This window comes from Anabas testudineus, chromosome 3 (assembly GCF_900324465.2).
Source record: "Anabas testudineus chromosome 3, fAnaTes1.2, whole genome shotgun sequence".
Lineage (NCBI taxonomy): Eukaryota > Metazoa > Chordata > Actinopteri > Anabantiformes > Anabantidae > Anabas > Anabas testudineus.
Window position 1 is genome coordinate 17,182,026 of NC_046612.1, and position 135,807 is coordinate 17,317,832.

The 135,807-nt window shown below is 40.4% G+C and overlaps 3 protein-coding genes and 1 pseudogene across 4 annotated transcripts; 1 reads left to right on the forward strand and 3 right to left on the reverse strand.

The window, feature by feature from the left end:
* Positions 1-20,244: 20,244 nt before the first annotated feature.
* On the reverse strand, positions 20,245-69,284 carry mpped2a (metallophosphoesterase domain containing 2a). Of its 2 annotated transcripts, none has more exons than XM_026378856.1 (7): positions 68,820-69,284; positions 66,066-66,332; positions 51,379-51,560; positions 46,116-46,341; positions 22,550-22,665; positions 21,315-21,428; positions 20,245-20,752 (listed from the first exon to the last, which is right to left on the reverse strand). In XM_026378856.1, exons 2-7 carry the CDS (start codon positions 66,176-66,178, stop codon positions 20,634-20,636), a joined length of 870 nt encoding a protein of 289 aa, XP_026234641.1. In that variant the 5' UTR covers positions 66,179-66,332; positions 68,820-69,284; the 3' UTR covers positions 20,245-20,633. The 2 variants fall into 2 exon arrangements, with proteins under 2 accessions (XP_026234641.1, XP_026234642.1); XM_026378857.1 differs by lacking the exon at positions 68,820-69,284 and adding an exon at positions 67,349-67,466.
* A 42,933-nt stretch (positions 69,285-112,217) lies between these two features.
* LOC113174541 lies at positions 112,218-117,283 on the forward strand (annotated as a pseudogene).
* A 1,007-nt stretch (positions 117,284-118,290) lies between these two features.
* On the reverse strand, positions 118,291-125,212 carry LOC113174647 (receptor for retinol uptake stra6-like). The gene is made up of 17 exons (XM_026378727.1): positions 125,112-125,212; positions 124,793-124,859; positions 123,465-123,550; positions 123,239-123,378; positions 122,816-122,982; positions 122,531-122,638; positions 121,194-121,261; positions 120,935-121,011; positions 120,724-120,785; positions 120,450-120,612; positions 120,290-120,365; positions 120,027-120,160; positions 119,772-119,889; positions 119,567-119,668; positions 119,160-119,323; positions 118,739-118,876; positions 118,291-118,547 (listed from the first exon to the last, which is right to left on the reverse strand). The coding sequence occupies exons 1-17, from the start codon at positions 125,210-125,212 to the stop codon at positions 118,291-118,293; spliced, it is 2,028 nt and encodes a 675-aa protein (XP_026234512.1).
* A 2,963-nt stretch (positions 125,213-128,175) lies between these two features.
* On the reverse strand, positions 128,176-131,152 carry LOC113174666 (photoreceptor-specific nuclear receptor-like). Its single transcript, XM_026378749.1, has 8 exons — positions 131,059-131,152; positions 130,394-130,544; positions 129,987-130,090; positions 129,528-129,827; positions 129,180-129,358; positions 128,837-129,077; positions 128,407-128,512; positions 128,176-128,308 (listed from the first exon to the last, which is right to left on the reverse strand). The coding sequence occupies exons 1-8, from the start codon at positions 131,150-131,152 to the stop codon at positions 128,176-128,178; spliced, it is 1,308 nt and encodes a 435-aa protein (XP_026234534.1).
* Between the last annotated feature and the right edge of the window lie 4,655 nt (positions 131,153-135,807).

Below are 135,807 nucleotides of genomic sequence, written 5' to 3' on the forward strand. Positions count from 1 at the left end.
TCAAATGAATTTACATGAATTTCTGCTGTTGGAATTTCATGACTGTTTGTTGACATAAACTCTATATAAAATATAAAACTACATTATTGTATCAGGTGTCAGGTATTAACAAACCTGGAGTCCAATCAATGAAACTAGAATGTAGGTCTGGTTTAGCGCTACCTTGACTTGGGAAAACACTCAACCAGTTTCCGTGTGCTATTCACAAGCAGCATCTGTGACGATCCCTGTCTGATCCTGGCCCAGTGCTTTTAGTTTTCTGTCCCTGTCCTCTCTCTCTCTCTTTCATACTCACCTGACCACACTCCTGCCACTTCCTGCCATGGCCATATATGGACTGATTGACTCTCCTCTTTCCTGCCCTAATGAACAGATCTGTTTCACTTGTGCACCAGCCTCTCTTTATAAGCTCTGCTTAATATATAAAGCAGAATATTCTTGTCTAGTGCCTTGCCCCTTGCCCCTTGTTCTTTGCAGTTTGTAAGTCCTCCCTGTTGTGACCGTTATTTTCTGATGTAATTCTTCTGCTTTTGTTCTTGTTTTTGACTTCCTAGTTTTAGTTGTTACTTTGAGTTTTCCACACGTTCTGCAATGTTTTTGTTGTCATTCTTATTTGAACTTCATGAGTTTTTGTTGCTACTTTGTGTTTCAGGGTTTTACCTCGTGTTTCTTGGTTACCACACTTTACCATAAACTTCTTTTCCTGTTTTATTGGCTTCTGGCATTTTAATCGGATCCATTAAAACTAGAACCCTGACATCATCAGTTGATGTTACCCATGTCTCACTAAAAAGAGATCTCAGAAGACCTTTGTTGATGATTCCCATGTAGCTGGAAAGCGTTTTGATGAATAACTAAAGTCCTTGTCATAAAGACTTTAGTTGTTGATCAGTCCACAGTTCTTCTCTATTCTCTATTAATAGAGATAATTTGGTACTCTCCACAAAAAAGGTGCCCAGTCAAGATAACTTCAAAGGTTTAATGCAGAATTGTCAACGAGGTGAAAAAGAACAGTAGAAAAACAGACATCTCTGTTCATGAGTCAACCATCTGCAAAACATTGAACAGTCATGGAATCACTCAAAAAGCCCCTAAAGAAAAAACATCATCCCTACAGTGCAGTTTTGCTGCCTCTGAACCTTCACTCCACTTGCTATTGTGGAGGAGAGATGAATTCCCAAGTGTATCCACTACATGATGGTGTCAGAGTGGCTCTGTGCAAGCTCAAGTTGCAGAAGAATCTGGGTGATGCCACAGGACAATGACCCTAAACATTAAAGTAAATACTAAAGAATGGTATTGGAATCATAAAATCCAGCTTTTAGAGTGGTCAATGCTCAGACCTCAACCCAAAGAGCTGTTCACACCAGATGTCCTAACAACATGTATGAGCTGAAACAGTTCTGTGAGGAAGAATGGTTCAAAGTTCCTCCTGGACATAGTACAGGTGTAATCCACAGCAACAGGAAACACAAGTATTTGTTCTCTTTAGCTTCAATTCACAGCAGTTACACAGAATTTCAATGGGGACTCAGATTTACAGCTGAAAAAATAAAATCTCCAAAATGTCATCTCCAATGTGTTAAACCACTCTTTCAGAACCACTCACCTCTATGTCTGCTCAGTATACTTCAAAGTAGCTTTATAATCAGCTACCTACTTGTTTCATATCATTCCCATCACCAGAACATGGGGTTCATATTAGCAGACTTCCTGTTAGCTAACTGTGGTTAATTTATTTAGTTTTGTCCCATCTAATCATTGTCATTTAAAACAGAAATGACCTATGAGCAGTTTGCATTTCATATTGAACAAAGAGATATGTTGTGATGTAGTATATATTGCATCTGCTGCATCCATCCATGCATGACATATTTTCTGCTGCTGATAGCAAGTTATATTGGAAGACAGTTCCCCTGTGATGAGCTATGATGAACCTTCAGTGGAAAGACGCAGGAATCAGAAGTTATGCTGGTGGCGATTTAAAACTCTACCTTCAAACAATATTAGCATCTCAAATAAACTTGGATTCTTCTGATTTCTAAATCATCTGGTTTCTCAATAGGAAAATACAGGATTTAGAAAACACTTATTTTGAGCAATAAAGGTAAATGTGTAGATTCAATGGATGTAGCAAGAACTTACAGTATTGTGATAATGTGTGTCAGAGTCTGTGTGTGATCCGTAGCACTGAGGTTACCAATTACTTATTGAAAGACGTTCTGGGAAATGTAGGACATCACCAAAGGAGAGGCACACATAAAAGCGGGAAGAAAGGAAATCAAACATCAACGCAGCACTTAAAATATCTGCTGGGCACTAATGATCATCGCAGCGTGAGATTTAACAGTGTCAGACCATATCTGAAAGGGAATTTCACATTTTGCAGCAATCTGAGAATTGTCACATTTCTGATAAACAGATCATTTTAAACCTGGAGGACAAGAACTCACTCAGCAAACGAATGATTCTCATTACTGCAGGAGCTACAGAGGTAACCCGTTTTCCTGAACGACTTCAGCACGCGAAACTGCTGCCGTATCGCTGCTTTAATCAAAACACCTTTCTGTTGACATGTACAGTGAATTCCCTGTAGCACGGTCGGCCCTACGAGGCAGCGCGTGAGGTGAGTTTAACGGGAGGGTTTCAAACACCTTCTGCGAGATAAAGGAATTTATAGCTGAGGGATCTGAGTGAAGGGCTGGCAACTGTCTTCACTGGACGACATTCAAGTTGTGTTTAATCTGCTCGTGTGAACTCCGTCATAGCAGCCATCTGTTCACAGCCACAAAAGCAGTGCATTAATGCAGTTCAGTGAATTATTAAAATTTCTCACATCACTACCAGTTATTCCACAGAAGTGGATATTTTAGTCTCTGCCGGAGCTCTGTTTTGGAAACTTAAGGAGAACGGGGCCAACACTTCATCAACACTGCACCCGATTAATGGACAGAGACACATTTTTTTTGTGATCCTCCTTCATCCCTCTTTTGTCAACTACAGTATAGTAGTCTTAGTAAGTGTGTTTAGTATAATTCAAAACACTTTTGACAATTGAATTAGTACATTGTGTTAATTTTAAGTGAAAGACTTACATACAGGAATATATGTCTACTTGCATTATATTTATTATTGTATATTTATTATTTATGTATTTTCATCTCAGTATGGCGTAGCCTTTTAGTGTAGCTGGCTGAGATGCTAAAATAAGCAGTCCTGTTTACTTGTTGACACATAAGAGTAAATCATTCAATTTTTATAAATTCCTCTGAAACTAAGCTGAAGTATTGAGCTTTAACTAGCACTGATTGGAACAGATCTATTGCAGTCTATGTTAGGAACAGTGTTGGCAAAACTGTGAGAAAAATATAGTTTGTGTGACTTTCCAGACACCACCCTCTGCACGCAAACTAAAACTATTAATGATTTCTAACTGTAGCTTTAAATGTTACAAGTTATCACACTGCTTCACGCTCATTTCTCATATGAGCAAAGATGAGCGAGCTTGTGTCATGAGGTGAGGCTGTACATTCTCAGTCTGGCCACGACTCCGTGACTGTGGGTCGTAACTCTGGAAAAGGGAGCAGTGAGAACATTGTGAACCTGTCCTTGATCGGTAACTCATTTCCCCAAGCGCGGCACACCAACCTCCATGCTGTGGCACTTTATGGAGGATCGAAGCTGCTCAAGCTTAATGTGTTTGTTGCTGTCGCAGCTCTGATAAAGGGTGCAATACATAACATGCAAGTAATAGAGGAGGACAAGCTAATCAATAGCCAGGGAGGCCGTTTGACCCGAGCTTTAAAATGACAGATTTCCGGACTTGCATCACTGAGAATGTCTCCCAGGTTTCAGCTGTGACCAACAAGAGCCTGGAGGGATGCTGTGCAAATATAACCTGACCAGACACAATGTGAGTCAGCTGACGTGGATGAGTGTGTGTGTTTGAACATGTGCGTGTGTGTGTGTGTGTGTGTGTGTGAAATCTCTGTTTCAGGTTCAATCTCAAAAAGGCCAAACTGGCAGTAAGAGTCTTGTAAGTAAGACTCGGGCTTCACCTGAGAAAAGAGGCTTTTGTAGAAGCAGCCTCCTGTTTCCTGGCAGATAAAGCACATCTGCTTTACCAGGAGATAACACCTTGCATACACTCACGCAGCCTCTCATTCGCTCACTCTTACCTTTTCTTTACCTTTCCCTGCTTCCTGCATCTCCTCCTCATTCATACTCTGTAATTCCCTCTCGCTCTAACGCTGTGTCCATACCGGCTGCATATGCTCCTTCAGAGTTCGCTCCCGTCTTTTTTCTCAGCTTACTTCATCTCTTCTCAGACACATCTTCAGTGTTTTTCAAGCCTGCCTCGGGACCAGCTGCTCCTCACGGACACTGTCCGCTCTGTTATAATGTGTGTGTTGTCTGTCCTGAAGCGGCCTGTCCTGGTGATTACCCTGCCCACCATCACTGTGCAGCCTTGAGGATAAGACTGTTAACCCACAAGTGTGCATGTGCGTTTGCCTGAGGGTATTGACATACTCCAATCAGCTGAGGGAGAAATTTAAATTCCTCATCACAGATTTATTCCTTTCTTTATTTCAAAGCTGCATCTTCACGTTTTCTACAGCTTACGTGGTAATGGGATGTGACTGAGCAGGGTGAGTTAACTGCAAAGTTTACTTTAAAGTGAGACTGCTTTGAATTATCTGTAAACATTTTTTTTTTATCAGCCTCATATAAATGTCTTGTTTCATGGGAAACTTTAGTTTAACAAACAATTTGTCTCTGGTCTTTTGTAGCCATAATAAATGAGCTGCAGCATTTTTGAGGAAATAACCTGAAATTTCACATTTCCTCTGAGTGTCAGGCAGCAGCCAGTTTTCCCCCAACATCTGTATCTCTGTTTTCTCTAAACCTAAACCTTCTCTCCTCTTCTTCCTTTGCACTCAGCATGAATTGAAGAATAGACATCAAAAGGCTTTTAACCAGATTCAGATCATGTTGTTTTATTTTATAAAGAGTGGATTCTCAGCGATCGTTTTGGGGTTTGTACGTTGGGAACATCCCAGTCTTAGAGAAATCTGCCCATATATTTTAGCTAAACAGCTAAAACTGTTTAGAATGATCTCTTCTGCTAATGATTTAATTTTGATTTCCACATGATTCACATTTGTCTATTTCACAGTGTGAATAAAGAAGTCACTCACTTCTCACAAGTCTGAGTGAAAGTTTGTTCTGTGTTGGTGCTGGAGTCTACAGTCATGCTAGGGTATGTGTTCACCTAGTGGTTGATACAGAATAGTAATACTTATTTTATATTTTATTACTCTTATAGGAATTTCTTCTACCTATTTTTCCCAGGTAGTTTCTTTTACGATCAGTATGCAAAAGGAAATTTCAGTTCTCTTTTCCTATTCTGTGGAGAAATGTACAGCAAGTAACACAGAGGACATGTCAGATAAAATAAAAGCAGCATGAGAGCATAACATTGATTTGACAAACAAGATAGAGCCAGAGCCATTGATCACAAAATCCACCTTTAATGATATTACTCAGCACAGGACACAGCGTTATTGCTGCAGAGTCACAAAAGGAATTAATTAAAATTAAACACAGACTAAAGACGTTTGACACCAAGACATTCATATATTCCTAAAGCTCAGAAAGATCAAGCAGAGAGTTTGGTAATTCCACCACTTCAGAGCGTCACTGTGCAGAATTACAGGTCCAACACTTCATACTGTGCTGTATGTAAATATGTTTTAATATAAATGCAGATACTGATGGTTTCCTAGTGTGTGATGTGGCAAGAGGGGATAGAGAGAGGCTGATGTGTGGAAGGGGGAGAGGAGGTGTGAAGATGGCATTGAGGTGGGGGGAGGGGGCTGGTTGGAGAAGCTCATTCATCAAGTCATTACAGAAGGTGGCTCCTGTGGTATTTCAGCCTGTCCATCAGCGGAGGAGGAGGAGAATGGGGAGAGATTCCCAAAGGACGACTGGGGCTCGGCCGTCCTTCCGCCATCTCCCACCCCTTCCTCCCCCTTGGATGTCCCTGCCCTGCTTCTCCTCTGACAGCTCACCTTCTGACTACTATTACTCCCCCATCTTCCTCTCCTCCATTACTCTGTCTTCCACTTTATCTGCCCCCTCTATTACATCTCCCATCTCTCTCCAATTCTCCATCTCTCTCTCTCTCACACACACACATCACACATCCTCTTCCTTCCCCATTCTCAATACTTCCCTCACTCTCTTCCTTTTTACATTTCTCTGGGGAGGCAGCCCTTGACTCTCAGAAGTCCCTTGCATGCCAAAAATTACTATTGACATTTCAATTCAGTGTTTTTTTTCTCTCACTGCTCTCTGCTGATGCCTTATAGCAGGAGGACATTTACATGTCAATGGGCCAGACAAAAGGGAGGCACAGTGTGCCCGCTCCCATGTCCTTAAGACAGTAGCTGTAACACACAATTTGTGGCTTCTATGGTGATGAAGAGGTCTGTCCTGGCTCTCTAGATTAGTAAATGGATTGTTAAAGAGCTATATGTACCTACTCCCAATATCAAAATTTAGTCGGTGCCAATTCCACTGAAATTCTCTACAATTTTCAAAACCAGTTTTGATAACATGGCAAAAACAGAACACATGAAATTAAGTGGCAAGGAAAGGACTTTCATGGTTTTCTGCATTAATTTGTCATAAAATGTGATCTGATGTTCATCTAAGTGAAAAGTATTAACAAATATAATGTGCATAAAATAATAACTCAGATGAATTCTGATCTTTCATGTCTTTATCGAGAACAACCATAAAAACCTCATAGTGCGAGTGGAAGATATTGGAATATTGACCAATATTGACCGAGCTTATTGGAGTCAGGTGTTAGCATAAGTTAAGTTGTTTTGGAGGTGTGGACTAGAGCTACTTTGACTTACAAAAAACACTCAAACTTTGTTTGAGTTTGCTCAGCACAAAAAGAAGATACTTATGTTAGCCGTGCCGCGCCAAGAAGAGCTTTCAGACTGCCTGTCTCCCTTTTTCAGACGATCAGGGTTACAAAGTGATGTCTTCAGAAAATTATCAGTCTACAGTTAGAAAAACAATCTACAAATGGAGACACTTTGGGACTGTGGCTACTCTACCAAGAAGTAGCCACAGTAATTAATTCACATACTTTTTCTACTAGTAGTACGAAGACTTTATGGTTGTTCCCAATAAAGACATGAAAAATTCTGAATTGTTTTTTGTGTTATTACTTTACGCACATCATATTTGATGGTCGGATCACATTTTATGAATAATGAATGCAGAAATTCCAAAAGGTTCACATACTTTTTTCTTGCCTCTATATATACTAAATTCTTTCAATTCAGTAACAAGAATGGAGCCAAGAAAACCACAGAGGCCACAGCACAAACAGCAGGATAAAACACACAATCACAGACAGCTGAACAACCTAACAACATAACCTAGGAACATCATGAGCAGTACCCATGTCGGGTTATTAGCTAGCACTACAACAGGTGGGAAGCCAGTGAGGGATCAGAGAGGGTAAATATACTGATAATAGCTAAAAATGACTGTAGTGTTACAACAACCCCTTAAAAAATAAGAGGGGTTGTTGTGCATCCGCGTCCAACTGGTTCCATGCGTCTTTACTAAAAATATAACGGTTTCCTGCATGTAAGTGTGTGTTTGCATGTTTCTCCGTGTTCATGTCTGACTAAACCTCCCTCACATAAGAGGTTTTCAGACATGCATCTTTATTTCTAAAACCCTGTAAGGTATCACCACTCGACTGGTCCCAAGGCACCGTGGCTCCTGCCTTAGTGTTATTATCTTAAAGGAGATGCATTGCATATGTAAATGATCCTGTTTAGAAAAGAGATGGCTGCTCAAATGAAGAAAAAAAGCCCTTCAGCATTGATCTGCCCTTGTGTATTTAGTCTGGGTTAAGTGTTCAGTTTCCATTAGGACCAAATTCATGCAGGGGTTTGTATAATTATGCCAAAGTCAATCCCCATTACTCCTTAGCACTATCGAGCAGCTGTTTACTTTAATAAAAACACATGTCAAATTCGGGGAGACGAGCTGCTGCGTATATCTGTGTGTGTGTGTCTGTGTTTCCAGCATGCGTGCATATTCTTGTGCTGGCACATAATTTGAATCAATACACTCAGGAAGGAGGCATTAAAGCGACAAACCAGTTGCAGGCAGCAGAAGCAGCAAGCCGACCTCATGCACCAAATGTTCTGTCAACTGCACAATCCTTTCAATCAGTTCAGCAAACAACTCTTTCAACGTTTGTTTCTTTCTCCCCCAGGACATGATTCCTCTTTTCTGTCTGCTTACAGGAGACCATCAATCTGTAGCCTCTCCCTCTTACCCTTCTTTCAACTTTCCAATTTTTTTTTTCTTCCAATGAGAGCTTTCAAGGCTGACCTTTGTACCCTTATAAAGGACCGCTGCGGGTAACAAATACTACCCACCAATCACGGCTCTGCCTGAGTGGCCTTGGGTATGTGAGCATCATCTTAATGACATAAAAAAGCCTGTAATGGATTTTAGGGTAGCTGCTGATAACTCCTTACATGTATTCACATGCAAGCACACGCTCCAATGTACCTCGTAACTCTCACTTTGAAGATGAAGTCCATTTTATTTTTGTATGTAATCGACTCAGACCAGATCTTCATGTTAGTTGGTGATTGGCGTACGTGTGATTAGTCTCTTTGCTCTGGGCAGGAGCACAGGTGCCGATGAAATGTTCTCAAACTAAAGCCAGTAGCATTCAAATGATACCCACCATTTATTTAGTGTCATGCATGAAAATCAACGGCAGAACATGAATAGAGGATTGTATGAATGATGAGTGACAGTCTGAAAACAGCTATTTCTCCCTGTTTCCAGTCTTTGTGTGGAGTTAACTGTCTTATTTTTTAGCAAATAAGCATATTAACCAAAATCTAACTAGAGGAAAAATGTCTGGCTTTGGCAAATTATTCCTCATGAAATGCAAAAAAAAGTCATAAATATGAAATAGCAAAGGAGCAAAAGGAAAATTCTCATACATGAGGTTGAATTTACTGCAGTTTTGACGTCTTCTGTATGGTGATCAACCAAGAACGGAGGGGAAGAAGATGGCTCTTCTTCTGTGTAACTGAAGTATACACTTTGCATTAAGGTCACCAACCTTGTGTTCATAAAGACTTTGTTAGGATAAGAATCTTGCAAAGGGGCTAGTACACTGTGGCCTGTCCGTCCATCTTTTCCACACCTATTCGAGTCATGATGTGATTGGTCAGCTGCGACAAAAGGAGCCACGGTTTCAACTTCTCTCTCAGGTTTGCTGTGTCTCGCGGAATAGATGTACAGCGTCCTTTCATCTACATATTTAAAAGATACTGCAAGAGGTTGTGGTGAATAAAGCACGGTGTGGCGGACAAGAGTTGGACGTCCTTGCACTGAAGCTGACACAGGCCTGCGCTTCACAGTTTAAACAATTGTCATAACCAAGTGCAAAACCATGACTGTCTTCGAGGACAGTCTCTGTGACGGCAGGCTCTTCACACCGCCTGCAAGTGTGGCTACTTGAAACAGCTATAAACACTTTTTTTTTCTTTAGACGTCATCGGGCAGCAACTAACTAATTTATTTTAAGGACGGACTTTTGTCAGATGTAGCAGTTGTTGAGCTTTAGCAGACAACACGCATTATGTGAGATCATGAAGCAGAGGCTGTGTTGTTGTTATTATGTAATTTGGTATTTCTTTTTTTTAAAGATCTGGACGTGTGTGTCTCTTGTAAAACAGATTCGGATTAGTAGTAATTTAATGCCATCAGTAAATATGTAATGACATACACTGTTTTATTTTCATCTAAATCTAATGATCTGTGTGAAAGACTTTGTATAACAGATCACTTTGCCACGTCGTGACTGGTTTAGCAGCTATAACACAGTTTAGCTTCAGTCGTGCAGCCTGTATCTGCAGCGGCCCTGATCCACGTGAAGCACCTGAAAATGGGAGTGAGGTAGAACACACCTTTGAAAAGATTATTAACTCTGGATCCACTCTCTGGGTTTATGGGCTGTCGTGTAACGCTGAGGAATCCTGACAGAAATTTATATACGTACATATTTGGCAGATTTTCCAGTTGGGTCTCCAGCATGTGTCGGTCTGTGTCAGTGATTACACTGATCCAGTGAAACAGAGTGAACACTGCCGCTGATGAGAGAGAGAGAACTCAGATGTTTTATAGATGGAAACAAGCCAGGGATTGTGCAGAGCGGCTGCTCGTTGCAGTAGATGGTGCTCAGCGAAGTGTCCGCGTGTCTGAGGGACCTTTGAGGATCTGTCCTTCCCCCCCTGTCTACCACTGGAGACAGGACTGCAACCAATCACATTAAAAGTAAAACACCGAGCTGCTGTCCCACTCATCTGTCTGTCCCAGGTTTTCACTGTGCTGCTCCTCCCCTGGTCTCAGATTACACTTCGTTCATCAGAGGTTTGATGTCTATGAAGGCCTCTGCTGGTGATGAATTTTCTTTCCTTGACGATCCTAAGAGGCTTTACTGCAGATTACGTAAGATGAAGATAAATACAGCTCGTGTCTTATAGGTGAACAGTATTTGTCATTATAAAGTCAATGCAATAAATCAATACCGTTTGTCATCTGTGTTGTGCTTCAAGCTGGAAGCAAAAAGTTTGTTGTTCTCTGGTCAGAGGAGGAAAATTCACGCATTTTACTGTCATCAAAATGATTTTATACATTAATATGTGGATGTGTGAAATTTGAATCTGTTAACTAGCATTGTATGTGGAAGGGATTCGAAAAAGCCACAACATCAAACTTTGATATCATTTGTGATACTGAGGAGATTTTGTTTCCCATCATAGGAATTAGGAGAAATATATTCAAAGTGTTATCTGGGCTGAAAATGACAAAACCAGACAAAACCACCAACACGTTTGAGGTGAAATGATCCTCACTCTGTACATTAACACTAACAAACCCCAAAAATCCCCTCAGATTTATCATCTGGACTCAGGTGGGGCTCCTCAACGTCCACTTCAGGAACAAGAAGCGCGGTTGCTTCACTTTACTTCCAGTTTTTATTTTTAACAACCTGATCCCCTTTGTTTCCTCAGGTTAGCTATAGCTACGGCTAATTAGTAAGTTGCATAGCAACAAGAACAATGATGAATGCTCCTTCAAACCTTTGAGCTCCCGCTCGCTCTGTTGCCAGTGAACCTGTCAGATGAGCTTTGTGAAAACCTTCCAAATCACGGCCACCATTGTCAGAGCTCTGTCTCCCCACCAACTCAAAGCTCCGCAAAATGTGGAAAGAACATTGTATGTATTTATATAGATCTCTAGCGCTCTTACATCAGCTGTAGCTGGGAGTGTTCATTAATGGAGAATTGGTTAGTTAGGAAACAAAGACACCTTTCCCTTCTCCACAGGTTCATGATAGCTCAGTACATCACAAACACAGAACAGATGCTAACAGCGTATCTACAATACTACATTTAAATGAGTTTGTATTTTTCCTCCAATAAACTAACTGGCTTTTTAATTCTACACTAAACACACACATTAGATATCCTGATGCAAACTCACAGTTATTTACCATATATTAGACCAGTAAAAAAACATGTTTTGTATTCCTGTGTATCTCATCTTTGTCATCTCCCTTCCACTCACAAAAGACAGTAATTACACAGAAGGCCATTCAATTAATGGAGGCCGTGCACCTACATGGCTAATTAAATGATTCAACCCTGGACTCAAGGTCTCAGCACTGAGACACAGCCGCACACAGAGGGGGGGAGATGCTCTGGGTGAGAACCAACCTTCAACCTTGAATACTGTGATCAGCACCTGAGAGACACAATGCATAGAAAAAGCAATTAATAGCTTTAAAAAAAAAAAAAAAAAAAAGAGAGCTCACAAAACTGTGCTTTAAATGAGATGACACCAGCATCATGTTGCATATTGAAAAGGGCCAAGTGGATAAAAATGAATGTAGTCACGATGGGTCATTAGTCACGTCCCCTACATGATGGGTACACTGTAGTTAGAGTTAAAGAGGATTTAATGCTGCGTGTGTTATATACATGATAAAAAAATAGTTTAATAATGTAATTATAATTATAATATTCAATGCCATTTTTCTATTTATGTATTATAATTACATTTTTCATTAGTTCACAGATAAAATGGTGAAAAGGTGAGATTTTGAATCATACAGTCGTAATTTAGTGAAATTTACAGTAAATATTAGATACTGAGTCACAACTTTTATAGTTTTCACAGTACTTGTGCAGTAACGCTCTACTAAATCGCAGTAATTTGATCATAACTAACTGTTAAATCACAGTATGCAGCTGTAATTCACTCTCACCATAACTTACTGCGAGAGAAATGCAACAAATATGCAGTAATTTACTGTAAATGTATGTTCACACATTTTAGCTTTTGTATTTTCCTTGGAAAAAAACAAAAGAAGTCCTGGTTTGTGTGTATACAACATTTGCACTTTAGAATAAAGAGCCAGTCAACAAGTCTACTTCATCAACCTCCACTTTCTCTGGCCAAACATATTGAAATTCACTGTGCAGAGGTGGAGAGGGGCGAGCGTCTGGATAAACACCTGTGACACCGAGGTTATCGTGCTCAATTAAGTCATGATAGAAACAGATCTTTTGTTCTGTGAGGGCAGACAGCCCGAGGTGGTATCTCATGTCGAGTGGCTGCTTTTAGCTCTCAGGGCAAACACAATTGACACTGTGTGCCAACTATAACAGCTGTAGTGCGTCTGAGTGAGCCCAAGTGTATATGTGTGTGTATGAGTGTGTGCCAGAGGTTTACGTCATTGGAGTAAAGGAAGAAACACTGGCGCCATAGGACTGTTTCACAGGGCAGAAGGAGAAATTCCACAGGATTAAAGAAAATCCGTCTGTGATATGCTCATGTTGTTTGATATCATTGATTTCTGGTTTATTTCCCATGAAGAGAAGAAGAAGAAAAGCTGCGTGATGCCAAAAGTTAGGTTGTGTTGGTAGTGATGATGTCTGATTGAACTGCTGCTGTGGTATTCCAGGTTTTTATTTGTGGAAATTTGGTGAAAGCTCAAAAATACAAGCACCTCAGAATTGTACAAGTGGAGTGCTTGAGTGTAGCCTCTGTACTTTACTATAGTCGGCTGGTGAGTGTAAGGATGAAGCAAAGAGCAGCGGTTTTCCCTCCTCTAACTCAAACCTTGCATCTGTGGATGTAGAAACTGGGCCTTGTTTCCACTTGGATGGCTTTTTATCTGTATGTGGATTCGTCTTTATAAGTCTGGGCCAAAACATTTGGTACAAAACCGCAGCTGGAGACACAAGTTTGTTCTGACATCAAACTCTGATGCTTAGAGTTGATGTTTTACGACAGTGAAAGATCTCACAGTCAAACGAGAGGCGAGTGATAATCTACATGTAAAACCAACAATATAACACACAATTGTTAGTGGCTTGATTTAATCATGAAAGTGTAATTGAAGCAGTTTAAAACGTGAAAAGAAAACTTTCTACTGGGGAGTTTTACAGTTTATTACAGACTTTACTTTTGTCAGGCTCTGTTGTTTGTATCCAGCCGAGCCCCCCCCCCCCAGCCAGTGCAGCCATAATGCTCCCCCATATGGCAGACAGCAACTCCTGCTGAGGGACTCCTTCACTTCTATTAATACACACAGTGTAATAAAGGGCTCAATTGAATTAATCAGCTTGAAGACATTAATCAGACATTAATGAAGTATTGACCTCTGCACTGCACTGCTGTTCACCGTGTCTGCCCGCCTGTTTATGTCTAGAGTCACATCGACTTGCTGCTCGGCTTCTTCGAGGGTTTTTCATTGATGCTTTTTCTGCTTTTTAGCAAACTGACGTGAAAAGTCTGAAGATTTCTGGAAAACACCCTCAAAGCAACGACAGTCTGGAAACAAACATGCAACGGCACTCAGAAGAAAAGATTCAATCAAAAGAAGAAAAAATACATTTTAATGCAAATATATAAACATACTGGCCTCTGTGTGAGTCACGCTGCAGCTCAGGGGCCACTCAGTATTTTATATGGTGCTTTTATATAAACCAAGGTTCCTAATGCATGTTTTTAGGTTTTTCTAAGAAAACCTAGCTTCGTGATTCACTTTTGACATTTTCCAGGGTTTTAAGAAGGGTTAAGAGTTTTCTTAACTCTCACCGCACGAACTCGTCTAGTTAAAATAAACCCACCAGCACCAGCGTTACTTTCCACTTCTCACACGACTTTCTTTTCTTCTGCTTTCAAATTCAGCACAAAATAAGTAGCCCTGCTTTTTTTTTTCTAACCTATATCAGTTAAAACATTGAAGTTCAGTGGTGGGAGGTGTTGTGTGGTTTTGTTAATGTGGTAAAGAATAGAAAGGGGGTGGTGTTGGAAGTCCTGGGCATCACTCGGGGTAACAAGGGAGTGAATTAAGCAAATCCCAGCTCAACTTAAAACCAGGAAAGATGCTGGTAAGTCAACAGCAGCACCCCACTGGGTCTCGGAATCATCCTTCTTGTAATTTTCGTTTAATTTCAAGATGTGATTTCAAATCCATTTTGCAAAAGTGAAGTATTTTACTTCAGTTGGACAAAAAAACTCAAACCTGCATGTTTACATTTAATTATCTGCTTCGTCAAAACTAATCAACATGTTGGTGGTCGCCCTGTATTTGATAATTTGCTGAAGTGGAGATTTTACCATTAGAAGAAAAGCTACGCTCATATATTTAGTCGCCAGAGATTTTGATTGTCGGTCGAGCGATATTCTTGATTAGTGAATAATGGGAGAACGGTGCCCAATGACTGTAATTATGGTAATTTTCTAAACTCCACACAACTAATCAATGAGGTGCTTTAAAGACGGTGGCAAGAAAAGAGAGAAAGACAGACAGAGGAGTGAAAATCAGGAAGGAGGTAAATTACATGCCATTAGACAAATGTAGCTTTTATCAGTGTAGTGATGTAAAGAAACATCAGAGGTACTAATCATCCCCCGTCATTCAGCACATCCACTGGTAATAACCGCGTATTGTTACTGGGGTTGGAGGGCTTCCAGTTCAATCAGCTCTCAAGAGATTCCTTTAAAACCCAGAATGTAAAGGGAAATGACAGCGTCAGTCCACAGCACCAGAGAAATGATGAACTTAACATTATTAGGAAAGTTTCATCATTAGCCAACGAACTTTCAATTTCAATCAGTCGAGTTTTTCATTCATCCAGCGTCTTCTGGTCTGCTACGCAGCACATGTTCACATGTCGGTCAAAAAACACTCCAATTCCAATGTGTTTGTGAAAGCTCTCAGGAGTTTTTAGTATCTCAGCTCCCAAATATCTTATTTAAAAGAAAAAAAAACCCAGCCAAATAATGTAAACAGCAATAATTAAATATTTAGTCTAACAAGATATTAAGTAAGACCACATGGGAAAGATGAGCGCATGGAAAGTATGAGACTGTATGACTGTGATTTAGAGAATTATTTCATAGCAGCTCCACTTGTGCCAAATAAGCTCCAGATTACAATAATACCACTGACGGGCAATTAAGTCCATATAAACAGTGCATGCGGAGTGCTGGCACCAGAGTAAGCCACACACACACACACACACACACACACACACACACACACACACACACATACACACAGACACACACACACACACACACACACACACACACACACACACACACACACACACACACACACACACACACACACACACAGACACACACAGGTGGATAAGGGTGCTCAGACACTGTCAGCCTTCACCGTGTCTCGCCCTGCATCCATCAGCAGCAGATGAAGGCTAACCTGACAAACACCCAATATGACCAGCAGCTGCCAGGGCGCGGATAATTAATACAGCCAGCACTTTGGCAGAGATATGAACGTCCTGACACAGGGAAATGAAGGGGTGACTGCTGGGGAGAAAAGAAAGAAAGAAAGAATCCAGGAAACAAAACAGAAACACTGGTGCTAATAAAGCCACCGTAAATGTCCATCACAGAGGACGACGAAGAGGAGGGAAGGTACATTTAAGGTGCATTATCTGCACAGAGGCCTTCAGGTGTCTAGTGAACGGACCTGAGTCGGTCACCTGAGGAACACTTCAGATTTTTTTTATCTGTAGTAAGAGCAGTAACTGACTTCTCCCAGGATTCACCCTGTTAATCAGTGGTGACAGGTCAAGTGCAGTTTAATTGCTTTTAAATTAAAAACTATCATTAAAAACTCAGTTGGTGATTTTTTTTTTTTTTTTTATGGACAAAACCACCTGACAGTGTGCTACTGTGAAAAGACAAATCCTGTTGTTTATTGTTGTATTACTCGACTTGCGTCTTGTAACTGGAACGTCTGTCACTTTCCTTCATGGTTGCTCCACACAGAAACTCTTCCTCCCAGTTCCCACATTTTAACTCCAGTAGGACAAGAGATGAGCCAACCCCACAACTGTCAAAGTCTCAGGTAAGTAAATCAGTACATTTATTCAAGTACTTTCCCAGAGTACTTCTATTTTAAGTCTACTTTTACTAAATATCAGAGGGGAATATTGTTCTTTTACTCCACTGTGTTCATTTGACAATTTTAGTTACTAGTTACTTTTCTAATGAATTGGATGGATTCTAAATTTAAAAAAGATGAATCTATACATTAACCACCTCTAAAATGAGTAAGCAATGATTACTTTCTGTTTTTAAAAGGTTCAGCTTCGCTGCTGTGTAACCCTCTAAAATTCGTTTTTTTGTTGCTCCTAAATAATTCGACCGACTTACTGATTAATCGCAGCACAGCAGCACAGATCTCTGTGTGTTACTGAGCATGTACAGTATAGTAGGACATGTAAAAAAAGAGCTGCAGAAATACAGCTTGCATCTCGACACAGTGCAGCATAAAAGTGCCCGTATGCGATCACACCCACACTAAGGGGCTGAACGAACACAGCAGAGCCAGAGCAGCCGTGTCTCCTCCTGCTCATCTGTGGCCTATGTTAATATGATTAGACTGGATTATGGTAATGTGCAGGGGGATCTGGTGGGTGCTGGGCGATGCTGTGCTGCTCTCTTTTCGGGGAATAGTTAATTGGTTGGGCTGCTTTGATGTTGTGGTGATGAGTGAAGGGGGTTGGTGGGAAAAGCTGGCAAAGGCACCCTACAACTCAAGCCCATTTTATTTTTGGCCTATGAGGGATCCGTGCTGCCAAGTGTTGAAACGCATGAAACCTGATGAAACCAATGAGAAATGATGCAGATCTGAAGCCGGAACATTGTGAATATTCAGATAACAAGTGTGGGAGAAGCAAAAGCCCATTCTCATCCTGTTGAGTCAACTGTTGATCTCTCTTCTTACAGTGTAGTTCCTGATCTGTTGGATCTGTCATGTTTTTCAATTATTAATGGATTTACTGGGGTTGGAAATTTCCTTGCTGTCTGCTCTTTGAGAAATACTGATTAGCTTGTTGGATGGCATCTGTCCTCACCGACAGTGCCGGTAAAATCAGTTCAAAAGCAGAACAAAAGCACCGGACAGAATGAATTTAGCATCACCTTCCTGCTTAGAAATTAACAATATTAAAATACAACTGGCCAAGATGGTCCCTATTAACCTCATGGTTGTTTAATTATTTCTGCAGTCAGCTAGAAACCACCACTCCAGAGCACAAATAACAGATGACTGAGAGAAAATAGTCAGACCACTGTCAGAGTCATAACTGCAATGACAGATGAACATTTCCAAGGTTTTAAAAACAGTTAAAACTATTCGCAACAAACAAGTTCAACATAACTCTGGAGAACATGCAAACTGCACACAGGAAGGCACCCAGCCGACCCGTGGATTTGAACTCTGGTCCTTCTTGCTGTGAGAGAGCTCTGGTACTGGATAATAAAAACCATCACCAGCTGATGTATCTTGACTTGCAGGGGTTGCTACGAATCAACAGCAGCCTTCCAAAACAAACACCACATCGCTCACGATGCACAAGAAGTTTTACATTTTGGCTTCAACAGACCTTATTAATCCAGGCTGAGACTAAACATGTTGGTCTTCTGGCCTCGCCACAAACAGGGCCAGCAGGTGTTCTTCCTGTAGAGACAAACACCTGCTGCCACACTGAGATGTACACTAGTATACAATTACATAATTTGTAAATACTGTAAATACACAGATGACTCTCAGAAGTAGGCCAGGCCTGGTAGCAGCTGTGCCTGCCTCTTGATCCAAACCACAAGAACCATCAATATTAACACGAACTGCGTCATCATTTACATTTGCTAATGTAAAAAGAGACGCTGCACGCCGTCTCACGTAGGCCGTGATACTTATTGACAAAGACTGAAACATGAACATGGGTGTGTTTAGTCCTGATCACAGATTAGATGGTTGCATCTCTCTGATTGGATAATTATGTGTGACCCCTGGTTCTAGAGATGGAATGATGTTATTCCCTGTAGAGATACATGAAGAAGGTCCAAAAGACCAACACGTTGTAGCGCTTAAAGAGTCAGACTAATAATAATTAGCCCTTGTTAGCCCCAGAAACTTCAAAGCAAGTATATTAATGGCCACTGTACACAAGCAATACGTAGCAACCAGGTAGTCTATTTAAGAAATTCATAATACCCAATTTATAATGAATTATTTGATATTGATGTGACCACGGTGACAAAGATGGATTAAAATATTCAGGACTGAACCTGGAACTGAAGAGCGGCCACATTTTAAAGATTACAACCAAAACAGTGTGATAAGTAAAAATCTTGCAATTTTATTTGCATATAAAGGCAGCTAAATATATCACAATAAACTGAAAGAGAGAACTAACATTTCCATAAAGAGGGATACAATCAGAGAAAGAGCGAGAGAGGAACAGAGCACGAAAAAGAGCATTTACAGCGGCCAAGTTGAGACAACTATCGGCAACACATTTTTTTTTTTTGTGCTAGCAAGATTGCATTTACACACAGTGCAAAATCAGAAAAAAATGCAATAAAACACAAATACTATCAGATTTACACTTTTTAAGGACAACTTAATGTTTAGGCAGGTGTGTTTCTGTGAACAACCAGCACCTGTTGGATTGTGACAAATTTTCCTCTCGCATCCAAAATGAATTTCTACCATACCGGGAGAGTCCGTACAAAAAACATTAAAGAAACCTCTGAAGAACGTCTGATGGGAGCATTCAAAGCATGTCAATCATACAGGTGCATAAACAAAAAAAAAAAATGCACCAGATTTGTTTTTTTTTTCCTCCAACACAACTTTTAGTACAGATGTTTTACAACATGAATATATAATATAGATATATTTTATACATACATTTTCCAAATTAGGTGAAAAATCCTTAATGAGATGTTACAAAGTTGATATTTTGGGCGGTTATTCGATAGCTTTCTGCCCCTGTGTTAGTTTTGCAGGGACGATCTGTAATAAATAAAGACTCTTCTCTGAGCTCGCAGAGAGTGGGGCTCTAGCTGAAAACATTAAAGCTAGTTTAAGGCAGCATCCCTGTCAGCCAGTAAGAAAAGAGGAACCGACGAGAAAAACAAAAAATAAACAGAAGACCTAAACACAAAATATCAGATGATACAACATAAAACAATGGCATCCATTGTCTGGCCAACGCAAACCAAACATTAAGAAATTGTACAAATTCACAAAGCATCATTTATCTTACAGATCTGACCAATATTTATCAAGAGCAAGATTGTTAAACCACAAAATCCAAAAGGAGAATACCGGTGTCTGACTCATTCCCTGCCTTTTCAATTGCACGTTGTAAATATTTTGATTTTATTTTTGACTGTTTTAAGAACCCAGAGCTTCCAAACTAATGCTATCACTAAATAAAAAATGGATGAGATGGTGCCAACGTTTGGAATAATAGAGGACAAAAGTGTAAATATTCCTTCATGTTTTATTTTGTGATAACAGGAAAAAAAAAAAGTCATTTGAGATGATGAAATATAAAAGAAGATGAGCTTATTATAATATAACACGATAAACTGTCACCATTGCTGTCGTCTGGCTTTCTGCACTTTAAGCAACATTTTCTGTGGGATTATGTCCTGATTGAAATTTCTACTGCTTCCTCTGGCTGTCAGGCGACTGACGGGAAGCGGAGTGTGACATGAAGCAAGGCTGACACAGAATCTCTTGTGAATAAATCAAGACAACACACAAAGTTCAGCCGTGGACTGACTTGCTTTGTGGAAGTAGTTTTAATTACTGAACAACAACAACAACGACAACAACAACAAAAACTTCAGGAGGAAAACAGCCAGATCTCTGCGGCCATGATGACTCTGTACAGGAAAAACTAAAATGGGAGGGAAACCAGCAGAGTTGGTGTTAACTGTAAAAAAATAAAACACCGGTATTCTCCTTTAACCCTCCCAGACACACTCCCCACCCCACCAGATCTTCTCTCTCTCAACAATAGCTTGGAGAAGACCAAAAGTTGGCAAAAAAAAACACTTAGAATTTTTTTTTTTTTTTTTTTTACTTGACATATTTATAGAAAAAAGTAGTTTATTCTGCCCATGACCCCGGTCAAACCCCCAGTCCTCTGGTCTCAGGAGCTGGAGGGGTTGGGCAGGTCGAACACGATGGGGGGGTTGGTGGGCTGAAAGCTGACGGTGCAGGTTGACGCGTTGATGAAAGACGTGTAGCCGTCTGTCATGATCCCGTAGCCTGAGGACGGAGGATACAGGAGTCAAGGCAACAAGCAACATCCAAAAAGTGCAAAACTCTGCAGTGATGAAGGGACGGTCTCTGATAAGATGTGTGTGTTTAACATACTTAATTAGTAGTTTGCACCCTCTGTACCCATTTCTATGACTTAATAACATTTATTTCATCTGCCACATAGCTAGACTTAAATTTTCATTTAAAGGTGAAACATGTATAATTTGGTTGTTCAAAAACGTCCAGTTAATAAAAAAACAGATTCAAATTCTTTGAGTTCTTCATAAGATAGAGGCACAATGATTTGATATGGAAGAGTTTTAGGATAAAATAAGTTAACTGTGTGCATAATAAGCAATTTGTGTTAATGTCACGACACAGTTCAAGGAAAAAATTAATCTAGACCATTCTCCTCAAACACATACATATTTCCACTGCTGAAATACAAGTAGTCTAAGATACTGCTTAGTTCATTCTTTAGAGACTTGTTGAGCTTTTTGTCTAGAATTTTCTGAAGCAGTTCACTACAGTAAAGTTAAGTATTCATATAGTCAGTTATTCTCGTCACCTTCGTGTATGCCTCCAAAGGCATGAAGTTTGGGTCGCACCCTCTTCTGGACCGTGTTGAGCAGCTCCACACAGCCGACGCGCTGCAGTTCCTTGGGAACCCAGTCTCGAAAACCTACACAGACAAACAAATTAGTTCACTTAAAATCCTCAGGTCAGTTCATCAACCAATCTAGTGCATCTATTTGTCTCCAACTGTAACACGTGACCTAACTGCAGAGTATGAGCCAAACTATAGAGAAGCAGAGAAACATCAGTCATGCATCAAAAACTGTGACAAGCACAGTGGAAAATGTGACAAAATAAATAACACAGTTAAGTGTATTAATGTGTACATGTACACAGAGACCACATACTGTGTAGGTTACGTTTCTGTGATTATAGGATCCAGTTCTTACAAAACCTCGTCTGACTGTTGTCGTGTGATTAGAGTAAGAAAAGAAACTTTTTCTAGTAAAAGCATGTGTTTTACATTTTAGTGGATCTGTCTTAAATCATAAAGTTTATTTTCAGAATCTATGTTGTTTATGTTTGAACAAAGCCCTGTTTTGCTGCCTTGTCATGTTCAGGACTGGCCCTTCATACTCAATCTTAAAGCCCAAATAACTGGAAACCTTACAACAGTTAACCAAAGCACATTCTGGCAAATGAAACCTAGTATTGATATTTCTTACACAGTCTTGTGTCTTCCAGGTTTGAATTACCCCCCCCTCCCCGCGCCCTGCTCTCCTCTTCCATGCCCCCCCCCCCCACCCCAATTGTTTGCGTCTGTCACTCTGCCGCAAAATCGAGTTTCCATGCAATCGAACAGCTACAGTGGCTGCTGCAGCAGCAACAGCAGCAGCACCCGTCCGCAGGCGAGAGGGAAGAAAATCACTCAATAAAGCCAGATGGAGAACGGAGGAAAAAACACACAGGCTGGGAAAAAAAGGACCCAAACAACTAGAAGGAAAACTGAATCAGTGTGTAGTGAAAAAACACACAATAACTAAACAATATGTTTTTTCTTTTTCATAAAGTCAAAAACAAATATTGAATCATGGACTGTGCTCTGGGTGTTTACTCCAGATACTGTTAAATTTACATGAAAACTGTGTTGACTTTAAGGCAGGCAAACACACACTCGCAGATACACACACGGACCACTGCAACGCCTCCAGTGACTTCATACACATTTTGAATAATGAGGCACAACCTCATTAGTTGAGGTGGCTGTGATTGGTTAATTGGACTCACCGAGTGGAGGTCCGTGGGTCATCAAGATGTCGATGCCTTCAGGGATGAGGTTCCATTTATCCAGCAGAGATTGACCCCGAGGCAGGTTAAACCCCCAACCGTTAAACCATGGAGTCCTGCGAAGAGAGAGGGAGAAAGATCATACCGATATCAGCCAGGAGACGTACTCCACCATGACTTTGGAGGGAAAGCTGGATAAATTAGTGAATGAATGTACCTGTCCTTCAACATTTATTAATACTGTGTTGATGTTTTTAATAAAACACGATTTATGAAATGATATAAATCCTTTTTAGTTTCACCCCGAACCTATATTTTAACTCAATTGGTGCAAATAAAACCTACTTATCCACATTACAGATAGTGACACATGCGATCAGCGTTATCTACTGTATGTGAAATCTGAAATACTGATGATACTGCGACAGGAAGAATAACGTCAAGTTAATAATAAAGTCATTTTCACCTCAGAGGACACGCCACTAAAGAATTTTATTCTAACCATGTAGTGAAAAGGCACAAGATATTTAATCACAGCATTTAAAGAGGAACAAACACTTGCGACTGGTCACACTGTTCAGCTGTAAATAGTGAGCACTTTGATGCACTTTAATTCAAAGAGTCACAATCAAACTCTGCTAATTTTAGTAGCCAAAACTACAGAGCTGGCTGCATACGCCTACTAGAAAAGGAAAAAAGTGAATTCCTCAACAGCAGGGAGCCACATCATGTGTCAACCCCCACCCCTCCATAATGCGGTTACAGATTGATTGACAGCTGCTGGGCCACCTCCGGCAGCCTGGATGGGAGTCTGCAGCTCCGGGGTGACAGGCAGCATCTCAGCCTTCCCCAGCAGACACAAAGGGAAAGACTCAAACTCGCTGTGTGGGAGTGAAGGAAGAACTGATGAATGAATGGATGGATGGATGGATGGATGTATTGATGTATGGATGGATAGATGTGGTGGGTGAACACAGATGAAGAAATAAAGTGAACCGTGCAGAGGTTAGATATAGGAGCGGGGGCGGGGAAACTGAGGGGAGAAAAAGAAATCGAGTAGAGGCTGGTTGATAAATTGAGACTTCATTTATCACAATAGTGGGAACGGTAGAAGAAGTCTGACAACAGAGGAAAGGAAGATAGATTATCATCACATAATACCTCAGTATATAAACTGATCTACTGCTACACTCCCAGAAAAAAAAATCTTTTAATTTTACTTTGATGCTTGAAGCACACAGCAGCAGAGTCGCTGATAAAAACATGGTTTTGGCTCCGTTATTCACAGGTTACTTTGGGACAGAGAGCTGAGTCTTGTGCAGCTTCCAGTCACTTAGTGATGGGGCTGCCTATGATATCTGACCGAGGGGAAATCAGGGCTCCACAAACATCAATAGGCTTTGTTACAGTGAAGGATGGACGCTCTGGCCCTGATCAATAGTTACTTTTCCACAGGAGGGCTGAGTGTGGCTAACCAGAGCATGAGCAGACTTAAGATGTGTAAAACACGAGAACACAATCCTTCCTGATTCATTTGAAAACGCAACTAGAGCACCTATGCTGAAATATTACACACACACACACAAAAATTCTGTTAATTCAGCATGGCAAGAAAAATGCAGTAGCATTATAATTCAATCTAAGCACTGGCACAGCCCGGTCTGGTGGTCTAACAGTATCAAGTGCACTCGGACAAAAAATGGTGGTGGCAGCAGACCTGAAGCTTGCTCTTTGATGTGCTCGCTCAGTCTTTGCCTCATTCTCTCGCTCAGTGGAGAGCTGAGAAATGAGGTTAAAAATGAAATGTGAGGAGTGCACAGAGGAGTCAAGGCCACAGACTCAACTGATTAATTAGAACTAATCACACAAATCGGAGCTAATGGAAGTCTAATGGATTACTGGGTAGACTTGCCACTTCTCAGATGGACATGGCGCTGCTGAGGAAAAAAAACGTAGAAAGCAGGGAATCTGGGCTGAGCTGCCCAAGCAAGGCAGCGGTAGGGTATTTGTCTGGCTCTGGTTTGACTAATAGCGATGTGGCCAAACTTTGAAAAATGGCCAAACACATTTATTTTCCCCCCATTCTGAAAAATAAATTGTGGTTTCTTGCAGCAAAAATAAATAAACAGCTGGAACCTTGATTTTGCTCCATGTTTCACATGTTTTCCCCTGCATAAACACATTTATCTGGGAGATGAAACATAACCCCTGACATGAGCTGTGGATCCAGAGCCAACCAAAAGGTCCTGACTGAATGCAGAGCGGGACGCTGCAGCTCGACGCCACAATGGCCCCATTGTCGGCTGTCTGCCTATGAAATATACCTTCCATGCAAGTGCATTTGTTAACCTCCGCTAAGATTAATGACATCCCGGTCACACAAAGGAGAGATTGTTTCCTGTGTGGCTCTGACACAGGTTTTATTATAGTGTGTGTGTGTGTATGCGTGTGTGTGTGTGTGTGTGTTGGGCAGAGTGCACGTCCACCAGCATCTGAGTAGGATGTAAGTGTTGAACAGAATGTACGCTGCCCATGTCTCAGAGTGTATATATGTGGACCAACGTCTGTGTGTGTGTGTGTGTGTGTTGTGATCAGACATTCAGAGCCCAGTCTTGCCTTGACACTCGCCATCTGGAGCGTGTCGCCGTGGCAACAAAGGAGAAGCGTCTCGAGGCAGGCACAGTGGGAAATAAAACACCAACACAGAAATAGATGCAGAAGTAAGAGAAAAAAAGGAGAGAGGAGGTGACAATCAGAGAAAATAAAAAGAGAGAGCGGAGTTCTGCAGAAAACAAGAGCACGTGTGGTTGGAGAGGACAGACAGAGATTTCGCCTTCTAGACTTGCGAATGTGGTACGATTGTGTGCTGACTCCAGTAAAGTAGTGTCTCAGTGGAGAATCATCATCAAACCGTACAGACAACAACAACTTACTGATCAAAAAATACCTCTAAAACTCCAACACCAGCAGCTCCAAACAACAACACACAGAACCAGATGAAACACTACATCAAAAAGACGAAAAGCCGGTAACCATGGTAACAGGGACATTTAACGATGCCCCTGGGAATCAAACAGTGGAAACAGGTTAAAAATCTGCAGCCTGGGCTAGCAGCAGAGGTGAAGCAGACAGAAGCCATTTAGCCTTCGCGTGTAGAACGTCAATATTCAATTAGGCCGGTGGACATCATTAGGACGGCGGCGCTGCGTCTCCCTGGGCGTGACTCTGTTCTTAACCCCTCTGCTCCCCTAAGGTACTCTCTCTGGGTCCCTAGACATAATCTGAAACCCCCCCACCCCCAAATACCACGCACACACCCCTAGCAACTGAATGCTTCACTTTTCTCATTACACCTTTTAATCTGACTCCTCCTCACTTAATTGATCATCGTAACAATTCGTCACTCCATCAGCTGCTTAAAGGCTGATGTTTTCGCATCCCAAAAATTATTTTGGGACTCAGAGCTGGTCATTTCCTAAAGATACAATCACCATATGTTAGTGATTTACACAGTTCACAATTAAGAGTTTCCCTAAAACAGATTATAAAGCTTTAAAGGTTTATATTATATAAACGGCTGTGGTTGTTGAGGTAGAGCGATAGTCTACCAATCAAGGGATCTGATCGGTTCGATTCCCGGCTCCTCCTGTCTCATGTCGAAGTGTCCTTGGGCAAGATACTGAACCCCAAGTTGCCCCCAATGAGTCAGGTTAGCTGCACATCAATGGCAGCTTTGCCATCGATGTGTGAGTGTGTCAATGAGACGCAGTGTAAAAGCGCTTTCAGTGCAGACCATTTACAAAGGTCCTAAAATGTCCTAACGAAGCCCCTACAGACCTAAAAAGTAAATTCTGAAGATCTAATGAATTATTGATGATTTGTTTACTTAATATGCTCCTTAGTCAAAATATATCCTAAGTATCCTAAAATAGTTACATTCCAGTAAAAGAACACTGAGGAGAACATTGTGTGTATCTAGGCACAGACTTTAGTATTTCCCCTGTATACGTGTAAACAAAATATAAACAAAACGCATAAGGATTTATCAGGAAGTATTGATACCCACTGCAAATTAAATTGAATTCTGACCGCAAGTTTAGGCTAGATGAATGGAAAAAAAACAAAAACAAAAAAAGCATTAGGGAATATCCTGTGGAGAACGTGACTATACCAGAGTTTGTGGACAGTAGTCTATGAAAATAAGACCCAGGAGAAAAAGGGAAGCAACACAAGAAAACAACCACACACACATACACAAACAGACCTTGGCCTGCAGTACCGTGTGTGTGTGTTTTAATCATGGTGAGAGCAGAGATGTGGTCGAAACATGTCTCAGCTAAAGTATGATTCTCTACCTAAAAGCTGGTTGAACAGCTGCAGCACCGGGCTGCTGCTGAACTACGACAGGATGAACAACCTGCACTGTGACCAGCCCAGAGATAATGAGAGAGAGAGAGGCAGAGTTGAGTATGTGTGTGCAGGTCCAGTGATCCATCGCGTCTGACCTCCGAGTCAGAGCGGCTCCGAGGTCAGCAAGGGGAGGGGTCTAATTGATCAAACTGTCAGAACCAATGAGGACAGCCATGTTAATGGGACTTTTATAAGCCCCGCGGGACATACCACATGACACTCAGAGCTGTATGACTATGTGCAAAGCACAGTGCACAATGTGTGTGTACATGCACGTGTATGTTTGTGTGTAATCCCAGAGCCCAGGTAGCCTTATTAAAAGGAGCCAAGTGGAGACTCTGGCTAGGTTTGACAAATGGCCTCTCAACACCAAGGCCACCTTTACAAACTTTGGGGACATGGTAGAAGGCGAAGTCACAAGGGTGAGATGGCCATGTATGTTAGAGTTCGGAGAGGGAGAGAGAGAGAAAGAGGGATTGGAGAGAGAGAGAGACTAGCACTGCCCCAGCACTAATAGCCTGTGCCTAGTGACTGATGGAGTGTGGAATGGATTAATCTTGCAGCAGTCAGGCTGCCAAATGCAGAGGTGCTAAGGGTTAGCCACCTGACTTAGCTCGCTTAGGAAAGGCTACAACCATGGGGACGGGTTGATATGCACTCACACACATGCACACTTGCTCTCCCTAGGGTTTGTCTACACACTGAGATTCAGCCACCTGCAGTTTAACCTACAGCCCGCTAATGTACAACAACCACTGCATCTGCCAGACGTTTCACAGCAAACATTGTTGCTCTCTATGTGATCCCAGCACTTCACTGCATACTGTACAGGTCTGGACGTGAGACGACAGACGGTGACAGAAAGAAAGAGGGGGGGAAAAAAAAGGAAAGGGCAAGTGCCCAACACTGTGGCAGTAAATCAAATGAGAGCAGAGTAGTTCGGAGCGTATCCCCTGCCATCATTACATCTAATACACCTCCTTCCACTTGCACACACACTGGATTAGCACAAACATCAAAGCTATCGAAGACTACTAGCAACTAAAAGTGCCTGGCTGGCACGCAATAAATATATCTGTGTATGTGTGTGTGAAAGTGCGTCGTTGAGTCTTGTGACACAATATGCGCAATTTAAATTTTAAAATGTAAAACTACTCTCAAACAGATTAGTATCTGTATGCCTGTACAATAGGGAGCACCGGGCTGTTAACACACTGAGGCAGCGAGAGAAAGAAGTTTACGCGTCAACATGGCAAAGTGGTAACAGACCATTAACAAGGTTAGGTGAAAAAATATTTGCACTAATTACTATTACTAGACTCCCACAGCCAAGATGTTTTTGCTTTCCAGGGCTCCCAAAACATGCAAAAATCCACCCTTTTCTACCAAAAGCACCACTCCTACAAGTGCACTGACAAATTTAAAAGAAAATAAAGGCCAATAAAGTTTTATCACTTTTTTCCCACAGCTGAACCAGATCCAGACAAACACATCTGCTGATATTCAGAATCCAAACAGATGTGTGTACTTTATGTATCTGCTACTGACAGTCCAGTAGCACTTACTCAAAATATCCATGGTAATAACTCCCTTGAAGTATTCTTGCTCAACTGTTTCACTCACGTAGGCCTTAAAATTATAAATGTGTTGTATTTTAGTCATTTGCAAAGAAAATAAACTCATGGCCACAGTTTTATAACCATGAAATGTGTTTAGTTTGGTCTGTAATGTTGAAACAACAGTGTTGCTCACTTGTTGAATGATCATCAATGTTTTCTTTGTTCCAAAGTGACTCCTTCCCATCACTTGTTTTATCTGGGTAATAGCCCAAAATCCAAACATATTCAATTTACTATCATATTAGACAAAGAAATGAAAATTAAAATCCCCACATTTAAGAATCCTCCTCACATTTTTAATAATAATAAATAAAAAAAACTTGCTGAACTCATCTTCAGCTTTATTTATTTTATTTTAAGCTTCATTATTTGTAATTAAATTATTCCAATTCACAGTTCAAAATATTGTTTTCTGATTAGTATGTTAGCTATTATTTTTACTGTAATGAATTAGTTATCTGCCTCAAAAGTTCAGAATCAATTTACTCTAGTTTAAACTTTGTGTTGTGTATGTGAGAACTAGTAAAGATCTATGTGTGAAACAGATGCAGTGTGTTGTAGAAACACTGTTACTGTGGCGGGAGTCATGAAATGTTATGGGACCACAAGCGTGAACATGGAATCTAAACACTTTGAAATACGGATCTGTCAGGAGGCCGGAGAACTCAGGGAAACTGGAGACCAGACTGATAAAGACAGGAGGAATCTGGGTTCTATTCAGAGACTGCAAAGGCTGGGGGCAGGGGCCGAGACCCATTCAACCTGCCCTGAGACACATGGACAAGGGTCCCATTACCCTCCTCCTGCCTTGACCTCCATGAACTTGATCCTGAAGAACAATGTAAGACGGGGAGAGAGGGGCGGGAGAGGGGATGAGAGGATAATATCTCTGGGAAATAAGTGAGCTTCAGTGAAAATTACCAACAGACAAGGTTTCATTTCCCAGCTTTACTCAAGGACCACGACTGCAGCCCTTTTCTATGGGTTTCAAACAGAACAAGGTGATCTGAAAAGGGAATGAACACATTTGGTTACACAGGTGTGTTGTTCAGGCCGTTTCAAAGCCGTAGCCTCTTACTGGTTTTCTACCTCAGCACAAAGGTCACAGCTCCAGGTCTGCAAGTTAATTGAAAATAATTGAAAAAGCTGCTTGAACATATCAAACTTTCTATTTATGACGTACAATAGTGAGAACAGATATGGCCTGAATGGAATTCATTAAAAAGGACCATTGTGTGTCCAGGGATCTGCCCGTTGTTGTGCCAGTTCAGGTCTAATGGTGAAGGTCTGCTGCTGCTCTTCAGACACAAACAAAGGAAAAGAAAGGAGGAAGGAAGGAAGGAAGAAAGAAAGAAAAATCTGAGATGTTCTGGCTTCACAGATGTTATTAAACTATCAGATGTCAACACTTTTGTTTCTTCTAAATATTAATAAATTATAAGTAAGAGGAATAAAAAGCCCAGCTATGTGGAGATGCGTTTTCACGCTGGCTTTACTTCCCTTCACAATTCCACCAAATTAATACAGCTGAACTGGAGGTTTTGTTTATTTCAAACATCTTCCTTGTTGCAACCTGGTGCCTACAATACCCACAATGCAATTCAACAAGCTGATTTGCAGATCAGGATGTTCTTTGGTGGCAATTAATGAAAGTAGCTAGCCTCAAGAGGAGATAAAAAGTGGGTTACACAGCTCTGGTAACCCAAAACTCCACACCATCAGAATCAAACATTTTCAAACCAGTCACATGAGCTTTAATACAGCTTCTTCTACAGTCACAAAAGCCTTATACGTCTTTAACACCTGCAGCTGAACTCCCTAAGACTTCATGTCTAAAATTGGTGTATTTCTCTAAAAGACTTTTACAGTGATTACATTTCAATGCAACCCTACTGTCTTTTATTAAGCAGAACCGTTAAGTCTAAATTGCCATTGTTTAAAGCACCGCTGCTGATGTAGATGAAAGAACACACACAGAAACACACAATACTGAAACTACAATAGTGAAGGTTAATATATAATAATATTATATAATTGGCTTTGTATCACAACTTTTACAATAGTTTACATGGTGTTGTCACAGTCACATGAGAAAGAAATGGACATCATTAATAAAACATACTACCATAAGTTGTAAATGGCATTACTGCTTTGCTTATCTTGGCATTTGTGCTGTGTGGAATTATTCTGCTGCTGAACACTGTAAGAAAGAAAGCTGCAGGTCTTTTAAGAGTCCTGTCAAAAGGCTGGGAGCTCACCCGGCCTTGTCCTAACATGACAGGCCAACAAGTCTTTGCTGCAGAAGTCAAAGGTCAAGGGGGGATGGCTGGGTGGGGAGTGGTAAAGGCAACAGGAAGGGCCACAGGGTCAAGCCAGTGCAGACACATGGCACTCTGTTCATGGTTATTGTCTCGACCTTACAACGAGTGGATGTTAGCGAGGGCACAGAGACGCAGCAGCAACAATAGGCACAGGAAAGCACACAAACTGGCATTGTTAGTCTCATGGGTTTGTATACAAAGAGAAGGAACACAGACAAAACAAAACACACAAGGTTGAACCGTGCAGCCTGTACAAAGGAGCTCAGCAGTTGCACCAATAAAACATAAAACTGAAAATACAATGCCAACATGAAATGCAATTCTGAAATGTAGATACAAAGATCTTAATGAAAAATCGAGCACCACAGACTTTGCTTTGGTGGCAGACAAGCAAACAAGCTATTTCAGACATTTACTGGTAAACTGAAGAGATATTTTTAGCCATAAATCATTCTATGCCAGCAAATTAACCTATTCCTTTTAATCACTTAAGCTTCACGCCTAATGTTCGCCGTTTGCCTGACACTTACCAGTAAATGAAGGTCACAGTTTGCTCCACCTTTCTATTTACAACACTACATCCATGCTGACACCTGAGTGTTCCCACCAACACCGCTGATGGTCTAAATCAAATTCAGTGACTGGAGATAAGCAGGGCCCGTCCTCACCACTGAAGCTGCGCAGAGGTCAGCAGGAAGGAAGGAAAGTGCTGCAGGACTTTGTGAATGCTATCACAGCCGAGCAGAAACCTGTAGGTAGGCTGCTCTTCTGTTTATTGAGCTGTCATTACTGTTGTGATTGATTGCTCGCTGCAGAGAATGCACATCTCCCATATGGACCACATGATGTGGTGGGAGTCAAAGGGGAAGAAGCCTGTCCACATATGTTCTGTGTTGAGAAGACTGGGGGTTAAAACAAACAAACAGAAAACTCAGAAAACCAGTTCTAGCCTTGGTGAAAATTAAATCAATTTTCCAGAGAGCTCAGTTTTTCTTTTTTACATTTCTACACGTTCTACACTTTTAATCTTATTTTGTTAAATTAGACTAACTCATCATTTAAACTTAAATTGTTATTATCACATTCAGAATAATTTCAGATTAAATAACAGAACTGAACCGAATGTAATCAACTTACATACTAATTCACTGTAATTTTAAAGTAGTGTGGTAACCCATATATTATATGACCACAGGTATGCGGACATCCAAACATTACAGCCACAACATGTAATTCCAAAACCATGGACTTTGTTGGACTGAACTGAGGTCAGCTCTTTGTACACAAACATTTCTTTATGAAGCTGGCATTGCACTTAAACTGGAAAGGTGCTTGCCACCAAGTTAGTAATGAAAGTAAACTGTGGAAATCAGTGTTTTGTTTACTGCACATTGATGCAGCACCAGTCACTCGCTTCCTTTGAAATGTCCACACAATCACCTGCTCCATTCACACATGGGTTAAGCAGACATGGACTTTGTACTAGGAAGCTGGCAGATTAAAGTCTGTTTAATGCCCAGTCCAATTGCTGCAAACATTTTATTCTCGCATACAGCTCCTCTGGGTAATGTTTAGATAAGTTGCAGTGCATCTTTAGTTTAATTATGCATATCATGCATATGTGTACTTCTTACCCACTCAGCTGCATAAACAATCGACAAGGAACTATGCTAAAAGTGTTGCCTGCTTTTAAAAGACATGAACTGGGAATAATGCACCTTGAACCACAAGACTAAGCCTTTGCCTTGCTTTTTCCATTTCACTCCATCTTAAATCATTAATGTTTTATTCTTTCTAAAACTTGGAAGAGAACTCAGTGGAGGTAGTAGCTTTTTCTGTAAAAAAAAAACCTTCCAGCACTTAGTATCTCTAGTGTATCCAGACTTGTTGTCATTGATGGTATTACTTATTAATTTGAGCTTTTTCTGTAAGCTGAATTCAGCTATGCAAGTACTTAGGTTGGTGACCTTTCACACCAAGATTTACAGAATGTGATGGACAGAAAAAGTAAGTTTAAGCTGAAATCTATGTTTAGGCAAAAAAACAAACTAACAAACAAAAGTCACATGGTAAAAAGTACAGCTAATGTTTCATGGCACCCCTAAGGCCACAGGGGATGGAATCACAGGGCTTCCTTTGCTTGTCAAATATTTATACCCTAATACTGTGAGACACAGCATGGCACAGAAAACAAGATGGAGTCCTGCTGGGCCTGGGTTCTGCCAATGCATACATGCATGTACACCAGTACAAACACAGCAGTCAAAAAAAAAAGAAAGAAGAAAAATCATCATCATCATACATGCATTCCCTTTTGTACACACACAACCACAGTGTTGATAATGATAGAAACCCACTACTGCCTGTCTGCCAGAAGAGCAGAATGGAGTTTTTAGCGTACTCTTTGTTGAATGAGCAGGTAGCCTGAGGTTGGGTTCAAGGGACAATCAGCTGACAGATCGCATTTACTCCCTGGGTGGTTACCAAACTATCTTGGGCTCCATTCCAGGAAATTGCGATTGCATTTTATAGCCTCAAGCAGCCTTTTTTATGATGAAACATCTGCCTAGCTCTGGACTTTACTAGTCTACCTTTTGCATTGTGATGCAATGGATCCATTGATTAAGCCTGGATCACTTGTAATCAGAAACAACTGCACACCTGCTTCCTAAAAGGAAAAGTGTTATCTGATAACTGCATTTATAATATTTTGCAAAATGACAGGCATAGAGGCCAGCCTCAGCAGTAATGCAGATGTTCTACTGGACCGTTGTGCAAAGGGAGTCTGTTTCTTCTAACTTTAAGACTACCTGGATGTAAGCCTACTCTGGATAAGTGAAAGATAATGGATTGACTGATAAAACAATGAACCAAACTTTTCTCTCACTGCCTATTATTTTACCATTTTAGTTTTCTAGGTCTTTCGTTTGATTATAACTTGAGCAAATAAGTAAATATCAAACGCTGATTTAAAACAAACTTTTAAAAGACTTGATGACATGTCACCAAACAACACAGGATGAACTCTGCCATTCATTTGCGTTTGCTAACCTGTTAAATTGCGATCAGCATGGAAGCTATTTATTACCACTTGCTCACCTGCTCCATCACTATTCATTATTAAGGTGACCAACGTGCACAGGCATTAGCTGCAATGCTATTCATATCCTGTTAGTGCAGGTATGCTGTTAACACGCAATGTGCCATTAATTCTGCAGGTACAAAGGGAAATGTGACCCTGTTTCAGAAAGCTGCAGTGAGCTGGTGCACAGCCATCAACAGCTGCCAGCGTTTAACTGGCCTCATAGGGGAAAGAGACTTACAGTGTGTTTACACAGTGGCATCTCTGAGCTGGTATTAATAATAGAGCCACTTAGCATTCAGAGGCATTGGTCTCAGCTACGCTGTTTGTTTCACAGGTCATTAAATTTATGCCGCAGCCCTAATGTTCATTACAGCAGCAAGCTGGCCAGGGGTCTGTAACACTCGCTCACTGTCTTTAATCCCCCGCTGTATTCCAAAACACCAGCTTTCTTTTCATCCCTTACTCATTCCCTCTCTCTCACATCTCAGTCCATTTGCTTGACAACAATCTCTTCCTGGTTTAATTAATAGGATTTCAACTGTGAGTCCATGTTTCATGTCTTTCCATCACCCTTCTGACAATGTTTTTCAACCCTCACACACAGACAAAAAGCACAATTTCTAACGAATGCCTGAACAAATCCTGTATTAGTGTGGAACAAATGTTTGTGTTTTAGAAAAACTAAACTCTCCAGATTTGTAACATGCCCACCCGGAAGACTGAAGCTGCTGCAAAAAGGCTGTTGCTGTGGGGCCAATTTGTCAGTTTCAACTATCTCTGGCTTAATGACGGCTAATTCCACATCCACTGTGGAAAATCAAAGTTACCATGCCGAAAGGTAACTTAGGCTAGAGGTCAAAACGGTTTTACAAAGATTTTAGAGAAATAATAAAACAGGAAAATAACAGGGACTTGTAGATGCTAACACAAAATCACGAAGAAATAAATTAAAGACACTGGCAGAATGCTTTTTTCATCTTTACTCTGTCTTGTACCTCTACACTCCGCATTTCCATCTGAACACCTATTTTTTGCCTCTCATCAGGTGCTTCTGCAGAAAAAAAATCAGTCTTAATCATCACCTCAAAGACAAACACACTGCAACAGAGCAAAAGCTGATAAACACAGCTGTTCAGATGGCAGAGTTTTGAAGATGGATCAGGTGGGGGTTGTTTGGGGGTGTTTAACGTGCACACACACTGTAAAGGAAAACTCTGGATTCACATTGCAGCCACAAACAGCACAGACCAACCACCCACCAATCCCTTCATCATTTCTAAAGCGACTGATTTAGAAAACACACTGCAACACAGTCCTGCAGTAGAGAACACAAATAGTCTGTTTTATTTAATTAATCCTCTTGGAAATGTTGCACACTTTGGACAGCAACTAGCCAGTGGAAGAAAACTACAGCGTTAGACCATGTAGAAAAAAGAAACAGATTTACAGACACAGGACCAAGATATCTATAATAACTTCATATAGAGAATGATTACATAAATAAACTCAGATTCCCATCTGAGAACAATTAAGAAAATTCACATAGTGGAACATTTATTTGACATAATAATGCTACTGTTGTTATTTGTCCCATATATCAATATTAAGTTAAATTCAGGAAGTCTAGACTAAAGTGGGAATGTTTTAGCTTTTACTGATTATCAGCCTAGTTATCCATTCATCAGATAATAAGGAGAAAAATCCTTAAACTACAAGCAGCAAACTCATCACAGAGCAGAATCCTTTAGATCCTAGTACATCGAGTAGAGACTCACACATGATTCAAAGGCGTCGACGAGTTTCTAATGTCAGTAAAATTTTAAAATGCTGAAAGAAGTGCAGAACTTAGAAAACAGAAACATATAAACAGAATACAAACTTACAGACAGAAAGATATTTTATTATACCTAAATACAAAGGTTCTCTCTTTGGGAACTTGTTTTAACCCTCTGTATTTGCCTCTGTTGTCTCTTGTGCACAGTAAGCCTGAGTCTGAGTGTTTGCATTGAAGGATCAGAGGCTCTGCAAAACGTAGGGTCATGTGGCTCTTTAATTAAAGCTGACACTTCCGCTGAAGCCCGCCAGCTCCAGGGTCAAAGGTCACCACGCAACCATTGACAGGAGCAGGTAGCATGCAAGCTGAAAGGCAAGTCGCCCCAATCAGTCTCCCGTCCCCTCCTACACCACCTTAAGCTATCCTGCTCCCCCAGTAGTTTCTCCTTTCTTCCTCCCCTTGTTCTCCATTCTTCTTTTCACGAAAAAACGCCTGCCTCCATGCATTTATCCATTCACTGACATGCTAGAGAAAGAAATGAGACATGGAAGAAAAGGAGGAAGGGGATAGGGCTTTCAAACTGCAACACATCTGAAGGAAACGTGTACTTCAGAGGTCATTTAGTGTGATAAAAGAGTGAGGACGCTGCTATAAAGGCGCAAGGCCATCGTCATATGATGAAACACGTCACTGGGAAATAAAATACTACAGGAGGGAGAGGTGCACTTCTTTGGGTATCTGTCATATGAATGATTCAATCTGTTCACCACAACAAGGCACCCTGTTGACCTTTGTATGTCCGCTCTTTTAGAGCAGAGTGGAACTGGACCTTTGTGTGTTTTCTTGAAGTGAAGAAAAAAGGTTTTCAGGGACACTGGTCTTGATATAGAGAGAACAACTGTGCTGAAGAAAGCCATTTATCACACTCACGAGGAGGAAAAAAGGCTGGACCACAACCCTTGATGTATTTGGCCAAATACAAGTGAACCAAAACTTGTAAACAGAAGTCACATGGACATCAAGGTCTTGTTTACTGGTCAGAACGTCAAAGTGGTAGCAGCACGTCAACCCTGGAGGTCAGACACTGCATTCACCACTGCAACTTAATCTAGTTGAGTGTTTTCAGTCTTTACTTTGTGTTGTTTGGCTCTCTGACCATGAGAAACTGCTGGCTGCAGGCCCCTTCCTGCTCAGAAACCATCAAGCTTTGGTGTCGTTTCCTGCAGTTGATTGGGTTTACATGCTCTGTCCCAACAAGCTGCACTGCTGTTCTTTATGTGGTTTATTTGTTATGTACAAATACACACTGACAATGTATTCATCAGATGTAGTGTGTGTATAGCTAGAGGTCATGTTAATTTTAAACACCTGTCCCAAGTAAAAGCTAAAAGTTAAAACAAAGAAAAACACTGTCTATAAATGTCACCTTTCAGCAGTTAATACATTAGAAGTGCTGTGTATTTTGGTCAGAACAGAAAACCACTACTAACTGTCATATTAGGCACAATTTTGCTGAATACTTAATTTCATTAAAATATCAAGAAAATTCTATTCTATCGAGCTCTGAATCAGAGACTAACACAAAAACAGACAAAATCAAAGTTCATGACGACAAACACGTCAACATTTGTGTTCACACTGCAACCAAAATTAGCTGAAGATGAAATGCATTTCCATTTAGCCTGCAGCTAGGAGTCTCAGTGCCATAGATGGATGTGTGTTTCTCACACTTGTGAAGGAAATCAGGGGCTTCCATGTAAAACATGGAAAAAGGTGAGAAGACTAATATAGCTGTGTGTCCTGAACATGAACGTCACAGCATGCAGATAAAAAGTGACAACATAGTGACTCGTACATTAGTAAAAAACACAACAACAAAAAAAAAAAACATCCTTTTGTTTTCTCATGCACATTTTACATCCATTAATTTCCATGAGTTTGGATAAACAAGCAGAAGAAGAAAAGAGATAGTGCTCCGTATCAATCTTTAGTGACACCATCAAAGGGACAAGGCCATCGACATCTTAGACAGGGTCAACTGAGCCCTCACACCGTCTCAAAAACACACACACAAAGACATGCAAACCGACAGGAACGATTACCTTCCAGCCCCAGGCTCTGTCTGGTACTGTAACCACAATCTGTCCACACCATCAGGGACAAACACTGAGCTGACCTCAGTGCAGTGCCAACAGTTTGAGAGCAAACTTGAGAGCGGAAACACACCACCAGCTGAAACACAGCTGTCCCTTCCTACTATCTTCCTCGACTCCTTCATTATGTAGAGCACTCAGTTTTTGTCTTACATTATAGCCGAGATGTGAGATCTCACAGGAGACAATTCTGACAAAATGATTAAACACTTAAAATTATTTATCACCTTCGATAATTAATTGAGATGAGCAGAGCATGATGCTAAATATCCTACAAATAGAACAAGCAGAAAATATTATATAATATATAGGAGTATATACATATAAAAATCAAGGATCTTTGTGTGAAATACATTGTATATCTAGTGTGTTTAAAACAGTCTAAAAATTCTAACATAAATCAAGTGATTCTCTAATTATTCTTCCATCGAAAGAAACAATCAATGAATTTGAAAATCCTGACATCTAGAGAGGTCTCCAAATCAACACCAGACTAAATGACTAACCAGTGTTCTATTGGATCCATCACAAGTATCAGGAAAATGTCAAAGCAATTCTCAAAGTTTCTTGATTTGTAACTATGAAAAAGTTACAGAATATAGAAAGCAACAAAGAAAATGTGTGTATGAGGTAATTCCATAGTTTTGAGAGACTGTTTGAAGTCACGCCATATTCACATAAATCCCTCCAATGCAAAATGATGATTTTTTGACACACACACACACACACACACACACACACACACACACACACACACACACACACACACAGTTTTAACGAGTAAACACCAGACTAAACCACTTATTAAAATGGATTTTGTTGTGTTTTGTTTTTGCAGCGAGTCTACTGTTGCGGCCTGGGCCCGGGGAAAGATTTTGGCTGCGTCAGCCCTTTTCCAGGCCTGGCTGTGTTCGACGGAGCTGCTGGCTGTCGTGTGGCAGACCTCTGCCTCGCTGGCCAGTGACTGATGCACAGTCACAGAGGAGAGCTTTATTAAACGATGGCAAGGACCCATCACTCTTCCTCTGACATATTGGGGGCTCATCTTGGTGTGGGGGTTGTACACCAGGAGGAGTCAGGAAAACGCGAAACAGTTAGTCCATCTGTCCAACAAAGGTCTACAAGGATGTGCAGTGTGTGCTTGTTGGTTTCCAGTGTGTTGCAACTTCAAACCATGACTGTGTTTCATATTTCTGCTGCATAATTACAGAAACATGCCTGTGTGTTTGTGCATATGTGCCTGCATGTGTATATTTGCAGGGTGACTCATTTAGCAGTGAACGCTGTGAGTCGTCATACTGCAGAGAGCAAGGACACAATGACAAATCCATCACTTAACCCTCTCATTGACACACACACGCACGCACAGCTGCAGACCTGGACAGCTTGCAGGAACAAGCTGCCAGCACCCCCCACTTCGTCCCCCAGCCTTCATCACCAGGTGCAGGAGGCTCCATACGGTCCAAACCTCCCACAATCTGTAACCGGACAACCACCTGCAGCTGCGCCAACACCCATGGGTGCACCTAGCAGCACCAATTGCAACAACAACACACCTACAACGTAATACACACACAGAAGGAGTAACTATCACAATCCAGCCTCCATTAATAAACATTTTCTAATTCTTTTTAAATGTGTCACATTCAACATTCATAAAAATTATTATCTTAGTAATTCTGATATATTAGTATAATTAATGTGACACTGCACCGGACTAAAACATTTCATTTCAAAACTGTTTTAGGACAACTGAAGAAAGCTGCCCTGTAGCCTGATAAATAATTTTTATATTTTTACGATATGAAAGTGTTTATTCCTCACAGGTTGAAAGTACAAAGAAAAAAAGGATGTAATCAAAGCAGCTGCAGATTAATTTTCTGTTGACCAATCAATTTAGTCACCATTAATTTCAGTCACAATTAATGTTCCAGTTATTGTTCATGTTTTCTTAACACAAGAGCGAGACTGTGTAAATCTTTCTAAAACATCCCACTGGGCACTTATTATCCAAAAAGCCGCCGACAGTAAACAGAAACAAACCACAACAGGACTTCCCTCCCTTTTTCAAATTAAATTAGTCACAATTTTCATGGTAAAACTTCCATAGTAAAAGTACAGTTTAAAAAAAAGAAAGAAGTGTACCTTTTGTTCAGTACAAGGTTTGGACCACAGTGTGACATTTTACAGATACACAAAGTTTCACCAGATGATCTTTCTGCAGAGTGAATAAAAAGGAGGGCAAAGCGAACACGAAGCCTCTACTTTCTGGTGACGGACATTTGTCGGGGCCCATTGTCTCATCGGAGGAAACGCTGCCATGTGCTCACACTCTAACAGAGAAAATAGTGTGTGTCACCATGTGTGCGTGTGGTGGGCAGACAGCCAATACAAACTGACAAAGGCTGGCGCCGGCAAAGAGGTAACTTTGGGGTGATTAAGCTAAAAGCAAATGACACGAACGTTAGATCACAGCAACATGAACAGATGAAAACTACATGCAGTTAAAAAAGCCAGTATTCACCTTCACTTTTGCATTATGGAAATGTTGAGTTAGACTAAAGCTATGGAAAGAAGTGCAGACCTATACTGGGATAATGTTTTAAATAATGGATTATTCCTTTTGGCCTTAACAACCACCCCTACGCTGAGGTAAGAATCAGGATGGTTTTTCAAACCCACACACAGAACAAAAGAAAAAGCTGACGGTGTCAGATGAAAATATAACTGTGGATAAACAGTTCTGTAAATATGAGACCAGTTTAAGAAGAAGACAGCTTTACTTCTTCAGGGTTTCAGGTTATATTTATGCTTCTTTTTTGTGGTTGTTGTTGTTCATAATGAGGACCAGAGTGTGTATTCATCCACAACAAAGCTTTTAATAAACTGTTAATTAAATGAATTTCTTCAGTCTTCAAACTGCATTTTCCCAGAAGAAGATTTAACATGTGTAAGGGTCAGGGGTGACCCTTATTTTACAGCTGCAGGATGTTTAAAAACAAAAGGCCACTTCCTGAGAGAAAAAGAGAGATGATGGTGGGAGGTAACAGGTTACATGGGTAGAGGTTTGTGGATGCCCAAATATTACACACATACGTGGTTGTTGGATATATAATTGCCATTTATGTGCTAGTAGAGGAACCAGTTTGCCCCCATTCAGATACAAGACCATTGGGTGGATCCAACACTGCAACAACTTGGCTCAGTACAGCTCAGTTGGGCTCTGTGCAGGGAAGTCAGGTTCTTTATTGCCAAACTGGGAAAACCACTTTCTACTGACATTGCTAAATGTGTGTTTTAGCTTGAAGGAAGCTTGTGGAACGTGCCGCATACAGTTGTAGAGATAAAGATGAGGAGAGAAGGAAAAAGAAAAGGGGCAAACCTCGTCACTGTATCTCTGTACCAATTCCTTGCCCCCACCACCTTGCCTCTTTCTCTCTCTCTCTCTCTCTTTCTCACACACACAAAAACACACACAACTGACCTTTACAGTGAAAAATGAATACATGAATAAAACTTAAATCTGAAAATGACAAATCTGCATTTGGCCCTTTGGGTTTCCCCTGAGGTGAGCTTCAGAGAGTCAAATGAGGGCAGCCAGATTTAATCTGCTGCCTCTGGGACACGGACACACAAACACACACAGTTTTGTATGGTGGTGTGAGGACACTCATTGACATAATTCATTTCCTCGCCCACTACTGTTGTGAAGACCATGCCAATCTACTCCGTTTCAATTTGTCACGTGTGCTGCCTTCCCTACCCCTAAAAATGACGACCATTAAAGAGAAATAAATGTTGATGGCGTAAGAGAGAAGTAAAATAAAAAAATGCAGAGGAAAGAAAAACTAGGACTGGAGAGAAGAGTACAGGAGCAGGAAGAAGGAGAGGTTGGTGGCTTCCCAGTGGCTGAGGCAGAGGAGGGAGCAGCAACAGTTTGACCTTCGAGCAGGGAGTTAAGTTGCGGTCAAGTCCAGAATCACAAAACAGGTTAATCCCTACAGAGAAAGAGACAACGGAAGGTCTCTCTCTCTCCAGCCTGCTCATAATACTCCTCAGAATCAGTCAACACAGCTTATCGTAGTGAGTAAAACCATCTGGATTCTTCACATATCTGTGACCAGTCTGCAGTCGCTCCTCCTGTTCTGATATCTGAGCTGAGTGTGTGACAGCGTATGTTACAACTGATGATTATTTTCATAACTTCTTTGAACCGATTTATAATTTAGTTACCTATCACATGTTCCCAGATGTTATAATGATGTCTTTAAAACTGCTCCTACAGTATAGGTCGACAAAAAGACAACAGCCACATTGGAGAAGCTGAAGAAATTTAATATTTAGGAAGGAAAATAAGTGAATGATTAAGTTAAGAAAACTGCATAATGCTACACCGAACCATTTTTACTGATGCAATTATTGATTACAATGTGTAGTTATTAAAATATTATAAAAAAAATATTTATTAAATCAATAGACATGAGATTAAAAATAAAGAATGAAATTAGACATTTAAAGTTAATTAAAAAATTACTTGTTTTGTCTTTGCCGAGAATCTTGTTGCCTGGAGCAGAAAGAGTTAATGATGTGAATAAAACCCCAAAGTGTCCAGCTCCAAAAGACCTTCAGCCCCTGTTAAAGAGGTTTGACTGACAAGGTGCAGAAGCCCGTTCGTCTTTCCACACTGTGAGTTTGGGGAGGGGAGGTTTAGGTATTCGGTCTGTTAAGCATCTGTCATTGAATGGTGTGTGCTGTGTGTCTTTCATGGTACAGTGCTCTCACTCCAAGGAGGAGTAAACTGGACGAGTTTTATTCAAAATGTCTGGAACATTTGTATCAAGGCCGATATAACATATTTAAATCATCTTTTTAAATAACAGGATGATATGAACATCTGCACAACGACACATCGTTAAAATCCCATCACTAAACAAAAAAAAAAAATCGAAATTGTTCCTGGCTTTAACTGTGCTGAGGATTTGTTGTTTTGTGCATTTCAAATCGAAATACTGTTTATAAAAAAAGGAATGTTTTCTTACAGATGTGCTTCCAGTCATTGACGTTCATGTTTCAGTGACTGAATTTCGAGATGCCTTGTTACCATCACATATAAAAGCAATATGTGCCAGATTAGAGCACAGTTTTGTTTCGGGGTGAACTGATGATTTAATTACACTAATGAAACCTTGTGATGGTCACATAATTTATTACCTTACTGAATGGCATCCTGCTTTTTAACTGATCATTCACAATGTTATAATAAAAACCAGGTAATTTAAAGTAATTTAAATTCTCATAACCATCCTTGAATCTTTTGCTTCAGTACATCTCGTACGCTCAAGCAGCGCTTAGATTTCCAACATCTAGGGCAATTTTCCTTTCAACACTTTAGTTTTCTTCTTTCAGATACTCTAGTGAGATTAATTAACTGAGGCAACTTGTTGGTATAATTTCAGTGTGAACATATACTGTATTTAAGTAACCAAAAGGCTGTGTGAGTGAGAAAGCTCGGCCTTGTTCAAATCTACCTTCATCCCTAAAGAGACGAGTTCAGAACAAACTTTCTCAATTTAAGAGCTAAAAGTTTATACTGCTGGATGATATGATGAGAAAGCTAATCCACACTTTGGCCTAATGAGAGGGTGTCGGACAAAGCAGAGAAAAAAATGCTTTTAAAAGAAATGAAAAAGCTGCATCAACTGTTCCATAGAGGAACAGACAAATCTTTCCACTTGTCCACAATTTACAACCTGCTGCAGATAATTATAAAAATGGATTACGCTTTAAAAGCGCTGCAGCAGAATGTGATTTTTATACATAAGACCTTTAAAAGAGACATTTCAATGATGGCAATGGAAAATAATGTAAAGAGTGGAAGCAGTAATGGAAAGAAAGGTGGCATGTTGCTTATTTGTCTGAATTTTTCTTTCCACCTTGTATAAACCTGTACAAGCCACAAACAAGTATTTCCAGGGGACAAGAAAACATCAGAGAGCTGGTTGCCATTACATTTGAAATTTGGCTGATGAAAACACAATCAATTACTATAATTATCTGTGTGGATTTTGTCAAACAGCAGAGGAGATGCAAAGATAATATTGAAGTTATGACTTCCACTGTGCTTGCGATATAGTAAATACTGTTACCAGTAATTGTTACCAATTGTAGAGGGTGCAGAGTGGCTGATGGAGTCAAAAAACAGAAAAGCTTTTTAGAAAAGAACCTTTTTAGAACACACTTGATCAAAGTTGATTTCCTGTCTAAATGAAAAGCAACAAGGGAAAAGCCTTTTGATGGCATTTTGTTTCTGTCGCTGACATTTTTCAGATTGAGCTGCCCAGATTGGGACATAACGTTCCAAAATGTGAAAAAACGAGAAAAGTTGAATTAGGTTGAGCTTAAAAAACAAATGATTATTGGTTGGCATTTGCCTGTACACACTGATAACGAGCAGCCACAACAGCATTTATCAGGTGGCAGTCACAAACATTTCCTGAGTGATAGTGTTGCTTCCTGGCCAGCAGCAGCAGCAGCAGCAGACTGTTGAGGGGTTGGAGAAGCTTGGCCACCTAAGCGGCAGGCTGGTGAGCTGTTGATGACGTGAAGGGTCACTGCGGGGCTAAGTGAGACCTCACACTGGACAAGCAGGCCAGACCTCGGGCCACGATGGCATATGGGTGTGAAGAAGGTGAAGAAACTGAGGAGGGGTGGACGGGGTGCGGCCAAGCTGTCCACCCTGCCTCTCTCGAGACCCCCAGCTGTCACAACAGACACTTACCAGCCCTCACACTAAATACCCACTGGGGAGAGGGGGGTAGCATCCTTTCTTTTTGAAACAGAAGGATGAAATACAGGAAGGACTGAGGCATCAGCGAAGGTAATCTCTTCTTCCTGCTGCTATATAAAAAAAGCTGCTGCTGCTGGGATCTGCCCCCACCTCTTCCTTGCCACTGTCCTCTGCCGCCTCTGAAGCCAGGCTGTAAACCTGCTAATTATAGCTGCTAAAGGATGAAGGTATGACCTAAATAGTTATTTTAAGTCTGGAGCAGACTTGTGAGAACCACTGTGCAGCGAGAGCAGAGGACACACAGCAGGAGCGGGGAAGTTCTGGCCTTAACCGTCACTCAAAAAAACACAGCTGTAGCAGCTGCAGGCGAGCCAAGGTCAGACTGCAAAACTGTTCACAGATGACGGCAGTCCAGACTGAACTACTGGACTATATAACACAGGTGAATGTAGAAAAGAGCCTCTCACAGAAGACATTAAAGAATTATTAGAGACAATATTGTTTTGCAGCACTGATCTGAGAATACTTCTGCATATTTAGGACGTCAGTAATTTGTGTTTCATCTAATAATGATAACGATTAATAACAATGTTAAGGATATTAGCCAATTATTAGTTGGTCAATTTAATCGGCAAATATCCATACTAAATTTAAACACGTGCCTAATTGTGGTTATTTTTGTCAGAAGAAACATTTAACCTATAATGTACACTGTGCTCTATTTTTCTTGCCTGTAAGATAAATTTTACTACAACATATTAATAAGCAAAACAGTGCAAGAGGCAAAGTGTGTTTTTGAAGTACAACAGGTAGCTGGTACAAAGTGAATGCATTTAAAGTTAAAATTAAAGAATATACCAATTTGACATAATACTTTGTAGGTAGGTGTAAAAATACTGGATACTTGCTTTCAAATCCAAAAATCATATCTCTGGGAAACAGTCTTCCAGACAGTTCATCTGCGCAAACACCTCTCACTTTAACAACACTCCCATCTGCCTCTGTTTGTCGAACGCATGCTGCTTACACCATTCCTCGTCCAAACACACTCTCCCTCCAGCATTCTCTCCACACCTGAGAGCTTATTGACATGGTGTCCTGGTACCACGCGTATCACTTAACCCCGTGTCAAAACACAGGTGTAACATAAGCCTGGGGAGCAGGCGAAGGTCCTGAGCTTATAAAGAAATGTGCGAGCTGGGAATAGCACCCTGCATGTAGGAGAGGCCCCTCACTGAGAGCATGTAGCAGAGTACAGAGTTACTGCAGAGAGGAGAGCTGGAAAACAGCCAGACTCCAATAGAAGGGAAGGCACACCTTCACCTCAGGGATCCACAACACAATGAGACAGAAATGTGATTCAGTGGTTATGAAAAACAGAAGGAGAGTAGTTTAGAAAAATGGTTTGTGTTCCTACCATGGCGTCCCGTATATCCGGAATCCTTTTATGGTGACGTCCGAGTCCTGCAGGTACACACAGTTTGTGAGGAGGGACTGGACATTGTCAAAGTCCTCTGGTTTGAGTTTGGAGACTGAGGGGAATCGGTAGTAATCCTGCTTGACCAGCTCAGCCATAAAATCCTTATCAAAGGTCAGCTCGTGGTTTCCAGCAATCACCACTTTAAATTCGTATGGGAGCCCACCTAAAGAGACAAGAGGAACCAGGGTGATGAGCTGAAGTCCAGTATTTTGTTAAAACCTTCGACCTCACCTGAAACAGACCATTTGCTGAACAGTTGCTTTACCAATAAATGTCTGATAGTGCATAAGTGGACTGAAGACATAAAGTGAGCTGAATATGTAATGGTTACATGTTATTTAACTAGTATGTACAGAAATGTACAGACCTGGATAATGACATAATAATCAATACATGAAGATGATGGTATTTGAGCTATAAGAATAGGACATTTATACTATTATTGCTATATGTACTCGTGCAAAACACTGAGAAAAATCTCTAATTGCAGCCTTACAGTTTGAAGCAGTTACAGGAACGTAGCACAAATGTTTGACCACGACATAAATGCTGCCTGACAGAAATATTTCTGTACAGACTACAAAAAATTTTTTAACTAAAATATATTTAGATTTTATTAAACTACAGATGTAACTAATCATTGCAGAGCAAACTGTGTCAGTAGTGTGTAGCTTTGCACTCCTTTAAGGCAGAACCCCAAAGGGGTTGTACCTTCCACCTGGTGAGTCTAATTCTACAGAAACAGCTGGTTCCTCTAATATTTTGTACATGGGTGTACACTCTCTCAGTATCTCCCTGGATACTTAACCCTGCACACAGAAAGGAAACTCAGATAGGTGCAGAGGAAAAATACCCTCCATTCAGACAGTCGCAGGGGTTACAACAACAGTTGACGGCTCTGCTTGACCCCAGCAGACCACCGTCCATCTGGACTAGAAAAAGCTGGAAAACGCACAAACCTGAACTAAATAGAGAAGAACATCTATTACAATTCTCATCCCCTCATCTTTCAACTTCTACTGTGCCCTTTTCGCTCTCCTCTGTCGAGGTGATTTGTCCAGGTTCCCCTTCGCCATCAAGAAACTGACTTACTACTTTATTCCAGCTGATTGAGCACTCAACTAAAGGGTCTGGCCTTCATCACCCTTCTGTTCTCTCTCTATATTTCTCTTTTCCCTCTCTTGGATCCTCTTCTTTAGGATTCCTGGCGATTTTAATTCAATTTTCCTTGCTTTCTGCCTTTTGTAGCATGTTCTAGGTGTGCTGCACAGACTAATCGGCAGGCTAATTTATGTATAGTGTTAACTGAACAATGGGAAAGAAGCTCTGCTGGAAGTCACATCGCCCCTAATCCAAGTGATATTTATATAGGGGATTCAACTAATGTTTTATTATGAATTAAGCAACAGATTTGTTCTTCATTAATCCATTCATCAAATAGATAAGGATGAAATATACTCATTGATACACATTTTAGTCTTTACAGTAAATTGTTTTAAAAGTAAGACCATCTACAACAAGATGTCGTTTTCATAAACATTAGCTAATACCTCATTCTTGTGAGGTGGTTTTGTCCATTTGTTCCTTTGTTCTGGTCTAACAGTTATGATACATGCCAAAAGGAAAATTTAAAAAAAGGTTTTGACTCACAACAGTAAGTGAAAGAAAAGACGTAGTCTTAATTTTACAAAAGTTAAATTCACAACTGCAAATAAAACCAACAGAAAATGAATTATAAATTCGGTCAAAATGCTCTGGCTCACTGCAGAGAGACAAGTTCTACTGCATCGGTCTAAATGTATGTATGAATGAATGTATGAGAGAGTGTGTGTTCTCTAATGCTGAAAATGAAAGAATCATGGCTCCCTGGTCTATAGGTTTCATTTCTGCTGCTCTAAATTAGCTCTTGTCGCGTCTCAGGATCATAAATTCCAGTCTAACCTTATATGAGAGTGCCGTCTCTCAGTCCCCCAACACTCTAACTGGATCCTGCATCCATTTGATTGCACACACACACACACACACACACAGACACCTCAAAGCGAATCATCCTTTCCACCAATACCACCAGGCAGGGAAAAGGTGGGGAAAACATAATTACCATCTAACTCCATCTCCATTACTCTTCTGGGAGTTTCTACTGCTTTTTATTGCCACTGTGATATGTCTTACAGAGGGCTGGTGGAGTGATACACCTACATTTATTTATTTTTTTATTGTTCACACACAGACGGGGATATGAGCGAAAGTAGGAACATCAAAACAAATATGACAAAACAGAACGTTTCTGTCACCTCTCTCAGGAAGTCAGACTTCCATTTGTAATTAGATATAAAAAGACAAAAACATCTGCATGTTCAAAACATTTCATTTAAAAAAAAAATTTCTACAGTGCAATATAACAAATTTCCATTCTCAGTAAATGGGAGAAAAAAAAAATCACTTAACTGGGAATTAAAAACATGACCATCTAATAAAATTGAACCGTCATCCCTGACCTGGATGCGCAAACATCCAGCAGCCAAGGTGTTACATAGACCATCATGACAGCAAAATGCTGCCGCAATTGCACTTTGAATAGTGTAAAAAAGGGCTACTGTTGCATCCATTGTGACTCAATATTCAGTTTTATTATATCTCTGTTGCTGAGAAAATATACTGGAAAATTTCAATGTAGCCAGACAAAAAAAAGCAGAATAAAATCCTTTTACATTTTTATTGGTTTCAGTTAACCAAGTGAGGTCAAATGCTTTACCGAGTGCTTTGTCAGATGTCATCTGAGTAAATTGTTTCCACTATAAAGAGATCGTATATTATTTTATTAATGTGAGAAAGGCATTGTTTGCAATTTGTGATGAGCTGATTGAATTGTGATATTTGTGCAATGTTCAATAAAATAATAATAATAAATGAAACATATAATCTACAGAGGCCTTCGGGAGCAGCGAAGAGAGTCGGTGCTTTACAATCAGCCTGGGTCAGGGAAAACCGGCTCCTCCACATCAATCTCTAATGACACATTCTAAGAGGCTAAACAGCAGCATCAATGGCCTGGACAAATCCACTGTCTCTTTAGTGTTTTGTGTAAATCACTGTGCGATTACAACAGTGTAGTCTCTGTATCTTCAGGTTATCAAAATGTAAAAAAAATCTAGTGACTTTTATCAGGAAAACTGCATTTTTCCAAAAAAATACTGAACGTTGGAATGACAAGCACTGATGGGGACAGAAAAAATGAAGTGACAAGGATTGAGCTACAACTGACAAGCGATTTCTGATTTTTCTGAGACACTAAGGTTGTATCCCAGCTTGAAAACCATCAAATCATTGTACTAATGTGCTTTCAAATGTCATTTTTCTTGTGACGTTCATCAAACTGCTGTCTCTCAACCTAGTCCATGTCTCATTCTGTATCGTTCTCTCTCCATCGTCACCAAAGAGGACAAAAAACGGCCTTGGAGAGAAGACTGAACCTTTCGCATCTACTTTTTTTATTACAACCAACTCTGTGTGTGATGCTTACAGCAGCACTGTTCAACACACATTAATAACAAATCACCTACATTTTCTCAGCCTGCAGACTGATGAAAGTCTGCCTGTGACAAGATACAAAACATACCAACTACAACAGCACATTTAAAATGTTTTTACCAACTTGAAAGTTGTAAACTTCATCACCTGAAAGAACTGCCAACTTTGCCCGATCCTTCTGTAAAATTGGCAGACAGAAGCTACAGTAATAGCATCTAAACAAAAGAGCCGTTTCCGTGAAGTTAAGGAGTATCGTTGAATTTGACCAAAATGTTGATTTATTAATTCTGCATTTTTCATTCCTGAACCAGGAGAACCCAGCTAATGTTGCTGGGTTAAAATTTATAAAATCTATTAAAATCTTCTCTGGAAATGAATTCTCATTGTTGAAGTGGTGGAGCTAATGGATGGATGGATGATGAAAATATGACCTTTATTCTCATAACTAACCATTTTCTTCAAATATTCCAAAGGTCAAAAATAATGTTTTCTTTTTTGAAAACTGGCTGTAATACTTGCAATTTTCCAAACTCTCATCTGTCCTTTGAGTTTGAGTAGCTGGTGTGCAGCTTCACACAAGCAGTCTTCAATAGGACATTGACAGGCAGGGAGCTCCTACCTTGACCAAGTCATTTTCCACTTCCATTCCCCATTTTCACCCTGGCTTAACAAGCACGTGAATACATGCATATGCACATACACACTATCTTTGACTGTCTGTGTTTATTGTGATGCCTCCACCTTCTCATCCTATTTTATACTTTCTATCCAGTCTTGCACAGTCCTAAAATTTGACAGAAAAAGTGAAGAGACTATACTGTATGCTGTGCCCAGACTGGGTATTGTCTGATGGAGGATTAATCTACCTCTAACAGCCAGTGAGAGACATTAGGTCTAACTAGCATCACACCAATTGTATTCACATATTTTACTTAAACACTTTCAACTCATGGATGTGTCTTGAATTTGCATCTGCTAGAGTCTTCCCATTGATTTTGTACGCAATCTGAGTGCTTGCAAAATTTTTCCACATTTCAGATTGACATTTAGAGTTTTTCAATAAATGAAACAACGTCTCACTAGTCTCACCAGTGGCTACTCTACAGGCAAAGACAAAAGACTTATAGATAAACAGAGAAATATAAATGTGTGAAAAAAAGCAGTATAATATATAGTCAGTGTGGTGGGTGGCACTTATTGATTTATGCATTTGGTGTGTGGGAATGTCAGTATGTGAGAAAGTGTGCGTCTTTTTCTCTCTTGTGTGTGAAACATGACTACAATAGAAGGACAGAAATACTTCAGAGTTTCTGTGAACTCTTGCCTGGAGGGTCCAGAGATGAAACACAGGCTGCTAGGACTAAAACCACACACACACATCCCAGAGCTCTCACCCACTCCATGGGGCCTGATGGAGAGGTCAAAGGTTAAGTGAGCCAGGGTGTTAAGTCAGAAGGGTTAAACTGGACACTTTAGCACAGCAGTTGCAGGGTCAGCGGAGGTGGGGTTTATGGTGAGGTCCAATAACTGGTTAAGCGTGTAACATGTCTCATGCCTCTGTCCCTTCCCCCTGCCCATTACAGACTATACATGTCAGTTGTGAATGAGAGTGAAAACGTTGCATTTCCAGCTGGGTGATGATGAATGTGTGTGGTAATCAGGCTGATACCTAGCCAGTCGTTGAACTTCTTAACCTCGGAGGGCAGACCCAGCTCAGTGAAGTCGCCCATGTGCAGCAGCACGTCACCGTAGGGCATCTGGATGCCGTCTGTACGTGAGTGTGTGTCCGAAACACACACAAACCTGGTGTGTCCCGCTGGTTTGGGAGTGTCATAAGGAATGGGATCCACCCTGAAAAGACAGACAGAGAGGGAGAGAGAGTGGTTCAGAGTGGTACTAGATGACATAAACGACCTATTAAAGATTCAGGCTGCTGGGTTATGTTGCCACTCTTATTTCTCCACCAGGTTGTTTCCCTCCTTTAAAGGCAGCTTCAATAAGACAGAAGGATTTTTTTTCTTTGTTTTGTGTTGAAGTAACTATTTTCCTACCAGTGCTACATTTTGCTCTGTCAATCATGTGACACAAGAGAATAGTCTCTGCCAAGACTATTCTGACTCTTCTTAACAAAATGCTGCCTCAACAAGTACAGTCAATTTCAAGTTACCTTTAAATACTGGTGGTATTTACATTAAATACAATATAAACATTTGAAAACTGTGACAATATGAAATACAAACTTAAACTGTGAACAAGAAAAACTAGAGTATTTCTCCACTGAACTCATTTAGTCATAAAGCCACTTAAAAAAAAAAAAACAGCTTGAGTGCAGTAGTTTACCATCAACTTTAGAAGTTGTCAACGTTTTATTTATATATATTTTTATATTTCATTTTACTGTCAGTAAAAAAAGAACTATGGTTTTATTTTGTAGTCCATATGGTCAGCCACACTAACAAAAACCTCAAAGTCAAGCGTCTTTCAACAGTGAACATGTCCACGTTTGTATAAGATGTCTGCCCTTGGTTTTATTTAGTAATTTTCTAATTTTGAGCTTTCTCTGAAAAAGGAGCTACAATTCTATGAATATGCCCTTTATCGTCTTTGTGATATTTTAAAAGATGTACTTGATACAAAAGCATATTTTTAGGAAATGTATGCTAATTTCATACCAGATAGCAGAAGGTGCATAGCTGAAAACTGTAACCTTAAAAAAGATCATTTGTTGTGGAAAATAAATTACATGGTCCACAGAATAACGCATCAAGAGCAGCAGCCGAGCAAAATGCATCTCAAAGAAAATAGGAGACATTACAACAGTGAAAAATGTGTAGTCTGGCCTGGAAAACAACCAGTACTTGGGATGATTTGTGCACACAAGGGCAATGGCTGTTTTGTGGCAACTGACTAAAGAGATGGTAAATTAAAGCATGCCATGTTCTTTCTATCCATTATCTAAAGAAAAAAAACACTTAGACCCAAGTCTGTCTGGAAAACCTTTTATTCAGCCTTTTTGTTCAATGTAAACACGCCTGTTAAAAAGGAAGAAAAACTTGTACTTTTCTCTGACTAAAAGGAGAAAAGGAAAAAAACATCTCGTCTGTAATTGAAGTCTACATTGTGCAATCCTCCAGCCCCGTGCCACTGGACCATTATTTCATTAGAAAGGATGCCACTCTATCGAAAACATCAGACACATAATCAACGCAGCAATCTCCACCCTGACAAGCACATACATACACACAGTTAACTTGCATGTGTGCACAAACATGACATGGAAACAGCCACAGAAGAAGATCAAATCAAAAGGTTTCCGAATGAAGGTGATGTCTCCAAGAGAGATAGAGAAAACGAGCACCTCGAAACAAAAGATTATTTTAATGGGAGGGAGGCAGCAATGCATTTGATAGGTCTTATTTGGGAAGCGATTTTCCCGTTTTCTTATTTCTGAGCCCTGTTGAGTAGAATATTACACGACAAAAAGCGCCTGGAATCTGTTTTGTTTTAGTTTTTGAGTTGAACAGTCTACTGCAAGGACTATGAAGACAATGGACACGTTGGCCACTGTCTGTATCCCAGCCTTCATCTGGGGTTAAACATCTGCAGTAGAGGTGGACAATATAGAAGACATCTTCTGTCATAATACACAAATGAGTGACAAATGGAAGGAGGGAGATCATAAGGGTTTTTAGAAAAAGAGTAATGACATCTCCATTGAATCCATTTTTCTTCCTAACAATGGTGGACCATGAATACCTGTAAAGGTTCCAAACACTGGGAGCAAGTAGCAGTCATGTTATTGAACGAGTAACATAACATAAGTAATGGTTTGTGTCTGTACCATAATAACAGCTGAGAAAATGCATATTTATTATTAATTCAGTACAGCAATGATTGATTCACAAGACACAGAATTAGCCAGCATGGTGATTATGAAAGTCAGACTTTATAATTCTTTTTTTTTTTCATCAAACCATCTAGCAACTGCTCATGCCTTGTCTAAAACATTCTTATACAACCAAAAATATTAACAGAGTTGATACTGCGTGTCACCACTGTAATGTCACCACGTCTGAAGCCTGTACATCAGCTGCAGACAAAAACACGACCAAAAAAAATCAAATGAAGCAACTTGGTAACAATTTCGTGAACAAAACAAACTATGCAGTACAGTTTAAAGTTGAACCTGCCTCAATTTGTGCTGTAACATAATTCTACAAAGATGCTGACCGAACACATTTGTAGAGTCAAAAAACAGGTGAATACATATCAAAATCTAGGTGCTGGTCATGGCAATGTGTGGCCAAAAAAAAAAATTTGCAACTGCGCATTATGCCCTAACTTTCTCACTTTGCTTTGAGAAAGACAAGTTTGTCACTGGTCCTGTCCCTTATTTAAAGTTGTAATCACTGCTTTAGCTGGGAGATGTCAGCTATGCTCTGAGTTCAGGGTTCTCAGTGGCCTGAGCAGGTTCAGGTCCCACATTTAAAGCAAATGAAAAAAGAGCTACAGAGATAATGATATTTACGTTTAACTGTAAGCACTAAATAAGTCTCTGTGCACACACACACACACACACACACACACACACACACACACACACACACACACACACACACCTAAGCCATTAGAGCAGCAAATACATTGCAGTGTAGCTGCTGATTAAATTTAGTGCTCTATGGTGCCTGGCTGGACGTCATGCAGCTTTACTAGACTCGACAGTTCTTGTCATGGAGGAAGGACGAACGCAGAACCTCAGAGGATGACAAAACACACACATATATATGTGCACAAGCATGCATATTAAAACAAAGCCAAGAGAAAAACAACCTCCATCTCCACCCCTTTGAGATTTAATCCACCCCGAGATTGTAAGTAAATACCAGCAGCCCCTATCAATTAGAGCAGGCCCGGGCCAAGAAACCTTCATGATGGTGCTGTTTGGTCCCACACACATGCACACACACACACACACACACACACACACACACACACACACACACAGTGAGAGAGCCTCTGTCTTTTCTGTTAACATATGACTGTATAACAAGCCAGAGGTTCATTAGTAATGTATACAGGGGTTCAGGAGTTCAGCAGTGCAGCATAGGCCTCTGATCTATTGTAAATGGAGACAGTGAAAATGAAAAAGTCTTCTGCACTCTGGCAGCAGGTAAAAGAATATTCTCCAGTGACAGACTGAACTGTGTTAGCATGAAGGTTCGTGTTAACATGTCTGGGCTTCGACGTGACATCAGAAGGAAGGAACACTGCTGAGGGAAAAAAGTGTGGGGGGGAGGGAGGGAGAAATACTAATGCGCTCGAGGAGGGCAGCAGCACACTCTCAAATCTGCCATGACATTGGAGCTGACACAAAACCGAGGTCTGTGGCGGCAGAAATATCTGCTCAGTAAAAAAAATGTCTGTGATCCTTCAGCAGAGAAGCTTTAATGCATCAACTTCCCACCTACAGCTACAACAGCACAGAGAAAATTAGCTTTTCCCAAAACCACCATCCTAGAAATTTTGAGAAAACAAAATTACAATTGTGCAAGTTTATATTTGTTGCAGTGTTTCAGTATCTACCTAAAACCAGACAATCCTGTGTGCTAACAAACTTCACAGATGACAGAGTGATCAACACTTGCATTTACTTGTATTATAACGTCAGTCTGTTCTTTTTTCCTCATTTTTTTTTTTCATTTTTCTCAGAAAATAGTATGTGTAGCTTTAACATCCGAAGTTGTAATTTATTCGCATCACATAGCAAAAACAGCAACGATTTTCATGGGAATTGAAAATTAAACACTTCATTATCGTTTTAAGATGTTATTTCTAACAGAGTCCACAGTAACAAAAAGAAACCCTGGAGCTTCCATTAATAACACACATAAATACACACACACACACACACACATACTAAATTAATACCAAAAAGATTGATTGGTTTGCTCTGAAAATGCTAGCAGAATGAAAAGTATCTAAAATAAATGCGATTGCAAAAAATACTGGAAAACTGTACTGTATTGGTTTCATGTGTCATATATAGTAGATGAGAACAACAGTGAGGAAAATAAACAGTGTGGGAGACACAGAAAGAGGGAAGGAGGAGTGCTCTCTGATGTCTGTAGGAGGATATTTCATTTGACTGAGCACACTTGGCTCCGTGGCCTTTTGGAAAAACACACAAGCAAACGGGATCAAAGTTCAGCCTGAGCTTGCTTCTTCAAACGTAACACTTAACTCTCAGCAGATAAGAAGGTCGCCGTCTGTGTCACTCCGTGACTTGTCAAGCTCTTTAAGGACAGCACATAATCACTACCTGATTGCAATATTTTTTTCATGAAAACCTCCGAAAGGCTTTCACGCTGTCCACAATAAACTGTTGCTGGTGCAGCACAGCCAAAAACGATCTGGGTTAAGAGCTCATATATTTTACTATCGGTTACATTTAAACCCAAGCACACAATAATTATTTAATGAAATCTACAATTTTATTTAGGAAAATAATAAAAGAGCAAAATCCTAAAATCCTGGAAATCCTGGAGACCATGTAATCGAGACAGCACAGTTATCCAGATGTTGTCCCTCATCTTTTCTCTCTAACACCTGTACTTATGGATTAACACATAAGTGATGCGTCTCAGTGTGCTGACGTCAGACCTGCTACATTTTTTTGGTAAGTGATTTTAAGAATAAAACGAAAAAAAAAGTAAGTTTCTCATTCAATCTGTATTTGAGAAAGATAGTTTGGAGAACTTTGCTGACTAAACCCTTTGGTTTTAGTCATTACCAGCAGACCACCCTCTGAGCTGCCCGCTTGTCTCAGACAAACACATCAATCACACTTCAGGTCTCCGTCTATTTTATACCTGCTGTCCAAAGATTAGTTTCCACCTCCTTCTCCTCTCGTCTCCCTCTTCTTTCAGTGCTAATGGATTGTTCTGCTAGTGCCTGTACACCAATGAGTCCAACACCAGGAAAACAGACACCTAAACCTCCAGAGTCAAAGGTAAACTGTAGAAGTAGACTGCCAATCAACTAATAACATGGCACCTTGCTGTCTTGCATTAAAGGAGGGCTGTTCTAATTTGTCTTCTCATCTCATCTGAATCTTCCACTACGAGAATATTTTTTACAAAGGCATGAAACTGTGTAAATGTCAAACAAACATTACTTTGTTTAAAATTTGTCGTTGCATTTCCAGGTCTTCTTCTGCTTTCTTCTAACTGAATGACGAACATAATTTACTGCCACCTGTTGGTATGAGGAGTTATTTCCTCTCAAGTGAGCACGAAATGTACATGCTAGTTAGTTATTGGCTGTAGTCTTTGTGGTGTGTTCAAATGTTACTTTTTGGTGCAGCTGATGGTGATGCGAGGCAATGTGGCCTTTATTGGTCTTTATTATTGCGTCAGTTCTTTGAGATTAGCTTAGTTCATCTTTGCCCTCAAAGGAGACGGGCAGCTTGAAACTTGTAGAATTAGCTCAACCTAACAGCAAAATGCTGTGATTTCTTTCTAAAAAAGGTTATGCATTAAGGAAGAGTTTCACCACAATGTTTCAGATTTTAGGTTTTCAGAAAACATATGAAACGTTTTGATAATAATCAACAATATCCTCCTTGCTGAGATTTACCAAGCAAAATGACCATACCTTCTATGGTTCCAGTTGCTCCATTGTGAACATATGCAGCCCGTAATTATTATTCTAAGTAAAAGAAATTCTGTTTAATTTAATAGTCAGTGCCAAATACTGTATTATGATGTGTACAATGGGTAACAAAAGGTAAAGCTAGTTTCATTGTGACTTAAATCTGTATGTGCTGGATAGACTGAAAAAACACCTGCTCTAGACAAAACAGGGGTCCAACAATCTGTACAGAAAACAGCAGCTGATAAATGACTGTAAACGGACCTCTGTACTGCATTTCCTCCTTACTGAAATTCACAACAAAGGCAGTCAGAACAATTCTGTTGTTTGTGAGTCCAATATGCTAAAAAATAAAAAGGCAACTTAAAAGATAATCACAGCTGAAGTGGAGACAGAATAGTTACTGTTCTACCACTGAGCTCACACTCTTTATCGAAAAAACATCAAAACACAATGCTGCCCATTTCCTCTGTCTATAACCTCTGCATCAGTTCCCCTCCCCCTGCTGTAGAGGCGCACGCGCACACACACACACACACGCATGCACACGCACGCACACACGCACACACACACACACACACACACACACACACACACACACACACACACACACTCTCATCCACGGTGCAATACAATTTCTCTGAGAGGAGCAGAGAGAGCGCCTCCTTATCTTCTGCATTTCAGCTGTCTGCGCTAATTCAATAAACTTCAGAGGAACAAAATGAACACAGGAATAACAGAGAGGGGGTGGTGGTGGAGGTAGTGGTGTAGGGGTGTGTGCACTAGGGAGTGGAGAAAGAGGCAAAGGTGGGACACAAGACAAGCAAACACAAAAACCCAAAAGAAACAATGGATGCAGAATGATGGAAATTCACCAAAGAGAAAAAACATGAAAAGAAGAAGTATGCTGTTAAAAACAAGCAAATGAAAATGAGACTTTAGATTTTTGTCTTAATACCACACTGGCCCCTTCACTTCACTTTATTCAGGCAGGGTGCATCCTCGTCATTGCTCCCTGTTACTTCTCTTGTAATGCCAGAATATGGCACACAAAGCGTTCTTTGGAATAGCAGCAACAGAGAACTCTTCCAGCACTGGGCTGGGAAATCAAGTGCTTCTGGAAATGCCCCTTTCATTATTGCATAGCTCTTAATTGTACTGCTGACTGTTTGACTGGCTATAAGGCTGACGGAAGGAGCACTGAGGAGATGGTCACAATGTGGCCCCAGGGGCCAAACATCATTCAGCAGACTGCTGCGACAATAAACTAGTCTGGTAATGTTGATCTGGACGGATAAATAACTAAATAAAAAATAAAGATACATTTGCTTTTCACCAGTGCATCAAGCAAAAGTCATCGCTTTTTAAACCTTTCAGCTGTCATGTTTTTAGAGGTGTTTTTAAATACATGTAGCTCTTAATTTCTTATATTCAGGTGTAAAAATCTTCTGCTTTTGAAATAATGGAAATTATATACAACTGTGTAAACATGTTCACAACAAAGTGTCTGGTCAGATTAAATTTTTGATTCAGATGCTATAGTGTTTATAAAACGTGCAATCCTATGTCTACAAACACCACAACATGATTCTGTTACTCTGATCATTAACAGGAGACATTTTTGCATGCCTGAAAAAAACAAGTGTAAAATATACTTTAAATAAATATAAATACTAAACTTCCACTAAGCCTTGGTGTGGAATAAAGAAATGACTGAATGATCTGATGAATTCTCAACAAAACACTAATCACCAGTAGAGACATACTAAACACACTGTAAACTGTATAAATGGAAGACCTGTCATGTTGAGAAGTTGCAGGCTCAGACCACTTTACATTTAGTTCAAGTCAAAGGGGAAATTACATCATCGGGAGCTAGTGCCCTGCGATGCCAGGCTCCGAGGGCTCAGGGCCCAAATCTCAAAGACATCAAAAAGGCCTCAATCTCAAAAACAGCAGATCTGTGCAATGTCAACTGTCACTTAACCCACCCCCCCACCACAATCACCTCCACCACCATCCTGTCAAGCTTCAGGTGCAGGTCAGCGGTGGAGAGGGAACTTAATCAAGGGTTCTCCTCTTACAAAAGCCCCTCCACTCTGGCCAATGAACAACATTAGGCCGACAGAGACAAAAGCCCACAAAACGGGACTGGCTCTTTGTTCTCAGCTGAGGCTTGGCTACTGCTCCAAACAAACTGCGAGGAAAATAAAAATAAATATCCGCGAGGCTGCATTATTAATCAAAAAACTTTCTGTTTTTCTCCATTGATTAATGTTCTCCAATGGTTTTATTGTGTTATATCAATCGCCTGTTAATCAGACTGAACTTGTATTTCATTGTCACTTTATTATTAACTGACACTGAATTCATGGTACTTGTTTGTTATAAATGGGAACTGGAGGAATTCATCCCTTTGGCATCATCCTTGATCATCATTATTTGGGCCAAATAATTGAAGTTGCTAGATTGCTTAACATTTGTTGTATTAATTGAGGAAATGTTGTGATAAATCTAGTAACAACACATCACTATTTTTGTTTAGAGTAGATTCTGACACTGGAGCACAAACATACAGCAGCACTGCCACTTTAATCACACAGAGAAAAATGACTGGTTGTTTTCTTTGAATCAATGAAAAATGTTAATAAAAGATGGAGATAAAAAGGTCTGGGACTAAGCTAGAACAACAAGTGTTATCATCATAATGGAGCAATCACAACTATGTGACACGAACCAACATGACGGTTGAGAAGAAGCAGAGAAAACTTACACAGAGTGCCAGTGGAAAAAAGGGAGGTTATCTTCTAGCATAACAAACTAATAAAATAACTGTAATAATTACAATTAAACCAGATTTTGTAGCCGCTTCATCTTTGCAACCTTGCAAACACTCATATGAGAGAGCAAATTAGGAAGAATAACTATTCTAGACAAATGACTGTTATTTTTAGCTATGTGATAGAAATATTTAGCGAAGTGCAGTAATGATTGTTATACCAAACAACCCCAAAGAAATCAAACAGCAACATGTGAAGCAAATGATCCACTTGAAAGGGAGAATATTTCATTTTTGTTTCTAAGATCTACTAGCTGTGAGGAAAGGGCTAACAGACAGACACTTTTTCACAACAACAAATTAATCAGCACAGGGAGTTGCCCACATTTCTGTTTGCCAGTCAGACTTATATTTTTCCACAATTAAATTGGCAATTATCTGAGCATGTTTATATCCGAAGCCACCCCTGCTACTCAAGAGTTTGAGTAAACAATGTTGTTCATCCATAACATGATAAGAAAAGACAAAGATGGAGTCGATTTTGTATTAAAAATTAAATCGAATGAGAAGAAAAGCAGACATGAAAATGTCCTGTATATGTGCTTAGCATCCTACATTTGTTTAATACATACTCGTTAATGGAGACTGCAAAAAAATCATTATATTAATATATACTGTATATGTAACTGTATAATCTGTGAGACTGGGACTGTGCAGGAACACAAGCTATAAAATCATAATTCCAAACAGTTTTCTTAGCCACGTTTACAGCCTCGTTCCACTATGCGACGAGAAGGAAATGCAGCACATAAAACATCTTCCAGGAGTCATTAATAAAAACCAGGACTGTGTTAGTATGTATGACTGCTGTGTTCTTCTAGTGCCACTTCCTCACAAGCTTGTATCAGAATATCCATGTGTATGAATGTAGTCTGCAGCGTAATTAAATGATTCATACTTACAAGCTCCTTAATTATTCAAAAGGTGGGAATAATTAACAATGCATCTGGAGAAGAACTTCCTCAAATGTGGAATTTTTTAGGCTGGGGTGGGTTGAAGATTTTTCAGAATTAAATGAGCATTGAGCTCAGGTGTCTTGATTGTATAATGTTTTATATAGAATAAATAGCTGCTTTTAAAGGACAAAGAAAACATTTTACCATGTGTGCCTTGCAAAGCCTTATAAAGTTAGGACAAGGGAATCATATCTATTAATTCTGTCCATGATGACAGATTTGATGTAAAAGCAGCCCGTCTTGATCTATTTTTCATAAATTCTCTAATTGAGATAAATTCAAAACCTGAAATGCAAAATCAAAGCTAGTGGCAACAGGAGGCTGTAAAACTAAAGTGGACAGAAAGAAGACACCTGGGTCAATATTCACAAAGATTTTCTTTGAGGCTCAGAGAGCTCTTAGCTCAGTGCCATTTAAGAAAAAACAAACAAACAACAAAAAAGACTCAGACAACAACTTGGTGGCCCACGTGGATTCCTCTAATACACTGACGATGATCCATCAATAAAAATCCCAGCAGTCAGTGTTTAGCTGAATTGCTTGTTGCACACATCCAGTAGAAACTAAATAAACTCATTCATACAGGTGTTAATAGTGTAATATAGTTAAGTCTCTGACACATGCGAACAAATCTGATCAAGATCTACCATATCATCCTTGCACAATTTAACACGGGGCCCCTGATTAGTACTGTGTTTGCAATTTCTGACCACGTGCACAACTGACGCTCTGAATTACAGCCGGCTACACAAGACAATCCAGAAACAAGCAACTTAACGGATCACACTTTACACCCAGAAACATGAGCAATTTTACACTTCATTTTCTGTATTTTACATGCTCAACCACAGTGAGCACATCTGAACACTTCTAAAAGTAGATGACCTACACTCACTACTGTCCATATACACAAGTTTTGAGAAGACTGCCCTTAGTAACTGAATGTTAAGAGCAATTAAGTGTATATCAAAATATTTTAAAGTTTCTCTATAAAAACACCCTCTGGAGTCCAGTAACAATTGGATTTGAGACATTTTAAAGACGTCTGTCTTTACAATCAAGAGACTTTTTACAGTCTCACAAAAATATCAAATGAGTCTAGAGTCCTTTCAGTTTCAGCTCTGTCACTTTGTCTGTCTGCGGCTGTATGTTGGGCCTTGCCGCAGTCTGGCCCAGATCCTGCTCAAATTGGATTCAAAGCCATTAGTGTCCCAACTCGAAGCATATGCTCCGAGTTGCTGAGCATTTCATTTCATGAGACGACAACGACAATGAAAGCTCTGAGGAAAGAAAAAAAAAAAAAAAAAAAAAACACAGACAGCGCAGAAAAATAAACCAGACAAACAGGGCTGGACTGAGTCTTATGCTCACTTACAGACAGAGACATCACATGCTCAGAAGAAAGCCCACTTTGACTTCAGGGTCATGTTCCAAAGCATTTGCTTGTAACTGCCATCGTGTGCGTTTGTCAGTCTGAGTGTGTGTGTGTGTGTGTGTGTTCAACATGCATGTATTCACATGAGGTTCAGAGAGCGATACCTTCCACACCACACAAAAGGCAGTGCTTTACTCCATCACAGAAATCCAAATATTCTGTCTAGAGGGGGAAAAACATTACAGCACAGATTGTATTTCAAAAGACAGGCAACCCCCTCACTTGAACCTTTTTTTTTCCTCGTTGCTTTCAGAGACCCTACAACTTTATTTATGTGCACACTGTGGATGCAGTGAGAGAGGAACCCGGAGCAAGTTGGATTCATTATCTCTCAAATCTAAACAAGTCTTTACTTTCCCAGAACAGAGCTTGTATTCTATAAGCACTTAAACATAGTGTGTATGTGGGGGGGGGGGGATCCTGGGGTTCCCAGTCTGAGTTTAAGAATGACAGGGTAAAACAGTGCAGGCTCTGTGGAAGCCAGGAAACAGCCTAATGTATTTATCCAAACACATATCTACTGAGAGGCCCCAAGGCTTCAACACCCCCCGTCTTACAGGAGCTTCACCTCCAGCAACTAACACAGCGGAGATGGAAAAAACATCAGTCGCTTATACAGATAAAAAACATTATTGATTATTTGTTCACAGTTTAACGAGCTTTACTGCAACTTAATCACGACATGTGTTGCACTTTTTCCAGTGTTATTTTTCCTCAAGTCAGCATTAGCAATAAAAACTTATTTTCAATCCTGCCATCTGAGTCTTAACATGTTCTTTTACAAAAACAGCAACTGAACAGCAATTTGTAGCATCACAACTGAAGGAAAACATCTATGTTCTTGTTTGTCGTCTCCTGGAATAACATTAAACTGTCACCAGATGATGAGACAATTTTACAAACTTGAGTGTTTTAACGTTTTCCTCTTGAAGATCAGGTAGATCCATTCTTTCCCCACTTTCTTTGTTTCTCCATTTAAAAAAAAAAAAACTGCTTTTATGTAAGGGTCTTTCTGTTTCTCTGTTCTCTGAATTACACTCTTGGTCAAATGGATCAACACCGCAAAGTAAAGGACCACAATAAACCATACCAAGACTTTCCAGGCAACTAAAAACAAACCTGTGAATCATAGAACTATAAAATAATAATAAATCCAAATATAAACTGTGAATATTCAGCAAAACAGAACCTTGCAAAGGTTGTTCTGTTATGTTGTTTGTACTAGTTTCAATTTGCCTTGTGGAATAGCAAAAATAGAAAGGGCCTCTTCAAACATCACACCAATATCTGCTTTGGTGAATCCCGTGTTGTCTGCCATGTGTTAACCTTGACTCGTATCGAAGCATTTGACCTGATTTATTGCTGTCTTTGCCAACCATTAAAATGAATTGACGTAACACAAACTACAAGGTGACCTTGTCTCCTTTTCCACATTCGAGGCACTGACCCTCTCTGTGTTGGCAGCACCCTTTCGCAGCTGACGACTCCCAAAACAACACAGTGGCACAATAATGTGAACACTGCCAACAAGAGTCCCGTGTAGCCGTTTACGTGATTCCATAATTTGAGTGCATCTCCAAAATAATCCTGTTTACACAAAAGTCACTATCAAGAATTGTGGGAACCTGAGTGTTTGAGGTAAACAATTAAAAAAAGCTAAAACAACCAGATGTTGTTGCTCCTCAAAATAAAACTGTGCAGCTTTTGCCTTTCAGCTTTGCAGTCTGCAGAGATGCTGCACTGCTGTCCATATTTTGCTCTAGCTTTAATGCTCGTTTTCTCTAAAGTCCATAAATGTCAATTTAACTAATTTCACTTTGATTCTTATTTCTATCCTATTCGGCTTTTTCTAATTTTAGCCTGAACAGAGTACTGCAATTATGCAACAGGAGATACTTTATTATATATTATGTGGGCAAAAATATGTTTTTATTAGATGCTGCTGTTCTCTGTAACAGTCTTTCACAATCTCTGAAGCTGAAAAGAAGAGGTTTAAAACTTGTGATAAAGATATGGTCATTTAACAGTCTAGTATACGTCACTTTTTTTTTTTTTTTAGCTGCCTTGACAATGTATGCCGTTTAAAATTTCCCTTCTAACACATAACAATGGAGATAAGATCTGAGCTTTACTGTGTTTTTACCCATAACAATTTAATTATACGTCAGGACTTCCATGTTGCAGGGGTGAATTAACATGACAAATCGTTCTATAACATGTGTAATTTGTGAATGACAGCATGGCCTTCTTCACATTAATGCATGATCTAAATCAATGCCAAGTTGTTTTGAAATGTAAAAACAGCAAAATGCTTCATATCTCACTATTTTGGAAATGTTTTATGTTCTTTATTGGATGAACGTTTAAAATAGAAAATGCTAAAGACAAGCGGAAAAGGCATGTATGTCGGATTTTCTCCAAAAAACTAACATGCATCTACAACAGCTGAATCGAACCACATTACTAAGCAAAGACCAAAGTTTAATCATACGAGCAAAACAAAATGCCAAACATATCCACAATAATGTCAATGACAACACCAGACTGAGTCACTTCCTGTCTGTTCTGAAGGTTAACTTTTTACTTTTCAACACTCAGTTATCATAAAATGTCTCAAACACACTGTGCATGTACTAACAACCAACAGTCAGTCACAACCGTAAAAAAGCTCTAATTGGGAGAAGACACAAAGCAAACTGCAGCTCTGTGTTAATATTTGTCCACACATAAAACACACAGTGTGTGATGTGTGTGTGTGTGTGTGCTCTGACCCACTAATGAGAGGCAGAGCATAACCACATCAGACAAGAGGAACACTAAGTAACTGGTGTGATAAATAAATAAGGAGGGTGCCCTAATGCGGACAAAGTGTTAATGCACCACAATGACAACATGGCATAAAGGATAACAGTCTTATAGTAGAACCACTGCAAACAGCGGTGAGCTGTACATGACACTGGACACTGAGGAAAAACACCTGAGAAGAAGAAATGTCTTTGCTTAAATCTGTGTGAAGCACAGAAAGTATGTGCAAAATGCTGCAAATTTGTAAAATCTGACTTTCAGATTTCATTCATGCAACATATTTCACCTGCCCGAGTTCCTTCACGCTGCAATATTAAATTTCCTCAAATGTTACACAGTGCAGTTGGCACTGTTTTTGGTTTCTGTCTGTTCACAAAGTTTGTCCTCGCCAGCCACCGTACACTTGAGCCAATTAAATCAATGTATAAAAGAGGACTCTGTATTAAACAGGCTCCTGATTGGCTTCCTGTTGCACTTAAAAAATGTCAATTTATCTGCTCTGTGTGTGGATTTATACACATTTAACTTGTCTGTATTTTGTGAATTAAGATAAGAAAATAGGTAGAATTTTGAAAAAGTGCATATGAATTTATTTTAGCAGGTGAAACAACATTCTTCGAAAATTGCTCTGATTTTAGTTTTCCAGCTCATGTCAGACTGTGTGCACTTACATGTGGACATGTGGAGGTTGGAAGCGGCTCTGGTTGATGTTGTAGTGTGTGAAGGCCTGTGTGGGGTTGGAACTGTACTCGTCCACCGTGATGGTCACTTTGCCATGAGCCATCCTTCCGCCTTTTGGACATGAGACGCCGTTCGTTCACCGGGATTCAGCAGCGAGCCGTGCAGCAGTCATCCTTCAGAGCCGTGCAAGAAGCCCAGGAAGTCTCCCAGCGGCAGCAGCGACCCAACGGACCGACTCGACGACGACACACTGCAGTCTGCACCAACAGGAAGACGGAGACACACACAAGCTACTTAAAACAGGACCAAAAGCCACACATCCACTTCTGAATGCATTTGTGGAGTGGTCTTTAACATAACAACAAATTAAAAACCTCCAAAAATGCATTTATGCTTATTTAAGTTGTTAGAAAAAATAAATACACAAACACTAACTAAGATTCTAGGTGGCTTGTAAAGCTAAAACAACAATGGGTTGAAGCAGTGCAAAGACACAGACAGAGCACGCGTTAAGTGATGGTGGTGATAGTTTTCCAATCATTTATAATCACACGTTCATATCTGCTGTACGTTCTGTGTGTATATACTGTAATTACTTCTAGCTTCAGAGAGCACAAACAGTTTGATTTTGGAAGAAATAAATTCCTACAGCAGCTCACTGAACCATTCCTCATAAAATCTTAATTAGAAAAATGCAGTGAGGCGACTTAAACATTATTAGATCAACTCTACCTTTTCAAACAATACAACTTCTCATTACGACAATAAATACAGTTTTTTTACGGTTTGCACACAGCTATTCTTTCAAAAACCAGGTAAGGCATGTTTTTAATTGCTCAGTTGAATTAAATTAGACCTAATTTATTCCAATATTAAAACATAAATGCAGAAAAGGAAAAGGTCTAAGACTTTAGCTTGTTGCAATTAAATAAACTGATAAAGGACGGGCTCAGTATGACCTTTGTTGCTAATCCTCCGATAAAATAACTTCTTCACAATGCATGCATGAAACAGGTCTGCTTTCCTTCTGACACTTACCCCCAAACACACACACACACACACACACAAAAAAAAAAGGTGTGCTTTTGTTTTGTTATTTTTGTTCTGAAATAAACCCATGATAATTCATCTGAACTGCTCTGGCATCTGTACATAACCATACAATAAAGCATCATTAGAAAAAAAAGCACAATCACTCCTTAAATTCTGAAAGGAAAAGAAGCTAAAATGCCTTAAAATGCTGCGTGGTTTTGCATCCTCAGAGCTCACTCACCGGCTTCGCTGTGTGTCCCCTCTCGCCCTGAGCTTCCCTCCTGCCTGACCTCCCTGACTGATAGTAAAGTGGCCACTGTGGGTTTGACAGGCTTTATATACCAGACCTCCTGATGCAGCCACGAGCACAAGAAGGAGGGAAAAAGAAGAAGAAAAAAGGAATCTCTCAATATAACACCGTCTAACACCTCTTTAGGAAGCAAATCAGCAGCTCCAAAGTTCATTTGATTAAATCCTGTGACACAGAGGTGAGTAAAAGAAAGCTTTGACCTCCAGTTGGTGAAAATCATAAAGCAAACACTCCCCAATTTAAACTAAAAGCTGTCCTATTTTCACAAAAGCATTGATTTATGCTTTCTGGGTCAGCAGGATGCTACTTCCTATGATGTATGCTATGAATTAAAGTCTGAAAGATTTATGCCAGCCTAGAAAAAGGTGGGTAAACTAAACTCCTGCAAATAAAAACACGGCTTAACCCGAGCTTGAACAGCCACACTACACACTGAAATGGTTGCAATGCAAAGTTAAAATTTGATTATTCCCACTCTAATGAATGCGTGCTGGGGGCTGCATAAGAAACAAGTTTGCAGATATGCCTGGGCCTCCAAAAATAATTTCACTTCAGTTAAAAGCTGTCCTGTCAGAAGCCACACACACACACACACACACACACACACACACACACACACACTGCACCTCAGCAATCACTGCTCCCAAAGCAAAAATCCCACAGTACCACTACAGCTGCTGCTATGAAAATGTGCTCTTTCTGGCAAATGCAGGCCGAAAAGCTGAGGACGGATTTGTGTGCAGCATGCTTCACGGTCTCCTCTCCGTGTGTGTGTGTGTGTGTGTGTGTGTGTGTGTGTCTCCGGCTGCTGAAACTCGCCTGTCTGTCTCTACCTTATGGCTACAGTAGCAGCAACTAGCTGTCTAGCTTAGCCTGCTAAACCTGCCCTGGCACTGGATTTTTATTATGCACGCTGTAGCTTCGCACTGCTGCTCTGTAACAGGGGGGATGCACACACACACACACACACACACACATCGTCAGCCTCGTCGCTCCTGGACACACCACCTAGCTAAGTTCACACGGAGGAATCACTCCTGGAAGCACAGGGAGGGGGGAATAAACTGACCCTTCCTCACACCATGCACACACACACGGTGTGTACTATGCGCCGCTCGCTTGTTCACACTGCCGCCTGCAGAACTGTACACACACACACACACACACACACAAAAAGAAAGGTCCGTGCAAAGCTGAACTCTGCTCTTGGGATAATAAAAAGACACCCAAAGGTGGAGGGTGTCACAGCACCACCGCGCTAACCTCTGGCTCTTCCTCGTACATGACAAGCCACCTTTTAACCGACGGCTTTGTGTCAGGAATTTCTTTTTCCCTCCCCGTCTCCCCTCTCTCCCCTCCCTCTCTCTTCGGTTCTCAAAGCAAAGCGGAAAGGTTGCTCTACCTTCGTCGTGTGGGGTTTTATTGTGCGGGGTTTGTTTTTTTTTTTATCTGGCCGGAGGAAGAGTGTAGGTCGGGGTCGCCCTCTACGCGGAGGCGGCGGCGGCGGCAGCAGCGGCGGAGGGACGCGGGTCCATGCGGCAGCAGCACGGCAGCGGACAGGTTCGCACACGGCCGATCCGAGGGTTGCAGCAGGCTGGGCGGGTAGGGCGAAACCTTCGACCCGGCGGGACCTCGGCTTGCTCCTGTGGAAAGAAACCAGACGAGAGAGCCGGAGAGGAGGGCGAGAGACACTGACAGACAAGAAGGAGGGAGAGAGAGAGAGCGAGAGAGAGAGGCGCCTCGGCGTGTCGGAGGGGGAGCCGGAGTGCAGTGAGTCGGAGCTGCCACTGGGGTCAGAGAGCAGAGAGAGCAGGAGCGAGCACAACCCCCCGACACCTCCCGTGTGCGCGCCCCCACCGGCGTGCACACGCGCGGTGAGGCGCGAGAGGGAGATGAGAGGCGCGCGGGGGGGTGGAGGAGGGGGGAGGAGGAGGAGGAGGAGGAGGAGGAGGAGTCCCGCGCTGCTTCGGTGCTGCGTTTACTTGCTGTAGGACATGATAACGTCCTGTGCAGATGCAGCACACCTGACACGCTGCAGCCACATATAATCCGAAAACAGTTTGTAGAAAAAGTATTCTTCACTTTTTGCACACTTTACTGTGATGTGCATTCAATTTTAAATGAAAAATGTAGATCTACTCTGTTTTCATATAAACTAAACTAAGAACGTGTTCTTAGAAGTTTTTGCAAAGGGATTACTTGGCGCTCCGAGTTGCAGTCAGGTGCATCCACGTGTCTCGCACATTGTGGTTTCACACATAATGTCCCACAATGTACACTGCAAATCAGGACAAAAAAACTAAACTGTCAGATTTTTGTCATTTAAATTAATATGGAAATAATTTCCAAAGACTATATTTTCACAGAAAGTAAAAAATTGGTGTGTGTTGGTGTGTGTGTGTGTGAGGTTTCAGCTACTCTAACAGGGTAGATCACAACCTCCAAGCAAGGCCTTCAGCAGTCCTCCTCTGACACTGAGCACAGAAACATCCATCCAGACCTCTAAATTGGCTGTTTTCTAGTGTCTGCTGCCCCTGAATTAAGGTTTTATGGTAGGTTTACTTCAGGGCGTGGGTCTTAATGACATGAATTAAATTGTATTTCATTAAAATGAAATAAGGTTATTGATTTCATCTCTTGAAATCATATGCAGTATTCAAAATTGTTATTTTAAAATGATTTGTAAACTAGCACATACATTAAAACACATTGATCATCATGGTGATTATAGACATTAACAGGGAAACTGAGATGGACCACACATTCATTTTTATTAGTAAATTATACATTGGCTAATTGGGGCACCTGCATGTCACATTCTTACTGTTTACTTGAGCATCAAAGCTTATACACACGCTCCCATACTGAAACATCATTAAGTGCAAATGCTGACCTGAAATATTTCTTCATAGGATCACAGATGTGTGGGAAAATGGTGCCAGAGTGTAGAAAGTGTTGTAAAATACATGATTAGAAGACAGCATGGCCCCATTGGGTTCACAAGTAAACAATACTAATGAGTACCTGTGGGAGTCCTTCACACAACCTGAAATGGGGCAACACAGTTTCCAAACTTGGGAAAACCCTGCAACTTGGATGACTGGATAAAATATCATCATCCTGATCACAGGGTTTAACTCGTTGGTTATTGGTTTACTAAATTATATATGTGGAGTCTGAGAGGATGTTGGACTTTGTCTCATAAGTCTTGGAATATGCATATTTGCTCAAAGGGCCTTTGTTTCAAGCAAAACGTCGCACACAAAGTCACATTTTTCTTTTCATCACATCCTGTTGGTCTGTCATTTGTCAGTTTATTATTTAAAAATGAGGTACCCTGCACTTCAGCGACAACACAAATTGCAACACGACAGCTAACTCGAGGGAAAAACTAACTTGTCGTATCTGAAACAATTCCATGTCACAAACATGCTTAGCAAACACGTTTTCCATAGATGCTTTCTAAAGATAGTAATACTGGTACAGACCTTCATGTTTCCCAGAGGATCAGTCCTTATAAACTGGGTGATTTGTGATTCAGAGTGAATGATCCAACAACTACTGGATGGATTACCATGAAGATGTCTGTGATCTTTGTGAACTTTTCATTTAGCACCAACGTTGGGGCTAAATGTATGAATTATTTTGATTTATCTATCTAACAGCTAACAAAGAGCATTACAGCTTCACACAGGGTGGCTGTGGGCACTTTGTCTTGTTCCATCTGTGGTGTCAAAACCCAGCTACTTCCAAACATTATTTCTCACTGTATGGTGTTATTATTGACTGTTCAGCCTGGTTCACTAGATTATTCCACTTTGCATTAATGAAGACATCACACTAATAGCATCCACTGAAGAACAAAGATTGTTGTGTTTGCCCACTGAGTTTTGTGTTCAGCCGATGTTCAATGTTCTTTCTTGTCCATCGTCTCTGCTATTTCACTGCAGCCCTCACATGTGAAATTCAAGTCCTGTTTTCAGCTCCAGGAGGTCCTGTATTTAGGGTGTACCAGCAGAGATCTTAACATGTTAAATGCTGATGTGACAGCTATTGAATTTTGACTTCAGATTAGGCTAATAAGCCAATGTGGATGATTAGAGCACTAAATAGATAAATGCCAGTTTGTAGCTGGCAACCAAACACAAAACCAGTGACACCAACACACCAGACAAAAGTAACCATCCATTTTAAAATAGTGATGTCATTTAGTCATAATAAATAAAATAAAATAAGCACAAATAGTGGTATGCACAAGAGAGCTTAAGGTATAGTATTTTGGTTACTAGTTATGTTTTGCGCCATGTGACTAGTTAGTTATTGTCTTTCTGTGTTAGGAGTTATGTAAGTGAGGGAGGAAGATTGATGGAGACAAACAGCAGACCACTCTGTGGCCAAAAAAGAAGACTCTAAAATTGCCTATATTGCTTCTAGGAATGAGGAAGGAGGTTATGCTGAAAGAGGTTTGTGTTTTCTGGGAGAGCAAGGTAGAGCTTTCAGTAATATTAAAGTGTATCAGTACAGTCGTGTAATGTCAATCTTTAGCCTGCCTTATACTTTACTGGACCGATTTCAGCAATCATTCATAGACAGCTCCCTCAGCTTAGGCGTTGCTTAAACAGACAAATCAAAGTTGATATAATGATGCCCATGTTGTTAGTGTGATGCTGGAATCAATGCTGTCCTCAAACAGACACATTATTGTCTTGTCATTAGGTATTCTTCATCTGCTCCTTGTCTATTATTTTGTTAAATCAGGACCTCTCGGCAGGAATTGGTTTCCACCAGCTGAAAACTTTCTTAGATTAAATGTGCTGTACTCATTTCACTTCACGTGAAACCAGTTTCTAAATACAGTATTAGTATTACAGTATGGCCCTGTGGACATTAGTACAGTAAACTGTATATACCTTAAAACTATGTGTTTAAAAGACTGGGAGGAACAGAGCTGGAAAGAAATGCAAATAGTTGTGTTAAATAATTTAGTTGCTATTTACAGCATTAAACTGCATGCTTTATGGTCAAAGCTTTATTGTTTTTTCAATTGTTAATGTAAACTACGTCACACGAAATTCATGTATTATTAATTTAGAAACATCTGTATATCACAGTAATTCATTTCGACTTTTTATTTGTAATATTGTCTGCTGAAGAAAGAACAATAATAAAACAGAATTTCTATCACTAAGCTCAACAGTGATTCAAATCAGTTAAAGAAAAAAAAAAAGAAAGAATTAATTTGTCAGTGCCGAGGCTATACCTTTTAATACACTGATGGGATTTTTGATGAGAAAAGGCTGTGTGGGATGGTCCATAATGGACTCATCTGAGGGGCTCTGCCACATTTACATGTCTGCCAGTTGAGGCAGAGCTGGCTTTTTCTAATTTTACTGACATGCTTCAATTTCCCAGGCCCATCAGCACACTCCCCAGTGCCACAACAGCCCTGAGAGCCATTTCCATTTGACTTTTCTCTTATCTGCACAAAAAAAAAGCATTTCCATCTACTAGCTGGCGGGTGTTAATGTGAAAGCAGGGTTTAAATTTTATGTGGAGAGGCCACATTTAAACATTTGACCAGCGTTTGTTCTCCCGGCTGCATATAGAAAACTGATGATAGATAGGGGACCAAATGTCACGGAAGAAATGGCTTTTGCCATGAATGTTTTATTCAGCTCATGTCACAGCGATCACATTTATACAAAAGAAAATGTAAATGTTATGCAGAATGTTAAAACACTATAGATTTTATGACCTTCTATAAAAGAGAGTAAAATGATTTTTCAATCCGAATAATGCAGAAATGAAACACATATTTAATGGCAGGGGGAAAATAGAAGTGTGAGCTCTTTTGGGAAGCACGAGGTGATATTCACTTAACCCGCCGGCCAAGGTGGTTCAGTTGCTCTAACCCGTACAGATTTATGCCTGTCTGTGGCGATGCCTGGCTACCCTCCGTGCCATACGGATAAATAAAATGGAGTCCTGTCTGTCCGTCTTAGAGGCCCATTCACAGACAGGCAGAGTTGGGTTTTTTAAATGTTAATGTCATTCAGATTTATGGGAGGCAGATAGATGGTTGCTGAGGGTATGGCAGGCTAGATGCTGTTTATGTCATTGAAATACACACAGACAAAAATATTTGCCCCTGGGCCTCAGCAGCACTCTGACGACTGAGTCGTGTTTAGAAATGAACGAGATTCGAGGGGTTTTCCTTCTTTCTTCTTCCCTTTTTTTTTAACATTAGTGCCTCAGCCTGGTTGTTATCAGAGAGGAAAAAAATCTAAGCAATATACAAGTTAATTTTATTAGCACGTAAAGTGCCTTTGTTCAGTGGAGCTTGAAGAGAAAGAGAGAGCAGGAGAAGAAAGCCGAAGAGAGAGCACACTGGCATGAAAGCCAAGTGTATTAATTCTCCTCCCATTCTCCTGCTGTGTTGTGATAGACTGAGTAATATGCAGGCTCACTTTCTATGCCAAAGGCTAGGAGAAGGCTCACAGGAGAGGACTCTCTGAGTCAGTCTCTCTCTGCCTCGCTTGCCTTCTGTCTCTTTCTTTCCAACCCTTTAAACTTTAGCAATGTTAAACTGTAAAAATAAAACAATCATTTCCCTCTCCCCTGAGATCCAGCTTTATCCGCAACCATTCAGCACAGTCTGCCTGCCTCCTCTTCCTCTCTGTCTCCCTCCGTCTCTGCATGTGTGTGAAACGGTCGATACAGTATAAATTAGGAAAATGCTGAGCCACGCTGGCTTCCATGTGGAGTGGCGCTGTATTAAATCACGTTAATTGATTAGCTAGAGTTCAGAGGAGGACAACACTGGATTGTACTCAGCCCTCAGATGCTCTGTTTAAGTGACTCCTGCCTGTTTCAGGTGATGACCTGAACACCTACACTTGCCATTAATTTGCTGTCTACTCTTTTTATTGCTGTGGTAACTTTCTCCATCCTCTGCTTGTGTTGTAGCAAAACTCACAACCTACACACACACACACACACACACACACACTCACTGGCCACTTTATTAGGAACACCTGTAAAAATGAAATTTTGAAGGTTATAATTTCTCAGTTATGTGTTTAATATTGAGGTCACGGCAGGTGTCGCACTGGATTGCATTGTTTTAAGAGGTGTTTCTGATGTTTTGGTCACACATCTTGCCAGATGGATAGATTGTACAGGTGTATACCTTATAGGGTGGCTAGTGAGTGTATATTGGATGTTGGTGCTGTATCCCAATTCACAAAACACTTCTAACAAGGATTTGTTAGATAAATGCAAAGACGCTCAGTGTTGCAAGACAAATTTATTGCGTTTTGTTTGAATGGTTTGATTGATTTTTACACCTCTTAATTTACGTCCTTTAGTGTAAAATGTATGCCATTGTCTTATATACTACTTGCAAAAACAGTATACTATAAACATTAGTACACATTATATACTGGGTAGTATTTGTGTGTACATTGGGGGTGCATTTTCTAAATCCAAAAATTCAGATAAGAGATGCTTATTCATATTTATACCACGATATGTCAACACGAAGATACTGCTCATCTCGATTGTTGTTGCATTGGAATCAGTTGCATTTGAGGTAAAGAGATCCCAGCAATCCACAGAGATTTAGTGTACGTGTTAGAAGAAGTTTGTTTCCATACAGTTTAAGATGTGCGAGGTGTAGCCGATTATTACAATCATTACATTTTCTACCTCACTATATTCAGATTACCTTTTTTTTCAGGGGGTCCAAAATAGGAAATAACATCCCTGAGTTTCACGTTGTAAATATTGTAGACTATGTAATTTGATTTGTCCATTTTGACAACGCTGATCACAGGGAGTGAGCAGAATAGGAGAAAATAATGACATGTGATGAAACCGTGTCAGCGGGTCAGCTGGTCGAGCAGTGAGCGCTAAAGTTGCAAACACTGGGCATCACCCAGAAAACAGAGCAAAAGAAAGAGGGCAGAGAAAGCCAATATACCCAACTAGGGCAGAGAGAGAGGAGAAAAGGCTAAAGGATGAGAGTAACTGACTCACACACTGTACATATAGCTGTGCAGTTTGCTATATTATTGCTTTGGGGATTAATGAAATGCAGTCTGATCGTGTATTAATTTATTTTTTGTCAGTCACTTTGAAGTTTGATAGCAGAACCGTCTTCAGATTTTGGTGACAGTAATTGCACCAAAGAGAGCTTCTTTCAGGGATTCCCACTTTGCTGTTTTTCCAGACATAGCATAGATAAATCAGAATGCAATGCAGCATTGAGACCACTACAAAGCCATGTTTGTATTAAGAGGGCTGTCTCTGAAATCACTCCCACTCGTAGAAGATATATAAATAATTAATCATGAATAGGAGGTAATTTCATCTGCTACATCCCAAACTTTTTTGTATGCGGGAAGGGTGCTACCTTACAGGAGTGTGCTGTTCACAATCCACACAAACAATCACACATTCAAATTTGAAATCTGCAAGGTGTATTGCTTAAGTACCTTGCTGAAAGTTATGGCATGTTGCAAAAATGTTGATACTGAATGAATCACTAAAATGTCCTGTGACGGCGTATTCTAAGAGCAACATGTTCCACTTATTTATGTCTGCTAAGCTAGTACCAGACTCTAAGGAAATTTGCATTTCTGTCATGGGAATCCATCTGAAAATCAATAATTATTCAACACAACTACATGAACTGCTAAGATAGAAGTCTCAGAAGAAGTCTCTATTTTTCCTATGATTTGTACTAAAATAAGTATGTCCAGGAAATCTTCAAGAAATCTGAGGATTATTTTGTTGCAAAACCACAATTGGCTTCTGGGGCACATTGGCAACAGGACTGATTCATCATACTGAATCCAGCTCTCTTACATTACATGGTACTTACATGGTTTTGTGTAAGAAGAAGTACTTTTCTCATTTTTCAACAGAGGCTGAGGTTGGAAGCGGCGTATCCTTAGATAAGTACAGTAGTTTCACTTAACGCCACATTTTCATTTGTGACTTCCAGCGGACGGATACCACCAAACAATGACATCATTATCTAAATGTGAAACAGTTACTTACAAGACAGTGGTACACAACAAAGTCAACTGAACATCTCATGAGAGAGAAGGTTCATCTGTATCACAAGTCTCTTGTGAGCATTTATATTTATTTTACAGCACACTAAAGCCAAGTGTCTGTTCATTATCTGCGATCAGAGGAAATCTGAAAGAGTATTACCTGAGGGAGGCACTTTGTATTCTTTGTTTCAGACCTCATAGGAGCACAGTGCTTAGCCTCCCGCATCATGCTGCATCTCTGTGTGGTATGCATAAATGTGGCCACCATGTTGGACTCTTGATAACCCACCATTTGTCAGAGTAAATGTATCTACAGTGTGTGTGTGTGTGTGTGTGTGTATGTGTGTGAGCCAGGACAGTCTGGGATGCGTTTCATTGCTCTGTTCCCTGCTGTGAAAGTTGATGGGGTTTCCCACTGAGGACGTGCAAAATGATGCTGGCAAGTGATTTTCGCTTCTGTGTGTGTATGTGTGTGTGTGTGAGTGTGTGTGTGTGGAGGAGGAATGGAGTAGACTTTGCTGTGTGATTATGCTTGAACAGGTGAGATAGGATGTGAGTCTGATTGAAAATCCAGGCGATACGGTTCCACGCTGTGGCTCTCATTTTACCTCACAACCCCTTCAAAAACCATTTGATTGTTGCTGTGTGACTGATTTCACTGTCTGCCAATTTTCTGAACTCTACTTCCTTTGGTCAAACATCCTCAACTGTGCTGTAAGGTGGCTTGAGAGACCTCAACCCACTAAGTAAACATACAGTATGCAAAATAATAAAACACAAGCAAATGACTACAAGCGACAACACATTAGCTTTAAATACGTCCACATTAAGCCTCTAATTGTCTTTCCGCAAACGTTATTGGAGATATCATCAGCTGATATTAACGTAAAAGCATTTGACACTGTAACAAACCATGTTCAGGTTTCTGTTTCCACACAGCATGTATGTTTGGCACACGCAACATGAACTCTTCCTGGTTTGCAATGACTCAGACAGGGCGCCCAGCCCCCATAGAGGAGATTACACAAATTTATGCAAAGCCTGTAAATGATTTATACTGCAGAGCACAACAAAAGGCTTTTTTACAACACCACGGACAACACGAAGAGAGAGAGAGAGTGCGAGAGACACTGAGACCTGCAGTAATCTTCAAATCCACCACACTCATCTTACTGTGCCGCCACCAACCAAAGATGCACAACAAAATATGATGGAGTTGTGCCTTATTTTATCAAATAAAATTAAGAAGCTACATAAAAATGCATATGCAGCCATTAGTGTTATAGAAAATGCTAAGAAACAACCTTTTTCCTCCCCTGAAGACACACAGAACAGCCATTGTGGCCACTTTCGCTACATACAAACAGCGGGATGTAGTGATGGTGGAGCTCCATTCAGGACCACAGCACTCACTTTTGGCCTTGAGTCTATGATTAGACAGAGCTTTTAAGCACTCTGATGTCTTGTATTCACAAAATCAAATCCCGTGTGTGCATGTGTGTGTATTTGTCATGCTTGTTGTACTGTGTGTTTGTATAAGTGGGAGTTCTTTATCAGGAAGAATAAAAGGCAGAAATGTCTCTAAGTTCTTCCCACCTCCTAAGGCACTGTCACCCCCCACCCCCCCACCCCCACCTCAAAGCCTCTGATGTGTGCCTGGGTTTATGCTGTTCATTAAAACCACTGTGTAGGAGAAAAATGGACACATTACTGACACGTAATTTTGGGATTTGTGTGGTGTAGTTTCAGTGGGTTTAAGTATGTGAGTCATATCTAATATGTTTGCATGAGTGCTCAGGTAAGTTTAATTGTATAGTGAAAAGTGTATAGACGGTAGGAGTGATTGACAGACATATGTAAAAATTGCCATGATGGCATCATGACTCACAGCAAACTCGTGCAAAAATATGAAATTATCCTTTGAAAGGATAGTCATACTTTTGTATGATTGATATTGTTGATATCAGTGTCTGTTCAAATGATTTTGTCTTTCTGTTTTAAGTCTCACTTGACTTGAGTGTCACCTGTCTCTATGTCTAAGTCATGACATCATTGGTGTATACAAACCTTAGAAATATTATGAATTAAAAGTAAAATAAGTCTGCCAAAAGACATGTACTAAAATATATTGAGGTTTTCTCTCTGTGCAAACTGAGAAAAACTTGTCTAATAACATTTGTTTAGTATTATGCAGACTCCCAAATGGTCTGTGTTCTTACAAACTTTGAGACTCCATCTCTTGAATAATTGGCTCCTTGACCCTCTACCAGCTAAACATTACAAAGATCTCTGGACAGTTTTGGGACCAACAATATTGAATATTGATACATTCATATTTCTCCCTTAAAACTGGCATTTTTCCCACCAGCTTTCCAACTGCTGCGGTTTAAGCTCTACTTATGCTCTAACCTTCCATTGTTTTTTAAAGCGATAGAAAGAGTTATGTCTGAACAGATTTCAGTAGTTTAGTCATATTTCCTAACCTTCTGAGCCTGTCCTCAGAGCCTGTCACTCAACTGAATCTACAATGAAGGTGATAAATTATCTTCTGTTCAATATGGATTCAGATTCCACCTCTTTATTTTGACACCACAGAGCATCATAAAGACTGGAAAACAAATTTGGTTTGACTGGGCTCTCATGTGGCTGAAAGTTTACTTACCTAAAAGAACACTGTGTCTTTCCTATAATAATCCTAAATTAATATCTGTTTAATTAATTAACTTTAATATACAATAACTTGTATTGTATTTTAAACTATTATTTAAAATACAATACAATGCCCTCCCTTCCTTCTTTATATGTCACCTATCTAGACTACAGTATACAGTGACACTATATAGTGTGTAGGTACATTTTATAGTGGTGTCTAAATGTTGAGTGTATAAGCCTGTGGACTATATCATGTACATGTACTCAAAGTTTCCTTAGTGGAATGAAAAAAGTAGTCTACAGGACATTTACAATCTGCTGCTAGTAACAACTCATGTTGCAACAGTTATAATTAAAAGTTATTAGTAATGATACAATGTGATGAAGATTAGCAAACCTCAATTCACTTCTCACTATTGAGGGGACTGCTGACTGCACATTACATACGGGGCAGTGAATGAGTGAGTAGGGAGTAATTTCAGGCACAGAAATCATTAACCCTTTCATGCATAGTGGTCACTACAGTGGATATTCGAAAGCTGTTCTCTTGTATATGCATGTGTTAGGACTGGAGTTATTAGAGCCATAGAGGACAATATTTTTCTGTCTTTATGAAGAAAATCCCAGAAACTCTTCAGTTTATCGGTTAGTGGCTGGGTTTAACTTTTTTTTTTAAATATTAGAATATGTTAAAATGTGAGAAAATATCAGATTAGCATTGTTATTTTTTATATTCATAGCTTTCACACAACATATAATTTTCTGCTATTGGTTTGTTAAATACGTGTTTTTTTGTTAAGAAGTTGAACATATCTAAATTATTAGTAATAGGTCCATAAAAGAATTTAATTGCTTTGTTTTTATGCTTAGAGAGGAATAAACTCTTGACTGAGGTTCTGATAATTTATGCATGTTAGGATTCAATGTTCCATCCACTTCCTCACATCAAACCAAAGAGGAAAAGGTTCTTTGCTGCCCCCTGTGGTTGATGGAGGACACCAATTATGATTACCTGAGCCAAGCACAGTTGAAATGGGTAGGATGGTTCTTGCTGCACACAGCATATGGTGTTCTGAATTTGCTTTAAGTTAATAATAATAATATTAAACCTTTAATGAAGTTCAAGGAAAATGGGATGCTGCCCCATCTGCTGTTGTTGCTTGTCTGCTTAGTGGTCTCAAAAATCTACTTCATTGATGGCTGGGGGTAACATCCAAAAGCTCTCAATGTGTTTGTCTTCATGATCTCCTTTACCCACTGTTGTTCTAACGCCACACTCCAAAGGTCCCCTGCTGGCTCCCAACCACAGCTTGGGACATCCAGGTCAGTGGTCCTGCCAGACATCAGTGCTGCATGTTCACCTCAACACCCGAACCCTGCCACTGCTGACTGATGTCCTGCCATTTCCACCCCCCTTCTATACACTGTTATCAGGTGCTGAGCACCCTTCTGTCCTCCTCTACCCTCCGCCCCTTAACCCTGTCCTTCAGACAGCATTGTCTGGACAAACAATGAAGTCATTGTTACCTCCAGGTGGCATATTGTGAGGGGTGTTCACATGGGGCTGCAAAGGTGACCCTGACAGTGTAACTCAGCACCCCACCCCCTCCCCAGATACATACACATGGTCACACACCATCTCAGGTTCCCAAACCTTGCTACTGTATCAGGGGTTCAGGCCATAGGAAACATCCAAGGTGGGGAGCAGCACGCGTTCTCACAGCAGGACATGTCCACATTAAAGACATTAATCCTGAGTTACGTCCTTCTAAAGATCCCTAACAACAGGCTTGAATGAGTAAGAGTGACCTAATCTATATGAGGAAACTCTGGCGTCCTCATGCAGCCAGACAGCATTAAACTGTAAGGATTACCTCAGGCCAGCACGCTAATGTCACCCCAGGTCAAACTCCACATATCCTATCAGACCATATACTGTAACAGTTTAATGTGTATGCAGTTCACTATGCAGTGCAAGATATTCAACCTTACTATTCAAATATTGCAAATGTATTATGATATCACTTTTTTGCAACCTAGGAGTTCCTTAAAAATGTATAATTTTATTGGACCCTGTTGCTCAAAGCCAGAAGCTGATTTAAAAAACAGATTTTCAGGACCTTTAAGACTTACTCTCAAACATTTTGATACTTTATATTATGTATCAGTGCTGTGAGTTTTGCCATTTTAATCTACCACCCACTACACACTTGGCCTTAAAGCCTCTTGACAACAGGACAGAGAACCTCTATTTCATGACATACAGTTAGTCAGTCTAATCTAATGTTTCCCCCACTTTGGTATCTGGGTCTGTAATGTCAGGGTGTGAATGGATGACCTACCTACCCATCTCCTCTCACTGAATACCAGGTTATCATCTTACATCCACACACAGCTCGCTGTCAGCCTGTTTCCATCTTTCTGTCTGACGGGGGACGAAGGGGAAACAGACATGCTTTTGTCAAGTTATAGCTCAGTGGCCTGGAGGGGCTGGTGTTGGGGGTGGGGGTGGGCACAACCTAACTTCCTGTAACCAGACTGTGGAAAAACAAATGTTCACTACTCAGCAGTGATAGCTCACTTTTTGATGGTATTTGACTTGCAAAAGGCTAAAGATAAAAAATCTCTATAAGAAAATTATTTTCCCTTTACCTTAAAATATGTTTCTTCTTCTTTCCCACTTTTTAGTGGGTAGTGCTGCTGGGTTACTTTATAGTGTAGCACCACATAATACTATAGGTAGTTTCAGAATACTAGTGCTGATGTGCCTTTTTGTGCAAATTTGTGAAAATGTACTGCATAATTTTTACGATTTATGAGTCTACTGTGTCTTGACTGGTTGTGTTGAGACAAAACACTGGTCAGAATGGTTGAGCCAGCAACTGCACTTTGGAAACATACAGCTCCAAAGCTGGGAATTGAAAAAAAGACAGACAGAAGCAAAACAAACAAAAATGGGGGAAAGAAGTTAATGCAACCCAGTGGTGGCATACAGTATAAATGCACAGAGAGTAAAGGGAAGAGAGGAGAGGAGCTCAGCACATCATGGCTAAGTCCACATTTAAAGAGGTTTAAATGTAAATGTAAGAGGTCTAAGTCTATAGCAGCAGAACTAAGAGATTGTTTAGAATCACTTGAGCCACAATAGATTAGGCCAAAGTGATGCCATCCAGAGTAATGTTAGTATTTAGACAGCATATTTCTTCTTCTGTCACAAATACCCTCATTTAGGTTTTTCCATGGATTTAAAAAATAATAGCACATCCAGACCTTCATGGTTTTTAGGCATGTTGGGAGTTTTTATTTCTAATTACTTTAATGGCTTTTTTCCTATAGATAAATATAGGTTGGTATCATGCCTACATTTACATGAGCAAACTGGGATCCCTCTAGTAGTAGTAGTAGTGGTGGTTTGTTGAGGTTAAGGTGATTTAGGAAATGACGTCCACCAATCAGACATGCAAACAGTGAAGGAGAAGAATGATGATGGTGACCTCAGCAGAGAGGTCTACAACGACATGCTGAGTTTAATGTGGGAGGAGACGAGGTCAATGGGTAATTAGAGCTCTAAAACACTGAGCAGGTCAGAGGGCCCGATGACATCACCAGGACACATCAGTGTATTGTAAAGAGCCGACTATTGAAGTGTGCTCCACAGCAGTCCATCTGACCTTTGACCTGTAGCAAAACAGGTGATTAGTTAGTGTAGATCAAGAAGGTCTCACTACATAATACTGTTGTTTGTACTTATTTGAAATGTGGAAGTTATTTTACAGTAAGTGCTGTTTTTGTTTGTTTGTTTTGTTTTTTAACTTTCCCTCACACTACCTAAGTAAGACAAAGATTTCTGAAACTGTTAAGAAGATCACAAATCTAAAAAAAAAAAAAAAAAAACTTCACAGCAATGCAAATTTTCTAGCAAAGAAAATAAAGTACAAGTGGCACTTCCTCAAAACCCACATCTCTGGTGGAGGCATTGAAAATGTCACAAGATGGTCACACTATCAAAGAGAATAAAAGGTCCACTGTAATCCAAGTTGAAGTGATAAAATGTCAATGTACTGCAGAGCACTCTGACTGGATGCAGCTGCTGAGCTGTTTACGGCTCTGTCAGCAGAGGTGCAGATCAAACCCAGCAGCCAAGGAAGTACCGGTGACTTTCATCGTTTTTATCTGCGTTTTAGAAAATGAAATGCTGCTGATTATTTTCATGATGTCATTTGGGACACTTTAATGCAAAGCAACTTACGAGAAAGGGCAACTGGGATTCAGTGTCCTGCCAGTGGAAGGACGAACTGGAAATTAAACTTCTAACCATGTGACGCTGAACAACTTCTTCTACATTAACAAACATTTAGACAGCTCACATAGTTACATTCTGTAGTGTCACCTCTGTAGTGCTGTTTCCATTGTTCTGGGCACAAAGTGGAAGACAAAGGTCAGCGCATACGCTTTATTATTTAATGCACAATACATATAATTGAATCATGAATTCAATATTACCATATGTGATGTCTTGGCTATAAAAACTAGGAGATGTAACAGCTTTTCTCAGTGGCTGTGTGTGCATGCTCCTCTTCTTTATAGCTGTAGCTGTTGTGTGTTATTAGCCCCCAGTACCATATACACATATAATTTGTATTATTATAACAATATGCTTTTACCACCAGTAATGGGGCAGTGATGGTAGAAGTGGATAGTTAAAGCCCCGCAGAGATGGGGTATTGGTGGCCAAGAAGATAAAGCAGCACTTACATCTGCTGCATTACAATAAGTGAGGTGCCTTCGAGCAAGACCTTCAACCACTACAGTGGCAACAAGCGAGGCAAAGGGTGGAACAGGTCACACTTCAAAATCTGACTGACTAGGTCAATTGGAAGGTGGTAGTTACTTGACTTATATTTGTAAAACAATGTGGAGCCTTCAGCACAGGGAGAGCTGGCCAAATTAGAGGCTGAAATAAAGTGCTATCATTATAAATAATCAATAATAAGTACTATCTATTATTTACATTTAGCGCATATTTATATTTTGGATTATTCTGTCACTGATGTATTTTAAAAATCTCAATCTCAAGTTGCGACTGTGAGCTATTTGTCTCTGACTTTTTGGAGTCAGAACCAAAGTTTTTTGAAAATGTTAATACCATGATAACCCTAATATAATATTATTTATTATTATTTCAGAATACCGGACACATCACTATATATAAACAATGGATTATATCCAAAAGGTCGAGGTTATTGGCTTTTAGATGTGACTGTAACACCTTTAAGCTCATTTACGTCATTCTAAATATGCCTTTACCTTTCTCTCTCTCTCTCTCCCTCTCTCTCTCTGTATGTGTGTGTGTGATCCCCAGGCTGTCTCCTCATTAAAACCAGACCTGCCCCTGTACAGTGGAGATCCAGGTGTGACTGTAAAATGATCAAATGTTTAATCAAAGGGATTAAAACTTTAAGTGTTCAACAATGTGTATTGTCTTTTTATGAGGGTCGACACCACAGGAATTCTCTGTTAACAGCAGATTTTACCTCTGAAGCTCATGTCACCTCTCTTTCTATCACAGACATTCTCTCACACACACACACACAACAAAGGAAGATTGCTATTGCAGTAAATGGTATTTGAGCAGTGGGGCTGTTTGACATAGCAACTATGTGTAGGCTGTGGCCTTTGTACAATAGCCTCTCCCCCCTGGGGAATGTGGATCCCATCTTTAGTTTGGAGCTCATTAAGCCGATTATTCCCGTAATCTCTCTGATGGCAGGCAGAATAAAGAAACACACACTAATAATTGCCTGCTTACATGATGTCCTGTTTGGCCCTGTTGACGGCTTAGATGAGAGAATGAACGCTCCACTGTGTTCTCTGCTCTGGTAAGAGTGTCTGTTTATGAATATCAATTATATCTTTAACTTGAACAGATGAGACAAAAGAAAAAGATTTGTTTCACACCCAAGGTGTAGCTGAAAATGTACATTTAAATTCTTAAAGTATACATGTTGACTTTCTCATGTTCTTGTCTGTCTGCTGTCGGGGGGGCTCGTGACATGACTGACAACTCTGATACCACCAGCTGCATCTCAGGAAATTCACCCACTGTTGCTTGACTTTGAGTGGCTGCTGTCCTCCTACCTTTCCTTCCTGACTGCTTGGATCACTGCATGTTAGAGGGTACCTGTATGCTTATCCAATTATGCTAATTGGCTCATTTCATAACAACCACAGCAAATACCTGGTTAGTGCCTTATAGGTACTGGAGGAATCAGGTTTAACAAATTCAGAAAATAGTTGCATTAAAATCCTACATGGTAGGCGATTTGGATTGTCCTTCCTCACTGAACAGCTCTCCTGAGATCATCGCACAGGACCTCTACTGGGTTGAGGTCTGGGTGCTGACTGCGACACTCTCAAATGTGAATTTAGTGTCTCTGAATCTGTTCTGTGGTCAGTGTACTTTGATGTTAGATAAACTTGGTAAACCATTTTTCTTCCAAGATGGTAAGTGGCCCAGATCCAGAAGCTGCAAAGGAGCCCCAAAATCATGATGTGCCCTCTACCGTACTTCACCTTTACGATTCATAACCACTTACTCTGATTGGTTGGAGGTGTGACACACACTCACTCACAGACAATCACAAATGGACATAATGAGTAAAGCTAATTTCTCCGGAGTGCTGTGCAGGTTTAATGTACAGGTGCTCGAGGTTATTGCTGCTAAAGGTGTTGGAATTGCTCACTTTTTCCACCATCCCTCTGTATTTTTTTTGGTTATGTTCAATAGACATTATAGATCATGACTATTTGTATTTAATCAGCTTAAAAATATTTAGTTTTTTTAGGATTTGGTAAAGATAAGATCACGTTTCATGACCAATTTATGCAACACCACTGCTTTTTCTTGCAAATGTATATTATTGGGAAGAATAATAGTACAGTCCTGCATCATATGATGTAAGTAAGTGTATTTCCTAAAGGTGTAAATTAATGACCTGAAAAATAATTAGTATCAAATAAATGTACTGGAATAGTAGAAAAATCGATATTTTTACAGTTCTTCAGTAAATGAACTTAGTCATATGCAACCCCAAAGGTTAAAACATGATCTGAGAAATGTGCTCTGTTATTCCTCTCACCCACCACCAACCTCTTTACCCATCAGGCTTTGCAGGGCAGCCCATGATCAATTCCCTGATGGTTGACAATAATCATGTCTGGTTGGTAAGCAGCAGGAGCTGCTGCCATACTCTCCCTGAGACCTGCAACTGCCTTGACCTTTGTGACCCTGCTGGTTGCCCTTTGACCACTCGCCACATGATAAGTGTCTGTGACCTTTGACCTGTTTGGATAATTAAAGAGGCGTGACCTCGGGGAGATTGCACTGGAAATCTGTCATTGATGATTAGTGAGTTTGTATGAGGTAAGGAGGGCACGGACGGAGGTAATGCCTACTTGTACTAATAGTGAAATGGCCCAGTGTGAAATATGTGGGTGCTTTCTCCACTTCCCAAAATATCCTTTGTTCAAAAGATGATTTAGCTGTGGGGTTACTGCACCACTGTCATTAAGAGCCTTGTCACATTCAGTAACATTCTCTTCTGGTGTCGTTATGAAGTCACTGGTTCATGAAGAAGATTGTTTTAATGTTTGATGTAATGTAATGAATCTACAATCTACTGAGACATGAAAAGAAAGAAAAGCCTGATGCAGTGTCTAAGAGGGTTTTTTAGTCATCAATGTCACATGCCTCATGCAACAGACATGCTCCCACACAGCCCACGCGACAGCTCGTGTGTCACAACCCAAAGCTTCAAGTATGTCTTTCTGCGTTTACACATTTAACCACAGTGATCGTTTTGAGCACCTTGAAAATGCGGCAGCAAAGTTGCTGCCCTGTTAATGTGCTGTTAACGCTATGTCTCCAGAGTGTAATACCAGACACAGTGTACCACGCATACCAGGCATATTTTGATGCACAAGTAGGCTTAAATGACAATTCAAAATTGGAGCTCAAAGGTTGGGATAGAGTTTTGACTTTAGAAATGACAAAACACACATTTTCCTTTGGACAATAACACCTTGAACCCACTGTGGCGCTGTAATAACAACTATTTTGTCAAAAACACAGTAAAAGTCAGAGGCTTTTTTGTCCTGTGGATAATTTAATGTCTTTCTGGGACTGAAACCTTATCAAAATATGCATGTGGAAAGTTTCCTTTTAAACTGAAGTTTGAGTTTAGAGTTTTACCTTGAAGTCACAAATGATGTCGTCAGTGCAATCTGTGCTATTGCACAAAGGAGGCTGCAGCTAATGGAGAGCAGAGGACTGATCCCCACCGACGAGTCTCTCCAACTGAATGAATTGGCATTCCACAATGCTCCGCTTGGTTACTGTTGCTAAGGTGGAAAACTTTATCCAGCACTACAGGTGGCAGAGGGATGCCTGCGTCCATGTGACTTTCACCACATAGCTCCAGCAGATTTGAAGCGTGTGGCTGTGATGATGAGATCTTTCGCTCAGTCCCATCACCCCATGCAACAAAGGGTTCCCGTTTTTTATGTCTGTCAAGACAAAGTCCTGTATTCTGATCCGCAGCACTCACTGGCACTAATCACCTCACTAATATTGCTAATCTCTCTCTGATATATATCTATGATATCTACTAAATCACAACCTTTCAACCAAGTGCAAATCTTAAATACAGTCTAGTCGACACAATAAATCCTTCAAAACTTGAAGTAATAATATTTTGGGAAATGTGTTTATTTATTTCACATCACTCTCGTTAAACTAGAACAATATATTTGCCATATATACCCTATTGAAGGTACAAGCTGATTTTCTAGGCTTCAGTGTATTTGAGTGACTAATGCACTGACTTGCTGAACATCGCTGCACTGAGTTGCGACAAAGGTTGAGCAGGATTTAACTTTTTTTTTTTCCAGCACCCTCTACACCATTAGGAGACCTCATTACCTCCTGAAAATTGCATTTGTCTTGTTTGTTTTCTAACCCTTGTTAAGTGAGTCAAGAAAGTTTATTCTAGACCTTAGACTATCTCGTCCGGTAGTTTGAGGAGATAGAGCTGTAGGGTGGGGGGTGGGGGTGGGGGTGGGGTGGTTGTGCAGGGGAGGGCCAAAGTAGGTGATGGTGGCCGCATGTCACCTGGTTCACCTCAGTGAGCTGTAATTCAGCTGACATTTTCCCATGTGCTTAATTGCCATTCATTCCATAATAGAGCACATTGTGCTCATAATGGCAAGAAATGTCAAATCAGCTTTTAGAGGGGAGGATCCCAGCAAATTGCTTTCCTTTTAGATGAAAATATACACCTCCGCTCACAGACGCAGCTCTGAGCAGTGCGATGGCACTGTTGACATGTGTGATTTTTCTCCCTGATTGATCAGACCAGAGGTTGAGCTACAGTAGCTTTATTCATGGCATTTAACTTGAACCCCCACCGACTCAAAACACATAATTTATCGAATGCTCTTATTTAAAGGTGAGCGCTGCTGACACAGTGAGTTAGATCAACTGAGCTTTATTATTTGTCTTGATGGATTTTTGCGGTATTTTGTGTTGCATGCTCCTGCTGCGCTTTGTGTCACCTTTAAAGTATTGTCCAAACGCTCTGACACTTTGATTAACATGAGGGATGATGCTGAAAAAGGGAAATTTCAAAGAAACTATTATAATAAATACTTGGAGAACTTGAGCTCAAGTACTTTGTAGGATGTAATTAAAGACAATTCACTTGTACTTGTGTTTTAAGTGACTTGCATTTGTGAAGGGTTAAAGTTTAGGGTTAGCATTAGTTTTATGTGGTTATTCATTGTTTATAAAGAGCAGCGGGACATTCAGTTTCCAAAGCTCACAGCTCCATTGTAAATGCTTTTCTTAGATTGTTAAGATTCTGTAGCCAGCGCTTTATGTTTTTTGCTTTTCCACTTAGCGTCGCAAATGTGAGGAATACAATGTGAAATCTTTTATTGAATGTTATTTATCAAAAAATACCTCACAAATGGCTAGAAAGTGTTCAAAGTCATTTTAAGATAACCTTGACAGTTGAGAAGCCACAAAGAGCATAAAACACAAAAGACATCATGAGGAGCGTGAGCAGAAGAACAGGAGAATGAGAGGGAGGAGGAAGAGGAGGAGGAGGAGGAGGAGGGGGGTAGAGAATAAATGACATTCGACTCTGACTCCACCTTGGCCACCTGATTGTTCCAAAATGAGAGCAATGCCCGACCAAAGAACGAAAAGAAAAAGAGAGAGAAAAATCAATACAGTGCAATTAAACACAAAGCATGGCTCTGTGGAGCTGAGGGGAATTTGTTATTTATTAAATTCACTCCTCCACCTCCTTCACCCCCAAACCCCATAACTCGCCTCAGTCTTTAATGCATGAGCTGCCCCACTCTCTCTCCTGTCCTCTCTTCAGGTAATCTGACCTTTGTGGTTCGGACAGGACTGAAGCGATTGTGAAAGGAGACCGGGGAAGTCAGGAGTGTTCTCGCTTATTGATCCAAGCCTCTGTCAGCTTTGCAGCAGAAGACAAGCTGCTTTGGTTTTGGAGAGTCAGTCTGGAATATTGTTACACCGGTGTGGTCACACTGGTCGGGCAGGAGATGCAATTCTGGTTTATTTTCTCAGATCAGATTCATACATTTAAAAAAGAAACACAAGCAATTATTTTTGTTTTTCTAACAAATGTTTAGCAGATTTCCTCACTTAGCTTTTGTATCCAGGCATGCAGGCATGGAGGTAGAGCCAAATATCTGGGCAATTCTTTAATTAAAATGTCATTCAGGAGATCATTAAACACTGAAGTGGCTTTATCTTCGCAAATATTTGATGGGATATTTGGAGTTACACACACCGCCGAACCTGAATTTTTTTGCTGCACTTCTCCAAACCCTTACATTGTGACTGCCTTTCACCCCATCGTGATGTATTCAATGTTGAAATGCAGAATCTGAAGAATAAAGCCACTGAACACACTGGTGCTGGGCAGGTAGTGTAATGAGATGCTGGTGTAATTAAGGTTGATGAGCGCACGGAGAGCGAACCGAAACCACAAACTTCCAGACTAAAACACCAGTGGAGATTCTGTTGTGAACTCGCTTTCCAGACAAAGACGAGGAAAAGAGGAATAATAAAGAAATCAACCGCTACACTGCAACTTATTTCAGACAGATTGTCAGATTTACTTAATGTATTGTTAGATAGAACTTTTTCAAGGTTCGAAATACTTTTCTGTAAGTGGCTCTCGTAACCTTTTTTAATTTTAATGTTCAATTAAATTAGAGAAGAAGGAATTACCTTGGAGCACAGGGAGAAAAGCGTTGTGGAGTGTTTTTAGCGAGCGACAGTCTTTTTTCCCCTTTTTTCTTTTCCCTGACGATTGTGTGTGATTGACGACCTTGTGGGAGCATCTCTATATGTTTATGTCACACACATACACACACCTGACCTCTACAAGCATCATCTCTAGAGCCTGAGCTTCCCTCCCTCCTCCTCCTCCTCCTCCCAAAACCCAGAGGAAATTAGAGGCCTTGTCGTTGTTTTCAATGGACCTGGTTTCTTTTCTTTTTCTTCCTCCTTTTTCCTGTTTTCTCACTCGCTCCCTCCATCTGCCTCTGTTGGTGAATTTGATCCAGGCCTGGGATGGTGAAGCAGGGTGAGTAAATGAAATATTGATCCGCTGCTCCGTGGCCTTGCCTTCACCTTGTCCTGTGCGCTGAGTTACCGACTCTTCCGTTCTGCTTGTAATAGGAATTATTACAGGAGGCCAGGGCGAGTAATTACTTGGCATGGCGGAGAGGGCGCATAGGAGGGGCTGCCGTATATTTTCTCTAAAGAAGTTATTTACCGCACTTGCTACCTTCAACCCAGTGCTGCCCCCTCCCTCCCCTCTGACCGCCCCTCCTGCCGCAACCATGTCTTTCTTAACCTTAATTCAATTCTGTTAACTATCATTTATCATACAAAGCGTCAAGGGAAGTTTATCAAATGTCGATTGAACCGAGAGGGTGCGAGGCTAACTCAGAGAACACAAGGACTGTGTTTGCAGAAATGTCAATGATCCTGGCCTCTTTATCACTGAGAGTGTGTGTGTGTGTGTGTATACCTCATTTGTGTTTGTGTATAGGTCATATGTTTTAGCGTGCTCCGTTAACAGTAGGGAAACGCGGTTAGCTTGCTAATAACTACATTCTATAAACTACTAATAGAGTAGAGTAGTAGAGTATTCCCTAAACCTAACCCCTACTGGAAAATGACAAAATGAAACGTTACTTAGAAAATTATGCATGTGAAAGCATGGTGTGCATGATGCACACTCTTGTCCCCCAGTGATAATGCAACACAAACGGAGAGAAAAGAAAGGATAAAACATATACAGTGAAAAAGATTTTTTAAAAATGGTCTCTTGTAGGAAAGTCCTGTGTCTTGACCCATCCTATGCCTTTGCTGCAGGTCTAATTTGTTGATGTGCTTCAGTCATTTTTCTCAGGAAGTGATGGAAACTAAACCTGAGTTAAGGTATTTCATATGTTCATCATGTCGCACACACAAAATGACAAATGTTAATGTTACACTGTATCTGCTGAATGTAGGAAATAAAAGATGCATTTGGAAATTTCCCATAAAAGCTGATATAGTCAAATTGAAAAGAAAAAGTCCAATTGTTGTGTTTCTAGAGAGTTTTTCTGTATCTAAGTAACTAAACATGAATTAATGAAGCTTTAACCAAAGCTAATGTGTGAACGAAGAGGTACTCATCTTATAAACGAACTGTGACTTTTCCCACAAACTTCAAAACTGCAACGCTTCCACCGCCCCCGAACAAATAAAGAAATGGTGGGCCGAACACCTGCAGTGGTGGTGACCTGCTGATGCGTTCGAGTTTGATGTATACCTGCGTCGCTTCAAGCAGAAGTAGCCGTTTGTTTGGGTGATAGATCCACAGCGGTTGCGTCCTTGCGTTAGCGTCTGGCGCTGCCAAGCTGGGTGATATCCCACTGCATCAGTCCTGCTGAAGGTCACCACTGATGGGACAGAGGAACTAGCAGTGATCTATCCTACAATAGGATACTGGCCTAACAAGGCAGGCAGGAGTGGGGAGTGTAGAGGGAGAACAATACATAAAGTAAACCTTACTTTTGTGCTGCTGAACTAACAACTGACAAGTTGGTTTAATCAAAAGCAGCCTTGAAAACTTTTTACCAACGCGTCAGGAATTCTTTTCAGGCACAAGAATTTCTTTAGATGAAATATGTTTTAAAAAATAATCATTCTCCATCCTTTAGTGACTCTTATTTTATTTAGTCACTGTATTGGATTTCTGTTTGTTACAGTTAACCTTAATTTGACAGAGGAATGTACTGTAGAAAATAATGAAACTGAAAAAGATTTATAGACTGCTCTAAACCAGCAGCTTTCAAAGCCATTACAGTCTCCTACCAAAGGTCCTGTGTCAAGTGAAGACAGTTTTTCTGTCTCTGAATTAAATGAATGTTCTTCAAGATGCTTGCTTTAAATAAATATACTTCATGTCTAATAGAATTAATTGAAATACATTGATCAAATAATTGTGTAATTGTGCTTTAGCCCTGCACATTTTGGTCATTTCATGGTCATCATAACTCCAATCTTGTTACTCCCACAGAGACAATTCAGTCAGGATATATGTTCTGACCTCAGTGAATTACAAGTAAAGAGGAAAAGCAGATGTTTTAAACAAGTTCAAATTAAAGGTACATTTCTTTCATTGAAGCAAAACAGTTCAACTGTAAATCTCAGTAACCCGTGAGGCACATTTGATGAGCTGGCACCTGAGATGACTAGAGGATGGATTCATGTGACTGATAACGGTGGAAGGGGATGTGGAACAGGAGGACAGGCAGCTACAGCAGAGGTAGCTGAGGACGTTTGGGAGAAACCCAATAGCAACAACTCAGCTCAGCAGGAGGCAAAAGGTAATGTCCACAGCAGCAACGAATGTTTGAAGTGACAGGTATGGAAAATGGTCATGAAAAACATCATATGACATTAAGTATTAAGCACTAAGATACAGTATATAGGGTACAGTGTTCATGGCATATAAAATATGTATTTGTACATGAATTAGTTTATAAAATAATGCTGGCGTGTGAACATGAAAATATAGGCCAGATGTTTTGATGTGCTTATTCATGAATGGATTACTGAACGCGCCCACCAGGCACCAACCCGCTGTATAAAACAACTATTATAATCATCAGCTCATAATGAGATTCCAAATAACTCAAGAGATGCAAAATTATTACAAAGAAAGGAAAAATGACCTTTTGAAAATAAAGACAAAAATGACACAAGTTGATGACAGTGACATGAAATGTGTTTGGACCTACCTGGAGTTGTATTGGGTCTTTGAACTGATCCCTTTAGCAATGTCTACTTTCTACACTCTCTATCATATGTGTATGTGAAGGAAATCTTGAAACCTAAAATGGTTTCTCCATGCATCACAGAGTGAAGGTCTTGAACAAAGCCTTCATCCAAGGCGCTGATGCCTCAGGATCCCGTTGGAGCCTCAGAGCCCTCTCTAACAAGATCAGACCCAGCCCTCATAGATTCTATTACCCCCCCACTCTATTACATTACATCTCCATTTACGAACCTTAAGCAGTTCAGAGCACGGCTGGGGCTTCGACCTTGTCAAAGAGGAGAAACTCTGACCAGATTGAGTAAGAGAGTCAAAGAGAGCAAGAAGAGAAACGGTTGTTTAAAAGAACCTCGGAGAGACAGGCTGAACTGTAAGAGGTGTGCTTGAGAAGATGGAGAGAGCTGGAGGACAGGGGAGATGGGGGGGTAGAAAAGGGAAAATAGAAAATCGATAAGCCGAGGGAGCAGGTGGATTGAAGGATGATGTGGATAGGATTTGGGGGCTGGGGAGGAGGCAGCATTTGAGAGAGGCTGCAGAGTAGCTTAAGGCGCTGACGGTGATGGCCATCACTGAAAACACATAGATGGAGGTGATGTTAGACAGTGACGCAAGGCAAAGGTGACCAGCTTGTCTCCAGAGATATTTGGGGGTCACGGCTTTCCAACTTTAGTGAAGACACGGACATGGTCATCTTCTGTTTTTGAAACCCATCCATTTTCTCTCTTCTATGATTCCAAAAACCTGTCTCAGGAAGTCGTGATTGTGACACTCCGTCCGGTTCATTGTCCAAGAGAAAGAGGAGGACAATCACTTTGTCAACGATTCAGTTTTTCAAGGTGATTGTCTGTTATGAGGAAAACAAGCTGATCAGTCAGTCCTCAGTCAGAGTCTAGTGTCCTTGGTTATTGTGATGAAGTCACTTCATCAACAAACCAGACAATGGCTATTTGTGCACAGGGGAAACAAAGTCGTGATTGATTCATTTTATTTAACTGCCTGTTTCTAGTCAGGATTACAAGGACACTGAAGAGATCTTATAATGCAACTGAAAGAAAAGAAGAAAATAGAAGACAGGAAAGAGTCTGTAGCACAGAAAACAGTCTGTAGCACAGAAAACAGTCTGGCCTAGAGTCTTACTGTAGGCTAGAAAGTCACAGGACCGAATCCAGTACCAACAAACATTCATAGCAAACGTACAGCAACTGAAGGCAGCGTGGGAGATTCTCTTCCATTAAAACAGAAACGGCACATAGTAATGTTGATGCTGATGTTACAGACATGAAAGGATATAAAATGCTTGTTAGATGACTGAACTCTCCCTCCATGAGTTCCAGGGTCCTAACTGTGGGAAGGCTGCATCCAACTTTCTGTAACTTTCTCAGACCAACTATACAACAGTCACACTAGTTTCACACAGCGATTAGCCAGGTGTGCAGAGAAGTATGTAGGATTAGGACTTCTATCTCATTCTTTGTTTTTTCATTCTTCACACAAGTACTGTTGTCACTTGTGTGTTCAGCCGAGTCCAACACCTCCGCCTTCGAATGTAGTTATTCAGAACAGCTATAAACACTAGTAGGTGGTGACGACACCACCTACTGGTTTTAGGCATAACCTGGCATTGGCACTCAGACATGTCTGATCAAAACTTTGGAAAATGTTGCTGTGGAAAAGTATTGCGATACAAGGGAAAAGCATTGTCATTAAAATATACACAAAATATCAAAAAATAAAAGCATAGACCTATTTCAGAGTAATATGTCATTGGATTACAAATATTGATGCGTTCCTGTGCACCTTGTTGTATGTTAAGACGCCATCAAAGGTTTTGAGATACATCAGCAGAAGCAACGTAAATAATGGTTTCAACATTGTGTTTTTAAATACTAGTAATCCTGAATCTTCCAGCCTGCATTTTACCTTAGTCTGATAAAAAGAGATGATAAATGGGCAGCATTTGAATAGCACGTTTATCCAAAGCACTTAACAATTTGCCTCAAATTTAGCAATTTACACACACCAACGACAGCGAGCCACCATTCAAAGGACTCGCCGTGCCATTTGGAGCAATTTGGGGTTCTGTGTCTTGCCTTAGGACACTTTGATATTTAAAACAACCGCCATCCTCCACAAAGGATGAATATTGAGGCAAGAATCAAACCAGAACTGCTGTAGCCAGGACTGAAACAGGCAGTGAGCTTTAAAATGGCAAATAATCCACTTTCACTCCATCTGTACTGAGGCGAAATATCGCAAGTCACATGGACTCCTTTGGATAAAGAACAGTGGGGAGGGGGGGGGGCTTATAAATTATTCTCCATTTGTCAGAATGAGAGATGGTAGATCAGCGGCATCCATCGGTGGTGGTGATGCATTTCTCCTCCTTTGGTCCGCACTGTGATTATAACTCTCATTTAGTTCTCATATTACATGACTGCAAAGCTTGCTTGTGCTCTAAGTATGCAGTACTTACAAACTAATGTACTCACCCAGCCCAGATACACTATCACCATGCCCTAATGTTGCCTGCTGCTCCATAATATGGCAATTATTTGCCAGCATGCTGATGTTCTCTCATCATGTTTGGTAACAGAGGAATGTGAAGGCAAATAAACACTCACATATGGGGGTGCACTAACTCTCATTACCTCTCCTAACTCTCTGTCTGCTTGTGTCTTCCTGTCTTTCTCTCCGTCTCACTGCTTCTCCCTTCTTCCCATTCCTCTCTGCCTCTCTATTTTCTACCAAGACCTAATGAATATTTCCCTTTGAGTAGGAGAGTGTAAAACAAACACGAGCCTGGATCGTCTTTCCCTTTGCATGATTCCTTGGAGGGAAAATGTGAACTGCATGAAAAGACAGTGAAAGAGAGGAGCACATACACTGTTTTGGCATCTATGCTGCCTCCTCTCCTCTCACTAAATCCTCTCCAGTCCTGTGATCATCTTTAACAACATGGCAAATGTTGATGGCAGCGAGCATGGCTGAGGCAGATGAGAGTCGTGAGAAGCAACACTGTAAAAAACCTCTTTGCCACCCAAACCGAGCTGCTGATAAATCTCCAGGTAGCAAAATAAATATTATAGATGCGTAGTGTAGTAAGGATATTACCACGACACAGAATAAGACTATGCAGGAGACTCAACTAGATGTTTGATGATGAAAAACGTGCAGTGAGAAGAAAAGAAGTAGAGCTTATCTTGCTGGGCAGACACATTTACCTTTAGCCAACTGACTATTGAGGGATTTAATGAATCTAGAGCTTGGTATTGAACTTCAACCTGAACCTGTTGTTTGGAACGGACAGAAAAATGTCGATAGCACCAAGTACTGTTAGATTAGACACTAAAAAAGAAACACCTGTAATTGGAAGCAGCGTTTACTGTACATGACAGTGAATTATGCACAAGGTCAAGTGCAGTAGATTACGCTATAAACGCAATAATGAGTTTATTAATATATTCAGGTTAACTCAGCTAGTCTTAATTTCCACTAATTCAAACCCTCTCACTGGTTCTCCAGGGTGGCTGCTTGGTGCAGCAGGCCTCCCCTTGGCCATGTCTGGTGCATCAGCTCTGATCAAAGAGGCTCAAGCAGGGAGATTACCCAGAGAGGGAGTGCTCCAGCCTGGGATCTGCCGGGTACAGATGGCACACAGTGAGGCTGAAGGCCCAGGGCAGGAGCTGGGAGGACAATCAGTGGGTCGGTCACAGTGCTGGGGCCGTCTGGAAAGAAGAGCCCCCTGGCCACTGACAGTTCATCCAAATGGAGGCAATCTCATAGACCCTCAAGGGAATGGCTTCCAAATGTACCCATTCCCTCCTTCCTTCTAGTGTGCCTCGATCCCTTCCATCTGATGTATGAATGAAGCAGGGAGAGGGGGTAGAGACGAGGAAGGGGGAGGAGAAAGCATGATGTGGAAGAGCAGAGGCAGACAATCTCTGTGTGTCCTTTGAAGCTTGTCTTATGGCTTTTCTCTGTCAGGTCTCTCTCCAGGGACTCATGACGGAGTCTGGCTTTGGAAGGCATCTGTAGTCTCAAAATCCAAGGCTGAGTCCAAGCATCCATCCTGGAAAGTCTCTGCAAAAAGTAAACAGTTTGTGTTCAAAACTTTGTGCAGAGAAAGCGACATGTGAACAACAAGAGCAACATGAATTCACAGGCAGTAGATAAAGAAAAAAAAATCATCATTTTCTATTGTGCACGACAAAATACCTGTTGATATATAACCTTAAAGATGTAAGTAACTGTTGCTGACTAGAGTCTCAGTTTGTCTGTCATTAAAATGTGTGTTTTAGATAATGAAATTTAATGTTACCTTCCCTATAAAGCTGAGTAGAACGCCCATCTCTGAAATCTTTGAACTTTATATATAACATTATTAGAATTAACAGGGGCGTCGACCAAAACGACATAAAAAGGGACCTGGGATTTAAAAACCAAAATCTTCCTCTATGCAGACCTGTACTGTATGCATCTGTGCTCGAGCTGTGTTTTTCTACAGAGGTCTCCTGTCAAAAGCCTATCTTCAGCCTGCTGTGTGATTGTGGCACAGCTCTGTGGGCCTTGTTTAGTCCCCTAGTGCAGAACTAATGTGCTTCAGATCAATAGTAGCTCAGAGGCAGGGCTGAGATGAAGTCTGCACAACGGCAACGGGAACATGGCCACTGTGCTCTCGCCATGCCATCCCTTCTCTCTCTAACTGAACGTTTCACATGCAGTCGGGGTTACCGTCAAACTTCTCCTGCTTAATCTTAGTTTTAAAAGGTTGTGTTGAGCTTCAGGTGCACTTTTCATGTGCTCTGATGATTTTAAGCGTGATTTATTTACTCTCAAATGTCCTCACTGATTGTCTTTTCTTCTCTTTTTATTCCAAATTTCTATGAAGCAATTCCTGTGTGGCATTATTCAAGTTTGGTCAGAGCTAAATAACCTTATCTGAGCCTGCCTCGTGCCTCGTGTATGGCATGTCAGAGACGATTGTTTCCAGAGGACATCACAGGCAGATACTGGCGTGCGCCGACTCCTTGTCAATTCTCAGAGCGGCAGCATGTGTGTTCACTCTGTTATCAGACGGGAGATTGATTTCTGTGTCCATCTCGTTTGCCCTTCCCTTTGTGTTTCAAAGCTCAATTTAGAGAGGCCCATGATGTATTGACATGTACACTGTGAATTACCCTGCTAAAAGATGCAAGTGCACAAAACATCTCACAGAAAGTGATAGGTTCTCTCCTGCCATTTGTGACGGCGGGTTGTTGCCGTTCAGGGCACGTCCTCATTGTGAAGCGTGCGTGCGATATCTTGCAGAGATGAGGCTAATGTTTGGCAGCCAATCGTCTGACTGCGGCAGCACTAACTAGATCAAGCCGCACTAAAATAGGATGTCAATGGTGACTAATATGAAGAAAGTATTTGCCTTGTGGCAAGGCTTTTTTTTTTCTTCATCTCTATTCGCCTTGCAAACGCATTCATCACCAAGCAACACAATAAGCGACCAAACACCATCATTCTCTACAGCAGAAAACTGCCATTACCCCACACGCACACACACACACACACACACACACACACACCTCTCTCTTTATCCACTCTCCCGCCATAAACCTGGGCCTTTACTTCATTACCTCGACAGGCCGTTTGTAGGACTGAATGCTGCACAAACTAATTAAGGAACTTGCTTAATTAAAAAAAGAGGCAATAAGCCTTTAATGGTGACGAAAAATAATGACTTTGTCAGTAAGGAGCCCAATAATGACCAAATTAAATACTTACGCAGTGAAGGGATGAGTGTAAACATAGTCTGTCCTGCATGTAGTGGACTGCTGCCTGCTTCCACCATGGCCAGACCTGCAAAAACCATAACCCACCACCACTGTTGTTTAGTCAGGAGAACAAATGACATAGTTAGTAGCTGTAATAGATGTGGCTGTAAAAGCTACCATGGCCGTATTAGCTCTGCTCCCTCACCCATCAAGAGCCGAAGAGAATATCAGCCACTAAAGGCCTTGAGGAGACGAGGTACGTCTCCAGCATACAGAGTACCATCCAGCTAAATGCCACCGGGCTGCAGTCATTTGTCTCCTCGTAATGTTTCATGACTGTTATTATGCTCATTCATTCACTGTGATGTACTCTGAGTGGAGAGTTCAGTGGTGTCAGATGGTTCTAATATTGTGAATTGTTGAGTTTCTGATGCTAATTGACAAACAGTTGACCCTGAGCTCTTAAAGCTAAACACAGACAAACTAAAGACATTTAAAAATCTGTGAAAATGACCAAACATGACATTTCTATGCAACTCAACTGCAACCGTGATTACGTTTTCGTAGAGAACATAATATGGAAACAGGAAACAGGTTACAAGGAGTCACATTTTGAATGGATTTTTGGAGCTTATAGTAGTTAGCATGATTAAATTTAACTTCACTCTCGGCTTACAGTGATACCAATATAAAATAAGAGTAATTAGGTGATTTCTGTTTTGGTGTATTTTTATGTGAATATGTCTGCATTAGGTTCACAAGGTTGTCCTACACTGATACCATACTGTATGAACACTGGTGGGGGTATTGCTTGCTGTGAATGACCCTCCGCTTCATACTAGCCTTAAAGAGATTCTCCTTAGTGATTTCTACTCTGTTATGGAAGTTAAGAGGTCAAACTCAGCCGTCCATCAGTGCAAAAAATGTATTAGGAAGTTTTCTTGAAGACAATATAAAGTGTCAAATTGGTCATATTAAGTGAATATCTTCACTTATCGTCTTTAAGTCAATCTGAAATATCTAATTTAAGCGAATATCTTCAATTAATCCAATGAAACCTTTCTTTTTGTTACTGTCCTTCAGTTGCAACTCAAAAGGAAAACACAAAGCGGAAATTCTATGCTAACAAATATTTTACCTTTGGAAGACGTCACTTGGAATATTTTGAGCAGCTCAAACTACTGACGCTCCCTATTAACTGTTCAAGATGTTTTTGCACTGTAATAATAACAGCCTAAAAAAGCTCTTAAAGTGTTTACTGGGGAACTGGACTGTTGTTGCCACAATAGAAAGAAACAATAAGATAATATCCTTATGTAGGTCAGGTCTATTATCTGTACAGTGTTATTCTACCTCACATTAGCCTACTTTCGTCAGTATGGTCACCAGCATATGTTTTTGTTACTGTTGGAATGAGTTATTTGGTATTAGAAAGTCAAATATTGCTGTGTAGGTCTGTTCATTTTTGTGAAGATGGGACCTTGTCCAACTATCTTTTTACATTGTGGTTCTGGTACTGCAAAATATACAACTCAACAATTGGAAACTTAATGTGACATTGTCCCCATGCATCCAGTTATACACCGCAAGAAGAGAAATGTAAAAATGCAAAGTTCAACACCAAGAACTTATCTGTTTCACATTGTGCGAGAGGCTTTTTTGGGCAACTTGTCCCTTTAAGGATAAGCATCATTACTTAGAAGTGAAGTTAGAAATGCCATAACTTCACTGTGCATTGAAAGATATAAATACCAGCAACAGAGCTTGTGAATGCATGTAAATACCTTCATGAATGCTAATAGCACATTTACAACACAAAGCAGCACACTCAAGACGGTGAAGGAGCTCGAACATTATGCATTTGCTACATAACAGATGGTTGGACTGGGTTGTAAATTTCCCCACGCAAGGCCAGCAACTCTGCCATGATGTGACCCAGTCAGTGAGGCGAATGGGGAGAGGGAAGATGGAGGAGGATGAAGTCAAGGATGAGTGTCCTTCTCACTCAGTTTGGGCCAAGCTATGATTGGTGGGCTTGATTCCAGCAGCTTAGTGTGTTGCTGCAGTGGAGTAATAATCAATGCCTGTCTATCAGCTTGAGGGAGAGTATTTCTGAGGCCCAGTGGGGGGGGGAGAAAATGTTGTAAAGAGCAGCGGTCAGGGATAGTGTTCAGTGTGAAATGGCATCAAAGGTCACAGGCTTTCATGCATGAGAAACTGCCCACAGTTGCTTCCTTTTTAATATAGACCTTGAAGTTAGTGATGAAACACTTTCTCACATCATGATTACGGACATGAAAGAAGAGAAACCAAAAGAATTCACCTTGTTATTCGCTGTGAAAAGAACACACTCTTCAGTCACACAACGTGCTGTTTCTTATTTCATCTAGAAGCGCCTCTGCAGCGCAGCTACTTTATTATGTTTCACTGTTTCCGAGTTGATTCAATGAACTAAAATGAGATGAGACACATTCATTCCTGCAGGACAGCACAAAAGCTATCCAGAGCAGATTCACTGACTGAAGCCTGAACAGCAGAAAATAATAAATCCTCATGAATCAAAGTTGCTTTGCCTTTGCACCTAAAATGACTTGTCATTCATTGAATAGCTCAAGATTAAAGCTGGACTTAAAGCAGCATTCAATAATAATTTGAAGGAGAGTTTTACTTGAACGTTCTCCAGACATATACATTATCATTTAAAAAAATGTCTGGACAATTTTACTGGATCTAATGTTTGAATTAGTACAAATCATCATTCATTTATCATTGTGTGCACACGCTTCTATAATAATAAAGTTAGTTAATTAATTAATTGTAGAACCTTGAATAAGTATGTGTCAGTCTGTGAAATGATATTTGCCTAAAAGTGCAATTCTCTCTGGACATTCGGGTCAATCATCGGCCCTAGTGGTCACTGCACACCTTTCACATTACTATTTATTCTATTAGGCACAAGTACACCCAGGTTTTCTTATTTTCTTATATTTTTCTTATATTGTATATTTGTACAGATATTTTATTCTTAGCTAAATCTACTTCTACTTTCTTTATTATATTTATTTCCTATAAATAGTCTTCAACAGTCTTTTATTTTTTAAGGTCACGAACAGTCGCCTAAGCATTTCACTGCATATCGTACTGTGTGTGACTTTGTATGTGACCAATAAAATTAGAATTAGAATTTGAGAGAGGAAAAAGAAGTAAAAGATAAAAAAAAATGAGGCTACAAGTCACAGACAACCCTGCCAACTGTACTTGTACGGCAGTGATTTGAGCTAATTATTAAGGTCAGAATGTTGCAGCAACATACTTATAAGGACAGACAACATGCTGATGTTTAATGTAGCTATAGTCACCATGTTGCTTTTAATGTTAGCCTGCTAATATTTGCTAATTAGCTCCTAGAAGAATTATACAGCTAAGGCTGATGAGAATCAGGAAAGCCATTGCATTTAAAGGTGCAGCGTGTAAGATGTGGTGGCACCTAGTGGAGAGGTTGCAGGAAACAGTACAGCCATCCAAATCCCCACCAGAGCTGCGGGAGTTGACATCAAATACTGCCATGTTGGCAGAAGGAATAACATAATTAACATAAAACGTTCATGACATCAACTACAACTAAAGCAAGCGAGGATCGTGGTTATCATAAAAACTTCATCAGAACCCACGGCAAGAAATTAATGTTGGCATGATGGCAGAGAATGAACTTTCCGGTCCTTATACAAAGGAAGAGAAAGTTGTGTCTGTATCTTCAGCAAATGTCAAACACGTTCCCAGTTGGTGTTTGCCTCTGCCAGGATTGTCCCTTGTCACCAATCCTTTTTGTGATTTTCATCTTAAGGTGCAGTTATCAGGAGGAGAGTGATTTGGGGACCTCTGAATTGAGCAGCATTTAATGGATTATGATATATATATATGTGTTCAACATCTACGTGGTTAGAATGTGCATTTTAATGCTTAGATCAGTCTTTTGGGTTAATTGTAAGTGAACCTATTGTACAAAAATGACATTTCTTTGCCAGAATTGTCAGCCATCTTGAAAATGTCATCCATTTCCAAGTCGCTAACAGGTTTTATCAAGTGAATACTTGGTGTTGATATTTGTACTTTAAAAAGTATTTTATTACATGAAAACATACCGTTATCTGCTGCACTTTTCATGAACAAAGGGAAAATCTTCTGAATTTAGCATAATGTCTTTATCTCATTATTATAGTAAGTTTTCTCTGATTTTTTGGTGTCTCTCTAATCATATGCTGTAGTTGAACAGTTGAAGTGGACAATGATAGGTAGGCCCATAGACCATAACACCATAACTTTGAGAAGCAGAAGGCTGCTTCTCAAAGTAACTGTGCACCCAAGTCATAGGCATTAATACTTAATTTTTATATTTTTATTTTCATAACTATTGTTATTAGAAAGTACTGTTCTTTTGTTGTTGAAATATCATGTTTACATATAGAAAAATATTAATGTACAGATTAATGTTTATAATCTGTACATTTTTTATGCTGCTTTAGCAGGGGGCTAAATACTTTTGAAGGCACTGTGTGCATATAACATTTTCTTTGGAGCCTTAATCTGCATTATCACAGTTGTTTGTTTGGTTTGTTTAAACTGAACTTTCGTGCTAATCCAACCATTAGTTGTCAAGACATTTAATTCCAGAAATGTCAGGAAGTTGTCTTGAGCTGAAAACATCCGTGCAAATTTTCAGTCCATCCAGTGTTTGGTCTGTAAACCTATGCCAAGTGCATGGATGAAATTATAAATATCCAGCCAAATGCTGTGTATACAACTTGCAATCTTGTTATAATGAACTGGTGCTTTCATGGACATTTCAATACATAAATGATGAATCTAAAGAGAAAATTTATCACGAGAGTCATTGTAGCAGCAACTGCTTATTTTTCAACTCATTGTTTTCCAGCTGTGACAGAAAGTATTATAGCTCTACATGAGCCCGTTTAGTCATATCTGCAAAAAACATTCAAAAACACTAATGCAATAAATACGTATTTAAGTTTTTACTTTAAAAAATGAAGCCAGCAGTGGTATGTACAGCGTGTTTAAAGGGCTTTGGATTCGTTCATCATTTCTATTCCACACAGCACCAGGTTGCTCCTCTAACGTTGTCTTTCTCCGTAATAAACAGAGAGTTTCACATGGCGCTCTCAGCGTTGGAGCGTCTGATGAGCGCACAGACAATGTAGCATTAATGGGTTTGTGAGTGCTGTTTTAATTTCCCATGTGGAGGCCGGGAGAGGCCGTCCTCCTGACCCTGGCGTGTGTCGGACAGCCCTTCCAGAGCTCAACGGAGAAAAACGGCCTTATTAGCCCAGTTCATTAAAATCATTAATAGTCATGAAATGAGAGGCTCCAGAGTCCAAAAGGCTTAATGCTCCATCCATATTAATCAGACGCCCACAAATCTGAAGTGAGGGAAACTGGGGCTGCTGCAGCTCCTGACTCAGGCACACACACGCACACACAGGTGCACGCTGATACACACAATTAAACAACCTGCCTACTGTGGCAAAACCTCCTCACACCCCTCACCCTCTCCTCCCCCGACTGTCACCACCACTACCCCCCTGTTACTACTCCCGATTAAATTCTGTTTTAATTAAAACTGATCACATTAAGAAACTGATGTGGTTAATTAACTGGACTCTGGTGGAAGTGCCTTCCCCTACATCTGACGCCTGCATTGTAAAACACTTCCCGTCGAGGGGAGGGGAGCCGCGTGTAATACTCCCACCATCAGCACCCCCACTGTCTTCCACCCTTGCTCCCCTCCCCCTCTTCCCGCAATCCTCATTTCTGTGTGAGTGTGATGCAAAACCCATTTGTCTTAGCAAGTCATTTAGACTAATTTTCAGGCCTCAAGGCTCCTCAAGTAAAAGTTTCCCATCTGAGTGAGTCCATGCGCTGCAATTTCTCTTATTAAAGGAATTTCCTAGAAACGTCTTTTGGTGTTATTAGTAGAATATGGCTCCTTATTAACATCTAGTGGGAGCTGCAGGAAACTACAATTGTAAAATGTGCATAGTTCTATTTTTTCCGACATATTTCTCAAGCTTGCCCTCATATCCCATGTGTACCATTCATTACATGCTTTCAAGATAAAAGGTTGTTTACCTGCACAATAAACACAGTGTCATTTATGCACCAGTGCTGATTCTCTGTCATCCAGGTCATGATTATCCCAAAATTGCTGTTCAGTGCCAACTGGACTTGCTTAAAGTAAAACAAGTTCAGCTGCCACTGACCAGTTCAGGGCCCTCGGAAATGAGGAGCTGTCCTGAAAAATACACCGAGCCAATGGGTAGTATACCACCACTTGAAATGTGGAGTTTATTGAGAGTCTTCCATGCGTTGTGTGTTTCTGTTTCCTTTCTGTCGTCTTTTTTTTTTTGATGCACATCATTTTTCATGCTCTGTTCTTTCACCTTTGAGTCACTTTTCCCTCTTGATGTCTGTTTCCGACCTTTCATTATTCGCGCTCTCTCTCTTTCTTTCCTGTTCTCCCTCCTCTTCTTTCGCCTTTCCCCCTCATCACTGCCTGCTTGTCTTTCTAGCTGGCCTATGACCATGGGACACTCTTGCTAGCAGTTAGAAGTTATGGTTTGTGGCTGGTGAGCTGACAGGGCTACAGCAGAGGGCGAGATAAGGCTGTGACCTCTGTGGCCGGAGAGGATGAGATGAATATATTTACTCCCTAAGTGATGGCAGACTGGGACAGTGGAGAGAAGGGGGAGGAAGGGATGAGCTGGTGTGTGTCGTCCCTGGGTGCCTGGCCCCCTAACTAAATCTGCTGTATCTGTAACAAGAGCTTCACACAGTATGAAAGGGGAACGGGAGGACAAAAAGGGAATAGGATGGAGGAGAATGAGAAAAGATAGGAGCGAGGTAGCTAATGTTGGTGCAGGTATAAATAAACAAACAAATAAATGATTTTCCCCCAGGGCCTGATATTAGTGTCCACAATCAAGGCTTCCTGCCTTGAGGCCATGATGCATCATTCATTTATGAGAAGTCATTTCAGCCCCTGTTTCATTTTTGTTGTCTAGTGAAACTAAGTTCTGCCAAAGTTTTCTGTTCCCTGGGAAAGGTTCTTTTAGTGAAAAAAGGGCTTTGAGGTCGGGTAAGGCGCTTTGTTATGAGATTATTTCCTGAAGGAAACAAGTATTGAAACCAGTGACTTACAGGAAGTCCAAGTGTAACAATGCGATCAAGCTGGACCTTGTTGTTTTCAATACTCAACATAAAACAAAAGCATTAAAGGATCATATAAAAAGTTTTGCATTACTATTTCAGATTATTATAAATTGCACTGACTTTCTGCTGATCATTTTTAATACAGGGACTATTGGAAACTCATTTTCAAAATGACATGAAGACAAACAAGAGAGAAAACATTGTGTGAAGGATCAGGTGAATGTGCTCTTGTGTTCTTGCATTATAAAAAGTTTTCTGTTAAAATGTTGACGCAGGGACACTTGATACTCAGATGCTGGAGTGTCCTTGAATGCACTGACAGGAAATGTTAATCCTTGCTTTAGGCAGAAGTGTCACCATTATAGAAATAGTCATCCTTGATATTGAAGGATAAACCTTAGCTAAGTCTAAAGAACCATATTCATATAAGCAAATCATAGCTACCTGAAGTGGCTGTGAGCTAAACTATCCACCTGTGAGATTGTGATCTAATTATAATAACTCATTCGTAATAAATGTTATAAAGTCCCGTTTAAAGGAAAAACAAGAAAATAACCTATGCTGTAAGGTAAAAACACCTGTTTTGAAGCACTACACACTGTCACATCACTCTCAAATGTCAAATCACATATGTTATGAGTCATCAGTGATATGCTGAGTGAGTATGCAACTGTCGGGACACGTGGACACGATCCCACGACCTTGAAACATCCTGTTGAATTCAGAAGAGAAGAAAATCTGGATTTGATCAGAGAAATGAAAACTTGGTGGATTAAAAGTCACAGATATCTTTATAATAAAAGTTACATATTTATATAAACAGGATTCAAACGGAGCCACGATATCATTATTTGTGTATGTTTGTTGTTGTGTTTCTCTTTTGGTCATGTGCCTGTCCACCAAGGGCATCGTTTATCCACCAGCCCTGAGGCAAAAGCAACTTGCTGCCAGTATTGATGGTTCCTCCTGTAGCACCTGTGTGGATTGGGTTCAGAGGTCACCAGTCACAGGCAATCAGGAGTAAATGGAGCCTATGTAACACTAGACAAATGGCTAAGAGCTCTAGAACAAAACAAAGGCCGTGGTCCTGTGTGTGCTGCATGCTGTGTGTTTGTGTGCTTTACCGTCAGACTCCTACTCCCTTATTTCACTCAACCTCATCCACTGTAACAGGATTAATCCTTGTTTATTTCCAAGCTTCTGACCTTGCTGATGATCCCTTTATCCTTACTTCTCTGGAAGACTGCAAACCTCACCAAAAAAAAGTCGTCATTCTTATTTTTAACTGAATTAAATGATTGCTGGATGAGACTCTCAGCAGCCAAAACACATTTCCAATCCTTTTATCCCCTTAGAAAGGTTTAACACTCTCAGCGGCTACGGTCAGCCTCGTCCCCTGCTCATCCACAGGCTAATCCAACACTGTTTTATTGTCTTATTGCCTGAACTCCGAGCTTGTGAGAAGCATCACGAAGGCAAGCTGACGTACTGTATCTGGTGTCTCAAAGCAGAAAGAGCTGAGGAGGGGCTTGCTTGGGGAGGAAGACACACATCAAAGAGGTATTAAATGCACTGATCTGCTGTGCCTTAACTGACTATTACATCATCATAAAACATCATCCAATTTACCAGCACTGTCACAGAGGAACCATAACACATTTGCATAATGCAGCGTCTTCACTATGTTAATTCTTCCCCAACTCAGCCGTGTACAAGGACTCTCTTTTGTGTTCAGACTTATACTCTCTGTCTCTCTCTGTATACTGTGTGTGCATGAGTGCATTATGCCATGCTAGCATGCCGATGACTGTGGAAGATTATGGAGGTAAATGAGGCTCTCTAAAACCCTCCAAGCTCTTGCACACTCTCCATACAGTGGTGCGATAGTCATTGATAGTGCAGGGCTTCACATGAGGAGCAATAGAAACACATTACTGTCACAATCACATTGCTCTCCTCCACTGAGGGGTTTAAGTTATCCGGGAAATGGATGGAGCACACGAGGGAAGAGGTGGTGGAGGTGAGGGCCAGGCTCTGTTCAATTTGCATTGACACGTGATCTCTTTTTAATTTTCTGCCTGTGTGAAATATTGAAGATGACTTGATTAATATCCACCTCAGCTGGATTCTAATGCAAAGTGTCTTACACTGACAGCACACTGGCCTCTGATGCGTTTATATATTTTTTTTCTTATGTATTTATTTGGTTCAAAAGAAAGTAGATTATTAAATATGCATTTATGTGCAAATCTACATATTTAACCCTTGTGCAGATACAGTATAGAAATTGCTTTTGTGCAACCTAGACCTGAAAGAGGTGCCAACATAGGTGCTCTGGTGCATGAAGTTATATTCAATCGTGACCCATTTGACTTATTATACAAGAGAAGGCGATGTCCCTCAGCACTTTGGTCCAGACTGAAATATCCGAACAACTATTTGATGCAGTGCAAAGAAATGTTGTCAAACATTAAAGGTCCCCAGAGGATATATGATGTTGACATTTGAGATTTGAGCAAAATGGATTGTCATGAAGTTCTGTACAAAAACATGCATTACCCTGGAGATTAATTATAAAAGCTTAATTGACCCTCTGTCATTTTGTCTAATGCTATCATGAGGTCAGATTTTCACTTTTTGGATCACAGTCTGAAATAACTTGACAACTACTGTTTGGCCTGCAATAAAATTTGCCACAGACAGACACCTCCCATGGGATAAAATGCAATAACTTTATTGATCCTGAGACTTTCCATCTTACACCATCTTCAGGTCCAAGTGATTGATTGGTTGAACCCGGCACGCTGACTCAAAGGAACAGAATTTAAAAAGACAACGTTTCAGTATCGGTCAGATTACATATGTATATCCACACACCAACAGGCTGAGGGACTGGATGATGACAGGTGTGATGTGTGATGTGATGTGTGGTTAATATTACCCACCCCAGGGTGATAAATATCTCTAAACAATTCAAGAAAGTACTGTACATCTCATGGAGCAGAAGAACAGCACAAAGGCAATACATCAATACATCAACAACACGTCAAAAAATAGTTACAAGCTCGAAAGCAGGGGATCCTTGAAGTATTGTACAAAAGCCATCATAAAATGGATATATAATCCAATAAAATAACGTTACTGATGTCTTGGACCGATGCGTGATGTGCATATAATCCCATTCCTTCAATCCGGTCTAGTACAACACTGACGTACATCAGTGTACATGGTATTGTATATTAAATTGCAGTCTGGGAGAATTATGTTCACTCTCACAGACTATTAATAATGTTAAAGTTCGCTGCCAATACAGGTCTTTGATGAACCCCACTGTGCTCTGTGTCCACAGCCAAACAGCACAGTACTGTAAGTTAGCAAAGTTACCAACTAACTGTCCAAAGTACGTGAGTTGGTAGATACGGACCCCTGGTGGGTTTGTGAGGCTGTGAACCAGAAGCACAGGAGCTTCAATACAAGCAGCCAGTAATCTCAGACTTTAAAACATAAATTTGAGCCACTGTGAATGTCTCCTTGCTAATTTAAGCTGGAACTAATAATGTCATTACCTGAACTAACCATTCAAAAAGTCCCCCTTCTAAACACACAATACATTTTTTCTTCTGCTGTGTTTCTTAATACTTACTTTCTATTCTTCTCCTATGTCTATTGTGGAAATGTGGAGTATTACAAGTGGATGCTGCACTTGCCTTGTCAGCCAAATGACAAATTGCGTCCACCATATGTTCCAAAAAGGAAAGAGAAGAAATACTTTCTCTTTCTTTGCAAGAAAATTGTGACATTACTCTATGGGAGATGTTTCCAAACTGTTTTTGAGATGGAGACAAGAACCCTTTCAGGGTGAAAACACTGAACTGGTTTGTAAATGTTAATAATGTATTAAACAAATTCAATGTATTAAACAAATTCAATTCAATTCAGTTGATTTTATTTACAGTATATTGCACTAAATCAAAACAAGTGTCCTCTAAAGGCTCTTTACATAGTAAGGTAACATTATATGTTGCACTTTTATCAAGCTGGAAATCGTCTTTATCACATGGTGCAATATCAGAACATCAGTGTCAGAGGAGCAGCAGCTTCTGAACTTCAGGAGTGTACTGCCATCTGCTGGAAAACCACACGCTCAATGGAAATGGACTAACACACACGTCAGGACCAATCAGTAACATGTCGTGTTCTTTCTATTTATTACAAATCTTGTTGCCAAACATTTGTTTGTTTGTTTTTTATTTTTGTTTTATTTCTTTCTGTCCAGGCAGACATGGACCTCCACTTTTAAATGTGATTATGACCCAGCAATAAATTACTTGAAACTAATCTGGAACTAATGATTATTTTCATGATCAATTACTTTAATAACAATCTGAAAAAGTATTTAACTGATAAAAAAACTGAATCATGAACAACCTGTAAGTTAATGATTGATGAGAGTGGTTCCTGATTGAGGACTAGAGATTAGAAGTTAGAAAGCTGGGGGAGAGCAGGTCATGCTTCTGTCAGAAGTATCTGAAACAGAACCATGGCCACTTTTATCACTTGATTACATCTGGATTACTGTAATGTACTGTGTTTTGGAGTAAATCAATCTTCCCTTGCACGTCTCCAACTAGTCCAAAATGCAGCTGCTCGTCTTATGGTTGGGGCACGAAAAAAGGGAGCATATAACTCCCATCCTGGCATCTCATCACTGGTTGCATTTTAGAGTTAAATTTAAAATGCTTTTATTTGTTTTTAAATCTTTACACGGTCTTGCCCCCACTTATCTTGCTGAGCTACTTATCCCCTATGCTCCTTCCCGGTCTCTCAGGTCAGCTGACCAGCTTCTCCTGACAGTACCGAAGTCAAGGAGGAAGCCTAGGGGGGACAGAGCCCTTGCAGCACCCAAATTATAGAATGACCTAGCACTGCACATTAGGCAGGAACCTTCACTGTCGGTTTTTAAATCTTACTTGACTTATTTTTATTCACTGGCTTTTAATTCAGCATGAAGACTCTGTGTTTGTTCCTTTGTTTTATTCTTTTGTTTTTGTGTCATCTTAATTATTTTTCATTGTTTTAAGTATCGTCTTAATTGCTTAGTTTTTCTTTTGACTAGTTGTGTACAGTAATTTGGACAGCAAAGGCTGTTTTTAAAGGGCTTTATAAATAAAGTTGGCCGCTCTTTCTGTGCCCCCTTAATTAAGGTTACTTTCTGATCATGACCTGACCTTTGGGACAGGGTGTTGACAGAGGTGACGAGGTGAAATAAGGACCAAGTGAAGGACTACACCTCTCCATCACTAATTAACACTAAATCATTGATCTGAAACCTGCCTGACATGAGCATTATACTGCAGTATTGTTACCACTATAAGTTAAACTATTAAATAAGACGACAGACACGAACTGAAGACATGTGCCACTTTCTTGACCATGGTTTTCTATTCATTTAACGTTGCATTAACAGTTTTAGCGTCAGCTCAGCATCAGTCATCACATCTGTCGTCGCCATCATCTGTTTTAAGAAGCGGACATGTTGACGTCGTTTTCCCTTTAATTCACTCTTCTGTTTTTTTTTTTTTTTTTTTATGTCGGTGCTGTTCAGTCCAGAGCTGAGAGAAGCAGTGGATGGGAGAGAATGAGGAGAGGAGGGGGCAGACCACTCAGACAACACAACATATGTACCCACGAAGACGCAGACACACGCACCGACTCAACTCCAGCTTCAAACTTAAAGCCAACATGTTGCCTGAGCTGCTTTGACCGGAAACACCGACCGACGTCTTCGGATTTCTTGACAGAAACACAAGAGATACGCAGGTAAGCCGGTGACTCAGAGGTGAGGAGCTCTTCTTTCCACTGCGCGTCACATTTTTTCATGCGCAACCCTGCAGCGAGATCCTTCTGCACCGACGAGCTCTGGTCACATCTCGATGTGTCACATCACACGCACAGTTATGATGCAGGTGAAGGTCAGCGGTGTGGACTCACTCCAGGCTGCAGATCACACTGCTGGAAACAGACATGCAGATGTGCGGCTGCCTTTCAGCACCAAGGACAGAGCTCCGGAGACTGCTGCGCAGTTTGAAACCAGAGGCTTCAACCAGAGACACCACCACGATGGAGGTTCACGGTTTCTTATTCAGACTAGGGATAGACACATGTCAACGGAGAGCATCCTGAGAGCCTCAAAGTAAAAATGATTACATGTGCACTGTTATTTAAATCTTTATTTACACAGGCTGCTATGTCTGCAGACATGATACAAGATCACTCACAGGATGCTCAGTTGTCTTGTCACCAATATTTCAAGCCATAGAATTATAGTAAAAATGCTTACTGAAACCTAATATGTAAGATTTTAAGTTATTATAATGAACAATGCACAAAAGAAGTATGAAACAAACTGCTGACTAGTCCCCCTGTCTTCCCTGTTATAGAAAGCAGCATTGGCACATTTAATGTTTTGTCCAGTGAATAGTTCATTACTCTAATTACTAATGTGCTCAAAACACAAGCACCACTCCTGACCACATCGTTTCTCAAATGGAAGAACTTTGTTTTAGTGATGGTGCTAATGAGGGGTTTAAAACTTCGTCGTTTAGGTTTCTGTCATCACTCAGAAAATGACTCAGCCTTTTCACGCACTGTTCAGCATATTCTACAACAGAAGAGTTTCTCTGAGAGTTGAACCAAAATCACAGGCTGCTGTTTTTTTTCCAAACACTGACAATTAACTGCATGTTTCATGTAAACACAGCTGCTCACTAACACAATGACAATGCTTCACCATTTAAATATTGTATAAAACAAAACAGCAAGCGACAGTGAACCATCTGTTATTTTGTCTTTAACGGTGCTTTTCTCTTACTGATCATTTTGTCTCACATGTGCTCAATAAATCCAGTCTAATCTTCTGATTGACAGATGGACTGTGACACTGTTTTACAGGGGCTGATCATGGCAGCTGCAGGCATCCTGTGCTTCGCTTTGTGCATTGCCACCGTCCTCACCACTGGACTCGCCTGTCCTGAGCTATGTACCTGCTCAGATAAACATGGCCGTCATTTTGCCGACTGTGCCTACAAAGGCTTAACAGAAGTCCCAAACGATTTGCCTCCTAATGTTACGACTGTGAGTCTTTCTGCTAACAAGATCCGCTTGATACCAGTGGGAAGTTTTCACAATGTTGGCCAGGTGACATCGCTGTGGATGGCCCACAATGAGATAATGTCCATAGAACAAGGGACTCTTGCACAATTGGTTCAGCTGCGTAACTTCGACATCAGCCACAATAAGATCGTAGACTTTCCTTGGGAGGATCTGCAGAACCTCACAGCTCTGCAGCTGTTGAAGATGAACCACAACGAGATGGTCCACCTGCCGAGGGACGCCTTCTCTAACCTCAAAGACCTGAGATCCCTCCGGCTCAACAACAACAAAGTCATGACCATAGCTGAAGGCACGTTTGATGGTCTGGTGTCTTTGTCACATTTGCAGATCTACAGTAATCCATATGCGTGCACCTGCTCTCTCAACTGGCTCAGAGACTGGATTACAACAACCACAATCTCCATCGAGGAGAGGAATTTGATCGTTTGTGCAACTCCAGAGAAACTTAAAGGGGAAGTGATCGAGAAACTGCCTGAGTCAAAGTGCACAAGCCCAAATGTAACAATACGAACTGAGCCAAATATCCATAACACAACTTTCTACAAGGGCACTGCATTAGTCCTGTGGTGTGAATTTGAAGGAAGCCCAAAGCCACTGGTCATGTGGAATATTCGCAGCAAAAGCCTGAAGCAAGAGCTGGCTTTGTCGTTCACATGAGGAAGACTCAGCTGAAATAATCAAGGACCCCTTAGTGCCAAACCACCCTGTCAAAGTGTTTAATAATGGGACGCTCATAATTTCAAACCTCAGGAAAGAAGACGAAGGCAATTACAGCTGCTCAGCCACAAATGAGTTTGGGAGAGCAGAGGATTCGGTGTCAGTGGAGGTGGTGGCCCCACCAAAACCAACACTTATAAAACAAGTAACCACGACACCCACTTACACTAAAACACGGCCAGTTATACAACAAACAAACAACAAAATATCCGTGTTTGATTCTGTGCATCTTCCTGGTATAAAGAAAAAAGACATCATGGATGTCATGACAACAGTCCCGCCCTCTGCAGAGATTAATACTAAGTCTCATGAGGAGGCCACTAAATATCCGTCACATGTAAGTAAATGTGGCCTGACGGCAAATACAAGGTACATTTCCAGCCATGTTTTAAATGGGAGCCTGGATGATATCAAGCAGTACACGTTTGACTTTGGTGTCATTGCACTGGGGGTGTCAGAAACAGAGGCGACAGTGAGACTTAACCCTCTTCTCATTCCCAGAGACAAGAGCTCCGACCGGGCCAACACTGCTATCACATCTGGAAACTTCCACACCGACAGTGAAGAGAGGCTTTTAGATGCCTCTGAAAAAGTCCATTCCAACGGCCTATATCTGTGCATCACTGCCGATCGCAAACACTCGGCTGTGCAGTGGTCGAGGATCAAGGAAGGCGTCACCACGTATCTGTTTAGTGGTTTACGTCCTGGCACCAACTACTCCCTGTGCCTGACCTACAGGGGAGAGGACTGTGAGGTCCAGGTGCTGTTCACAACCAGGAGGAGGGTGCCTAACCTGCTCATCATCATCTCAGTCAGCATCTGCCTGCTGACTGTGTCTACCGTGCCCCTGCTCGGTGCAACTTGCTTCCACCTGGTGTACAAATATCGTAGCAAGACGTACAAGCTGATCCTGAAGGCCAAAGACCAGTACCACATGGAGAGGAATCTCACAGTGAACTTTAACATCCACGGACCTCACACCGAGTCTCAGAGGAAGATTAACGGCAGCCAGCTGGACGAGGAGGAGGGGGAGACGGAGAGCTGCGACGGGGAGAGAGAGGCAGATACAGAAGAAAGCGTGGTAACCGAGTCATTTACTTTGTCTCAGTGTAAGGGCAATTTACACGACTGTGAGGTAGGATCAGAGTATAGTGATAGGTTACCACTGGGAGCTGAAGCAGTGAATATTACAAACAATTACAAATATCCAAACCAGTAATTTTTTTTGTGTGGATGAATATTATTGTATGCATTGATTGTGGGTAAAACTGGATTTCCTTTCACTGCTTATGGTTTCCACCCCTAAAATGTACAGAAATAATAAAACAAGTCTCAAAATGTATTCACTGGCTTCAAACCAAACCCAAATCTGCAGCATTCAGTGACTGCAGATGCTTTCCAGACACATGCTTTAGGTAAATCTCCTCTAGGCTTGGTTCAGGCTGTAGCTGGAAACATCACGGCTTGTTTTCCTTTTTCTTAGGAGTTTCCATTATCTTATTTCTTACTGACTTGGTCAGTGACACAAGTTTGCACACAACATGCAAAATGTGTCTTATAAATCTGATAAGAGAAGTTAAATCAAAGCATTCATTCAGTATCTGTGCAGCTTCAGATTTGACTAAAATAGCATTGGTGTTTCAGGCTACTACTACTTACAAACAGCTTTAGTAACGCCAAAATACATAGATAGACAATCATGAGATGCATGGACCAGATATTTTTATTTTATTTCAGTAAGTGCAGTAAATCTTCTTCTTCTTACGAAGAACGTCTTGGACACTGACGACTGTCAACCCTGGAATATCAGTGGATAGATCTTTAAAGGCAGGAGATTTGACCTCTTGTGTGGTTTACATTTGAAGAAGCCTTTGTGGCAATTACATGAACCACATGAATCACTGAGAGCTGATGAAAAATGATGTGAAGTCTTTTGGCCAAAGAGGAAACATCACTGAACTTATGCATGTATGTTGGAGATTTAAGTTTTACAACGTGTTATAAACTCTCTACTACACTGTTAGTGTTGTGCTGCCAAGCCCAAGTTGTTGTCATCAGCACCTTCCTACAGGTAGAACTGTAAAAGGTTTCTGCAAAGGAAATCATTTAGCACATTTTATGAATTTTTTTATTGCCTTCATGTCCATTTACTTCTTAGACATGATCCTAATATACAGGCAGTTAAAACAAGAACCACAAACTGACCTTTGGACCTTCCATTCGATGTCAGGATGAAGATAGCAGTTATCAAAATACATTGTGTTAAAAACTTTAGCAAAGCTTGTGCGTACTGTAGCAAGTAAAACAAGTAAACTACCTAACTGTAACTGGAGCTGCTCGGTAAATTTGCGCTGTTGTATTAGAAATGCAGATTCTTAAAAATGCACAAAATGAATCATCTCATAAGAGAGATTCAGTGTTTGTTTAGAAATGTGTCATGTGCTGCAGCTGTGAGCTCTTTGTCCAGTTATATTATGAACAGTTCCTATAATCATAACCGTCTTCACTAAAACAAACTTGGTGTTTTAAATAGGCTCTCTGTCATGCTGGTGAAAGCTCTTACAGTATGAGTGTCTATGTGAAGCCGTTGCTCTGCTGTATCTGGGTCACATGTCCGTCCGGTGGTATTTTCCAGAGTACTGTGTTAGACAATCTGCATGCTGCATGTTTTCGTGAAATGCTTTATGCTGTGTTTTGTGTTTATACTCGTGACTCAAATAAGAACGTTGGGTCTGTGTGTGCGGCTGTTTTTCAGTTTTATACCCCTGTAGGAAAATGAACTATGTTTTTACCAAAGTGTGTCAATGTTTGTACCAACACCGACTCCTATGTGCCTCAATAAAGTTTGAACAAAATAATACTGATAACAGTTTTTTCCTTTTTATGTCTACAGCATTAAAAGCAATAAGTTTGCTACTTGTGCAAAAAGCGCATCATAATCAAAGGTGTCTGGATAATAAAATGACAAATTGATTAAAAAAAAGTAGGATATACTATAACTAAACTAACATAAATAATGTTACACAGAACAAAAAACATCTTGGAAGTTCAAATAGACTAGAACTAGTTTAGTGATTTAAAGAGGGAACAATTAAGGAACTAATAGACACTCCACAAACAAGTAATATAGATTAAGTCATAGTTACGTATTTAATGTAATACTGTAGAAGTTTATTTGCATTTCTGTTAAAACAGTATATATGGGGAAAAGTACTGTACAAGAAAAAACACTATCCTGTCCTCTGAATACAGCATGTGATGATACTGTGGACTAAAGCAGTTGTTAATTCAGTGATTCATCAGTGATTATTACACATTTGTGCTTAATACATGTTGCTAGAATTTTTACCATTTATGATATTAAGTCCTCTGAAACAGAGAACATACTGAGAAGTACAGTATGTGCTGACAGCTGCATTAACCTGGGGCAAAAATAGACCCTGGCCCTTTATCGACCTCCTACTGTACTGTAGGACTGACGCTGACATTGATCTACACCGTCAGTCTGTGCACTGTTCATGTCTCTGAACTATTGGACACACATGATAAAATTAAAGATTTGTCATCATACTTATGTTTGATTTTTGAATTTCAGCTTCTATTTTAAGTTACTATTTACGTGCCAGACCATTGTTTTTAGAAGTCGTTGAGCGTCAGGGACTAAACCACGTCTCACAGTCCTGCACTATGACATGCACAGTGAAGAGTGACCCACATCTCCAGCTTACATAAACACCAATGAATGAAAAGACGTCACACAGAATAAAGTGGGATTTGCTCACAGTGTCATATCCACCTAACCAGATTTTATTTGGCCTATACTGACAACTTGACTATTTAGGATCAGGATCTCAGTCAGTGTTATCTTCAGTTGCTGGATTTTCAGTGGGCTGATCTGGATCCACAGTCGGCCTGCTGGACTCCGTCTTACTACCTTTCTTGAAGCTGTGGTTGGGGGTGCCATTCAGGGCGCTGTCTGCGGTCTGCCGTGTCTGGAAGTGCTTCCTAGAGCCCAGCAGGGAGGGGTTGTTGACCAATGTATAAAGCAGCTGCCAGCGAGAACGAAGCCTCCTGCTTTTGGCCGCCTTGCTGACGCTATTCTGAATCCCTGAAAACATGGAGCAGGCTGTCAGAGCAGGGAAAGACAAGGGGAGGTTTGCTTTTTTGATTTGAAAATCATGTCACAGTGATGATCATGTATTATACATTAAACAGCATAGTCCAGGATCCTTGAAGAACACACATATATCCATGTACAGGTGTGTGTTTGTGTTTGTGTGTATAGTTCAGGGTCTGTACCTTCTTCTGCATCTCTTATTTTCTGTCCAGCACTGCCACCTTCCATCATAATGTCCAGCAGCACACCACAGAAAGCCTTCATTACTGGGTGTGACTGGCTGACCTCCACCTTTAAAAAGTGGGTGTAGTATCTGTAGGCTGGATGGGGTCAAAGGTCACAAAGCAGTATTAAACTCTGTCAAAAAACACATTCTACTCTGTGCCTTCATGTTTTTCTTTGGCCACCTAACCTAAACGTCATATTAAACTGTTAGTGCTACTGTATCTGTCACCAGCAAATAATTTGTCCTAATAAAAAGTAGCACGAATTTGTCCTGCATGCTTTCAGGCTTTCTGGTAGCCACAGCCTGATAGCTGACTCACTGTGAGACAGAAACCACATTATACGTTTCAAGTCATTTTCAAAAACATGTGATTATACCTGGGTCATAGGACTCAGCAGTGCGGTGCAGCAAACTGATGTCAATACGACCGAAATGGATGATGTTGTACAAAGCTGTTATCACCATTCTCCATATTGCGACTATCTGTCCCACCACAGTGTTGATAAGGAACAGCAGGTACGTCAGGAGATACAGACTCTCTCTGTTAAAAAAAAAGAAAGTATTTCAGAAAGAAATTAGGATGATAAATACAATAGATGCCACATAGAAACTGTAGCTAAGATTTTCTTTATTCTGGTAAAAGGGCACGAGGCAGAGTTTACACACGAATCTTCAGCAGCCAGGAGACTCTCACCCTCCATCACTAACGGCTGAGGTATTCTTACAGTAATTATCAAAGTCTAAACTTCGTTCCAATTAATGAGCAGCAACAGGCTTCACATACCTGTTGTTCAGGTCTCTTGTTCCAGATTCCTTTTTGATAAAGGCAAACTTAGCAGTCAGGTGTTGAAGCACTGTAGCCAGTGTCAGGGTGACCCAGACCGGCCTGAGGCATTGCAAATATGGAAAATGCAAAAAAATAAAAGTCATGTAGTGTGTGAGGATTTGATCGTTAACAAAAAAGGCTATGTGAAAAGAAGAAGGCTCACCATGCCTTTCCTGCAATTTTAAAGGCGATGAGGTTATGACCATAAACAACAGGGATAATCATCAAAAACACCAGGAACAAAAAGCAGATGAAAAACACAACAGTCTGGATTCCCAGTCCTGCCAAGACAGCACACAATTAGAACAGTTTTAATTAAAACATCTTTCCACAGCTAGGTTTTCTTTGACAGTTGATGTCAGCATAAATGTCATCATTAGGATTATATATACTGCAGTTCAGTTTGTTTAAACTTTACCGAGGCAGGTGATTGCAGCCTGGTATCCTGTCAAGCCCATCCAACAGACAACACCAGGCTTAGATGGACTGATGGTCTTCGGGCTGTTATAGAGGTTGTAAACGTCTCCCTTATACAGTCCTTTCAGGTTTGACCTGGAATAAATTAAAGCAGTGATCCACCAGGCAAAAAATCAACCTACAAAAGGTAGCCGACTTGTAAAACATTATTTCTCTGTGACCAGTGACCAGTAACTCTTATCTGTGGGGTTTTAACAGACTTACCTATGAAGTACCATGGATTTCATGATCATGACGAGACTGACCAAACAAGACAAGGTGACCGCGCAGAGGTAGCACACTAACAAACAAACATTAGCGTTAAATAAACAGTTTGGTTTCTTTAAAAGCACACATTTTGATGAAGTGCTCTGACTGCACGCACCTTCCAACAACCAGGTATAGAAAGTCACAATTTTCACAACCTCCATCCTGTCTTCTGAAAGCACGATCCCGAACCCCATCAGCAGGAAGGCGATGTTTTCATCAATACCAGCGCGAACAATGTGCAGAGTGGGGACCACCAGGACGACCAGCAGCAATGCAGTCTGAAGGGTGAAACAAAGAGGTTTTACCAAGACTACGTGTTGCATTTACAGTGTGCTGCTCAATAATAAACAGCAGTGAATGCATTACATTTCCTTCTTACACTTACTTACATGATAGATTGCCACTACAGCAACAAATGCAGACACCACCAGCTTCAGTGGCAAACAAAACACTGGAAGACAAGAGGAGGTAATTATGGGAAACTCCTCTGTCACAATAGACCTTATTTGTGCAGCTGCCAACGATTCAGCTTTAAATAAGTTACTGTCACTGTGTCAGTAAAGAAAATAACTATGAAACAGCTTCTGTGAGAGCACTCACCTTTCTCAGGTACGTAAATGTAGCTCTTCAGCACCTCCAGTATTCTCTCTGCCAGAGTTGGTTTCTCTGTTGAAGAGCTCCAGTACATAAACACAGCAAACGAATCACATTGGGCACATGTACAATGAATGTTTGTCTTTTTAATTATAATATGATCACCACAAATCAAGTTTCAACATACAGTACATTAACAGATCATTTTCATTTAGTGTCACTAAAGCAGAAACACATTATTTCCTGAATGAGAGGTCAGTCCTACCTGACAGATGAAGACTTTCTCCTGAGAAGTGACTTCACATAGTCGGTATAGTAGCTGCTGTCAAGGTCCTGTAACCAAAAGGATTAGACTTTATTTCAACATTTATAACAATATTCCCATTCATGATTTCACTTCGATTCACTCATACAGTTCTCCATGAAACTGGAGAAAAGAAGAAGTCAATCATAATAAAAGTTTAGGAATCTATTTACTGAACTTCGCTCATCCATCTGTTTGATGCAATTTAATGATGTGGTTAATATTTTGGTTTGCAAACAGGCTTACATGTTGGTATTTTAACATGTTTCCATCTGTCAGTGACAAAAACATTTGCTACATTTTTATGAAAAATACAAATTTCACACTGAGCTGGCGAAAAAATCTTTTTTAACTTCAGATGAGAAATTAATTACAGGCGGACTGGACAATTTGTTGAATAACAGTAAATATTTTTAGCTGTAATAAGTACTAAGGCGGGGCTGAAAACTTCTACCATCTACCCGATAATCAGTTAATCATCTGTTTTCCACTATTTAAATATCCTCACACTTAAAGTGATGCTGTGCTTTTTCACCCAAACTTGCTCATCTCTTCGTTATCCCCAATCAGTCACAATAATTCAATCATCCTCATTTACCAAATAGCTTCACATACTATTCAGCAGACTTGTTGCTGCAGCCCAGCCTGCTTCACCTGTCCTATTCACCTATTGCCTACTACACACTCAGATTTTTTCAAGTCTCCCCACCTCACCAAACAAAATAAATCCTATTTGAATGGGGCTTTAGGAGGGTTCAGCATTATTTCAAGGTGACAACATTTTTTTGTTATTCTGTGGGTTGTTTGTAACATTAATACTGTGCATTCCTTAAAATAAACACTGGGAGCTTGAATCAGTGTTTCATAACACCATCGCTTTCAATAAAGGAGCAATAACAATTCAATTTCTGGCAAAAGTAAATAAAAAAATAAAAGAAAAACATGAAGTAGAAGTTTGAATGATAAGTGACTGAATGTGATGGTTTCCCTGTTTATTATTTTCATCACAGGGAGTTTTTTAATCTGAATCATTGATGGAGACTGTAGACAGATTAAACCTGCTGTTTAAACAAAAACCCTGTTGTTTTAATATGGTTGAAAGGGAAAAAAATTCACCTCTCTCGTCATAATCTGCTCAAGGATACTAAGTTAAACCCACTTTATTGCACAAGCTGCTTAGAGTAATCGTAGTTATGCTTTACATAGCTGAAATTCATGCTTCTTAATTTACTTGCACCAGAGGCGTAATGCAAAATGTTCTATTTGTATGTTGGTGTCGTCATTCTGACTTTTCTCACCTCATCAGTCTTTGGTCCTTTAACAAACAATAAAGGAAACTGGACGCAGAGGTACGCCAGACAGGCCATCTGAGGCAGACTTCCAAGCAGAGCATAGTACTTATAGATCTGTGAAGAGGAAGAAGTCAAAGTCTCAATAGTCCATTGAGGAATGTTACACATTAATGAATGAGTACATTCATTATACTCCTGCTTTATCATGTTATATGATGATCTATTTCTACTGCAGGAACTGAGTTTTATTGTCTACATCTATGCAAAATAAACGTGGTATCAGATTCTCACCTCTGGAGACTTTGGGCAGTCAAACTTCTGCCACACCAGGACCCCGAAGTGAGTGAAGGAAAGAGCTGTCCCGAACACATAACCTGTTTTTAGCTGCAGTGTGCCGCAGACCAGCAGAGGATAATACAGAACTGGATAGTAGAATATGGCAACGATCTTCATGTACTCTGACAAACAAGCGATACAAGAGAGGAGAGTATCATGATGCTGTCAAAACAGAAAACACAGCTGCCTCGTAACCAACAGTCTGATCTAGTGGCTGTTATCACTGGGGGCACCAGAATCTTAAATTAAACCAGCACAGACCAGTTATTAATTTGAATATAGGTACCATTTTGTAAAAAATGTTTATATAAAATCTACCCTTCGTTATCATCACAGCACTATAACAGCACTTTTATATATATTTATTTATATATAAACCTTTTATTTCCACTGGAGTGTCTTTGGAGAAAGGCAGAGGGTCCGGGGCGATGACCAACATTGCCAGCTTGCTGAACACCAGTCCATAAACAGCCATGACCAGGCCTTTTTGCTGAGTCTGGTCCAGGAAGTTGTTTGGACTATGACATCATACAGAAACATTTTGATAAAATAAGACAAACATGCAATCTAAAGTCCCATTTCTATGTGTAATTCCCTGATTCACCTGAAAATACTGGAGGATCCTCTGGCAAATCCTTGACAGAATTTGTTTTTCCTGGTGAGAGCTGCCAGGATTAACATGATCACCAGCTACAGAGAAAAATAAAACTCATCAGGACCTGTGTATGCCTCATCCCAAACAGCACTCCTATTAGAGTTATAACAATATAGTTTTCATAATTCATGTTGGACTGAAACATACTGAAAGATGAAATAAATCTAATCACTGATTCCCAGCTGACAGACATTTATCATAACTAGGACAATGACACATGCGGTTTAAACACGGATTTCACATTTAAACTCAAATCTGAAAATAAAGCATGTCCTTAACTCATATACCTGAAAACATCTTATTGTACCGCTCTACTGAGGAATGAAGACACGGCCTGTTTTTCTTAACGCTTTATAAAGTGCATACACTCAAAACTAAATGAGCGGTCAGTGGGCCCAGGGTATAATCATCTGTTATTTGGTCATTTTACATCTTTTGCCTTGTATTGTTTTAACAGCCCAACCTTAGTTCCTACACATGGCAGATCCCAGAGTGAATTCCTGTATGTTTTTCAGATACGTATCATTTAAAGAACCTCATTTTTAAAAAGGCATTCTTCAGACCACATGTCTCGTTATTTCGGATTAGCTGGAGTGATTCAGCTTGGTTTATTATCTACTGAACGAGGAAATAGTCCATGTCCATTTAAAATAAAGGTATGAGGGGCTCTCTTGACCAAGTTAAAGAGGCTCTCAGTCGTAATTGGCTGAAGACAAAATGAGAGCAAACATAATTAAGTTTGACATCATTATGAAGCAAAGACAGCTGATGGGTTCAGAAGCATTTAATGGAAGATCAAAATAACTTCTACTTCTACTGTATTCAACTTTAGTTTGGCTCTGAAGGAAAACAGTGGAGTAGTTTCAGTGTTGTAGTTCAGTCATTTGCACAAACTCTTCATAGCTCACATTTCCAGTCTGGTTGTAGCTAATGTCTGGACTGATGTGGATTTAGTCATCACTACATTTGAACTGGTTACTATGAAGGGACTAGTTGTTTATTCATACATAAACCCAATAACTGCTATGATATTGTCAACTGAATTAACAAATGTACTTTTAGACTGATGGATAAAAGATCTAAATAATAACAAAAAATCATAAAATGTTGTAAACTTGTTTTCTATTTTAAACTTTGTCATCTCACCCTCTCTGTTATGATCATAATCACGGCCACTAGAGGGCTCATGAGCAGGCACTTGCTAAAAAACACTGCTGTTATCACTTTCCTTGGAAAAACAGACATAGGATCATTTCTTTTTACTTGAGTCTACTCACAGATATCGACAGCATGCATGTGTGGAAAAGACTCTCGTCTGCTGTGGGGTAACATGGCAAAATAGTTCTGTAACAAAAAGGAAAATAATTAAACAAATCTGGTAAAATCTGGAAAAAAATCACTTTGATTATTCAAATTCACAACAAACCTGCAACTATCAAACCTGATTTTGAGATTTCAAAATGCATTAACGGGGTAAACCATGAAATCATGAAGTCAGCAGCGATCACCATAAACACATTAACAAGTGAACAGAAACAGAATCTGTTTTTTTAACACTAGAAACTGAAAATATCTTAAGAGGAGTTTGATACTTACTCTTTGGGTGGTTTGGTTGGCTCTGCTTTGTTCGAGTACCAGTCTGAATAGTCATAGTAAGAATATTCAAAAGGCTCCAACTCGACCTTGCTTTGATTCATCTCAGCTGTTTAGTCGAGTCAAACTGTTAAAGCAGGACGAGGAAACAGCGAGAGGCCCCTGGATTGACACGCTCTGCTCTGAAGCACACAGGTCACCTCGCTGAGTGAGCTGCTGCTGCCTTAATGTGTTAGGACCAAACACACGAACACATTCCAGTTGAGCTAAGGACACAGAGTGGAGGGTGAGAGAGGTTCAACATCACAGTGAATGAGAGAAGTGGAGAAAGAAACTAATCCAGGTGCCGACGTTTCTCTTTGAGATTACATTATTATTCATTCAACATGTGGTTGCAGATAACTTGTAGGAAAACATCTGGTTATTTATGGTTGATTCATTTATTTGTTTGGGTTTTTATACTGTGTCTTTGACTTGATGTAGATTTCAACTTACATCAGAATGACTGACTGAATGTTTCCTCTTGATATTTAAAGTTTTAGCGGTGAAGTGATGTAAAATCCCAGATAAAAATCATTCAAATGTGATGGTTGATGTTTTCACACTGTAATAAAAGTACTCTTGTTGAGCAATGTCATTTTTGTGTTACAACATGGCATTAAACACTTCGCCCCCCCCTCCGCCTCTTACTTAACAGACTAATCTCATAATAACATCAAAATCTCTCATTTGCACAGGAGCAACCTTTGTGTGAAAAGGGCTTAGAAAAGGCCAAAATGAGAATGTTGGTCATTTGACGTGTGAGGTAAAAGCCTCAGTTTAGGAGCATTCAAAACTTTAAAAATTATAAAAATAACATAACATGTTATAAAAATAATACGAGAATCCAATGTTGATGCAGATACGTCACAGACCTCTACCTTTCCTAAATCACTTTTCATACACAAATCACATTACTGAAAGCTGAAAGCAACAAATCAGTCAAATGTACAGTGGGAGTTTGAAGTGTCTTAATCTGGATCAGAGAGCTCGCTCATATGACGGAGGCTGCAGAGGAATGGCTGATCACATCTGTGATTTTCTGACTGTGTAGACGTTCAAGAGTCTTTCATGTACCCACAATGCTCCACTGCTGCTAATCCACAAGAAAGAAAATGTCACCTTTAAGATTCTAGATGCTGTTTTTGTGTTTTAACATTTCTATATTTATTAATTACACTCTAAGCAAAGCTTTTTTTTTCCTTCTCTTTCTCTCTTAGTCATCTTTTCCACTTTCAGCTGCAGCACTGCTTTACTGACTTAAAGACGTGTTTGATGTCTTTATTACCTGCAGCAGGCGTCCAATTTGAATCTCTTGTCAAGCTCACATTTGGTTAAAGAACAACACTGACTTTAACCACACCACTTTTATATCTCCTTTTAAAGTACCGACATCTACAGAACAGATATTTTCTATAGATGGGTCACAACTTTGGTTTACAGTATTTTCCATGAATAATGAAGACTAAGATGCTGAACCTGATAAATGCCATAGGCTACTTGTCATTGTGCCCATGTGATTTTAGCATATGGCAACACTCAGGGCTGAACAGCCTCATACCTGTTCCTGAGCAATTTCATTGTCGTATCACCTCTAAAGGAAATGGTAATAACATACTGTAATGTTTGTTGTTGATAGTTAAGTTTCATCTAAGCTTAGGCATAAAAACTACTGCATTAAGGTTAGATAAAAATTGACATGTGGAAATTAAAATGGACTGGAGATTTTCTAAAAGGATTCAAACAGTGATCAAAGTCAGACACTTTGTTGACTCAACCATATGGGAAAGATTTTACATCACTTAATCTAAATAAATGCTGATGAAAATTAGCCTCTTGACCATTAATGTGCACTATCTCCATCAAACAAATGAGTAAAATAAATGCTATGCGTACTATCTCCAGGGTCATGTTGCCTGTCAGGGAAACATATACGCCGTCATTTACTTTGCGCATGGACTATTACACTATATCCTTTAGCCACTGCTTGATCCTCCACTGCATCCACCCATCTCTTAATAAGTTGAAAACCAAGTCTCTCTGGCCAAGTTCAGCCTATTACCTAAAGGCCGGACTCCACTTTGTATTCATGAAAAGCTCCTAGCGTAACTCAACAAGCCTGATTCTTAAAGTAATTGGAGTATATTCAACATGAGAAGGAAGAAATAGTTCTTTTTGAAGTCTGGACTTTAATTTAACAATACATGTTGAATAAAGTTGTTCACATTTATGATGGAGACGTTTAGACAAAGTGGGTGTGTGTCCATGTGCCATATTATACTGTGTGGACAACCTCTTGTTTGCAGAGGTTCTGCTAGAGTTAAGACTTATTTTAGGATTTCAGTATGAGTTAGATTTGGGTTATGTATTTAATTGTGATTGTTAAGATTAGGGTTTCACGGCTGGGGAAGACATTTGGTTGTGTGTCCTACAGCATGTAGATCTGCATGTGTGTGTTGTGTGTGGTAAACTAAACAAAAGAGGGCGCTATTTGTCAGAGATTATTTTTATCTGCTAATTGTAACTCTTTCTGATGAATTATCTACATCCTCATCCTCACTGATGATTAAATTATTTAATTTCTATCAACATTTGTCCCTTTAAGGCAGCGACTATCTCTTGTGGCAAAAAATAGAAACTGGAGTTTTCATGTAATTTTTACTTTGTCAAGGCATGACGACATGAACATTAGTCACATTAAAGACAGCAAGGATGTACAGTCCATCTATCAAGAAACAAGTAAAGATCTGCATTATATTTGTACAAGCAGAGGAAATGTGGTCACGAGTCACTTGAGACACAAATCAAAGTCTAAATATAATACAAATATACAGCAAGCAGGACGACGGGAACAGAAACACATTTCATGTTGAGGAGGAGCTGATGCGGAAACAACAAACTGCATGGCCTTTAAAAAAAATACCAGCACACATCTCTGATATGTATACTGAAATACAGAGCAAGTGTCTTTGAAATGTAACTTGATTATTCACAGCTGTTTCTGCTTTTGGGTGATTTAGTGATGAGTTTAGTTTTTGAACATGTCACACAGCAGTTTCTCCATGGGAGTGTTTCCAATGGTCCTGTGGAAGAACAGCAGCTCTATCCGCTCTGAATTCACAAAACGCAGAGAGGGCAGAAGAAGAAGCAGCTTTCCAAACCTAAATACACACGAAAAAATTAAACAAGTAAAATCAGCTGCTGCATGTACAAACAAATACGTCGTATCATTACCTACAACGTTTCAACAGGGTGTTACCTGGCTGCTTGGCTGGGGTAGTGTGACCGGATGTGTTGTCCCAGCATCACTTGAGACTGATCCTGCAGGTTCTCCACTTGTTCGGGGTCTTTCAAACCACGAGTTTCTGTGGAAACAGTAAAACCACGTGAGTCACACAAATAATACTGTACACTGAAAACATGACACATATAATCTGAAGCAGCGTCATCAGTGTGTACTGATACTGAATGATGTTTGTGTTGTCAAAAGGAGTTGTTACTGATGTGTCACTAAGCATAAAGCATAAGCATAAAATCCTCTTTACTGTAATTAGAAATGTTAAACAGGACTTAATTGTTTCTGCTCTGCAGAATTTTGTGAGTTTGTTATGCTTACTATAGAAGAAGTTAAAAGCCAAACTGGTTGGAGTAAAATTAAAAATAGGTTAGTGTTGTTGCCTGTGCCTCACCTGGCTTGAAGAGCACAACAGCCTTGAGACAGGCAAACTCGGTGGGGTCGACAGCAAGCGTCTTGAAGCGGCTGAAGACCTCCTGCAGGAGGCGCAGGTCCAGGCTTGTGTAGCTGGTCTTTCCCTGCATGCCGGGGCAGAGGTCTGGCAGTGAGAGCAGCGGGCAGCTATCCAGCGGCAAAGACCACTGGATGGCACAGAGCAGGAAGAGCTCGCTCCACGCCTCCTCCAGCAGGATCACCTGGTGAAGAAGAAGAGTTGGGAGGTGACAATCTGGGAAAAGCTACTTGTTTGTACTGATTTCAGGTTTCTATAACAAACGTCAGGTGGCATAGCGTCTCACCTGGTCTCTGAAGGGCAAGTTAGAAAACACCGGCAGGTTCTTGGCCCACTTCACTGACATAAAGAGCAGCCTCGCCGAGGTCTCGTAAACGTTTTCAGAACTGGACGGGTAAAGGGCCATGTGATACTCCGAGGATGCTCTCTCTGGCTCGTTGCTGGTTACATCAATGTTTTCGTCAACTGATACAGAAAAGATGAGAACAAACCCACTTTAGTTCATCTTATATTCTGTTGCTGAATCCAACCCCTCATTGATCAGGTTCAGATTTGTTGATTTAAAATTTCTAAGATGAACATCAGTTTATTCTGATCTAAGCACCCCCTGTTTCAAATAACGAACCCTCCTCACCATCCTCAGGCTCCAGCTTGGCACAAGTCTCAGCCGTCATGAGGCTGGCCATGAAGCGGTGGTTGTTCTGGGGACTGACGCAGCGCTGGGGGGCGACAGAGGAGGTGATGGACATGGAGGAGGTGATGTGTGGCCAGGTGATGACAGAGCCAGTGGATGAGGAAGAGGAGGAGGACGATGAGGACGAGGACGAGGAGGTGGGTTCTCGTGTGGTGGCCAGGTGCTCCTTTTCTGGGTCCACATCAATGGAGTCCAGGCGGACCTGAGCTGTGCTGCGAGGCTGCCGCTCATTCTGCACCGCTGCAGTGAGGAAACGGACGAGACAGGAAATAACCTTGATGCCTTCATCACGTTTTAACCTCACACCGGTTCACACTTTAATCTCAGAGACTGAGAGTGAATGTTTCTAGCATGTTCAGATGCTATGTGTGTGAAATATTGCCATACACTCACACTCACCGTCTTTATTCATTCCCGCCTGCAGGCACTTTTTCAGCCGACACGCCTGGCACTGGTTACGATGAGCTTTGTCCACTGGACACATACCTGTACCGGCCTGGCACCTGTTAACCCACAAACAGTTTATTGTGACTTTACTCAGAACCACATAAAAAAATCAAGATAATTTAAAGTGGTGTGCATTCAGTGTAGTAAAAAGAATACATATAAAGTATAGGGCCTGAAAACATCTATTCTAACTATATGTTATAGGTTTATTCATTCATCATCATCATCATCATCATCATCATCATTATATATATACATAGTGCCAAACCACAACAAAACTGATCTCAGATTTGGGCCTGTAGAACAAAAATATTTGTGTTTCTCCTGATGTTTCTCATCTGTTCATAACTTTCTCTTGCCTGTAAATGAGCCTCCTCCTCACGCTGCGTTTGAAGAAGCCGCTGCAGCCGTTACAGGCGTAGATGCCGTAGTGTTTCCCGCTGCTGGTATCTCCGCATACTTTGCACACGAGAGCCAGGCTCAGAGCTTTGCCGGGGGCTGGACTCTTGGCTGTGAGTCAAACAAACTCAGGTCAGTTAGTGCCATTCTTGTAGTACGTTATTGTTTCATACAGTACATGTGCCGGCCATCTGCACTGTCAGCTCAGCCTGCATGGAGCTGGAGAGTCTGTCAAAACACACAGGTCACTATTGTAACAGCCTAAAAATCTCATTTAGTGGATGATTGAAATTGAAACAAAAAAAGCACTAATTAGAAATAAATTGTTTACAGATTACACTTTTTTTCAATTAAAAGATGCTGTTTAGTGACCTTGGAGGTATTTCTTGTTTTTAATTTCATAAAAATGTCTTTTATGTGTTTACTCCTTATCTTTCTGTTTTACTTAACAGTTTAAGACGTTAAATAGCACACTGACTGTGTGATGTCTAATATGAATTTCTCAAACAGAAACTGTTTTGTCTTGTTGTATTTTTCTTGACTACTTCAGAGCCACATTAACTTTCCAACTTTTAGCCTTCATGGACACCTGTTGCTGCTGCTGGTGGATGTGTGGAGCTCTTACCTCCTCTGCTGTCATCAGTCCCAGCACTGCCAGACGACTCAGTGGGGGAAGAGGACGGCATCATGGGGAATTTCGTCAGGTGATCCTCCATCATTTTTCACTGAAAACGTCTCCTTGATTGTTGAAGACTGCAGATAAAGTCTCTTGAGTTTAAAAATGACAAAATAGGTCTGAGAGCAAAACACACAAAAAGTTCCAGTTCCTTTTGTCGCAGCTAACGCGCTTGTGAATAGTTGAAACGTGTGTCTGTCGGGCCTGCAGTGGTCCCCAGTGGACAGATGGTAGGCCAAGCCTCTAGTGTGCTCCAGTCTTTGGTGTGGAGGTGCAGATGGTCTGGGGTCCTGCCATGAGCTCAAGCTGACACTTGTTGTACATCAACAGGTTGTGTGTCCTCCCTTTTAGCCGTCGGGGTCCGTCAGTGTCTGTGGGTGCTCCTCGGTGGCAGCTCCTCAAAAGGGAGCCCAGCGGGTGGAGGGGGAGGATTAGCCCCAAGCGCTGTGTAAGCAGCATGGTTATTTGTCATCCTCTTAATCTTTACTGTTCATCTACTGGATCAATCAGTCACATTGCCAGAACATTGGTGCTGCTCAGGCTCAGTTCTTCATCAAGTCTGCAAAAACAAACAAACAAACAAACAAACAAAAGGAAAGAAAGAATACGCAGTAATAGAGATGTCCCATAAAGCTGTCTGGTACAAGAGTGGTAACTTTAGACCAGTTCCCATCCAGCCTCGGCTCCCTGTGTCTGCGCTGCAGCCATCAGTCAACACTCCTCTTCTATCTGCATTTAAAGGGATGATTACACGAGACGCACATTATTATATTTACCGGCCTCTTCAATTTGTTTTTCCCCTCCTTTTCCTCCAAATTCCTGCTCCATTTACCCTGCTGTATATTTGATCTGTGTGATTGCTTCCAATTCATAATGACCCCCAGTGTTTGCTGAGGAGCTGCCTATTAACTCCCATTTGGCTCGTTCTGACAAACTAGAGATCATCCGCTTCTCTCTGGATGCCATGAGAAAAAGGCCACACAGGGAGTAATATAGAGTCGTGAATGGCTAATGTTTTGACCACAACTAAATTTGCTCATTCATGAGAGTGCCCCATCTATTATTAAGAAGCTAGAGTCATCATACATGTGGCATTTACACAGGCAGCAGCTAACAGGAGGGGCCTGAGTAAATGTGCAAAACTCAGTAGTAAACATATATAAATGGAAATGGCAGACAACTAGGTGCTAAATGAAAAGCACTGCACATTATTGGGTTGATTAATACAAGAACAGCCTCAATACACGCCACAAAAAATGTCAGGGAGGATCTGTGTAAAAGAAGAAACGTTCCTGTTCAAAACTCCAAAGCGTTTTCTGCTCATTTTCATTATCGTCTCTTCGCACAGTTGCACAGTTTAAGTGAATAATTGTTTTCTGACGAGAACACAAGCTGCTATTTTTCTGACATCTGTGCACTGGCGTGTGCAATGACTGTTGTTCTTCTCTTTGCTGTCCGTTGAGTTTGTACCACATGATAATAACTGTACTAATAACTGATCTCAGACTGGACATGTCAACACTGAAACTAAATGATTTAATTTTGAATAAAAACGTGACATAATATTTCTTCATAAAACTGGATCCCGTAAACCCCTGACACACAGCAAGATTTACATTGAGATACGTTATAAATGTCCAACATTGCTCTTCTTATAGACTATTTTTATATCTCCACTGTCTCCTGAAAAATCTGCCTCTTCAGTTGTTACATGTTCCACTGCCTTTAACATCGTCTATTCAGGCAGTGCACGGTGGATTAAAACCTTTACCAGGTTTTCCCAACGCGCTCTACAGCTGATGTGATCTGTGCAGTTGATTATCACTATGCAGGACTAAACCACATGATTTACATTTTAAAATAATTATTGTTGTTGTTTGGAGATGAGAAAATGAACAGCAGCCTCAAGAGTGGAAGTGTGTCTGGTCAGCTCCTCCTTCGATCCTGACCTCCTTCCAGCACGAAGACGCTCCATAATAACATCAATTAGATTCCTTCTTGTCCCTCCTCATGATTACTAAAACCATTAGAGGGCTTTGTGTACTTACGTAACATGTACCACTGTAAAAACCGATGCTATCTCACACAACTGTGGTGAAACTCGTTATAAAGCCTCGTGAAGCTGATTTGACTGATAATTCTCTGTAGGTTCATCATCACAATCGAGTCATTGATGCATACTGTGCAACATTTGATCAGCTATTAAAATCAAAAATGTTAATTATTACAGATTTAATTCATTGAGTTTGAGTGAGTTGAGTCAATTAATTTATGTTGAACACTTATTGGATATTTTTATTTATTTATATGTGCAAAAATGTTGAAAATAACAACTATTTTCTTTGTTTTTTTGTGACAGCACATTTCAGCTCTTTTCAAGTCTGAGTAGTAAATTATGCTGGAAGAGCAACATTTATGTCAATGTCAGCAAGATCCAGACCCACAATAACAGGGCGATGATTGAAAAAAACAAAGTGGAAAGCATTTAAGGAGATTAGACTCTGACCACATTTTGTCTGTCCGGGCACCGGCCACGGTTGACACGAGACTGAGGGGAAGAAACGCAATTAGCTCAGAAGATTAAAAGAGCAGCGAAGACACATTTCTTGTGGGCATCTTTAGCCATATGGTGGCTACTCTCTTCATCCTTGGCCAACACACTGTTGACCTTTGTAAGATTTACCAGTTAATTAGTCTTGTGAGATCAGGCTGTGCGTAAATTCACCCAATTACACGCTGATTACTGACGTGGATATGGAGACTTTTTTATGTCCAAAGAGAGTTCAGAAAACACATTAGGTTAACAGGGTAACATTTACATACGTCTGCTATAATACATATTTTAGTTGGTGCAGAACAATAATAGAGATTCAAAGCTTCAGAAATGCTGATTAATATTAAAGATTATTTAGTTTTTTGAGATACACTTTGACTTTGTTTGCATTTAAAATTACCTTTATACTTGATATGTAAAGATTCTTTGTTTCAAGAGTGAAAACACCCTAGAAACAGCCTGTGTCATATACAGATGAAAATCAACTGACTAGTATCTGCAGCCCCCTGCTCTTCATGTATTATGCAGCTTTAATTTACTGATAATGTGCTGCTTTAATATCTCATATGAAAAAGGACCTCATGAGTGGCAGCTTTATTGCTTTAATATTCATTGAAATCACCCGTATTATCGCCTGATATGATATGCACTGCGGAGGAGGGTTAGGCTTTACAAGCCCTCAAGTGACACCTGCTATAGGAGCGTGAAGGTGTTGATCAGATCTGCTCTCTATGTTTAGAACATGACTCTGCAGTGGAGATGAGCAGCTGCAGCCTGCTCACAGTTTACATAACAATAATAAGCTGCGGTACACAGTGACACCGTCAAGTTTTAGGCTCGTTTAGACTTGCTTACACGAGCAGGCCATAGATTATACCAAGACGAATAGATTAGCATGAGAGCAACCTCATATTACAATTCAAGTAAGGACTTGTGTTATGTAACAACTCTCTGCTGGTCTTCATATCAGTATTTTAGAACAAGTTTGATGAGCTGACTCACACCTCTATCAAGTCACACATTTGATTTTTACCAGGAATGCAGCAAATCATTAACATATATTAGTACCACTTTCACATAGTCACACCAAAATTTGTCAAATTAATTCTATAATTAAGTGTTTGTGTTGCTGTTGTTGTTGTTTTTTACGTTTTGATCTATCTAACGAGCAAACATGCTAGTGCATTGTGCTGAGATACTTAACTGGTACAAAATGTTTCATGTTTAATGGTGTGTTTTTTTTGCTAGTAAAAGTACAGTTTATAAAGTTATAGTTATTACTTCCAAAAACATGGGCTGTAGTTTTTTTACTATAAAAATGCTACTTGACAGATTAATGCTCATCGTGCCATCAAGTAAAAACACAAAAAATCCTGTTTGTCGGATTAAAAACTTACTAAAAAGTCCAAGATTGTCTGAGACGAGAAACAAAGAACTGGCTAAATGTCACACATCAGATGTTCTCTAACTAATCTAGTGAAATTCTTTTATTAAACTTTTTAAATTTACTTGTTTCTCTGGTTATTTTATGTTTACATTATTCACTAGAGGTACTTTAATATTCCAAACATGATTTTATGACAAACATGCTTTGCCATATCTGAGACCAACCTCCGTTAGTTCATCCGTTGGTCTTTACAACACATCTGATTACATCACCGGCCGAACACTCAGCAACCTCGTTGGTCTGAGCGGGTCACACGTATGAAAGAGGATAAACGAATACACTCATGCACACAGGAGAAGAGCGTCACTATGGATCACGAAGGAAACTCAAGGAGTGCGGAGATGAGGAGGTGGAGGGGGTTGGGACCTTAAATCTGATCTGGCCAGTGCTGACGACGGCAGTGTAGCTGCATCCTCACAGCAGCCCTGCATCAGTTGCTGCGTGTGTGTGTGTGTGTGTGTTATATAATAGCGTAATAAAGCTGCCTTTGGAATCTGACTGTGGCTGATGAGCCTCTTACCTGTGTCAGGTGGAAAGCTCTGGCAGCAGATCTTCACCTTCCACATCTCTCATCTCAACAGGTGTTGAGTTGAAAAAACAGATTAGTCTGTAACACAGTGAGAGAACAATGCTCCTGGTTGTTGTTTTAATTACTTAATTAACACATCGTACATTTTATTCATGGCAGTGAATCGTC

Bases quoted from the DNA above. Each gene is read 5' to 3' on its own strand.
- mpped2a (XM_026378856.1), bottom strand. From the start codon at position 66,178: ATGGCTCATGGCAAAGTGACCATCACGGTGGACGAGTACAGTTCCAAC. The intron at 51,561-66,065 runs GTAAGTGCACAC...CTGTCTTTTCAG, and splicing joins CAACCTCCACATGTCCACAT to GGTGGATCCCATTCCTTATG. The intron at 22,666-46,115 runs GTAGGAACACAA...CTCTCTTCGCAG, and splicing joins CGGATATACGGGACGCCATG to GACTCCATGGTTTAACGGTT.
- LOC113174647 (XM_026378727.1), bottom strand. From the start codon at position 125,212: ATGAATCAAAGCAAGGTCGAGTTGGAGCCTTTTGAATATTCTTACTAT. The intron at 124,860-125,111 runs GTAAGTATCAAA...TTTTTGTTACAG, and splicing joins CCAACCAAACCACCCAAAGA to AACTATTTTGCCATGTTACC. The intron at 118,548-118,738 runs GTACAGACCCTG...CCATGTTTTCAG, and splicing joins AATAAGAGATGCAGAAGAAG to GGATTCAGAATAGCGTCAGC.
- LOC113174666 (XM_026378749.1), bottom strand. From the start codon at position 131,152: ATGATGGAGGATCACCTGACGAAATTCCCCATGATGCCGTCCTCTTCC. The intron at 130,091-130,393 runs GCAAGAGAAAGT...GTGGGTTAACAG, and splicing joins AGGAGGAGGCTCATTTACAG to GTGCCAGGCCGGTACAGGTA. The intron at 129,078-129,179 runs GTGAGACGCTAT...CTTCTTCACCAG, and splicing joins ACTTGCCCTTCAGAGACCAG to GTGATCCTGCTGGAGGAGGC.